Source organism: Drosophila sechellia, chromosome 2L, assembly GCF_004382195.2.
Source record: "Drosophila sechellia strain sech25 chromosome 2L, ASM438219v1, whole genome shotgun sequence".
Classification (NCBI taxonomy): Eukaryota; Metazoa; Arthropoda; class Insecta; order Diptera; family Drosophilidae; genus Drosophila; species Drosophila sechellia.
This window is the reverse complement of record NC_045949.1, coordinates 20,892,960-21,037,138: the sequence shown is the minus strand read 5'-3', so window position 1 is coordinate 21,037,138 and position 144,179 is coordinate 20,892,960. Positions and strand designations below refer to the sequence as shown.

Below are 144,179 nucleotides of genomic sequence, written 5' to 3'. Positions count from 1 at the left end.
TGTAACATTGAGCTATGTCCATGTTGCGAGTAGCCTTCTCCACTGTAACCCTGTGCCTTCCAATACGGCTTACTTTTAGAGACTCGGCCATATTCGGAGTCGGCTTGAGATTTACAAAGAACAGATTTTGACTAGTTTGTGCGATAATGGCTTCTACGCCGTCATTTCCACCAGCCCAGATTTTATTCCAGGCTTCCTTGGGGAGTAGATGTTCAGTACAACGAAGCCTTTGCCTGTGAAGCAGCGCTATGTTTCTTCTCTTGGGACAGTTGAGTGTATGTTCTTCAGCACCAGCCTATATGGTTTTTCCTCACGGAGTTGATGATGCCAAAACTGGCAATTCAGGGCAGTCAAGTTACGAACCACACTTCTGAATGACGTTGCATCTGCTGTGTAGATTCGAGAGATTCCTGATCTGGAAGTACGTATGTCATATTTATCTTCAGAGATTACCTGGTTGAGGGTGCTTTGTAGCTTACTGATACTTTTAACATTAGGAACACATATTGGAGGAGGTTTTGAAGCTGCCGTTTGACGCGGCTGGTGAATATTTGAGTTGTCAACGCTAAATTCAATTGATTCCTCATCAGTTTCCATATCTTCGGTAAGGCTTATTTCTTCAGCTAAAGGTGCGAAACGGTTGTTGCACAGACTAGTTGAGGGCGAAGCTTGCTTTGTTTTCCCATAGACGCACGGGAAATGGTTTCTTTGCTTTTTTTCAATATTGTAGGATTTTTTCCAGAATCGGTAGGGTTCCGCTTCCTGCGTCCAGAAGGGGGGATGGTCTGAAACGACCACCCCAGACGGGGAACATATGGTGAAGTAGTATAACCTGTGGACATAACTGAAGCAGTTCTTGTCGAAGCAGTACTTGTCGGAACAGTACTTGTCGATGCTCCCACAGTGTACGTTGTTATTGTTGAACAAACAAGAGAAGTGGTAACTGTATTAGTTACTGTTGAAGCAGAGCTGGTTTTACCAAGACTTCCTTCTGAAAGGCCAAAAGAATCGTATTGCCTTGAGGCAATCATGGCTCGTATTTCTTATGGGAGCCTTTGGAATAACTTGTCTTTTAAGGTTATTCGTGAGTTTCCACAGCGAGTAGTTAGTCGATGCATCAGGACTTGCATTTTCCAGCATTTGGTCTTGTTTGTTTTTCACCAGAACTTTGTTAAGACGATTTGATAACCTTTTGTAAATGTTGTGGGCGCGTGAGTTAACATACCCCCTCTCTCGGTCTACTCAGTACGGCAACGAGAGACAACAACAACTGAGAGCCGAGCGAAAGTTCAACGAAGATCGCCAATACGAACTCTGACGAAGATATTTGGGAGATACATACATATACATATTTGTAATAAAGAATTCATATCATTCTCATTTCACACCTCAAACTGCTCATTCGTTTTTTTGGAAGCTTTCCTCCCTCGGCCACGGGATTGTAACTGGCGCAGCCGGTCAACGGACAAGGGATTAACAATGCCCACTACGCTTATCGTTCTAATTCTAAAGAGGTGATGAACATGTGACGGTAGTGGTTGTGGGGATTTTATTAGTGAGTGGTGAAATAGAAAGGAATTGGATAAAGCGTATTGAAACATAATAACGTACAAGTGCAAGTAAAACAAAGGAAACAAACGAAATCAAGTTCAAATTGCTTCACAGGCGACCGTATATGTGTACATCAAACGCTGATAAGGCACCGGGATCGCTTGTGCGGGACAATTTACAACAATTATACCAACAAGTTACTGTGTGTGATGACCGTATATGTGTACATCAATCGCTGATAAGGCACCGGGATCATCCATACACCCTAACTCATAAAAATGGTAAATTAATCAACAACAAAAAAAATTAAAAGAGGAAAATTTTTTTTCTGACATGTTAAACTACTGTGTATGGTTACCATTTAAAGTTTGCAGGATGCTGACAGCCACAGTGGTAGCAAGTGCACAGCTCGATGCGTGGCCTAGTACACTCCTTGGCTGGGTGTTCGCCGGCACATTTCACACAAATGTGGGCCTTACGGCCCACATTTGGCTGTGTGGCCAAACTACTGACAACGATGGCACTGGACAATAGCGTTACGCTTGCGGAAAGGCTCAATAAGTACTCTCATACGACATAGTGCATTTAGCGCCAGGATCTCCTTATTGTTTGTCGCAGCAGCAATGTTTAGGATGAACATGTTGACTGGCGACGCTTTTGACCTGGTTCGTTTCGCCTTAGCGGTGTATGTATATCGAGAACCTTGTGCCCGATCTTTTCCAGCTCATCCTTGATTTGGTGATGTAGCGTACTGTGGTGCAGGCCTTTCACGCATACCCTGTAAGGCCTGTCCTCTTTAAGCTGCTAGCAGTGGAACTCATACTCTTCGATCTCGCGCCAGTTCACTATGGTGCGAAATGTATTAGCGTAAGCCGCGTAAAGCCTTAGGACACCGCTCATTGACGCCCTAGCCTCAACCTTTTCTAGGTCCACTATACTTTCGATGCTCTGCATCATCAGGCATACGTCGTCCACTCCCTCCATTACTATAGGAGGTGGTTTGGACTGCGCCTTTTTAACTGAGCTAGTTGTACCAGCGGAGGCTGCATCCCGCTTAGCGGCAGCAATAGCAGCTTGATGACTGGTACTGGGCTGGTCATACAGATCGCCCATTTCATTGCCTACTTGTTTGGCGGCTGTGAGATGCGCAAGTAAACCAAATCGGTTTGAGTTGCCGCCATATCTAGGTTATGTAGACGAAGGGTTTTCCCCTTGTTTGCCGATGCTTGATTTGCATTTTTTCCTTTCAGTCTCCGGAGAAACACGAGACTTTCGCTTTATTTTTTGAAAGCGCTGCGGGGCAGCACATTGGGGGCTCGAGAGAAACGCAGTATCCAATGATTCATCAGCTGCAGCGGTTTCATTCAAAGAGTTCATACTGAAGTGTGCACCAAATCACCAGGGTTCTAGCCAAAACTTGAACCCTGGGATAGAAAAGCTTTAAGCTCGCAAACAGCTGTTTGTGCGTTCGCGTGGCAGCTGGACAGCGGAGCCCCAATTCGAGTAAATTAACTTTGTATTTTTGAATGAAAATGTTTTACTTTCACTATTATTTCACTGTTAGTGACTTGGGGGGTCACTATTTGCGATATGTGCCAGTATTCTGGACTTGTCCATAAGTTTATTACCGCGAAAACTAATTACACGTTATCCACTTTGTCAGGTGCGTGTTGTTAGACACGAACCTTTTCACAGACTCCCCTGTGAAATTGAGAGTTTATTATTTTTCTTTTGTTTTTTTAATTGTTTTTTGTAGTAGTGCGTAACTCTATTTCTATTAGTGATTTTGTAATGGTCATGGTCTGTCTGTTCTACATTTTTGGTTGGTTTAAATGGGTTTTCTAATTTGCCTTTCTGTACTAGACCTTTTCTGTAATTTGTGTCAATATTAAATTCCTGTCTGTCTTCATTTATTTTGTCTATTTTCTTCTCTTTAATTTTTTGAGTGTCTAATATTGGATGCCCAGCGTATAAGAAAATTTGAGCAGGTGTCTGTCCAGTAGTGTCATGTTTAATTTTATGGTTGTATGTGTAGAGGATTGTTTCTATCTTGCTTAATTTTACTTCTTCAACATCAGATGAATTGATTATACGTATTTTTTCATTTATTGTTTTGTGTAATCTTTCGACGACTGCTACCCCGTTTTTTGCTGTCTTGAGCTGTAATTCGACTACTTGTTCTTCAAGCCATCGCTTCAAAGCTAAACTGGAGAAAGCTCCGTCTCTGTCTGTCTGTTTGGGTTCATTCCGTTGCCCACTTCTCGAAGGCTGTCACATATTCCTGTAGGCCCCTGGTTGCATAACTTATGCTTGTACTCCTGACCATTACTGCGGTGTCATCCGCGTAGGTTGCAATAAGAACGTTTTCGTCTTCAACTTATGTACAGCACCAGAAATCCGGCATATCAGAAGTATACAGCGATTAAAGAGTCGGGCCTAAAACACTGCCTTGGGGTACGCCTGCTGAGATTGTACGCGTAGACGATTTGTCGCCATCGACAACCACATTGAACTGTCTTCGATAGAAAGCTTTTGATAAGAAGAAATAGCTGTGGCGTCAAAATGGTCTTAAGCTTACTTAGAAGACCATCATTCCGAACTCTATCAAAGGCTTGTTGTATATCCATGAATACAGCTGTTGTATACATCTTGTCCCCCATTCCCTCCAAAGCAACGTTTGTCACTCGGTGTAGCTGTTCTGGAGTGCCATGACTTTTTCGGAAACCGAACTGCCACTTTGGAATAGCTTGGCTCACGCTTGGAATTTTTAGGATGCGTTCTAGTATTACCCTTTCCAACATTTTCCCTAGGGCGGGTAGAAGACTAATGGGCCTATATGCATCTACTTCAGTGGGTTGCTTTCCAGGCTTCGGAATCATCGTTATGATTGCTGATTTCCATTTGCTTGAAAAGTGTCCCAGTCTTAGAGCGCTATTGATCAATAGGACTAAGAAAAGTACAGCTTTGGTGGGAAGGAGTTTGAGCGTCCTGTTATCTAGGCGGTCCTAACCAGGCGATTTTTTAGGTTTGAACTTTTTGGTCTGCGTTACTACCTCTTCCAAAGTAACAGGGTTTGTGGGAAGGCCCATTTGAAAAGGTTGGTCCAAGAGTGTTTCGGTGTTCTGCTTGAATCTATGTTCAATGGCTTAAATCTATCCTCTAAGCTGCTTGCAAAGATATCGGCCTTCTCCTGACTGGAGCCGCACCAACCACCATCCGTATTTCTTATGGGAGCCTTTGGAATAACTTGTCTTTTAAGGTTATTCGTGAGTTTCCACAGCGAGTAGTTAGTCGATGCATCAGGACTTGCATTTTCCAGCATTTGGTCTTGTTTGTTTTTCACCAGAACTTTGTTAAGACGATTTGATAACCTTTTGTAAATGTTGTGGGCGCGTGCGTTTCCTGTTCTGGAAAATTCTCGTCTAGCTCTTCGTTTGAGATGTATGAGAACTGAAGCGTTTTGTGGAAGTACACTGCGTCTACTCTGGGTAGGAGAATTTCTGCTTCCTGGTGTAGCAAGTGTCGCAGCCACGTGAATTTTTTTAATGAACATTACTATAGCATCTTCGATGTCTTCTGGATAATTTATGTCCATGTTTATGTTAATGCTTCTGTCTAGGACATTCCTAAATGTTTCGACAGAGGAGCCGGGAGCTAGTATGGATTTCTTTCTGGATTTATATTGGGGAGTGTGGCTTAATGTTGCTACTACAGGTAGGTGATCAGAAGATAGATCGTATTTTGATTCACTTGAAAGTTTATTTATTGGAACCCCATTTACGATAAAAAAGTCCAAAGCTGTTGGCGTCAGTCTAGTGTTAGATGAGTAAAAGGAAGGTTCACCAGTAGCTAGAACTTCGCTAGAACTAGTTACGATGGCCTCTTGTAGTAGTTTTCCTCGACTGCATGCCCTTAGGTTGCCCCACTATTGGTGCTTTGCATTGTAATCCCCTCCTGCTATACACTTGGGGCCCAATGTGATCAGTTCCTGATCAAAGTCGTTTTTAGTCCAACGCTTTTTTGGAGGAAGATACAGAGAAGCTATTTTGATAATACCACCACTCGTTGGTACATCGAGACTGGTTACTTGTAAATCAGTGCGCATTGTTGATTGATGGCTTTGATGAAGATTGCAGAACCGTCTTTGGCGGTGTTACTTGGATGATTGCCATAATATTGTTCATAGCCAGGAGTGTATATTTTTATTCCAGGGCGCATAAGAGTTTCAGTAATTAGCATGATGTCTATAGAGTGGGCAATAAGAAAAAGTCGAAGTTATTCATTCTTCTGTACTAATCCTCTTGCGTTCCATAATCCGATTTTTAAGTTTAAGACTATCCTTTTTTTAGAAATCAAAACGTGGACTAGATCACGAAAAGCTTTGTTGAACTCAATCGTTTCCATGACTAATTTAAAAAGTTGATTCAATCTGGCGTTAATGTCCAAGTTTGCCTTCTCGAGAGTGGCAAGGTTCCCGTTAGAGTTGTATTGTGTTCTTAGCAGGAACGCTGTAGTTGTTTTCAGCTTTAGTTCTTTTTATGTAAGCATAGGAGACTTCATTTCTGACAGATGACGACGACACGTATTGTACATGGCGGATTTCATGCAGTTTGCACATACGTATTGATTGTTTAGGTGTGTCTCACATGATTTAGAACAGGTAGGATGCTCACCCGCACAATTCCCGCAAACTGGGCTTAAATGACAGCGATTGCGGGTGTGGCCAAAATTTTGGCAATTGTAACATTGAGCTATGTCCATGTTGCGAGTAGCCTTCTCCACTGTAACCCTGTGCCTTCCAATACGGCTTACTTTTAGAGACTCGGCCATATTCGGAGTCGGCTTGAGATTTACAAAGAACAGATTTTGACTAGTTTGTGCGATAATGGCTTCTACGCCGTCATTTCCACCAGCCCAGATTTTATTCCAGGCTTCCTTGGGGAGTAGATGTTCAGTACAACGAAGCCTTTGCCTGTGAAGCAGCGCTATGTTTCTTCTCTTGGGACAGTTGAGTGTATGTTCTTCAGCACCAGCCTATATGGTTTTTCCTCACGGAGTTGATGATGCCAAAACTGGCAATTCAGGGCAGTCAAGTTACGAACCACACTTCTGAATGACGTTGCATCTGCTGTGTAGATTCGAGAGATTCCTGATCTGGAAGTACGTATGTCATATTTATCTTCAGAGATTACCTGGTTGAGGGTGCTTTGTAGCTTACTGATACTTTTAACATTAGGAACACATATTGGAGGAGGTTTTGAAGCTGCCGTTTGACGCGGCTGGTGAATATTTGAGTTGTCAACGCTAAATTCAATTGATTCCTCATCAGTTTCCATATCTTCGGTAAGGCTTATTTCTTCAGCTAAAGGTGCGAAACGGTTGTTGCACAGACTAGTTGAGGGCGAAGCTTGCTTTGTTTTTCCCATAGACGCACGGGAAATGGTTTCTTTGCTTTTTTTCAATATTGTAGGATCTTTTCCAGAATCGGTAGGGTTCCGCTTCCTGCGTCCAGAAGGGGGGATGGTCTGAAACGACCACCCCAGACGGGGAACATCTGGTGAAGTAGTATAACCTGTGGACATAACTGAAGCAGTTCTTGTCGAAGCAGTACTTGTCGGAACAGTACTTGTCGATGCTCCCACAGTGTACGTTGTTATTGTTGAACAAACAAGAGAAGTGGTATGTAGTATGTGCCTATGCAATATTAAGAACAATTAAATAAAATAGCATATTAACATATGGCAGCACTTTGTTGCTATGTTTATGTTTATGTTATTTTATTTAATTGTTCTTAATATTGCATAGGCACATACTACATACCACTTCTCTTGTTTGTTCAACAATAACAACGTACACTGTGGGAGCATCGACAAACCTGACATAGCTATGGCTTCACGGGCCATATTGGGTTAACAGGGCATAGTAGTATATGCTCCGTTTTACAATATTTCTTACAATTTCTTATATATATTTTATTTAATTGTTCTTAATATTGCATAGGCACATACTACATCTCCCTCCTTTTGAAAAATAACGTAACCTAGTGAAGTTATTTTGATTATTAAATGCAAATTATTTTATTTTTATTTTGTTTGTGTTTTTGTTTGAACAACAATAGTTGATTTTGTAATGCAAAAATAAAAATATACGTAGTGTATGGAAAATTTGTATAAATGATTAAGGAAAATATAAGTTTAAATTCAATCATGAATAAAATTTCTTTAATCTATCTTTATGAACTATTTGTTTTTTGTTTTTATCAGCAAGTAGCGTAATATTGTTATTATCTCCTATGCTTTCTATCTTATAGGGCCCCGTGTATTTAAAGTCTAATTTATGACCTACCTCATTTCTTAGTAAAACTTTATCTCCTACTTCTAACTCTATGTCATTTACTTTTAAGTCATAATTTTCCTTATTTTTTTTTTTGTGTGCTTCAAGTTTTCTTGCTCGAGCATATGCTACCTCTAACCTATATTTACTCTCCTTAGCGTAATCATCTATGTTATATATTGGTTCTATGCTATGTAGTTTATTAAAATGTTTTGGTAAATTACTTGTTCTACCGAAAACTAATTCATATGGACAGTAATTATGTACCATAGATGGGGTCGTGTTGAAGCAGTATACGAAATATTGAAGCCATACGTCCCAATCGGTTTTGTCCGTCGATATGTAGGATCGTATGTACTCGTTTAAAGTTCTATGACTTCTTTCTACTACTCCAACTGTCTGGTGGTGATGAGCTGTTGATGTTATATTTTTTATTTTCAAATATTTACATAGGTCAGTAATTATTGAATTCTTATACTCTGTTCCCATGTCCGTTATGAACGTCTTTATTGGACCGTACTTTAGAATAAAAGATTCAAATATAGCTTTTGCGACTGTTTTTGCGCTTTTATTTGCTATTGGTATAGCAACTAAGTACTTGGTTAAATCACATATGAGAGTGACTGCGTACTCGTTACCATTTTCTGACTTAGGTAGTGGACCAATTGTGTCAACGACAACTATATCGAATGCATGTTCTGGTGTGTCAGTTATAGTCATTGGAGTCTTTGTATGCTTTGTTGTTTTTGCTTTTTGGCATTTTTGACATTTTCTTACGTACTCTTTTATGTATTTACTCATATTTTTCCAATAGTAATGTCTTTTGACCTTGGCCAAGGTTTTTGTAATGCCTGTATGCCCTCCTTGTATTGGATCATCATGTAGTGTAGACAATATAGCTTCTTTTTCTTTTTCATTATTATTTGGGTCACCGGGATAAGTAGCGCTACTTTTAAATTCTTTAATATTTTATTGCCCATATTTTTAAATTCATCTATTGAAACGTGTTCAAAGATTTTCTTCCACGGTGCCATTTTGATTTGGCTGATATCATATATACCGGCTTGCAATTCAAGCCTTTGGAGAAATTGATCTAAATCAAGAATTCCATTAGTATAAAGATCACCAACATCATATCTTGCAATGATTTTCTTTCCATGTTTAAATAAACATACCGTGTCATTCAATCGCAATGTCACTACTTTTCGTACCTCGTCATTTGTTATGACTTCGTATACGTTGGGCTCTGAAGCTATTTCTTTGGTTTGTTCGTGCAAATCCAATTGTTCTTTTCCTGCGCAGGATTTTTGTCTACGTTGAAATCTTGTAGTGACTTTTAATATATTTCCAGTTATTTCTTTTAGCTCTTTGATGGTTATTCTTGATAACGCATCAGCTACATGATTGTCTTTGCCCTTTAGATACTCTACCGTAAAATTATATTCCTCTAATTCAAGCCTTATTCTTGTTAATTTAGAACTGGGGTTCACCATCGAGAATAAATATGTCAATGGTCTATGGTCTGTTTTCACAGTGAAGTGTTTTCCGTAAATGTATGGTCTGAAATGTACTATTGCCCAATGAATTGCTGCTAACTCTTGTTCTGTTGTACTTAAAACTGCGCCACACGCTTGCTTGCTTGCATCTGTTATTATGCAAAATTCTTTGCTGAAGTCTGGGTACTGCAAGAGTGTTGGGTTAATTAGCTGAGATTTTAAATGTATGAATGCTTTTTGACATTCATCTGTCCACTCGAATGGAACATTCTTTTTACATAATCTTGTTATGTGCCGCGAATAGTCGGCGAAATTTTTAATAAAACGTCTGTAGTAATTGCAAAATGCTACAAAACGTCTAGCGCTGTCCGCATCATGTGGAACTGGGTAGTTCTGAATGACATCATATTTTTTGTCATCCGGCAAAATTCCTTTGTCTGTGCATTTATGTCCCAAAAATGTGACTTCATGCATGAAAAATGAACATTTTTCAGGATGTAACTTTAGGTTGTATTCCCTGCATTTACCAAAAACTTCAGTGAGGTTTTTAAGCATATGTTTTTCGGAACAACCTATGACTATTAAGTCATCCATATAAAGGAATGCCTGGGACGGTTCTATTCCGGAGAATGCTATAGTCATCATTCTTTGGAATGAATTAGGCGCTATTTTTAAACCAAATGGCAATCGCGTGAAACGATATGAGCCATTGTTGGTTGAGAAAAATGTTATATCTCTCGAGCCTTCATCTAGTTCGATTTGATGAAAACCTGACATTAATGATGAACACAAGTCCGTTTTAAGTTGAATGCAGCCGTCGGGCTGACTTTATATTTATTTCAATTTATTCTTTTGGTTTTTTTGAGTAGGCAGAAATGGTTCTGCCAGCTCAACGTCTACAGAGTGTCTGATTTTACAGTTTTGAATATATTTGGACTTAGGCTAATCCGCGTAGCTGCGCTGCCGGGTACGCCAGCGGCGGAGCGGAGTTCTTATGTATATCTTATATATCTAGGCTTATCGGGAGAGCGAGCTATGTATGTACGTATGTAATAAGCATTTGGTCGGCGTGTGAATGCTGACCATGCACATATACTTTTTGGCCTTCAAGTGGGCAATGCACTTATACTTTGTGGCCTTCGAGTGGGCGATCATGTTACATCCGCCCTGGGCCTAACTGCGTGCATAAACATAAACATAAACATAGCAACAAAGTGCTGCCATATGTTAATATGCTATTTTATTTAATTGTTCTTAATATTGCATAGGCACATACTACAGGTAACTGTATTAGTTACTGTTGAAGCAGAGCTGGTTTTACCAAGACTTCCTTCTGAAAGGCCAAAAGAATCGTATTGCCTTGAGGCAATCATGGCTCGTATTTCTTATGGGAGCCTTTGGAATAACTTGTCTTTTAAGGTTATTCGTGAGTTTCCACAGCGAGTAGTTAGTCGATGCATCAGGACTTGCATTTTCCAGCATTTGGTCTTGTTTGTTTTTCACCAGAACTTTGTTAAGACGATTTGATAACCTTTTGTAAATGTTGTGGGCGCGTGAGTTAACATACCCCCTCTCTCGGTCTACTCAGTACGGCAACGAGAGACAACAACAACTGAGAGCCGAGCGAAAGTTCAACGAAGATCGCCAATACGAACTCTGACGAAGATATTTGGGAGATACATACATATACATATTTGTAATAAAGAATTCATATCATTCTCATTTCACACCTCAAACTGCTCATTCGTTTTTTTGGAAGCTTTCCTCCCTCGGCCACGGGATTGTAACTGGCGCAGCCGGTCAACGGTCAAGGGATTAACAATGCCCACTACGCTTATCGTTCTAATTCTAAAGAGGTGATGAACATGTGACGGCAGTGGTTGTGGGGATTTTATTAGTGAGTGGTGAAATAGAAAGGAATTGGATAAAGCGTATTGAAACATAATAACGTACAAGTGCAAGTAAAACAAAGGAAACAAACGAAATCAAGTTCAAATTGCTTCACAGGCGACCGTATATGTGTACATCAAACGCTGATAAGGCACCGGGATCGCTTGTGCGGGACAATTTACAACAATTATACCAACAAGTTACTGTGTGTGATGACCGTATATGTGTACATCAATCGCTGATAAGGCACCGGGATCATCCATACACCCTAACTCATAAAAATGGTAAATTAATCAACAACAAAAAAAATTAAAAGAGGAAAATTTTTTTCTGACATGTTAAACTACTGTGTATGGTTACCATTTAAAGTTTGCAGGATGCTGACAGCCACAGTGGTAGCAAGTGCACAGCTCGATGCGTGGCCTAGTACACTCCTTGGCTGGGTGTTCGCCGGCACATTTCACACAAATGTGGGCCTTACGGCAGTATTTGGCTGTGTGGCCAAACTACTGACAACGATGGCACTGGACAATAGCGTTACGCTTGCGGAAAGGCTCAATAAGTACTCTCATACGACATAGTGCATTTAGCGCCAGGATCTCCTTATTGTTTGTCGCAGCAGCAATGTTTAGGATGAACATGTTGACTGGCGACGCTTTTGACCTGGTTCGTTTCGCCTTAGCGGTGTATGTATATCGAGAACCTTGTGCCCGATCTTTTCCAGCTCATCCTTGATTTGGTGATGTAGCGTACTGTGGTGCAGGCCTTTCACGCATACCCTGTAAGGCCTGTCCTCTTTAAGCTGCTAGCAGTGGAACTCATACTCTTCGATCTCGCGCCAGTTCACTACGGTGCGAAATGTATTAGCGTAAGCCGCGTAAAGCCTTAGGACACCGCTCATTGACGCCCTAGCCTCAACCTTTTCTAGGTCCACTATACTTTCGATGCTCTGCATCATCAGGCATACGTCGTCCACTCCCTCCATTACTATAGGAGGTGGTTTGGACTGCGCCTTTTTAACTGAGCTAGTTGTACCAGCGGAGGCTGCATCCCGCTTAGCGGCAGCAATAGCAGCTTGATGACTGGTACTGGGCTGGTCATACAGATCGCCCATTTCATTGCCTACTTGTTTGGCGGCTGTGAGATGCGCAAGTAAACCAAATCGGTTTGAGTTGCCGCCATATCTAGGTTCTGTAGACGAAGGGTGTTCCCCTTGTTTGCCGATGCTTGATTTGGATTTTTTCCTTTCAGTCTCCGGAGAAACACGAGACTTTCGCTTTATTTTTTGAAAGCGCTGCGGGGCAGCACATTGGGGGCTCGAGAGAAACGCAGTATCCAATGATTCATCAGCCGCAGCGGTTTCATTCAAAGAGTTCATACTGAAGTGTGCACCAAATCACCAGGGTTCTAGCCAAAACTTGAACCCTGGGATAGAAAAGCTTTAAGCTCGCAAACAGCTGTTTGTGCGTTCGCGTGGCAGCTGGGCAGCGGAGCCCCAATTCGAGTAAATTAACTTTGTATTTTTGAATGAAAATGTTTTACTTTCACTATTATTTCACTGTTAGTGACTTGGGGGGTCACTATTTGCGATATGTGCCAGTATTCTGGACTTGTCCATAAGTTTATTACCGCGAAAACTAATTACACGTTATCCACTTTGTCAGGTGCGTGTTGTTAGACACGAACCTTTTCACAGACTCCCCTGTGAAATTGAGAGTTTATTATTTTTCTTTTGTTTTTTTAATTGTTTTTTGTAGTAGTGCGTAACTCTATTTCTATTAGTGATTTTGTAATGGTCATGGTCTATCTGTTCTACATTTTTGGTTGGTTTAAATGGGTTTTCTAATTTGCCTTTCTGTACTAGACCTTTTCTGTAATTTGTGTCAATATTAAATTCCTGTCTGTCTTCATTTATTTTGTCTATTTTCTTCTCTTTAATTTTTTGAGTGTCTAATATTGGATGCCCAGCGTATAAGAAAATTTGAGCAGGTGTCTGTCCAGTAGTGTCATGTTTAATTTTATGGTTGTATGTGTAGAGGATTGTTTCTATCTTGCTTAATTTTACTTCTTCAACATCAGATGAATTGATTATACGTATTTTTTCATTTATTGTTTTGTGTAATCTTTCGACGACTGCTACCCCGTTTTTTGCTGTCTTGAGCTGTAATTCGACTACTTGTTCTTCAAGCCATCGCTTCAAAGCTAAACTGGAGAAAGCTCCGTCTCTGTCTGTCTGTTTGGGTTCATTCCGTTGCCCACTTCTCGAAGGCTGTCACATATTCCTGTAGGCCCCTGGTTGCATAACTTATGCTTGTACTCCTGACCATTACTGCGGTGTCATCCGCGTAGGTTGCAATAAGAACGTTTTCGTCTTCAACTTATGTACAGCACCAGAAATCCGGCATATCAGAAGTATACAGCGATTAAAGAGTCGGGCCTAAAACACTGCCTTGGGGTACGCCTGCTGAGATTGTACGCGTAGACGATTTGTCGCCATCGACAACCACATTGAACTGTCTTCGATAGAAAGCTTTTGATAAGAAGAAATAGCTGTGGCGTCAAAATGGTCTTAAGCTTACTTAGAAGACCATCATTCCGAACTCTATCAAAGGCTTGTTGTATATCCATGAATACAGCTGTTGTATACATCTTGTCCCCCATTCCCTCCAAAGCAACGTTTGTCACTCGGTGTAGCTGTTCTGGAGTGCCATGACTTTTTCGGAAACCGAACTGCCACTTTGGAATAGCTTGGCTCACGCTTGGAATTTTTAGGATGCGTTCTAGTATTACCCTTTCCAACATTTTCCCTAGGGCGGGTAGAAGACTAATGGGCCTATATGCATCTACTTCAGTGGGTTGCTTTCCAGGCTTCGGAATCATCGTTATGATTGCTGATTTCCATTTGCTTGAAAAGTGTCCCAGTCTTAGAGCGCTATTGATCAATAGGACTAAGAAAAGTACAGCTTTGGTGGGACCTAACCAGGCGATTTTTTAGGTTTGAACTTTTTGGTCTGCGTTACTACCTCTTCCAAAGTAACAGGGTTTGTGGGAAGGCCCATTTGAAAAGGTTGGTCCAAGAGTGTTTCGGTGTTCTGCTTGAATCTATGTTCAATGGCTTAAATCTATCCTCTAAGCTGCTTGCAAAGATATCGGCCTTCTCCTGACTGGAGCCGCACCAACCACCAGCCGTATTTCTTATGGGAGCCTTTGGAATAACTTGTCTTTTAAGGTTATTCGTGAGTTTCCACAGCGAGTAGTTAGTCGATGCATCAGGACTTGCATTTTCCAGCATTTGGTCTTGTTTGTTTTTCACCAGAACTTTGTTAAGACGATTTGATAACCTTTTGTAAATGTTGTGGGCGCGTGCGTTTCCTGTTCTGGAAAATTCTCGTCTAGCTCTTCGTTTGAGATGTATGAGAACTGAAGCGTTTTGTGGAAGTACACTGCGTCTACTCTGGGTAGGAGAATTTCTGCTTCCTGGTGTAGCAAGTGTCGCAGCCACGTGAATTTTTTTAATGAACATTACTATAGCATCTTCGATGTCTTCTGGATAATTTATGTCCATGTTTATGTTAATGCTTCTGTCTAGGACATTCCTAAATGTTTCGACAGAGGAGCCGGGAGCTAGTATGGATTTCTTTCTGGATTTATATTGGGGAGTGTGGCTTAATGTTGCTACTACAGGTAGGTGATCAGAAGATATATCGTATTTTGATTCACTTGAAAGTTTATTTATTGGAACCCCATTTACGATAAAAAAGTCCAAAGCTGTTGGCGTCAGTCTAGTGTTAGATGAGTAAAAGGAAGGTTCACCAGTAGCTAGAACTTCGCTAGAACTAGTTACGATGGCCTCTTGTAGTAGTTTTCCTCGACTGCATGCCCTTAGGTTGCCCCACTATTGGTGCTTTGCATTGTAATCCCCTCCTGCTATACACTTGGGGCCCAATGTGATCAGTTCCTGATCAAAGTCGTTTTTAGTCCAACGCTTATTTGGAGGAAGATACAGAGAAGCTATTTTGATAATACCACCACTCGTTGTTACATCGAGACTGGTTACTTGTAAATCAGTGCGCATTGTTGATTTATTTTGACTGTGGCTAATATTGGCTTTGATGAAGATTGCAGAACCGTCTTTGGCGGTGTTACTTGGATGATTGCCATAATATTGTTCATAGCCAGGAGTGTATATTTTTATTCCAGGGCGCATAAGAGTTTCAGTAATTAGCATGATTTCTATAGAGTGGGCAATAAGAAAAAGTCGAAGTTATTCATTCTTCTGTACTAATCCTCTTGCGTTCCATAATCCGATTTTTAAGTTTAAGACTATCATTTTTTAGAAATCAAAACGTGGACTAGATCACGAAAAGCTTTGTTGAACTCAATCGTTTCCATGACTAATTTAAAAAGTTGATTCAATCTGGCGTTAATGTCCAAGTTTGCCTTCTCGAGAGTGGCAAGGTTCCCGTTAGAGTTGTATTGTGTTCTTAGCAGGAACGCTGTAGTTGTTTTCAGCTTTAGTTCTTTTTATGTAAGCATAGGAGACTTCATTTCTGACAGATGACGACGACACGTATTGTACATGGCGGATTTCATGCAGTTTGCACATACGTATTGATTGTTTAGGTGTGTCTCACATGATTTAGAACAGGTAGGATGCTCACCCGCACAATTTCCTTGGGGAGTAGATGTTCAGTACAACGAAGCCTTTGCCTGTGAAGCAGCGCTATGTTTCTTCTCTTGGGACAGTTGAGTGTATGTTCTTCAGCACCAGCCTATATGGTTTTTCCTCACGGAGTTGATGATGCCAAAACTGGCAATTCAGGGCAGTAAAGTTACGAACCACACTTCTGAATGACGTTGCATCTGCTGTGTAGATTCGAGAGATTCCTGATCTGGAAGTACGTATGTCATATTTATCTTCAGAGATTACCTGGTTGAGGGTGCTTTGTAGCTTACTGATACTTTTAACATTAGGAACACATATTAGAGGAGGTTTTGAAGCTGCCGTTTGACGCGGCTGGTGAATATTTGAGTTGTCAACGCTAAATTCAATTGATTCCTCATCAGTTTCCATATCTTCGGTAAGGCTTATTTCTTCAGCTAAAGGTGCGAAACGGTTGTTGCACAGACTAGTTGAGGGCGAAGCTTGCTTTGTTTTTCCCATAGACGCACGGGAAATGGTTTCTTTGCTTTTTTTCAATATTGTAGGATCTTTTCCAGAATCGGTAGGGTTCCGCTTCCTGCGTCCAGAAGGGGGGATGGTCTGAAACGACCACCCCAGACGGGGAACATCTGGTGAAGTAGTATAACCTGTGGACATAACTGAAGCAGTTCTTGTCGAAGCAGTACTTGTCGGAACAGTACTTGTCGATGCTCCCACAGTGTACGTTGTTATTGTTGAACAAACAAGAGATGTGGTAACTGTATTAGTTACTGTTGAAGCAGAGCTGGTTTTACCAAGACTTCCTTCTGAAAGGCCAAAAGAATCGTATTGCCTTGAGGCAATCATGGCTCGTATTTCTTATGGGAGCCTTTGGAATAACTTGTCTTTTAAGGTTATTCGTGAGTTTCCACAGCGAGTAGTTAGTCGATGCATCAGGACTTGCATTTTCCAGCATTTGGTCTTGTTTGTTTTTCACCAGAACTTTGTTAAGACGATTTGATAACCTTTTGTAAATGTTGTGGGCGCGTGAGTTAACATACCCCCTCTCTCGGTCTACTCAGTACGGCAACGAGAGACAACAACAACTGAGAGCCGAGCGAAAGTTCAACGAAGATCGCCAATACGAACTCTGACGAAGATATTTGGGAGATACATACATATACATATTTGTAATAAAGAATTCATATCATTCTCATTTCACACCTCAAACTGCTCATTCGTTTTTTTGGAAGCTTTCCTCCCTCGGCCACGGGATTGTAACTGGCGCAGCCGGTCAACGGACAAGGGATTAACAATGCCCACTACGCTTATCGTTCTAATTCTAAAGAGGTGATGAACATGTGACGGCAGTGGTTGTGGGGATTTTATTAGTGAGTGGTGAAATAGAAAGGAATTGGATAAAGCGTATTGAAACATAATAACGTACAAGTGCAAGTAAAACAAAGGAAACAAACGAAATCAAGTTCAAATTGCTTCACAGGCGACCGTATATGTGTATGTCGCATCATTATTAGTCTTATTTTTATTTTCTATGTTCCATCTCTAATAAATAAAATTCGTATCTAGCTGTTCTTGTCTTCGTTTCTTTTTTGATCGCTGTTCGCTGTGTTCCGTTATGCGAGTTTAACGGATTTTGCTCTGTTCTACACAGCCTCGGTTCGACGATGCGTTAGAGTGGGACAAATGCTTGTCCTGTGGTGGGTTCGGACCAGCAAGTATCAAGCGAAATGGAGTGATGTTGAAATGTACACGGGTCACTGATGTTTGAAAACTCTGAGAAAGTGGACGCGTGAATATGTCGCAACCGAGGAAGTGTACGACTCGCAGGCGGAGCGCGGCAACAGAGGACCCCGAAACAGTTCATTTGCCGACATCAGAAGTGGGATCGCCTCAGCCCCAAGCCATCACTGATGATCGCCTGTCCACAATTTTAGAAATGCAGCATCGTAGTCTATTAGAAATTGTAAATGCCGTGAGGGGCTCGCAGACTACACAAGTGGTTGTGCTACCCAAGTTCAACCCTGAGTCCGCCGGTTCAAGTGCAGCCACTTGGTGCTCTACAGTGGACCTTGTTATAGGAGAAAATCCTCTGGATGGCAGTGCTTTGCTCATGGCCTTAACCAAATCATTGGAGGGCAGTGCTTCTAATTGGCTGTCACAAATTTGTTTCGCCGGAATGACTTGGAGCCAATTCCAAGAAATGTTCCTTCAGCAGTATGAAGGCAATGAGACGCCAGCAGCAACAGTCTTTAATGTGTTAAACGGGCGGCCAAACGACGGCGAATGTCTTGCGCTGTATGGTAGCCGATTAATAACAACACTTATGGCAAAATGGAAGTCTATGACCGCAGAAGAAATTGCAGTGTCTGTTGCCCTGGCACATGCTGCAAATATAGATGGTAGGCTGCAACGCACTGTGTTCACAACTACTGTCAAAACACGCAACGAGTTGCAGAACGAGCTAAGAGCGTTTTCGTATGGCAAGAGGAAGGACCATCCCGTTCCAGAAAATTCTACCAGCAAAAGAGCTCGCCTACACCCAAATGTTAAGTGCCACTTTTGTGGAAAAATTGGCCACAAGATAGTTGACTGCCGCTCCATGAAAAACAACTTAAAGAATCAACAAGGATCTAGTTCGAGTATTGGGCGCTTATCTGACTCTAAACCTGGGTCAATTACTTGCTATAGATGTGGAAACCAGGGGCATATAGCGTCAGCTTGCCCTGCAAGACAATCGTTGTCAAACCAAACTAAAGCCGACGAGAAGCGTGTCAACGTGTGTCACGTAGTCGAGCCAATTGGGACATTGATATCATCTGGTGAGTCGTATCCATTTTATTTCGACTCTGGAGCCGAATGCTCACTTGTAAGAGAATCTGTGTCCACCCAACTCTCGGGCACACGTATTAACAACATTGTAGTTTTAAAGGGTATCGGAAATAATACTGTTACCAGTACATTACAAATTTTGTCTAACGTAACAATAAGTGGTTACAGTCTCGAAGTGCTTTTTCACGTAATTCTTAATGATTTCATTAATTATAATATTATAATTGGACGTGAAATTTTAAGTCAGGGATTTAGTGCTACTATAACAATAGATAAAATAGAGTTATGCAAAACAAGGTCTGTGCAAACCCTATCTGCTTTGAGTAGTAGTTTTAGTCTTGAAAATGTTAATACCGAATTGTGTGGCGAGGATAGGAAAATCTTGGTAAATCTTTTGAATGAATTCTGTGACTCATTTATAGACGGTTTTCCCAAAAATCGTGTTACAACTGGCGAATTAGAAGTACGCTTAATTGATCCAATAAAAACTGTACACAGACGACCGTACCGACTTAGTATAGAGGAAAAACAAATTGTCCGAAACAAGATTAATGAGCTGCTGTTAGCTAACATCATCCGTCCTAGCAGCTCACCGTTCGCCAGTCCAGTTTTACTCGTTAAAAAGAAAAATGGTTCTGATCGTCTTTGCGTGGATTACCGCGAACTAAATACAAACACAGTTGCAGAGAAATATCCCTTACCACTAATTAGTGACCAGATATCTAGGTTGCGTGGAGCAAGTTTCTTTAGTTGCTTGGATATGGCCAGCGGGTTTCATCAGATACCTATTCACGCAAATTCAATTGAGCGCACGGCTTTTGTGACACCTGACGGCCAATTCGAATTTCTAACTATGCCCTTCGGGTTAAAGAATGCCCCATCCGTGTTCCAGCGTGCAGTTATGAAAGCTTTGGGTGAGCTTGCTCACTCTTACGTTATCGTTTATATGGACGATATAATGATTATCGCAGAAACAAAAGAAGAAGCTTTTGTAAGGTTAAGGACAGTTTTGAAAATATTATCGCAGGCTGGGTTTTCTTTTAATATCGGAAAATGTTCATTCCTGAAATCTTGCGTTGAATATCTGGGGTTCGTGGTAAAAGAGGGCGAAATTAGACCAAATCCATCTAAGATAAAAGCATTAGTCGCTTTACCGCCTCCGCAGTCTGTTACCCAAGTAAGACAATTTATTGGCCTAGCCTCTTATTTTAGGCAGTTTGTGCCAAAGTTTTCAGAAATCATGAAACCCTTATATAGACTGACCTGCAAAAACAAAATATTTGAATGGAAACTTGAACACGAACAAATTCGTCAAAAAGTCATTAAATTGCTTACAGATGAGCCCGTCCTTGTTATCTTCGATCCTCGGCATCCCATTGAACTGCATACAGATGCCAGTATGGATGGCTACGGAGCAATTCTACTCCACAAAATAGATAATAAACGTCGTGTAGTTGAGTATTACAGCAAACAAACATCCTTGACGGAATCTCGATATCATTCGTACGAGCTTGAAACTTTAGCTGTGTATAACTCCATGAGACACTTTCGTCACTATTTACATGGGCGACGATTTGTTGTTTTTACAGACTGTAATTCCCTAAAAGCTACTCGTAACAAGACTGAACTAACGCCGAGAGTACACCGTTGGTGGGCATATATGCAGTCCTTCGACTTTGACATAGAATATAGACCTGGTGCCAAAATGGCACATGTTGATTTCTTGTCACGCAATCCACTGCCAACTGCTCGGGTTATTACTGGTGAGGAAGAAAAACATGTTCTATTGGCCAAAATAACGGACAACTGGTTACTTGCAGAACAACAAAAGGATTCAGAGATTTCCACGATTGTTGTTAAAATACAGAACAATGAATTGGGTGAGAGCTTGGCAAAAAGTTATGAATTACGCTCGAAAATGCTTTTTCGCAAAATTCAAAGGAACGGTAAAACTCGTTGCCTGCCAGTTGTCCCCAGATCATTCAGATGGTCAGTAGTGAACCATGTCCATGAAGCAGTTGTACATCTTGGGTGGGAAAAGACTTTAGACAAAATGTACGAATTTTACTGGTTTGAGAACATGGCCAAATATGTTCGTAAGTTCGTTGATAATTGCATTACGTGTAAGTTAACTAAGTTAACTAAGTTTCCGTCAGGAAAATTGCCAATCGAACTCCACCCCATACCAAAAGTAGAAATTCCATGGCACACGATCCATATAGATATTACGGGAAAATTAAGCGGCAAGAGGGATCAAAAGGAATATATTATCGTTCTGATTGATGCGTTTACAAAGTTTGTTTGTTTGCACCACACGGTAAACATTAATAGTGAGAGTTGTATAGACGCCTTGAAGGCGTCAATCTCCGTATTCGGTGTACCAACACGAATCATTGCAGATCAGGGTAAATGCTTTACAGGCTCTTGTTTCAGTGAATTCTGTTCCATGCAAAAAATTCAACTACACTTAATTGCAACAGGGGCTAGTCGTGCCAATGGACAGGTAGAACGCGTTATGAGTGTGCTTAAACGCATGCTTACGGCTGTAGAGAGCAGCCATCGTTCTTGGCAAGATGCCTTAGGAGAGATACAACTAGCTATAAATTGTACTACAAATCGCATAACGAAAGCCAGTCCTCTTGAATTACTAATCGGAAAAGAATGTAGACCATTTAATATGTTATCAATATGTGAACAAGTTAATAAAATCGATGTAAATATTATAAGAAATATCGCGAGAGAAAATATTAAGAAGAACGCCTTGTATGAAAAAACTAGATTCGATAAGCACAAAGCCAAATTTGATAACTTTAGTGTTGGCGATTATGTTTTACTTAAGAACGAAGAAAGGCACCAAACAAAATTAGACCAAAAATATAAAGGACCTTTCCTCGTGACAGAGGAACTTGAGGGAGATCGTTATATTTTAAAATCTTTAACTAATAAGCGGACTTATAAGTACCCACATGAAGCTTTGCGCAGTATGCCAACAGAGGAGATCCCCAAAGAGTTAGATCTATGTGACGATCAAGAAAACGTTGAAAGAGACGTTAGAAATCCCTTGGTGTATTCCAATGTGGATGAAAACGTTGAAAGAGACGTTAGAAATCCCTTGGTGGATTCCAATGTGGATGAAAACGTTGAAAGAGACGTTAGAAATCCCTTGGTGGATTCCAATGTGGATGAAAACGTTGAAAGAGACGTTAGAAATCCGTTGGTGGATGCCAATGTGAGCGGAAAAGTTACTGAGTTGTTTGAAGACTCAAGTGAATGAGAGGCATTGATGGATTTCAATGCGAGATTGGGGACACATGCAACGTCGCCAAGTTGCCAGTGCTAGTAGGTACACGTGTTACTGTGTTGACTTATTTGATGTCTGGTGACTGGCGGCGTGGCGGGTTGAATTGTCCTAGTGTGTTGCTAATAATAACAAACGATCTTCTTGGTACTTCTGTCACTCGAGTTGGTCGATAACAAGAAAAATAAAATTAAAAAAAAAAAAAATATATAAAAGAGAACCTATACTAGTACTCTGAATTACGTTTAATGTTATCTTTCTAGATTAAGCTTGTTTAATTTCAAAACTTATATTACACACGAGGACGTGTGCTGGTCAGGAAGGCCGTGTCGCATCATTATTAGTCTTATTTTTATTTTCTATGTTCCATCTCTAATAAATAAAATTCGTATCTAGCTGTTCTTGTCTTCGTTTCTTTTTTGATCGCTGTTCGCTGTGTTCCGTTATGCGAGTTTAACGGATTTTGCTCTGTTCTAGACAGCCTCGGTTCGACGATGCGTTAGAGTGGGACAAATGCTTGTCCTGTGGTGGGTTCGGACCAGCAAGTATCAAGCGAAATGGAGTGATGTTGAAATGTACACGGGTCACTGATGTTTGAAAACTCTGAGAAAGTGGACGCGTGAATATGTCGCAACCGAGGAAGTGTACGACTCGCGGGCGGAGCGCGGCAACAGAGGACCCCGAAACAGTTCATTTGCCGACATGTACATCAAACGCTGATAAGGCACCGGGATCGCTTGTGCGGGACAATTTACAACAATTATACCAACAAGTTACTGTGTGTGATGACCGTATATGTGTACATCAATCGCTGATAAGGCACCGGGATCATCCATACACCCTAACTCATAAAAATGGTAAATTAATCAACAACAAAAAAAATTAAAAGAGGAAAATTTTTTTTCTGACATGTTAAACTACTGTGTATGGTTACCATTTGTGTGTCGGAGAGCGCTTGGTGTGTGCGAGAGTATTGGTTGCTCCAAAGACACTAGAATAACAAGATGCGTAACGGCCATACAAATTTTTGGCACGCGATTTTTTGGCTGTGGCTCTAGACAAAGACACTAGAATAACAAGATGCGTAACGGCCATACATTCGTTTGGCCAAAGACACTAGAATAACAAGATGTGTAACGGCCATACAAATTTTTGGAACGCGATTTTTTGGCCGTGGCTCTAGAGGTGGCTACAGGCTCTCTTGAGTTTTTGTTCGAGAGAGAAAGAGCGGAGAGCGCTACAGCAAACAGCTCTTTTCTACGCATACAGTGATAGCAGACAACTGTATGTGTGTACACGTATGCTCATGCATTGTAAATTTGACAAAATATGCCCTTCACCTTAGAAGTTCTTTGACTTTAAATCTATATTATTTTTTATCAATTGGCACCATGCGAAAAATTCTTGTTTTGCATTGCCTTAACGTTATTATTATTTAAATGAAGCTTAGAAATAGTAATAGACGAATCTATGTACATCACAAAATAAATTTCGAAAATGACTTTATATTAGAATACTTGTCATTAGGGTATTCAGCTTGCGGCGTGAGAAAAATGAATAAGGCAATGATTGTTGAGTGCTTGTGTCCGCACTTCGTGCCTGACGATATGACTTTTGCAACGAACTGTTTTCATAATTTTATTTATTTTATTAATTTTTATTTTCTACTACGTATTATTTTTTTTTATGAAATATTATTATGAAATATTATTATTTTTATTATTTATTAATAAAATTATTATTTTTATTATTTATTAATAAAATTAATTAAATTTATTAATAAAACTTCCAGTATATATTTTGTTGGATATATTGCTAAAGGATCCAGTTGCGATAAATGCAGATCGGTAATTTTAAAAGAAACCGAGCATTTAACAGCTCCATCAGAGCTTTTCATACATGAGAAAAACTTCTCAATAGACTCAGACTTCGGGAAATTAAAGGCACCATCTGATTTATTTTTTAATATTTGCAAAATACACATTAAAGTTTTCGAAAATATTTTTAAAAATAATAAAAAACAAATGTGTATAAAAAAATTTATTGTTGAGCAATGCATTAAGTGCACAAATGAAAGTAGTGCCTTCTCATTATGGTTTTATGAAAATAATGAATGTTATGCACATAGAACAGATTTGTTAAACAAACTTATAAAAGTTTTGCTTTTTAAGCATTGCAAGTGGACTGTGATGATAGCTGATAAACAAAAAAAGCAAGCTAAGCTCAGCATTCTATCTCATAAATAAAAAAATTTATATTTAAATAATTGGCGACTGAAAACTAGACGCAAAATATAAAAAAAAAAAAAGTTAGAAAAATAACTTATTTGGGGAACATGGAAATGTTTTAATGTTATACATTAAAAGATATTATTAATATACCTATTTTTACATATTATTACACATATCATAACCATACCCCAATATATAATTATTCACTATTATTTGCAAACAAAAAATACAGATTTCTTCCCAATACGTGTAAATGCTAGGAAAAAAAGCCAACATTAGTAATACAGTTAGGGGCAGATTAGGCTAAGAAGCGGATCTGGTCTATCTGAGATAAGGGAAGCGACAGGAACTAAAGAGAAAGACCAGTCGGTTCAATCCGAAGACAATAATCCCACCAACGCTATGGATTCCGGTAACGACACAGGGCCAATAAGTCCTATCGTTAATTCATCAACAAACACAAACCTGAACCTACAACAATTACTAATCCTTGTACATCAACTACCAACCTACGAAGGCCCACCTGACAATCTTGATAGATTCATAGACAGAGTAGACTCACTCATCAGTGGACCAAACAACAGGCGGACAGTACTTACTTGGAACTATCCGTGACAAAATTAAAGGCAGGGCAGAGGAAGCACTGAATGTCTGCGATGTACTCCTTACTTGGGATGACATCAAAATAAGCCTCAAGCGACTATACTCTAGCAAGAAAACAGAAGAAATGCTTGTTAGAGAGCTACACAACCTTCCGGACGGACTCAGTATGGGAAAATTGTATTACTCAGCAGCTAAAATAAGAAGCGATTTAATGTCACTCGCTAGAGAAGCCGACCCTAGTGCACACTCTCTCGCGGCCAAACGCGACCAATACGATAGATTCTGCCTAAATACATTCCTAACTGGATTAAAGGACCCACTTAGGTCAGCCATTAGGAATCAAAAGCCAGAGACAATCGAGAAAGCATACGAGTTCGGTCAGATTGAATTAAATTTCCATAGAAGCCTGAACAAACACCAAGATAACCGACGACGCGACAGCCCAATTCACAGGAATCACCCATACGCAAAAGGACAGAGAGACACCAGTACAAGTCGAGCCTAATGATACAATATTTAGAAAAGAAAACCGCAGAAACAAGATAACACCGAAATCTTCATTACACAAAGTAGATAGGGACAAAGGCGTCACTTTCCTAACAACTAAAGGTCAAAAGTTACACAAACAAAAAATTAGAAAAACAGTTAACAAAACAGTGGCAGGAACAGAAGAAAGACAAGCACTATTTAATAAATATATTATTATCAAACTAAGTAACATAAAAACCAACATTAACAAGTAAACTAAACCATTAGCCAGTAAACTAAACATTATCCCTAAACTGTAGAAACAAATAATAATATAAGATAGAAATTAAGTAAACAAAATGTAACTTTAGCATTAGATGTAACGTTTATATACAAAACACTCATGTTTAACATTAAGATACCCATTTCAAAAAAAAAAACTGTTAAATTCAAAATATCGTCGGAGTTCGTGGCATATACCAACAACACGCCGCCTAATCACCTTGCTCCGATCCGGCCATTTACCATTACGGCCTTCTCTTCGGACTGGGGGGGGGAGGAGTTAACATACCCCTCTCTCGGTCTACTCAGTACTGCAACGAGAGACAACACCGACCCAACAACAACTGAGAGCCGAGCGAAAGTTCAACGAAGATCGCCAATACGAACTCTGACGAAGATATTTGGGAGATACATACATATACATATTTGTAATAAAATATTTATATCATTCTCATTTCACACCTCAAACTGCTCAGTCGTTTTTTTGGAAGCTTTCCTCCCTCGGCCACGGGATTGTAACTCGTGCGTCTCCTGTTCTGGAAAATTCTCGTCTAGCTCTTCGTTTGAGATGTATGAGAACTGAAGCGTTTTGTGGAAGTACTCTGCGTCTACTCTGGGTAGGAGAATTTCTGCTTCCTGGTGTAGCAAGTGTCGCAGCCACGTGAATTTTGTTAATGAACATCACTATAGCATCTTCGATGTCTTCTGGATAATTTATGTCCATGTTTATGTTAATGCTTCTGTCTAGGACATTCCTAAATGTTTCGACAGAGAAGCCGGGAGCTAGTATGGATTTCTTTCTGGATTTATATTGGGGAGTGTGGCTTAATGTTGCTACTACAGGTAGGTGATCAGAAGATAGATCGTATTTTGTTTCACTTGAAAGTTTATTTATTGGAACCCCATTTACGATAAAAAAGTACAAAGCTGTTGGCGTCAGTCTAGTGTTAGATGAGTAAAAGGAAGGTTCACCAGTAGCTAGAACTTCGCTAGAACTAGTTACGATGGCCTCTTGTAGTAGTTTTCCTCGACTGCATGCCCTTAGGTTGCCCCACTATTGGTGCTTTGCATTGTAATCCCCTCCTGCTATACACTTGGGGCCCAATGTGATCAGTTCCTGATCAAAGTCGTTTTTAGTCCAACGCTTATTTGGAGGAAGATACAGAGAAGCTATTTTGATAATACCACCACTCGTTGGTACATCGAGACTGGTGACTTGTAAATCAGTGCGCATTGTTGATTTATTTTGACTGTGGCGAATATTGGCTTTGATGAAGATTGCAGAACCGTCTTTGGCGGTGTTACTTGGATGATTGCCATAATATTGTTCATAGCCACGAGTGTATATTTTTATTCCAGGGCGCATAAGAGTTTCAGTAATTAGCATGATGTCTATAGAGTGGGCAATAAGAAAAAGTCGAAGTTATTCATTCTTCTGTACTAATCCTCTTGCGTTCCATAATCCGATTTTTAAGTTTAAGACTATCATTTTTTAGAAATCAAAACGTGGACTAGATCACGAAAAGCTTTGTTGAACTCAATCGTTTCCATGACTAATTTAAAAAGTTGATTCAATCTGGCGTTAATGTCCAAGTTTGCCTTCTCGAGAGTGGCAAGGTTCCCCTTAGAGTTGTATTGTGTTCTTAGCAGGACCGCTGTAGTTGTTTTCAGCTTTAGTTCTTTTTATGTAAGCATAGGAGACTTCATTTCTGACAGATGACGACGACACGTATTGTACATGGCGGATTTCATGCAGTTTGCACATACGTATTGATTGTTTAGGTGTGTCTCACATGATTTAGAACAGGTAGGATGCTCACCCGCACAATTCCCGCAAACTGGGCTTAAATGACAGCGATTGCGGGTGTGGCCAAAATTTTGGCAATTGTAACATTGAGCTATGTCCATGTTGCGAGTAGCCTTCTCCACTGTAACCCTGTGCCTTCCAATACGGCTTACTTTTAGAGACTCGGCCATATTCGGAGTTGGCTTGAGATTTACAAAGAACAGATTTTGACTAGTTTGTGCGATAATGGCTTCTACGCCGTCATTTCCACCAGCCCAGATTTTATTCCAGGCTTCCTTGGGGAGTAGATGTTCAGTACAACGAAGCCTTTGCCTGTGAAGCAGCGCTTTATTTCTTCTCTTGGGACAGTGTATGTGTATGTGTGTATGTTCTTCAGCACCAGCCTATATGGTTTTTCCTCACGGAGTTGATGATGCCAAAACTGGCAATTCAGGGCAGTCAAGTTACGAACCACACTTCTGAATGACGTTGCATCTGCTGTGTAGATTCGAGAGATTCCTGATCTGGAAGTACGTATGTCATATTTATCTTCAGAGATTACCTGGTTGAGGGTGCTTTGTAGCTTACTGATACTTTTAACATTAGGAACACATATTGGAGGAGGTTTTGAAGCTGCCGTTTGACGCGGCTGGTGAATATTTGAGTTGTCAACGCTAAATTCAATTGATTCCTCATCAGTTTCCATATCTTCGGTAAGGCTTATTTCTTCAGCTAAAGGTGCGAAACGGCTGTTGCACAGACTAGTTGAGGGCGAAGCTTGCTTTGTTTTTCCCATAGGATGGTCTGAAACGACCACCCCAGACGGGGAACATCTGGTGAAGTAGTATAACCTGTGGACATAACTGAAGCGGTTCTTGTCGAAGCAGTACTTGTCGGAACAGTACTTGTCGATGCTCCCACAGTGTACGTTGTTATTGTTGAACAAACAAGAGAAGTGGTAACTGTATTTTTTTTTTTTTTGGAGTAACTAATTCTATTTATTAAGATTTCAAAAGGAATCGTTCAGTAATTCCTCTGAACTTAACCTAATGTGTGATAAAGATAAATGAGACCAAGTGGTATCTTAATTATAAAGTACAAAAGAAAATGTAATATGTTATGTTATCCTCCGGGTAAGGAGATCGCTGGGGTGTACCCTCTTCAGTCTTCGGAGAGAGATGGGATCAGCTAGGATAGTTGCTAGTCGGTTCGGGTGGGCCATAAGCCTGTCGGCATAACGGCTGCTGTGGAAATTAATCTGATCCCCAAGAAGGGTAACTTTCAGATCTCTTTCGATGACTATGTTCGTCACGTACCAGGGGAGCCCAGATGCGTGACGTGCAGCTCTTGACTGGACCACACGGAGCCTATTAAGCTGGGATTTGGCGGCAGTTCCCGACACCTGGATGGCATAACTCCACGTTGGAGCGAGAATGGCTTTGATTAAAAGAGCCTTAGAGCTCATTTGAAGTTTGCTGGAGTGGAAGAGCCAGTCGAGCTTTTTTAGCTTCGCCAGTGACTTTGATTTGACCGACGTGATGTGGGCCCCCCATGTCAGTCTCCGATATAGATGAACTCCTAGGTAGCAGTGCGATCTAGCATTGGTGATAGGGCTTCCATTGAAGGTCAGATCTGTGCAGGTTCCGGGTCGCAGGGAAAAAGTTACACAGGCTGACTTTGAGGAGTTAATGGCCACATTCCATTTGGCAGTCCATTTTTCGATTGCGTGCAGCCATTCCTGGACCGCGTTGGAGGCAGTTTGCAGTGAAGGATGAGACGCCAGCATGGCAGTGTCATCGGCGTAAGTGGCCAGGAGCAGCTGAGCCGGGGGGACTTCGGCGTTGTTTGCGGGAGATGGCATGTCAGCAGTGTACAGGGTGTATAGGAAGGGCCCAAGAACACTTCCCTGTGGAACTCCTGCATGAATCTCCTCCAGGCTGGATCGAGCATCACGCACTGCAACGTCGAACGTCCGATTAGAGATGAACGATCTCAGGATGGCATAGTAGGGAGCAGGAAGGAGAGTTTTCATCTTGTATAGAAGGCCCTCATGCCACACCTTGTCAAACGCTTGCTTCACGTCTAGAAAGACGCCGACCGTGTAGAGTTTGTGCTCGAAGCCATGCGTCACCTGGTTTACCAGTCGATGTATTTGTTCAGGGCAGCCGTGGGACTTCCTGAAACCAAATTGGTGTGGAGGTATATGGTTCACTACTTGCGGCAGTTCCATCAGGCGGGCTAAGAGTATTCTCTCAAAAATCTTAGAGAATGTTGATAGCAGGCTGATTGGGCGATATGCATCGATCTGTGTTGGCGGCTTTCCGGCTTTAGGTATCATTATGATACGTGCTCGCTTCCATTGCCTTGGAAAGTGCCCTAGCCTTAGCATGGCATTAAAAATTTTTACTAAGGCTAGGACTCCTTTGCGTGGCAGAGACTTCGCAGCACGGTTGTCGATGCTATCGTAACCAGGGGTTTTCTTGATGTGTAGCGCCTTCAGCTGCATCATGACTTCCTGCGGAGTGGTATGCCTAATGGGGCGAGCCGGTACAGTCGGAGCGTCCAGAAAATTATTGATTTCTACGCGGTTTGAGTCGTCTGTTAGGTTGAAGGGCAAGAAGGTGGAGGTCAGGTGCAAAGCAAATGCCCTCGCTTTTTCATCGTCCGTCTTGAGCCAGAGGCCACTTTGACTTAGGATGGGAGATTGAAACATCGGCTGCCTCTTGATATTTCTTGTGAGCCTCCATAACGAGAAGTTGCTGTTGTTATCTGGGCCAATACCCTCAAGCAGGGTATCCAGATTATCTCGTCGGGTCCTGGCTAGCAAACGATGCAGTCTGTTTGTGGTACTAGAGTATAGCTGCTTGATGTTCGGATCTCCTGTGGCGATATACCGTCTCCTGAGGCTCCTTTTGTGGGAGAGCAGCTCCCTAGCCTCCAAGCTCAAGATGGGAGCCCTCCTTGCGGTCGTGTGACGAGCTTGATGTGGGGGAGGTGTGGCCCTCCGTGCTGCTTCCGCGATTGTAGCTACGAGGTAATCTACATAAGCTTCCAGACTACTGCATGTGTCAATGGGGATGTTGAGATCAACTGTGGCCTCGATGTGCTCCTTGAAGGCCACAGTATTTGCAGTAGGTGACAGCATTTTAGTGACACCTTTGAAAAGCTGAGCGTCTTCATCCAGCACAAACAGCAGGGGGAGATGGTCAGACGACAGTTCTGTCAGGGTTTGCACGTTGATTTCTTGCTGTCTGAATCCTTTGGAGATCCCGAAATCAATTGCACTTGGAGTGACACTTGTTCGAAAGGGATAGCAAGTAGCTTCTCCAGTTGCAACAATGTCAATACCTTTGCCCGCCAGAGCGGAGAGCAGCACCCTGCCTCTAGTGCACATCCTGTAGTTTCCCCACCATCTGTGCTTTGCGTTCCAATCACCTGCCGCTAGGAACTTTGTGCCAAATTGAGAGATGATAAGCTCAACGTCAGCCTCCGTCCACCTGAGGTTAGGAGGGCAGTATACTGAGGCAATGTTAAAAGTACCCCTGCTTGCCGTCAGCTGGATAACTGCTGCCTGGATGTGATTTTCGGACAGGGTGGAGAAGAGTTGATGGGAGATGAGTGATCTAATAAGGATCGCCGCACCTCCGCGACGGCTGTCATCCGGGTGGTTGGCAGTGTGGAGGGTAAAGCCAGGAATTCTAAAAGTGGACCGGGAAACGAAGTGGGTTTCCGACAGCAGGAGGATGTCGATTTCGTGAAGCTCGATGAAGGCGAGGATCTCATTGGTCTTCGAGGAGGCCCCATTGGCATTCCAAGCTGCTATCTTAAGAGGACCCATTTTGAGCAGCAGAAGGGAAGGTGCGATTTTGCATGAGCAGTTGCATTAGTGTTTCAACTAGTGACAACATCCTGTCAAGCCTAGAAAACAGTTGTTCCAGCTTAGACTCAAGGTTGGCGCTTGCAGGGGGGACAGTAACGGCAGGCTTGGCGACTGGCTGACTTCCTCTGACTATACTAGCAAAGGAAGGCTTACCAGACATAAGGACTGGTGGACTGGGTTGGTGTACTCCTCTTGCAGGACCAGAAACAGAGGGTTCATTGACTTTCCGTTGATGTTTGCGGTTAGAAGCCTCTAGCAGGTATTTTTTGCAACCTTTAAAGTTTGCTGCATGGGGGCCGCCACAGTGAAAACAGAATCTGGCCTCGTCCTTGCACTCTGCAGTGGGGTGATTTTCTCCGCATTCTCTGCATATATAGTGCCGAGAACAATATGCCTTGGTATGACCATAGCCTTGGCACCTGTGGCATTGAATCGGTTCCGATTGTTTACGGGGTTTCTCCCAAGTTACCCTGTGCCTACAGACAACCGGTATGCCCTTTACTTGATTGTTGTTCTCAGCTTTTTTGAGGTCAATGAACCTCATATTAAGAGGAAGAGAGGTAGCCTTGTTGCGCGGAGTATAAATCCGTACAACGTTATGTCCTTCGTTCTGGAGGGCTGCGATGATATCCACCGATGGGACTCCGTGGTGAATATTGCGCATGACAATCTTGTAGGGTCGGTCCTCCGGTAGCTGATGGTGATGGAAAAGGGATCCTTTGTCGAGAAAGTGACGGGCCACCAGCCTGTAGCTTTCTGGGGAGTTGCACTGAACAGCGCAATCTCCCGAATTCAGGGCCTTTATTGTATAGGAGTCTCCCACAAGAGCGTCCAGCTCGTCGCGAAATGATGTGAAGTTCACCACATTGGGAAACATCATTCTAGGTACCTTAGAGTGACGGCTTGATTTCGGGGCTGGTACAGTTTGGTGAGCACCTTTCAGCTGTTGTTTTTGTCCTGCTTTCCTTGCGGCACGGTTGAGGGCGGTATTCGAGGAGCATGGCTCGTCGTTGTCACTCGAAGATTCCACGCCCAGGACCATATCTTCCTTGTCGCTAAGGGCTTGGAAGCGATTGGCAGTGATTTTAGCCGGCTTGTCAGACGCCACCTTTTTTACCATTTTAGGGGAGAGGACCGCACCTGCTCTCTTTATATTTCCTCTATTCCTAGATTTAAAGGAGACATCCTGCCAGCCGGAGGCAGATTGTGGCTTCGCAATTGAGCTGACAGATGCACTGTTGTGAGTTGTACTGGCAGTAGTAGAGCATACGTTGCCGCTCAAGGAGGAGGTGAATATGTACGCAGACGAGATAGTCGAGCTGGTGGTGGTCAGTGTGAAGGTCGAGCTGCAGTAGGTATTAGAAATACTGGTAGTAGCGAAGGCTGGATCTTCACTCAGCCAGCTCTTTGTCAATTCCTTCCGAATCTCTTTAGGGCCAGCGCCAGCAATTAGCTTCATCAACTCATAATCGATAGATTTTTGCTGTGGATCGTTATCCATAATCAAAATCTGCCAGCTAAAAGCTTACAGTTCAAGCAGCAGAGTGTCTAAGACACAAGCGACCGCGTGGCCGCTGGGCAGCGGAGCCCCACTTCGTCCAAACAAATTCACGTTGAGTTCCACTACAATATCACAGATAGCGACTTAAGGGTCACTATTAACAATTTGTGCCACTATTTTGGATTTGATTTTAGTTTAAAAATTCACGAACAAAAAACTATAAACTCTGACCTACTGCTTGGCCTGCTAGGGCCCAAATTGGTAACTGTATTAGTTACTGTTGAAGCAGAGCTGGTTTTACCAAGACTTCCTTCTGAAAGGCCAAAAGAATCGTATTGCCTTGAGGCAATCATGGCTCATATCTCTGCTGGAGTATGTCCAGCGATTTTCTTCATCTTCTCGAATCAGTTCAGCTCTTCCGAGAGCGGTGGACTAGAAGGTTTGTTTTTATCCATTTAATAAATAACTAAATTTTCAACTCGGAAAAAATAGAAATCATTTTTTTATCTCACGCCGGCCTGTGCGTTAACAAGTGAGAGACAAGTCACCAGCCTAATGGGCAGGGTCGTTTTCAGTTTCGCTCTGGTGTTTACTGTTTTTAGAAGTCCACAGAGAGATGGGCCCAATGGGCACAAATTGCAAGTTTAACGCACCTTATTCACTTTTGTTTGTTGTTGTCCAAAGTTTAGAATGCGTGCTGTTTTGCACAGCAACGACTGCAGGTTTGCGACTAAAGTTAAAGAGATTTATAATCTTATTTTCGAAATTTTTATTTGATTTTGATTTGTGGGGCATTGAATTTGTAATGTTGAATGAAGAAGAATAATTGATTTTGTTAAAAAATTACATTATAGTAAGAATTATGTAAAGATATTGGTTAAGAAGGCTTGGTACTGTTTTGTGAAATTAACTTGATAAGTTTATACGAGTTGAAATGGAAATATTGAATCTTTTGTTTGTGAAAGGAACATGAATAAGTAATAATAAAATAAAATTACGAGTTGAAATGGAAATATGTAATCTTTTGTTTGTGAAAGGAAAATGAATAAATAATAATAAAATTATAAAAAGACAATTGAATGGAACACGAGGTCGTGTTAGAGTCAGCATGGCCGTGTCGGAGTAGAAGTAGTAGTAGTTGTAGAAGAACGCATTAACTCGAATTATTCCATCATATTATGTTTTGCGTCTTTGCATTGTGGTTGTCCGTCGTTTTTCTGCAAGTACCGTTGGAGCGCGCTCGCCTGTTTAGTTGAACGACGATGCCATTTTGTTGTAGTTAAGTTTAAATTTGGTAACGGTTGGTGGTGTGAGTTAACTGGCCTGCTTATTGACTGCGTTATCTGGGTGCCACGTATGTTGGCCGGATCGTCGAGTTGAAAGCTGTGAGCTAGGCTATCAAGAGATGTACTAGCCGGTTTGAAAAACTGTACGCTAGTAGACAAATGTATTAAAAATCCAGAGCTTTAACGATTTATGTATGAAGATGATAAAATTATGATTGATTGCTTGAAAGTTGTTGGTAATCCGGACCTCATGGCTTGAATGTAATAAGTGAAATGTTTTAAATATTTGTATTGGTTTGCTTTGAAGTCATGAAGAATGAAGAATAACTTAATGAATTAATAACGATGATTGATATTAAGAGATTACTAGCACACGAGGACGTGTGATAGGTCAGGATGGCCGTGTCGCTGATCATTTAAATGTAACGGCATTTCTAGTAATTGCGCGTTTCTGCTTGGCACGCGCCATGCAGGCTCCATTTCTATTCTTTTGATGCGCGGCAGAGAACCGTTATAGTTAATGCCGAACGTAGTGCATTAGTGTTGTGGACTGGAGTGGGTCTCCAAAATGTGTTGGTAATTCGTGAAAAGTTAAGAACTACGCGTAATTCGGAGTTTGTGAAGAGAGATTGAGTCAGTCAGCGATCGATCGTTGAGCAGAACAGACGTGCCTCGCTCACGCGCCAGAAAACGTTATGCAGACAACGAGAATAGTGAAGAGGAAGAAGAGCGTCCTGATGACACTTCGACATATATTTATGAGGAACTGTAACCTATTGAACCTCTTCTCACCTACTTAAGCTGAGTGGCATGGGTTCGATGGCGTTCCTTATTGCTGTTTTATGTTAAAGTTATAACAACTATCACAAAACCTAATCTTTTCCAAAAACACACCAATACCAAAGACACTAGAATAACAAGATGCGTAACGCCATACAAATTTTTGGCACGCGATTTTTTTGCCGTGGCTCTAGAGGTGGCTCCAGGCTCTCTCGAGCTACAGCAAGCAGCTCTTTTCTACGCATACAGTGATAGCAGACAACTGTATGTGTGTACACGTATGCTCATGCATTGTAAATTTGACAAAATATGCCCTTCACCTTAGAAGTTCTTTGACTTTAAATCTATATTATTTTTTATCAATTGGCACCATGCGAAAAATTCTTGTTTTGTATTGCCTTAACGTTATTATTATTCAAATAAAGCTTAGAAATAGAAATAGACGAATCTATGTACATCACAAAATAAATTTCGAAAATGACTTTATATTAGAATACTTGTCATTAGGGTATTCAGCTTGCGACGTGTGAAAAATTATTAAGGCAATGATTGTTGAGTGCTTGTGTCCGCACTTCGTGCCTCCAGATATGACTTTTGCAATAAACAGTTTTCATATTTTTATTTATTTTATTAATTTTTATTACTTAAATTTCTATTATTTCGGAAAACTAAGGGCACCATCTGATCTTTTTATTAATATTTGTAAAATACACATTAAAGTTTTTGAAATATTTTTAAAAATAATAAAAAACAAATGTGTATAAAAAAATTTTTTGTTGAGCATTAGTGCACAAATAAAAGTAGTGTATATATATTACACATAATTAATTATCAACATAAATATAAATATGTAAAAGGTAGCTAATTCGAGCGGCGATCTTAACAAACGAATTTAAAAAAAATTTTAAATTATAATAGTCAGGGCGTGAATTTTTATTTTATTTCATCATATTGCTACGAAATTGTCGAAAACTTCAAATATGTAAATTCGTTTCTTCGATCAGAATTGATTTCGGCCCGAAAATCGTCTTCTAGCATAACACGCACACATATAAATTAAAATTGTTACTCTTTATTTATTTAAAAAAAATAAATTTTATTTTTTATTATTTAACATTTATTTGGTGATAAACTTTTTCACTTATACTATTACGAGACACTTTGTTGGTAGCTTATCTTTAGCTTCGAGCTGTTGACGATCTCGTCCCGATTCAGACTCCGACTCCGACTGACTGATCTTCAAATTCTAAGTTCTAATCCAATCAACCTCGGCCAGAAGCTTTTCTTTCGGAAAATTACCGAACTTTCGATAAAAGCTTTATGCTGGAAATTTTCCACTGCATTGTGAATTGTGATTGATACGTAATAAGTCGGCCGTGGTTTGGTCTCCAAGCGGAAGCTGTGTTTACGTTAAGTTTGGGTTGCTTATGTTAGCGGGTAGCTGAGTGCTGGCAAAGGCAATGACAAAAACAAAGACAAAGGAAATGCCGACGAGATTGAGAATTGAAATTTGTTTATAAACTGTGGAAGGGAGCTATGTTCATGGTGGATAACTCTCCCCCTTCTAAAATGACGCGTCCCGCTTCATTATTAATTTCGTTCAAACGCTCATTTAATTCTGTTAAAAATTCTACATCATTATTTGGTTTTTCTGGTTCTGGCCGTTTTTGTTTGGTTACAAATATATAATATCTGAATTTTATTATTAATATAGTAATGAAATACAAACTGATTAAAATTAATTGTTGGAATATACTATTCAACCTACAAAAATAACGTTAAACAACACTACTTTATATTTGAATGGTATATATGGTATACTTTATGAATGGCCACAGTTTTTATTTGTTTCTCCCTTCTCTTTCTCTTTTGCTGAGAGTGGGTCGTGGTGCTGGTGTTGCAGTTGAAAATAACTTAAAATATAAAACATAAAACTCAAACACAAACTTGACTATTTATTTATTTATTAAGAAAGGAAATATAAATTATAAACTACAACAGGTTATGGGCCCAGTCCATGCCTAATAAACAATTAAATTGTGAATTAAAGATTGTGAAAATAAATTGTGAAATAGCATTTTTTCACATTCTTGTGAAATTAATTCCTTCTCAGAATTTGAGTGAAAAATGGACAAGGCTAAACGTAATATTAAGCCGTTTGATGGCGAGAAGTACGCGATTTGGAAATTTAGAATTAGGGCTCTTTTAGCCGAGCAAGATGTGCTTAAAGTAGTTGATGGTTTAATGCCTAACGAGGTAGATGACTCCTGGAAAAAGGCAGAGCGTTGTGCAAAAAGTACAATAATAGAGTACCTAAGCGACTCGTTTTTAAATTTCGCAACAAGCGACATTACGGCGCGTCAGATTCTTGAGAATTTGGACGCCGTTTATGAACGAAAAAGTTTGGCGTCGCAACTGGCGCTGCGAAAACGCTTGCTTTCTCTGAAGCTATCGAGTGAGATGTCACTATTAAGCCATTTTCATATTTTTGACGAACTTATAAGTGAATTGTTGGCAGCTGGTGCAAAAATAGAAGAGATGGATAAAATTTCTCATCTACTGATCACATTGCCTTCGTGTTACGATGGAATTATTACAGCGATAGAGACATTATCTGAAGAAAATTTGACATTGGCGTTTGTGAAAAATAGATTGCTGGATCAAGAAATTAAAATTAAAAATGACCACAACGATACAAGCAAGAAAGTTATGAACCCCTTCCCCTTAGAGTTGTATTGTGTTCTTAGCAGGACCGCTGTAGTTGTTTTCAGCTTTAGTTCTTTTTATGTAAGCATAGGAGACTTCATTTCTGACAGATGACGACGACACGTATTGTACATGGCGGATTTCATGCAGTTTGCACATACGTATTGATTGTTTAGGTGTGTCTCACATGATATAGAACAGGTAGGATGCTCACCCGCACAATTCCCGCAAACTGGGCTTAAATGACAGCGATTGCGGGTGTGGCCAAAATTTTGGCAATTGTAACATTGAGCTATGTCCATGTTGCGAGTAGCCTTCTCCACTGTAACCCTGTGCCTTCCAATACGGCTTACTTTTAGAGACTCGGCCATATTCGGAGTTGGCTTGAGATTTACAAAGAACAGATTTTGACTAGTTTGTGCGATAATGGCTTCTACGCCGTCATTTCCACCAGCCCAGATTTTATTCCAGGCTTCCTTGGGGAGTAGATGTTCAGTACAACGAAGCCTTTGCCTGTGAAGCAGCGCTTTATTTCTTCTCTTGGGACAGTGTATGTGTATGTGTGTATGTTCTTCAGCACCAGCCTATATGGTTTTTCCTCACGGAGTTGATGATGCCAAAACTGGCAATTCAGGGCAGTCAAGTTACGAACCACACTTCTGAATGACGTTGCATCTGCTGTGTAGATTCGAGAGATTCCTGATCTGGAAGTACGTATGTCATATTTATCTTCAGAGATTACCTGGTTGAGGGTGCTTTGTAGCTTACTGATACTTTTAACATTAGGAACACATATTGGAGGAGGTTTTGAAGCTGCCGTTTGACGCGGCTGGTGAATATTTGAGTTGTCAACGCTAAATTCAATTGATTCCTCATCAGTTTCCATATCTTCGGTAAGGCTTATTTCTTCAGCTAAAGGTGCGAAACGGCTGTTGCACAGACTAGTTGAGGGCGAAGCTTGCTTTGTTTTTCCCATAGGATGGTCTGAAACGACCACCCCAGACGGGGAACATCTGGTGAAGTAGTATAACCTGTGGACATAACTGAAGCGGTTCTTGTCGAAGCAGTACTTGTCGGAACAGTACTTGTCGATGCTCCCACAGTGTACGTTGTTATTGTTGAACAAACAAGAGAAGTGGTAACTGTATTAGTTACTGTTGAAGCAGAGCTGGTTTTACCAAGACTTCCTTCTGAAAGGCCAAAAGAATCGTATTGCCTTGAGGCAATCATGGCTCATATCTCTGCTGGAGTATGTCCAGCGATTTTCTTCATCTTCTCGAATCAGTTCAGCTCTTCCGAGAGCGGTGGACTAGAAGGTTTGTTTTTATCCATTTAATAAATAACTAAATTTTCAACTCGGAAAAAATAGAAATCATTTTTTTATCTCACGCCGGCCTGTGCGTTAACAAGTGAGAGACAAGTCACCAGCCTAATGGGCAGGGTCGTTTTCAGTTTCGCTCTGGTGTTTACTGTTTTTAGAAGTCCACAGAGAGATGGGCCCAATGGGCACAAATTGCAAGTTTAACGCACCTTATTCACTTTTGTTTGTTGTTGTCCAAAGTTTAGAATGCGTGCTGTTTTGCACAGCAACGACTGCAGGTTTGCGACTAAAGTTAAAGAGATTTATAATCTTATTTTCGAAATTTTTATTTGATTTTGATTTGTGGGGCATTGAATTTGTAATGTTGAATGAAGAAGAATAATTGATTTTGTTAAAAAATTACATTATAGTAAGAATTATGTAAAGATATTGGTTAAGAAGGCTTGGTACTGTTTTGTGAAATTAACTTGATAAGTTTATACGAGTTGAAATGGAAATATTGAATCTTTTGTTTGTGAAAGGAACATGAATAAGTAATAATAAAATAAAATTACGAGTTGAAATGGAAATATGTAATCTTTTGTTTGTGAAAGGAAAATGAATAAATAATAATAAAATTATAAAAAGACAATTGAATGGAACACGAGGTCGTGTTAGAGTCAGCATGGCCGTGTCGGAGTAGAAGTAGTAGTAGTTGTAGAAGAACGCATTAACTCGAATTATTCCATCATATTATGTTTTGCGTCTTTGCATTGTGGTTGTCCGTCGTTTTTCTGCAAGTACCGTTGGAGCGCGCTCGCCTGTTTAGTTGAACGACGATGCCATTTTGTTGTAGTTAAGTTTAAATTTGGTAACGGTTGGTGGTGTGAGTTAACTGGCCTGCTTATTGACTGCGTTATCTGGGTGCCACGTATGTTGGCCGGATCGTCGAGTTGAAAGCTGTGAGCTAGGCTATCAAGAGATGTACTAGCCGGTTTGAAAAACTGTACGCTAGTAGACAAATATATTAAAAATCCAGAGCTTTAACGATTTATGTATGAAGATGATAAAATTATGATTGATTGCTTGAAAGTTGTTGGTAATCCGGACCTCATGGCTTGAATGTAATAAGTGAAATGTTTTAAATATTTGTATTGGTTTGCTTTGAAGTCATGAAGAATGAAGAATAACTTAATGAATTAATAACGATGATTGATATTAAGAGATTACTAGCACACGAGGACGTGTGATAGGTCAGGATGGCCGTGTCGCTGATCATTTAAATGTAACGGCATTTCTAGTAATTGCGCGTTTCTGCTTGGCACGCGCCATGCAGGCTCCATTTCTATTCTTTTGATGCGCGGCAGAGAACCGTTATAGTTAATGCCGAACGTAGTGCATTAGTGTTGTGGACTGGAGTGGGTCTCCAAAATGTGTTGGTAATTCGTGAAAAGTTAAGAACTACGCGTAATTCGGAGTTTGTGAAGAGAGATTGAGTCAGTCAGCGATCGATCGTTGAGCAGAACAGACATGCCTCGCTCACGCGCCAGAAAACGTTATGCAGACAACGAGAATAGTGAAGAGGAAGAAGAGCGTCCTGATGACACTTCGACATATATTTATGAGGAACTGTAACCTATTGAACCTCTTCTCACCTACTTAAGCTGAGTGGCATGGGTTCGATGGCGTTCCTTATTGCTGTTTTATGTTAAAGTTATAACAACTATCACAAAACCTAATCTTTTCCAAAAACACACCAATACCAAAGACACTAGAATAACAAGATGCGTAACGCCATACAAATTTTTGGCACGCGATTTTTTTGCCGTGGCTCTAGAGGTGGCTCCAGGCTCTCTCGAGCTACAGCAAGCAGCTCTTTTCTACGCATACAGTGATAGCAGACAACTGTATGTGTGTACACGTATGCTCATGCATTGTAAATTTGACAAAATATGCCCTTCACCTTAGAAGTTCTTTGACTTTAAATCTATATTATTTTTTATCAATTGGCACCATGCGAAAAATTCTTGTTTTGTATTGCCTTAACGTTATTATTATTCAAATAAAGCTTAGAAATAGAAATAGACGAATCTATGTACATCACAAAATAAATTTCGAAAATGACTTTATATTAGAATACTTGTCATTAGGGTATTCAGCTTGCGACGTGTGAAAAATTATTAAGGCAATGATTGTTGAGTGCTTGTGTCCGCACTTCGTGCCTCCAGATATGACTTTTGCAATAAACAGTTTTCATATTTTTATTTATTTTATTAATTTTTATTACTTAAATTTCTATTATTTCGGAAAACTAAGGGCACCATCTGATCTTTTTATTAATATTTGTAAAATACACATTAAAGTTTTTGAAATATTTTTAAAAATAATAAAAAACAAATGTGTATAAAAAAATTTTTTGTTGAGCATTAGTGCACAAATAAAAGTAGTGTATATATATTACACATAATTAATTATCAACATAAATATAAATATGTAAAAGGTAGCTAATTCGAGCGGCGATCTTAACAAACGAATTTAAAAAAAATTTTAAATTATAATAGTCAGGGCGTGAATTTTTATTTTATTTCATCATATTGCTACGAAATTGTCGAAAACTTCAAATATGTAAATTCGTTTCTTCGATCAGAATTGATTTCGGCCCGAAAATCGTCTTCTAGCACAACACGCACACATATAAATTAAAATTGTTACTCTTTATTTATTTAAAAAAAATAAATTTTATTTTTTATTATTTAACATTTATTTGGTGATAAACTTTTTCACTTATACTATTACGAGACACTTTGTTGGTAGCTTATCTTTAGCTTCGAGCTGTTGACGATCTCGTCCCGATTCAGACTCCGACTCCGACTGACTGATCTTCAAATTCTAAGTTCTAATCCAATCAACCTCGGCCAGAAGCTTTTCTTTCGGAAAATTACCGAACTTTCGATAAAAGCTTTATGCTGGAAATTTTCCACTGCATTGTGAAATTCAATTATGCTGATCGATGCAGTTTTTGATTGATACGTAATAAGTCGGCCGTGGTTTGGTCTCCAAGCGGAAGCTGTGTTTACGTTAAGTTTGGGTTGCTTATGTTAGCGGGTAGCTGAGTGCTGGCAAAGGCAATGACAAAAACAAAGACAAAGGAAATGCCGACGAGATTGAGAATTGAAATTTGTTTATAAACTGTGGAAGGGAGCTATGTTCATGGTGGATAACTCTCCCCCTTCTAAAATGACGCGTCCCGCTTCATTATTAATTTCGTTCAAACGCTCATTTAATTCTGTTAAAAATTCTACATCATTATTTGGTTTTTCTGGTTCTGGCCGTTTTTGTTTGGTTACAAATATATAATATCTGAATTTTATTATTAATATAGTAATGAAATACAAACTGATTAAAATTAATTGTTGGAATATACTATTCAACCTACAAAAATAACGTTAAACAACACTACTTTATATTTGAATGGTATATATGGTATACTTTATGAATGGCCACAGTTTTTATTTGTTTCTCCCTTCTCTTTCTCTTTTGCTGAGAGTGGGTCGTGGTGCTGGTGTTGCAGTTGAAAATAACTTAAAATATAAAACATAAAACTCAAACACAAACTTGACTATTTATTTATTTATTAAGAAAGGAAATATAAATTATAAACTACAACAGGTTATGGGCCCAGTCCATGCCTAATAAACAATTAAATTGTGAATTAAAGATTGTGAAAATAAATTGTGAAATAGCATTTTTTCACATTCTTGTGAAATTAATTCCTTCTCAGAATTTGAGTGAAAAATGGACAAGGCTAAACGTAATATTAAGCCGTTTGATGGCGAGAAGTACGCGATTTGGAAATTTAGAATTAGGGCTCTTTTAGCCGAGCAAGATGTGCTTAAAGTAGTTGATGGTTTAATGCCTAACGAGGTAGATGACTCCTGGAAAAAGGCAGAGCGTTGTGCAAAAAGTACAATAATAGAGTACCTAAGCGACTCGTTTTTAAATTTCGCAACAAGCGACATTACGGCGCGTCAGATTCTTGAGAATTTGGACGCCGTTTATGAACGAAAAAGTTTGGCGTCGCAACTGGCGCTGCGAAAACGCTTGCTTTCTCTGAAGCTATCGAGTGAGATGTCACTATTAAGCCATTTTCATATTTTTGACGAACTTATAAGTGAATTGTTGGCAGCTGGTGCAAAAATAGAAGAGATGGATAAAATTTCTCATCTACTGATCACATTGCCTTCGTGTTACGATGGAATTATTACAGCGATAGAGACATTATCTGAAGAAAATTTGACATTGGCGTTTGTGAAAAATAGATTGCTGGATCAAGAAATTAAAATTAAAAATGACCACAACGATACAAGCAAGAAAGTTATGAACGCGATCGTGCACAACAAAAATAACACTTATAAAAATAATTTGTTTAAAAATCGGGTAACTAAACCAAAGAAAATATTCAAGGGAAATTCAAAGTATAAAGTCAAGTGTCACCACTGTGGCAGAGAAGGCCACATTAAAAAAGACTGCTTCCATTATAAAAGAATATTAAATAATAAAAATAAAGAAAATGAAAAACAAGTTCAAACTGCAACATCACACGGCATTGCGTTTATGGTAAAAGAAGTGAATAATACTTCAGTGATGGATAACTGCGGGTTTGTCCTTGATTCTGGTGCTAGTGACCATCTTATAAATGATGAGTCGCTGTATACCGACAGTGTGGAGGTTGTGCCTCCACTTAAGATTGCAGTGGCCAAGCAAGGCGAATTTATTTATGCCACTAAGCGTGGTATTGTCCGACTACGGAATGACCATGAGATTACACTGGAGGATGTACTCTTTTGTAAGGAAGCTGCTGGTAATTTGATGTCCGTAAAGCGTCTCCAAGAGGCAGGAATGTCGATCGAATTTGACAAAAGCGGTGTAACCATTTCGAAAAATGGGTTAATGGTTGTCAAAAATTCAGGTATGTTAAACAATGTACCTGTGATCAATTTTCAAGCATATTCTATAAATGCTAAGCATAAAAATAATTTTCGTTTATGGCATGAGAGGTTTGGCCATATAAGCGATGGCAAATTATTAGAAATAAAACGAAAGAATATGTTTAGTGATCAAAGTCTTCTAAACAACTTAGAGTTATCATGTGAAATTTGTGAACCCTGTTTAAATGGTAAACAGGCAAGACTTCCTTTTAAACAATTGAAAGATAAGACCCATATTAAAAGACCACTTTTTGTAGTACACTCAGATGTCTGTGGGCCTATTACTCCAGTTACTTTAGATGATAAAAATTATTTTGTGATCTTTGTTGATCAGTTTACACATTATTGTGTAACTTATTTAATTAAATATAAATCTGATGTGTTTAGCATGTTTCAAGATTTTGTAGCCAAGAGTGAAGCTCATTTTAATTTAAAGGTTGTGTATTTATACATTGACAATGGTAGAGAATACTTGTCAAATGAGATGAGACAATTTTGTGTTAAGAAAGGAATTTCTTATCACTTAACAGTGCCACATACACCTCAGTTAAATGGTGTTTCTGAGAGAATGATAAGAACCATTACGGAAAAAGCTCGAACCATGGTTAGTGGTGCAAAACTAGATAAAAGCTTTTGGGGCGAAGCAGTATTAACTGCTACTTATTTAATCAACAGAATTCCTAGCAGAGCACTAGTTGATAGTTCAAAGACCCCATATGAGATGTGGCACAATAAGAAGCCATACTTAAAACATTTGAGAGTGTTTGGTGCAACTGTTTATGTTCATATTAAAAACAAACAAGGAAAGTTTGATGATAAATCATTTAAAAGTATTTTTGTGGGCTATGAACCCAATGGTTTTAAGTTGTGGGATGCTGTAAATGAAAAATTTATTGTCGCAAGAGATGTTGTTGTCGATGAAACCAAAAATTTTCCGAATGACAGTAGGAAAATAATACAAACAGAATTCCCGAATGAGAGTAAGGAATGCGACAACATACAATTCCTGAAAGATAGTAAGGAAAGTAATAAATATTTTCTGAATGAGAGTAAGAAAAGAAAGCGAGATGATCACCTGAATGAAAGTAAGGGATCAGGCAACCCGAATGAGAGTAGGGAAAGTGAAACAGCAGAGCACTTAAAAGAAATTGGAATTGATAATCCAACTAAAAATGATGGCATAGAAATTATTAATAGAAGAAGTGAGAGATTAAAGACTAAGCCTCAGATATCCTATAATGAAGAGGATAATAGTCTAAATAAAGTTGTTCTAAATGCTCACACTATATTTAACGATGTCCCAAATTCATTTGATGAAATTCAATATAGGGATGATAAATCTTCTTGGGAAGAAGCCATCAATACAGAGTTAAATGCTCATAAAATTAATAATACTTGGACAATTACAAAAAGGCCTGAAAACAAAAATATTGTAGATAGCAGATGGGTATTTTCTGTTAAATATAATGAACTTGGAAATCCAATTAGATACAAAGCTAGATTGGTTGCACGAGGATTCACTCAAAAATACCAAATAGACTATGAAGAGACATTTGCTCCTGTAGCTAGAATTTCAAGTTTCCGATTTATATTGTCATTAGCAATACAGTATAACTTGAAAGTCCATCAAATGGATGTAAAAACAGCTTTCTTAAATGGCACGTTAAAAGAGGAAATTTATATGAGACTTCCTCAAGGTATATCGTGTAATAGTGACAATGTGTGTAAATTGAATAAGGCAATTTACGGACTCAAGCAAGCGGCTAGATGCTGGTTTGAAGTATTTGAGCAAGCATTGAAAGAGTGTGAGTTTGTAAACTCTTCAGTTGATCGCTGTATATATATTTTAGACAAAGGTAACATCAATGAAAACATATATGTATTATTATATGTAGATGATGTGGTTATAGCTACAGGAGATATGACAAGAATGAATAACTTCAAAAGGTATTTAATGGAAAAGTTTAGGATGACTGACCTAAATGAAATAAAACATTTTATTGGAATTAGGCTAGAAATGCATGAAGATAAAATCTATTTAAGCCAATCTGCATATGTTAAAAATATTTTAAGTAAATTTAACATGGAAAATTGTAATGCAGTTAGTACTCCTTTACCTAGTAAAATAAATTATGAATTACTTAATTCAGATGAAGACTGCAATACCCCATGCCGTAACCTCATAGGATGTTTAATGTACATAATGCTTTGTACACGCCCAGATTTAACTACTGCAGTAAATATCTTGAGCAGATATAGTAGCAAAAATAACTTCGAGTTATGGCAGAACTTAAAAAGAGTTCTTAGATATTTGAAGGGCACTATCGATATGAAATTGATTTTTAAAAAGAACTTGGCATTTGAAAATAAAATTATTGGTTATGTGGATTCTGATTGGGGTGGTAGTGAAATTGATAGAAAAAGTACAACAGGGTATTTATTCAAAATGTTTGATTTTAATCTCATTTGTTGGAATACAAAGAGACAGAACTCAGTAGCAGCCTCATCAACTGAAGCTGAGTATATGGCCCTATTTGAAGCCGTGAGAGAAGCTCTATGGCTTAAATTTTTATTAACCAGTATTAACATTAAACTAGAAAACCCCATTAAAATTTACGAAGACAATCAAGGCTGTATTAGCATAGCAAACAACCCCTCATGTCATAAACGAGCTAAACATATTGATATTAAATATCATTTTGCCAGAGAGCAAGTTCAGAATAATGTGATTTGTCTTGAGTATATTCCTACAGAGAATCAACTGGCTGACATATTTACAAAACCGTTGCCTGCTGCGAGATTTGTGGAGTTACGAGACAAATTGGGTTTGCTGCAAGACGACCAATCGAATGCTGAATGAAATTTTTATATATATTTTTCAAATTTAAATTCCTGTAAACATATTTTGTTACAATGATCTGATCGGGTTTTTCTGGGTTTTCCCCGTAACCTCGCAGCAAATGCTGGATCAGTTAACACTTCCCAGAATGCACACCACCCACATTTGATAGTTACTAATGAATATTATTGTTATGTTTTTAATTATAGACGTTATTTTTGAGGGGGCGTGTTGGAATATACTATTCAACCTACAAAAATAACGTTAAACAACACTACTTTATATTTGAATGGTATATATGGTATACTTTATGAATGGCCACACTTTTTATTTGTTTCTCCCTTCTCTTTCTCTTTTGCTGAGAGTGGGTCGTGGTGCTGGTGTTGCAGTTGAAAATAACTTAAAATATAAAACATAAAACTCAAACACAAACTTGACTATTTATTTATTTATTAAGAAAGGAAATATAAATTATAAACTACAACATTAATAATATAAATGAAATTGAAATTTTCCAATTGTAAATTTCAATAAATGGGTTTAAAATATTAATGTTGTCATGAGAAAGTTCTGAATTGTTGGATTTTATATATTCTGATATTTCTAAGTTTTTAAAGTGGTTGATAGTTATGTACTGAGGTATTTTGTTTTCTGAATTGGTGTATGAAATATTATTTATTGTAGTTGTGCTGTTAAATGTTATTAAATATGACCCGTTTAAATGAGAATCATTCACAATATTATTTCCATTTATTAGAATGGCACCTTCTTGAATGATATCTGTTGAAATTACGTTATAATTTAAATAAGCTTTATATGTTTTGATCTGGCAACGCTCAATTATAGCTTAAGAAGTCATTGTGAAATTCCTATTACTCAGTTTCAATTAAACCGTCAACTACACCACTACGTTCTTGTGTTTATTTGCTCGGTCGGTCTAGAAGCACATAACGGTTGTCCTGATCGTACGGTAAACAACTAACAGTTGGTTATGGGCCTTTAGCAAGCTAAGTTTTCGGTTTGAATAATTCAAAGTAAATTAAATGGACTAACACGCGTCCGGTTGAAACTCGAAATAAATAAAAACTAATTTACGGAATTCGACAAAATGAGTGTGTCAATTCAAATAGAAAAATTAGGCGACGACAATTACGACGTATGGAGCATTTTAATGCGTAGTGTGCTTATAACAGCAGATCTATGGAAAGTCGTTTGTGGCCAATATGTAAAGCCAGAAGATGGCTCTGAAGATTCCGAAAGATGGAATATGCTCGATCAAAAGGCCCTGGCAAGTTTGTTTTTAAATTTAAAAGCAACGCAGTTAATGCATATAAAGGCATGCACAACAGCAGCAGACGCATGGAAAAAATTGTGTGATGTACATTTGCCAGGTGGCCCGATCAGAAAAGTGCAGTTATATCAAAAACTATCAAGGCTGAGAATGCTTGAAGGGGATAACGTTGTTCAATATGTCAATAAATTTGCTGAAACAGTCAACAAATTAGCTGAGATGGACATAACAATTAATGATGAATTAAAAAGCATCATGTTGTTATCCAGTTTACCAAATTCGTGGGAAAATTTCGTTGTAGCGATCGAAACACGCGACACGCTGCCGACGTTCGAAACGGTAAAAGTGAAGCTTCTGGAAGAAGGAGCGCGCAAGCAAGAGAGGGACGATCGCGAAAGTTCTGTCCAAGCCGTGTATGTACATACAAAATTACATGGAACTGCAAAGCAAAAACAACGCGAAGAAAATAACCTTGAAAAACATAGTTTCAAGGGAAAATGCTACATTTGCGAGAAATTCGGTCACCGAGCACGAGAATGCCCGAACAAAGAGAGGCATAAAAAACTAGGGGAAAGCAAGGAGAAATCAAACTGCTTGATGCATATTAGTGCTACCACTCAAAGGAAAAACATATGGTGTGTTGATAGTGGTGCCACGTCGCATATGTGTTGTGACAAGGGATTGTTTACATCTTTCGTTAATAAGGAAACATCGATTATGCTAGCAGCTGATAAATTCGTGAAATCGAGCGGCATCGGGACTGTTATGTTTAAATCACAAAATGTAAACATTGTATTACGAGATGTAATTTACGTACCATCATTGCATATGAATTTTTTATCAGTGAGCAAGTCCGCGGAGTACGAAAACATAACTACTTTTGATAAAAAGGCGGCGGTGATAAAAAACAAACAAGGTGAAGTGATGATGAGAGCAATGCAAGAAGACAATTTGTATTTATTTACAAGTAGCTCTAAAAACGGTGCGGTTCATTTGTTGAATGATTCTTCTCGCATGGCAACATGGCACAATCGTTTTGGTCATTTAAATTTTCAATGTTTAAAAGAAATCAAGGAAAAAGAGCTAGTAATTGGCATGGACGTTAAAAATATGTCGGTGAATATTAATTGCGACACATGCAATATGGCAAAAATACACGTATTGCCATTCCCACAGAATAGCGAGAGAGCTACGCAAAGTATACTGGAACTAGTTCACAGTGACGTGTGCGGGCCAGTGAATGTTAGTTCTTTAGGCGGCAACAAGTATTTCGTCACGTTCATAGACGACTATTCAAGGAAAATATTTATATATTTTATGCATGCGAAGAACGAAGTGTTTGATAAATTCAAATTGTTCAAATCATATGTCGAGTGCCAAACGGGCAAGAAAATAAAAGCTTTGCGAAGTGACAACGGGACAGAATATGTAAACCGGCAGTTTACAGAGTATTTGAACACCTGCGGCATAAAAAGGCAATTAACGGTTCCGTATACACCACAACAAAACGGCGTCGCGGAACGCGCTAATCGAACGATCGTCGAGATGGCCAAAAGTATGCTGATTCATGCGAAATTAGAGGAGTTTTTGTGGGCCGAGGCCGTGTCCACAGCTTCATATTTGCGTAACAGGTGTCCTTCCAAAGCACTCATGGGCGCTACACCCTTCGAAATATGGCAAAATAGGAAGCCATCCGTTAAACATTTGCGAGTTTTCGGATCTCGCGCGTTTGCACTGGATAAGACAAGAAAAAGCAAGTTCCAGGCAAAAGGAAAAGAGTATATATTTGTAGGATACTCTTCAACAGCTAAAGCTTACCGTTTATACGATCGGGAAAAACGTATCATTGTTGCACGTCGTGATGTCAAATTTGTAGAGGGTGAGTTTGATAAAACTGAATCTAAAAAATGCCCTATTTCGGAACAAAATAATGACTTCGCTACAAACATCATTCACCTTGAGTCAATCATCCAAGTACCAGAGCAGCAGCGGCCGGCTATGCCCATGGTGGTCGAGCAGAGCAGTAATCCTTACGACAGCTATGACTCCGGTGAAGAGGAGGACGAGTTTGTAAGCGCAAGCGATGAAAAGCAAATTCTCACTGATAAGGAGAACGTACCAGACGTACAAGAGCAAGAAAGCAACGCACCTAGACGTGGACCCGGCAGACCAAAAATTATTCGCAGTGGTAAGTCCGGTAGACCCAGAAAACAATACAACAGCCTCAATTACATTGAAAACATTGAGACGCCACAGTGCGTTGGAGACGCTTTACGGGGCGAGCATGCCCAAGACTGGAAGACGTCAATGCAGAAAGAATATGATGCTCTCATTTCAAATAACACATGGACATTGTGTGATTTACCTCCAGGACAGAAGGCCATAGGATCCAAGTGGGTCTTTCGCGTCAAAAAGGATAAAGAGGGAAATATACAAAAGTTTAAATCAAGACTTGTTGCTCAAGGTTGTGGGCAAAAGATGGGCGTCAACTATTCGGAAACGTTTTCTCCAGTAATCCGCTACGAAACCATCAGAATGCTATTCGCTATAGCAGCAGAAAAACAGCTATGCATGCACCAGGTTGACATATCAAACGCATATTTAAACGGCAGACTTCAAGAAGAAGTGTATATGAGGCAACCACAAAACTTCATTGATGAGAAGCATCCAAACAAAGTATTAAAGCTTCAAAAGGCGATCTACGGACTTAAACAGTCTGGGCGTGTCTGGAATGACACATTGGACGAAGTTTTAAAGAGCATTGGTTTCAAGCGCAGCAAAAATGAGGCGTGCCTGTACGCAAAGCAGCAGCAGCAATAACACAGCTACATTGCAGTATATGTCGACGATCTAATCATCATCAGCTACGACGAGAACGAAATCACCGCGATTAAGAGGAAGATCGCAAATAAATTCGACATACATGATGGCGGCCAACTAAATTATTTCCTTGGCATGGAAATCCAACGAGAAAGTACAAGAGGGTCGATTTCGCTATGCCAGAAGCAGTTCATCATAAACCTATTGGATGAATATGGCATGCAAAATTGTCGTCCCGCAGCTACGCCGCTAGACCCTGGTTATAAAATGGGTTGTAGAAATGAGAATTGTGTCAAGGTAAATATAACACAATTTCAATCATTAATCGGTTCCCTTATGTATTTAGCAGTCTTGAGCCGACCAGACATTTTGCATACAGTGAGCAAACTGTCGCAAAGAAATACTGATCCACACAGTGAAGACGAGACTGCAGCGAAACATGTTTTGAGATACCTTTCAGCCACGGTTGATCTCAAAATCACATACAGCAAGTCCGGCGAACAGGTAAAGGGCTTCGCCGACGCAGACTGGGCAAACGACCTGTCAGATCGAAAATCATACAGTGGGTATGCATTCTTCCTTGGAGGCAGTGCGTTTTCATGGACTTCAGCTAAGCAGAGCGTTGTCGCCATGAGCAGCACAGAAGCAGAGTACTTTGCTTTATCCACGGCTGCAAAAGAAGCGGTGTATCTTCGCCGTTTGCTTTTAGAGATTGGATGGTCATTAGATGGACCAATAACCATATGTGGCGACAACATAAGTTCTCATCATATTGCGAAGAATCCAGTACACCATAAACGCACTAAGCACATAGATATTAAGTATCATTTTGTTCGTGAAAAAGTAGAATGTAATGAAATAATTCTTGAATATGTACCCACTGATAAAAATGTTGCAGATGTACTAACGAAAGGCTTGTGTAAGCAAAAGCAACAGATTTTTGCTAAGTTGCTTGGATTAAATTAATTTTCGTTTTACATCACATATATATAGCTTAAGAGGAAGTGTTGAAATTACGTTATAATTTAAATAAGCTTTATATGTTTTGATCTGGCAACGCTCAATTATAGCTTAAGAAGTCATTGTGAAATTCCTATTACTCAGTTTCAATTAAACCGTCAACTACACCACTACGTTCTTGTGTTTATTTGCTCGGTCGGTCTAGAAGCACATAACGGTTGTCCTGATCGTACGGTAAACAACTAACAATATCTATATTCTTATTTTTTCTAGAATTTTAGTGCAAATTGATTTTTCTCCATTTAGTAAGCGTGTAAAACAAGTCTTATCTTTACTTATAATACAATAGTTGTTAAAAAGTTCGTTCTTAAAATTAGATATTTCATAAAAGGTATTTTCGCATAATGTCTTCATTATTTAAAATTTTTGTGTTGAATAAATCAATTTTGGCCAGTGTGTTAGTATCAATAATGTTTTGTAAATCAAATGCTAATAAACGTAAACGATGTTTTCTTAATGGCAATTCTTGATCAATAAAAATGTTTTTAAAATGATCGGAAAGTGATTTTATCTCTTTGAACAATTTGGAATTAATAATAAATTGTTGGTTATTGTTTTCAATTAAATCATTTATTTTATTCTGTATTTTAATGAAATCATCGTGATCCGGAGTTCCAGCTAACCATTTCCAAACAGTGCTTAACTCATTTATTCCCCTTTTTGATCTAGTTGGTATCAGTTGTGACAAAATTAATTCTATTATCTGCATTTCGTAAGTAATTTTCCATTGTGTCCGTATATTTTTATCTTTTCTTACATATCCTGATTCTAGATTGATTATTTCTTTATAAAAAATTAAGTTAGTTACGTGGAATAAGTCAGCATATGATTCATAGGTAAGGACATCCTTTTTGTCCTGGAACAGGAAGAATTCGTGATTGGAGTAATCAATTATTTCTGAAGTGGTTATCATTACGAATGTTATTAGAAGTAATAAAAAATGCATTTTCTGTAATTTAATAAAAAAAATATGGTATTTGTTAAAACTTAATGTTGTCTTTGTGAATAGTCCTGTTTATATTATTGATTATAACTTTGTTAGGTAAGTTTTCCTTAACAACCTGTTTTTTTGTATCTAGTTTTTAGCTTATTTCTTTCTCCGTGTTTCTTCTCATAAACAACTTGACCTACATGATATTCTTTTTCTTTACGACCTTCATTGTGTGTTACTAACATTTTTTCTTGTGTGTTCTTTAGAATTCTTGAAATATTTTCGTGATCAACTTGATTATATAGAATATCAAAAGGTTTTTGGTTTGTTGTGGAATGAATGCTTTGATTGAATTCTTTTGCGGCTCTAATAATTATTTCAGAATAGTCAGTGAGATTAAATTCTTCTTTTATACAACGAGCTAATTCTGTTAATGTTGAATGTGCCCTTTCTACTTGTCCGTTCGAGGTACTGTGTCTGGGGTCGGCGAAATGTAGAGTTAAACCACATCTTTGTGCAAAAGATTTAAATTGAGCAGAGGTGAAGCTCGGTTCATTATCAGTCATAATTACTTTGGCGTGGGGAAAATGTTGGAGTAATTCCATTACTTTATTCTCGATGTTTAGTTTATTTTGAATTTCTTTTACAATCAGGAATTTTGAATATGCGTCAATACAGGTTAAGAAAATAAGACTTTGCGCGTAATAAATGTCGATGTGTAAATTCTCTCCTTCTTTAGTTGGAATAGGAGCTTCCCCAATAGGGATTTTAATAGGATGCCTGTTGTATTTATTTTCGTTGCAAATTGTACAATTTTTTATATATTCCTTTAATTTGATATATAAATTTGGCCAATAAAATAATCTATTGATTTGTTTATAATTTTCGTCTAGTCCTCTGTGAGCACGACTATGTGTTTCTTCTATTGTGATAGCCTTATCTTCATTATTTTCCACGTCTTGTAGAAATATTTTAGTATAAAGAAATTTGTTGGTAAAGTTATTTTTTAATGGTAATTGAATATGATAAAGATCTTCTAAAGTGCAATGAATTCCTACCGTTATGTTTGGTTTTAGATACTCCCTTAATATTTCTATTAAGTTTTCTGGCGTATCATATTCAATTATATGTCTTGTCTTATCAAAAACATTCAATGACTCATGTATTGTATACCTCCCTTTTGTTAATAACAGTTGTTGTTGAAACTGATTTAACGGTTTTCGGATTTCTTGTATTACATTTTCAAAACTACTTTCGGCAGAATGCTGTGTATTTTGATCTGAGTTTGATTGTTCTAAGTCGCTGTTAGTAATATTATTTATTTTTATTCGAGATAATGCGTCGGCTACGACATTAGTTGTTCCGGGTTTATATATTATTTTCGGGGTGAAACTTTCTATAAAGGACTACCATGTTTTCATTTCTACGTTCGGGTTTTTATCTGAGATTGAGAAAGATAAAGATTGATGGTCTGTTTGTATTTCTATTCCAATTACACCATATAAGTAATTCCTGAGATTTTTAAGAGCCCAGACTATTGCCAACAATTCTGTTGGGTCATGCAGCCGCCAAAACTGTGCAGTAGACTAATCTCATACTTGTTAATATTTAAGCCAAATTAGTCAGTGGTAGCAGTTGCGATGCCCATAGTGCAAACCGCTGCTCTCGCACGCATTTATCTGTACGGCTCTCAACCCTTGTTTGTTGTTGTTAGCTACCTACGTTAAGCTTGGGCGCTGCATTTCGGCTGCCTGCCCGCCAATTGCCATTTCGTCGTGTTTCGGAAAAGACTTAGCTTAGGCCTTAGCTGCCTTAAACAACTCGCAAAATAAAAACTGTCGTCATAAAAACAAACTTTCTTCGGTTTTTTATTATTCGCAACAGCTATTGAAAAAGCTCAATAGCTAAACATTTGGTGACCCCGACGTGATCGTGTTAATTTGCATGCATTAATTAATGCACTTATCCCGTTTATAAATAAATATAAATACATTAAATCGCAATCGGTTGGACAAGTGAGTGGAGATTTCGGTGATAGTGGCTGTGTTTAAGCGAGCTAGCATTGCATATATACATACATTATTACATATATCGTTGCGTGCAAGTTATCCAACCCATGAACATAGCTCCCTTCCACAGTTTATAAACAAATTTCAATTCTCAAATCTCGTCGGCATTTCCTTTGTCTTTGTTTTTGTCATTGCCCTTGCCAGCACTCAGCTACCCGCTAACATAAGCAACCCAAACTTAACGTAAACACAGCTTCCGCTTGGAGACCAAATCACGGCCGACTTATTGCGTATCAATCAAAAACTGCATCGATCAGCATAATTGAATTTCACAATGCAGTGGAAAATTTCCAGCATAAAGCTTTTATCGAAAGTTCGGTAATTTTCCGAAAGAAAAGCTTCTGGCCGAGGTTGATTGGATCAGGACTTAGAATTTGAAGATCAGTCTGAAAGAGTCGGGAGTCTGAATCGGGACGAGATCGTCAACAGCTCGAAGCTAAGTATAAGCTACCAATAAAGTGTCTCGTAATAGTATAAGTGAAAAAGTTTATCACCAAATAAATGTTAAATAATAAAAAATAAAATTTATTTTTTTAAATAAATAAAGAGTAACAATTTTAATTGGCGCCCAACGTGGGGCGGCGTATTCAAAAGTTCTAAATAAATATTAACGATAATAAGTTAAACATAAAACGGAACTCGCGGCGCCAACAATCCATATTTTTAGTGGAAAAATTAAAACATCCACAACAATACAACGACACCTAACTAATGTGAAAGTGATCGTGAAAAAACTTAATTGGAAATCAATAAATGCAATAATCCAATTAAGAATTTAACATTAAAAGGTGGACTGAATACTTAATACAAATTACAAGATCATAATAATAATAAACATAACATAAACATAACATAATAATAAAAATTCAGAACTCAACACGAACCCAAAGAAATTCAAACAAATTTAAAAAAAAGGCTATATAAAAAATTGAAGGAAGACCCCAATAAATTATAATCAAGACAACCCAATCGAAGGAAGACTCCAACAAAAAATTATTAAGACCAACCAATTGAAGGAAGACCCCTACCCTCCACCAACTACGCTGAAGGAAGAACTCCCACGGAAAGTATCGTGAGCAGATAGAAACAACACTAAGTCTTTAAATAAAATTCAAAAAAATTAAGATTAAGATACAGAGGATACTACATTAAAATTAAATATTACAGTATCAATTTAATTGAAACAATCTGGAAGATTTGATAAATAGTTTTGATAATTTAAATTTAACAATGGCAACCGGAGGTTCAGTATCAACTCTTTCTGCGGGCGGGATATCCAGCGCCAGCAATCTGACAATGGAATTAATAAACAGATTAATAAATGTACAGTTGAGTGAAGTAACCAGAAAACTTGAAGGGTTAGAAGAGCAGTTAACCGCTAACAAAAATGAGGTAGAAGACTATAAGATCCAAACAATTGACCGAACCATAAAATGCGAAACTACATTAGAGGTAATTAAATCCTTACCAAAGTTCACAGGTGAAATAACCCAATATGTAGGCTGGAGAGAAGCGGCGGAAACCGCAATGAGTCTATATAAAATTGAAAGTGAACAATATTTTATCGCTTTAACAATTTTACGTAATAAAATCATGGGAGCAGCACACGGTGCTCTAACCAACCATGGTACCGTTTTAAACTTTCAAGCAATTCTTTCTAGATTGGATTTTATCTATAACGATAAAAGACCAATCCATATACTCGAATCAGAATTAAGCATCTTAAGACAGGGACGCATGACCATTACCGAATTCTACAACGAAGTAAACAAGAAAATGACGTTACTTATAAATAAAACTATAATGACTTATGGAAAGGACAGCCTTATAACCAAGGAAACAAATAAAACAATTAGGAGCAACGCTCTAAGAATTTTTATTTCTGGATTAAACGGTTCAATCTCAGAAACACTCTTCTCTCTTAACCCACCAGACTTGCCAAATGCTTTGGCAAAGTGTCAGGAATTAGAGTCTAACAACTTTAGAGCTCAATTTGCAAATAGGTATAATGGATTTAGGAGTGAAAACAAAAATCAAGGAAACAACCTTAGATTTGCTTCTAGACAGATTAATAATACACCAAATAGAGTAAATAATAATTGGCCGCAAAACGGGAACTTCGGAGCGAATAACAATTGGAATTTTAATAATAATTCCAAAGTTCAACCACCACCAGAACCTATGGAAGTAGACGGCTCCATAAGAGTTCAAAATCGTCCGTATAAAAATTATAATCATCCTAGGAATAATAACAACCAGTGGAATGATAATAAAAACCGACACAATTTTAATAATAATTTCCAAAGCAATAATTATAATCAATACCCAGCTCAAAAACACAACACAAGCGCAGGTCATGTAAATCAGTCCGAAACACACCCCCCGATAAAACGGGAATCAACTGGAACAGTCAACCAGCCAGCTCAAAAAACAATGAGAATAAATAATATCAACGAGAGCCATTTTTTAGATCAGCACCTTACAGAGGAATGCCCCATATAACAAGGGTAGACAGAAAAACTAAAAGACAATTCAAAATATTAATAGACACAGGAGCCACCGCGTGCTATATAAAAAAGGGTATTTATGAGAATAAAAGGGAATTATCAATACACAAAAGAGTATCTACAGTTCATGGATATTCAATCATAAAATATTATCATTTGATAAATATATTTGGGGAACAACATTTATTCTATGAAATTGAGGGTTTAGAATCTGATCTATTAATTGGATTCAATTTGTTAAGAAAGATTGGAGCTAAACTAGATATCGAGAAAGGAATCATGGAGTATAAGGGAAATAAAGAGAAACTCCAATATTTTGACGAGGATAAAAAAGATTTGTGTTTAATTGAGGAAAAAAATATTCTTCCATTAAAAGAATATATAATTAATAAATATTTAGATGAGCAAAAGATTTATAAAACCGAAACGGTAAATGCTGAAGGCAGTTTATATAGCTTGGGATCAATGAATCCTGAGCACGCCAGCGTAGATTTATCCGCTAATAAACAATATATCAGTTTGGGATTTGAAAATCCTGAGCACGCCAGCGTAGATTTATCCGCTAATAAACAATATATCAGTTTGGGATTGAAAAATCCTGAACAAGCCGACGATGTTAATTCCGTCAGTCTTAAATCAAATAGCTTGGAATCCACAAATACCGAGCACGCAGTCGTTGAGTTTTCCGACAAAGAAAAAATTCATAACCTAAATATAATTTCAAATCAAATAAAAGAATTTGAAAATAAAGTTATGAATAAAATTGAAAAGGAGCATTCTAAAATAAATACGCAAATTCCTTTTCGTACCGATATTCGAGGAGAAATAAATACAGTCAATGACAGAGCAATATATAGCAAACAATATCCTTATGCCATGTCGGTCTCAGATTTCGTTAATAATGAAATCGATAGAATGCTAAAAGAACAAATTATAAGACCAAGTAGGAGCCCCTACAATTCACCAGTCTTAGTAGTGCCCAAAAAAGGTCAAAACGAAGATGGATCTCCAAAACATCGATTAGTTATTGACTATAAAAAATTAAATGAAAGTACAATACCTGACAGATACCCGATGCAAGATCCGTCTGTAATATTATCTAACTTAGGGAAGTCAAAATATTTCTCAACAATTGATCTGGAATCAGGATTCCACCAAATTTTAATGAAAAATTCAGATATTGAAAAAACAGCTTTCTCTATAAATAACGGAAAATTTGAGTTCTTACGTATGCCATTTGGGTTAACAAACGCCCCTAGAATATTTCAAAGAGCAATGGATGACATATTGAGAGAACAAGTCGGAAAAACTTGTCATGTTTATATGGATGATATAATAATCTTTTCTAATACAATTGAACAACATTACACAGATTTAATTCAAATAATAAATATTTTACAACAAGCAAATATGAAAATTTCTCTAGAAAAATCTAAATTCTTTATATTAGAAACAGCATTTCTAGGTTATATAGTATCTCACAATGTAATTAAAACAGATCCTGAGAAAATCTCCACAACTATGAAGTATCCGATTCCACAAAACATTAGAGAACTTCGAAGTTTTCTAGGCCTCACCGGCTATTACCGTAAATTTGTCCGAAATTATGCAAAAATTGCCAAACCTTTAACCAAATACCTAGGAGGAGATAATGGAAAAATTTCTAGGAGAATGTCAACAAAAATTTCAATACAGTTAGACGACCCAGCTGTTAAAGCTTTTAAAGAACTTAAAGATAATTTAATAGCACAAGTGGAATTAGTTCAACCAGATTATAACAAAAAATTCACTTTAACGACAGACGCATCAGATGTAGCTATCGGAGCAGTTTTATCACAGGATAATAAACCAATTACTTTCATATCCAAAACTTTAAATAAAACCGAACAACTTTATGCCACAAATAAAAAAGAATTGTTGGCAATAGTTTGGGCTCTTAAAAATCTCAGGAATTACTTATATGGTGTAATTGGTATAGAAATACAAACAGACCATCAATCTTTATCTTTCACAATCTCAGATAAAAACCCGAACGTAGAAATGAAAACATGGTAGTCCTTTATAGAAAGTTTCACCCCGAAAATAATATATAAACCCGGAACAACTAATGTCGTAGCCGACGCATTATCTCGAATAAAAATAAATAATATTACTAACAGCGACTTAGAACAATCAAACTCAGATCAAAATACACAGCATTCTGCCGAAAGTAGTTTTGAAAATGTAATACAAGAGACCCGAAAACCGTTAAATCAGTTTCAACAACAACTGTTATTAACAAAGGGGAGGTATACAATACATGAGTCATTGAATGTTTTTGATAAGACAAGACTATAATTGAATATGATACGCCAGAAAACTTAATAGAAATATTAAGGGAATATCTAAAACCAAACATAACGGTAGGAATTCATTGCACTTTAGAAGATCTTTATCATATCCAATTACCATTAAAAAATAACTTTACCAATAAATTTCTTTATACTAAAATATTTCTACAAGACGTGGAAAATAATGAAGATAAGGCTATCATAATAGAAGAAACACATAGTCGTGCTCACAGAGGACTAGACGAAAATTATAAACAAATCAATAGATTATTTTATTGGCCAAATTTATATATCAAATTAAAGGACTATATAAAAAATTGTACAATTTGCAACGAAAATAAATACAACCGGCATCCTATTAAAATCCCTATTGGGGAAGCTCCTATTCCAACTAAAGAAGGAGAGAATTTACACATCGACATTTATTACGCGCAGTCTTATTTTCTTAACCTGTATTGACGCATATTCAAAATTCCTGGTTGTAAAAGAAATTCAAAATAAACTAAACATCGAGAATAAAGTAATGGAATTACTCCAACAGTTTCCCCACGCCAAAGTAATTATGACTGATAATGAACCGAGCTTCACCTCTGCTCAATTTAAATCTTTTGCACAAAGATGTGGTTTAACTCTACATTTCGCCGACCCCAGACACAGTACCTCGAACGGACAAGTAGAAAGGGCACATTCAACATTAACAGAATTAGCTCGTTGTATAAAAGAAGAATTTAATCTCACTGACTATTCTGAAATAATTATTAGAGCCGCAAAAGAATTCAATCAAAGCATTCATTCCACAACAAACCAAAAACCTTTTGATATTCTATATAATCAAGTTGATCACGAAAAAACTTCAAGAATTCTAAAGAACACACAAGAAAAAATGTTAGTAACACACAATGAAGGTCGTAAAGAAAAAGAATATCACGTAGGTCAAGTTGTTTATGAGAAGAAACACGGAGAAAGAAATAAGCTAAAAACTAGATACAAAAAACAGGTTGTTAAGGAAAACTTACCTAACAAAGTTATAATCAATAACAGAAACAGGACTATTCACAAAGACAACATTAAGTTTTAACAAATACCATATTTTTTTATTAAATTACAGAAAATGCATTTCGTATTACTTTTAATAACATTCGCAATGATAACCACTTCAGAAATAATTGATTACTCCAATCACGAATTCTTCCTGTTCAAGGACAAAAAGGATGTCCTTACCTATGAATCATATGCTGACTTATTCCACGTAACTAACTTAAGTTTTTATAAAGAAATAATCAATCTAGAATCAGGATATGTAAGAAAAGATAAAAATATACGGACACAATGGGAAATAACTTACGAAATACAGATAATAGAATTAATTTTGTCACAACTGATACCAACTAGAACAAAAAGGGGAATAAATGAGTTAAGCACTGTTTGGAAATGGTTAGCTGGAACTCCGGATCACGATGATTTCATTAAAATACAGAATAAAATAAATCATTTAATTGAAAACAATAACCAACAATTTATTATTAATTCCAAATTGTTTAAAGAGATAAAATCATTTTCCGATCATTTTAAAAACATTTTTATCGATCAAGAATTGCCATTAAGAAAACATCGTTTACGTTTATTAACATTTGACTTACAAAACATTATTGATTCTATCACACTGGCCAAAATTGATTTATTCAACACAAAAATTTTAAATAATGAAGACATTAAAGAAATATTAGATCACGAACAAAAGCCTGTACTTATTGCAGACCTAATGGACATCGCCATATTCAAAATTGTATTGCATAAAGAACTCTTAGTAATTTATATAAAATACCCCGTTATAACAAACAGATGCGAAATTTACTATGCCAGATCCATTTCACATAATGATGGAAAATTACTTATAAGTAATCAGGTCGCAAAATGCGAAAATACCTTTTATGAAATATCTAATTTTAAGAACGAACTTTTCAACAACTATTGTATTATAAGTAAAGATAAGACTTGTTTTACCCGCTTACTAAATGGAGAAAAATCAATTTGCACAAAAATTCTAGAAAAAAATAAGAATATAGATATCATTCAAGAAGGTGCCATTCTAATAAATGGAAATAATATTGTGAATGATTCTCATTTAAACGGGTCATATTTAATAACATTTAACAGCACAACTACAATAAATAATATTTCATACACCAATTCAGAAAACAAAATACTTGAGTACATAACTACCAACCACTTTAAAAACTTAGAAATATCAGAATATATAAAATCCAACAATTCAGAACTTTCTCTTGACAACATTAATATTTTAAACCCATTTATTGAAATTTACAATTGGAAAATTTCAATTTCATTTATATTATTAATTTTAATCATTTTGTATTTCATTACTATATTAATAATAAAATTCAGATATTATATATTTGTAACCAAACAAAAACGGCCAAAACCATAAAAACCAAATAACGATGTAGAATTTTTAACAGAATTAAATGAGCGTTTGAACGAAATTAATAATGAAGCGGGACGCGTCATTTTAGAAGGGGGAGAGTTATCCAACCCATGAACATAGCTCCCTTCCACAGTTTATAAACAAATTTAAATTCTCAAATCTCGTCGGCATTTCCTTTGTCTTTGTTTTTGTCATTGCCCTTGCCAGCACTCAGCTACCCGCTAACATAAGCAACCCAAACTTAACGTAAACACAGCTTCCGCTTGGAGACCAAATCACGGCCGACTTATTGCGTATCAATCAAAAACTGCATCGATCAGCATAATTGAATTTCACAATGCAGTGGAAAATTTCCAGCATAAAGCTTTTATCGAAAGTTCGGTAATTTTCCGAAAGAAAAGCTTCTGGCCGAGGTTGATTGGATCAGGACTTAGAATTTGAAGATCAGTCTAAAAGAGTCGGGAGTCTGAATCGGGACGAGATCGTCAACAGCTCGAAGCTAAATATAAGCTACCAATAAAGTGTCTCGTAATAGTATAAGTGAAAAAGTTTATCACCAAATAAATGTTAAATAATAAAAAATAAAATTTATTTTTTTAAATAAATAAAGAGTAACAATTTTAATTTGCATTGACCCCGCTTGCATTTTCGGAATCTATTTTGTGCTCATCTTCCCGCTGAACCGAATCAAAGGCGATTTGTTGCTATGCCCGCTGAAGGTGAAAAAAACAGGGTGACCTTTTTAAAGCGCAAAGCCAATGCGCTTTTCAGCAGGTTGCAGAGGCTACAAACGTCGCTGTCTAATGAGGCGCTAAGCGGATACGACGAACCCACTCTTACGGTGAGGCTGGAGCAGATTGATGAGCTGCAAAGTGCCTTCAATGTTCTGCATACAGAACTGGAGGAATTGGACTTCGACGAAATTGGCAGTGAAATGAGCGAGTCTTTCGATGAATTCATCGTTGAATTCAAGGCTAGTGTGCGCGCGGAAATAGCCAAACGCAATGTGCATTTCGCGCCGCACTCAACGCTTTCGGAAGGTGTTGTGCCCCACCAGTGTAGTGGTCCTCAAACGCAGCCGCGGCCGAGGCCGATGCCGTTGCCGCCTGTGCAGCTGCCAACGTTTGGCGGAGGCTACGCAAACTGGGCGGATTTTTACTCCGTGTTCACGAGCATAATCGACAGCCATCCGGACCTCTCCAACATTGAGAAATTTCAACATCTGCGGTCATGTTTGAGGGATTCAGCGCTGGAAACTATTCGATCATTGGAGATTTCAAACAGCAATTACGAAGCGGCTTTAGAGTTGCTTCAAAAAAGGTTTGATAATCGGCGTCTCGTTTTTCTGGCGCACATCACCAAGATTCTGGGTTTAAGGGTAGTACGGAATGGTTCAGTGGCATCGCTTCGGGAATTGTCGGACAAATTTAACGCTCACATTCGTGCGTTGAAGGGTTTGGGCACCACTGAGCAAATCGCTGGCTGCATCATAGTGCAAGTGCTGCTGCAAAAGCTGGATACGGCGAGCCAAGCTAAGTGGGAGGAGCGCCTGGAGGATCCGGTCTTTGCCAACCTTATTCCGTCGTGGGAATCGATGGCTGCATTCCTGGAGCAGCGATGTAGGACTTTGGAGGCCGTGGATTGCGCCATGTCAACCTATGCGCCAGGCGTTCAGGTGGGCAGAGATCGTTCGACACTAGTTGCTACCTCCCAAATTTCTCTTGGTTGCATGCTTTGCCATAGTGCAGAGCATGCCATATATTATTGCCCGCAATTTAGAGACTTAGCGCCAGTAGATCGGCTGCGCGAGGCAAAGAGACTAGCACTTTGCCTAAATTGCCTAAAGACAGGTCATCAGCTACGGCGATGCAGCTCGACCCGCTGCCGCACCTGTGGAATCAGGCATCATACGCTGCTCCATCTAGATGATCCGCCTTCCTCGCAGCTACATGTTCCGGTGTCTTCAAGCTCCCACACTGAGCCTTCTGCCCCGCTTTCGACTTCTTCTGTTCTAATTGCCCAGGATCTCGGTAGTGACCCTGTGCTACTAGCCACTGCAACCGTTCTAGTGCAGAATCGGTCGGGACTGTTTGGGATTCTCGGTAGGAATTTCGATTCGGTCTGTCACTTCGGATTTCTCAACGAGCATAATAGCAGTTATCGCTCCCAATATCACGGATCGCCAGCCAAGGATTAATGTGGACATTGGGGACTGGAAGATTCCAGAAAACCTGCAGCTCGCCGACCCGGAATTTCATAAAGCTCAGCGTGTTGACCTGTTAATAGGAGCTAGCCTGTTTTATGAGCTGCTGTGCGTAGGTCAGATAAAGTTGTTGCCAGGACTGCCCCTGCTTCAAAAAACTCGTCTGGGCTGGGTCGTGTCTGGAGGCTGCGCGCGCCCTTGCGGTAGCGCCTTAATAGCTTCACGCGTTCCTTCTTCAGCCAGCAAGGGAAACAGCATTGATGTTGATCTTGATTCACTTCTGCAGCGCTCCAAGTTGCGCACCCCAAAGCCTGGCGTAGCCGTGGGCAACGTCGTTCTTGTTAAGGACGAGAATCTACCCCCAATGAGATGGATGGCCTTTGGCGAGAGTCATGCAGTTGATTCCTGGCAGAGACGGCGTCGCTCGAGTTGCAGAATTGAGGACCGCGTCTGGAGTAATAAGGCGGGCAGTGAACAAGCTGTGTCTGCTTCCCCTTGAGGACTCTGTTGGAAGCCAAGCTTCCAACGGGGGGAGGATGTTGGGTCATGCAGCCGCCAAAACTGTGCAGTAGACTAATCTCATACTTGTTAATATTTAAGCCAAATTAGTCAGTGGTAGCCGTTGCGATGCCCATAGTGCAAACCGCTGCTCTCGCACGCATTTATCTGTACGGCGCTCATCCCTTGTTTGTTGTTGTTAGCTACCTACGTTAAGCTTGGGCGCTGCATTTCGGCTGTCTGCCCGCCAATTGCCATTTCGTCGTGTTTCGGAAAAGACTTAGCTTAGGCCTTAGCTGCCTTAAACAATTCGCAAAATAAAAACTGTCGTCATAAAAACAAACTTTCTTCGGTTTTTTATTATTCGCAACAGCTATTGAAAAAGCTCAATAGCTAAACAAATTCATTTTTATTTGTGGCATAAAGTTGTTCGGTTTTATTTAAAGTTTTGGATATGAAAGTAATTGGTTTATTATCCTGTGATAAAACTGCTCCGATAGCTACATCTGATGCGTCTGTCGTTAAAGTGAATTTTTTGTTATAATCTGGTTGAACTAATTCCACTTGTGCTATTAAATTATCTTTAAGTTCTTTAAAAGCTTTAACAGCTGGGTCGTCTAACTGTATTGAAATTTTTGTTGACATTCTCCTAGAAATTTTTCCATTATCTCCTCCTAGGTATTTGGTTAAAGGTTTGGCAATTTTTGCATAATTTCGGACAAATTTACGGTAATAGCCGGTGAGGCCTAGAAAACTTCGAAGTTCTCTAATGTTTTGTGGAATCGGATACTTCATAGTTGTGGAGATTTTCTCAGGATCTGTTTTAATTACATTGTGAGATACTATATAACCTAGAAATGCTGTTTCTAATATAAAGAATTTAGATTTTTCTAGAGAAATTTTCATATTTGCTTGTTGTAAAATATTTATTATTTGAATTAAATCTGTGTAATGTTGTTCAATTGTATTAGAAAAGATTATTATATCATCCATATAAACATGACAAGTTTTTCCGACTTGTTCTCTCAATATGTCATCCATTGCTCTTTGAAATATTCTAGGGGCGTTTGTTAACCCAAATGGCATACGTAAGAATTCAAATTTTCCGTTATTTCTAGAGAAAGCTGTTTTTTCAATATTTGAATTTTTCATTAAAATTTGGTGGAATCCTGATTCCAGATCAATGGTTGAGAAATATTTTGACTTCCCTAAGTTGGATAATATTACAGACGGATCTTGCATCGGATATCTGTCAGGTATTGTGCTTTCATTTAATTTTTTATAGTCAATAACTAATCGATGTTTTGGAGATCCATCTTCGTTTTGACCTTTTTTGGGCACTACTAAGACTGGTGAATTGTAGGGGCTCCTACTTGGTCTTATAATTTGTTCTTTTAGCATTCTATCGATTTCATTATTAACGAAATCTGAGACCGACATGGCATAAGGATATTGTTTGCTATAAATTGTTCTGTCATTGACTGTATTTATTTCTCCTCGAATATCGGTACGAAAGGGAATTTGCGTATTTATTTTAGAATGCTCCTTTTCAATTTTATTCATAACTTTATTTTCAAATTCTTTTATTTGATTTGAAATTATGTTTAGGTTATGAATTTTTTCTTTGTCGGAAAACTCAACGACTGCGTGCTCGGTATTTGTGGATTCCAAGCTATTTGATTTAAGACTGACGGAATTAACATCGTCGGCTTGTTCAGGATTTTTTAATCCCAAACTGATATATTGTTTATTAGCGGATAAATATAAGCTGGCGTGCTAAGGATTTTCAAATCCCAAACTGATATATTGTTTATTAGCGGATAAATCTACGCTGGCGTGCTCAGGATTTTCAAATCCCAAACTGATATATTGTTTATTAGCGGATAAATCTACGCTGGCGTGCTCAGGATTCATTGATCCCAAGCTATATAAACTGCCTTCAGCAATTACCGTTTCGGTTTTATATATCTTTTGCTCATCTAAATATTTTTTAATTATATATTCTTTTAATGGAAGAATATTTTTTTCCTCAATTAAACACAAATCGTTTTTATCCTCGTCAAAATATTGGAGTTTCTCTTTATTTGCCTTATACTCCATGATTCCTTTCTCGATATCTAATTTAGCTCCAATCTTTCTTAACAAATTGAATCCAATTAATAGATCAGATTCTAAACCCTCAATTTCATAGAATAAATGTTGTTCCCCAAATATATTTATCAAATGATAATATTTTATGATTGAATATCCATGAACTGTAGATACTCTTTTGTGTATTGATAATTCCCTTTTATCCTCATAAATACCCTTTTTTATATAGCACGCGGTGGCTCCTGTGTCTATTAATATTTTGAATTGTCTTTTAGTTTTTCTGTCTACCCTTTTTATATGGGGCATTCCTCTGAAAGGTGCTGATCTAAAAAATGATTCTCGTTGATATTATTTACCCTCATTGTTTTTTGAGCTGGCTGGTTGACTGTTCCAGTTGATTCCCGTTTTATCGGGGGGTGTGTTTCGGACTGATTTACATGACCTGCGCTTGTGTTGTGTTTTTGAGCTGGGTATTGATTATAATTATTGCTTTGGAAATTATTATTAAAATTGTGTCGGTTTTTATTATAATTCCACTGGTTGTTATTATTCCTAGGATGATTATAATTTATATACGGACGATTTTGAACTCTTATGGAGCCGTCTACTTCCATAGGTTCTGGTGGTGGTTGAACTTTGGAATTATTATTAAAATTCCAATTGTTATTCGCTCCGAAGTTCCCGTTTTGCGGCCAATTATTATTTACTCTATTTGGTGTATTATTAATCTGTCTAGAAGCAAATCTAAGGTTGTTTCCTTGATTTTTGTTTTCACTCCTAAATCCATTATACCTATTTGCAAATTGAGCTCTAAAGTTGTTAGACTCTAATTCCTGACACTTTGCCAAAGCATTTGGCAAGTCTGGTGGGTTAAGAGAGAAGAGTGTTTCTGAGATTGAACCGTTTAATCCAGAAATAAAAATTCTTAGAGCGTTGCTCCTAATTGTTTTATTTGTTTCCTTGGTTATAAGGCTGTCCTTTCCATAAGTCATTATAGTTTTATTTATAAGTAACGTCATTTTCTTATTTACTTCGTTGTAGAATTCGGTAATGGTCATGCGTCCCTGTCTTAAGATGCTTAATTCTGATTCGAGTATATGGATTGGTCTTTTATCGTTATAGATAAAATCCAATCTAGAAAGAATTGCTTGAAAGTTTAAAACGGTACCATGGTTGGTTAGAGCATCGTTTGCTGCTCCCATGATTTTATTACGTAAAATTGTTAAAGCGATAAAATATTGTTCACTTTCAATTTTATATAGACTCATTGCGGTTTCCGCCGCTTCTCTCCAGCCTACATATTGGGTTATTTCACCTGTGAACTTTGGTAAGGATTTAATTACCTCTAATGTAGTTTCGCATTTTATGGTTCGGTCAATTGTTTGGATCTTAGTCTTCTACCTCATTTTTGTTAGCGGTTAACTGCTCTTCTAACCCTTCAAGTTTTCTGGTTACTTCACTCAACTGTACATTTATTAATCTGTTTATTAATTGCATTGTCAGATTGCTGGCGCTGGATATCCCGCCCGCAGAAAGAGTTGAAACTGAACCTCCGGTTGCCATTGTTAAATTTAAATTATCAAAACTATTTATCAAATCTTCCAGATTGTTTTAAATTAAATTGATACTGTAATATTTAATTTTAATGTAGTATTCTCTGTATCTTAATCTTAATTTTTTTGAATTTTATTTAAAGACTTAGTGTTGTTTCTATCTGCTCACGATACTTTCCGTGGGAGTTCTTCCTTCAGCGTAGTTGGTGGAGGGTAGGGTTCTTCCTTCAATTGGTTGGTCTTAATAATTCTTAGTTGGGGTCTTCCTTCGATTGGGTTGTCTTGATTATAATTTATTGGGGTCTTCCTTCAATTTTTTATATAGCCTTTTTTTTAAATTTGTTTGAATTTCTTTGGGTTCGTAGTTGAGTTCTGAATTTTTATTATTATGTATGTTTATGTTATGTTTATTATTATTATGTTCTCGTAATTTGTATTAAGTATTCAGTCCACCTTTTTATGTTAAATTCTTAATTGGATTATTGCATTTATTGATTTCCAATTAAGTTTTTTTCACGATCACTTTCACATTAGTTAGGTGTCGTTGTATTGTTGTGGATGTTTTAATTTTTCAACTAAAAATATGGATTGTTGGCGCCGCGAGTTCCGTTTTATGTTTAACTTATTATCGTTAATATTTATTTAGAACTTTTAAATACGCCGCCCCACATTGGGCGCCAATTAAAATTGTTACTCTTTATTTATTTAAAAAGTATAAATTTTATTTTTTATTATTTAACATTTATTTGGTGATAAACTTTTTCACTTATACTATTACGAGACACTTTGTTGGTAGCTTATCTTTAGCTTCGAGCTGTTGACGATCTCGTCCCGATTCAGACTCCGACTCCGACTGACTGATCTTAAAATTCTAAGTCCTAATCCAATCAACCTCGGCCAGAAGCTTTTCTTTCGGAAAATTACCGAACTTTCGATAAAAGCTTTATGCTGGAAATTTTCCACTGCATTGTGAAATTCAATTATGCTGATCGATGCAGTTTTTGATTGATACGCAATAAGTCGGCCGTGGTTTGGTCTCCAAGCGGAAGCTGTGTTTACGTTAAGTTTGGGTTGCTTATGTTAGCGGGTAGCTGAGTGCTGGCAAAGGCAATGACAAAAACAAAGACAAAGGAAATGCCGACGAGATTGAGAATTGAAATTTGTTTATAAACTGTGGAAGGGAGCTATGTTCATGGGGTGGATAACTAATACGCGTTCTCGTATCTTGTTTTTACTCACACAAGCAAGCAAATTCTATTTTTAGATTTCTTACGCTCTCAGCGTCAGCGAGTGGAACGAGAGCAAATTTGGCCTTCACCAAAAAAGTGGCTGCATAGTGCCAATCGAATGTATGGCCGTTACGCATCTTGTTATTCTAGTGTCTTTGCTTTCGTTAAGCATAAACAAAACTAAAATGAAAAAAACACCAACAATAGACCGAACAATCACGCTTAGCCTAGAACTTAATCTACCCTACAAACCAATAAAACTCCATAAATACAGGCCATCATGGACCCTCCCCAATCTAATAGACACATCACTCAGAATCCACAAGAAAGAACAAACATCTTCAACGGAGATCTTCAACGGAGACGGAGACAGACGTCTTGAAATACGGCTTACTGCCTCCATCCACCTCCGTCCTCACCTCCGAAACAATCGCCATCCTAGAAGCAATAGAACTTACTAAAAACCGAAGAGGCAAATTTATTATCTGTTCCGACTCCCTATCAGCAATAGATTCAATTCAAAACACAAATAATAACATTTATATTTACCCAAGCAGAATACGATCGCTAATAACGCAACACGCACCTAAAATTAAAATAATGTGGATTCCTGGCCATTCAGGAATAAAAGGAAATGAACTAGCCGATAAAGCTGCAAAATCAGCAAGCAACATGCCACTTATCCTCACCCCAAACATAAATACCACAGATATAAAAAAACAGCTTAAAGCCGACCTTGCGACAAAAAAGAAAGAAAACCTAAAAAACTGCAGTCCATGGTACCAATCTATTAATACGAACACCTCACAGACATGCGATTACCTCAAACAATCTCACCCAAATAAAAATAATACGACTTCGACTAGGACACACAAACATAACCCACCAACACTACCTAAATCCCAATTCAATACCCACTTGTCCGTTTTGCCAAGGTGATATTTCAATAACCCACATATTAAACTCATGCCCATCCCTCCTACAAGCCAAACAAGATATGTTTAACAACACCAACCCTCTAGACCTTCTTAGCAAACCCAATCCAGATAACATACAAAAACTCATACTTTTCCTCAAAATAAACCCAATTATACCACAAAATCTAAAAACAAAACAGGCAATTGTACATAACAAGCCAGCAATTAGTTAGCAAATTAGATATTAACTAAATTAAGATATAATAACATTGTAAATAAATATAGCTGTAAGCCCCGTAGCTAATGCTATACTATCTAAGTTAGTATATTTTTAGCTAAATGAAGCTATAAGAAAAAACTTTCTCTCTTTGTTTTTGTTTTTTTTTGGAATTGCTTAATTCCATATCAACATATTATTTTTATTGAATTAAGTAAAATGTGTCAAACAATTTATTCTTTGTAACGTGTACATTGACTTCGTTTTTAATGGGATTTTTTCAAGAAATGTGTAGCACATTGTATTACCTTTTATTAGTTGTTTTTATTTACTTCTTGATGTAAGTTTAATTTAATATTTTAGCTTTTTTTTATTATTTTCTATAATAATTATTTTTAAATAATACAAAAAGCTGTGTCGTTCGTCGTTTTGTTTCCCATTTAATAATTTTCTCTTTTTAATGAAGATGTCGTAAGAGCAGTTTGGGATTTATTTTTGAAATTCCTACACCTGACTAGAAAATCAAATTCGTATTATTGATTTATGTTACTTTAGGTCTAATAACTTTTAAAGAAAACATAAACAAGTTATTTCTACGAATGATAAATTGTAGTTTTTGAATTTATACTGTTCGTGTACTGCGGTCTGCGCTTTTGGTTGAAAAGGTTTTAGTGGTAAACCAAGAATTATAAATGAATGCATACTTACATTTTTTAATTTTTTGCATATAACATATATATATTTGCATACATTTTGTAAATGTTATTCTTTCTTAGAGCTATATAGTTTAATATAAATACACTTTTTTTCTATTTCATTTAATTTTGGTAATGCCACTAGTTGTTTCATACTTTTTCGTTAATTTATACCAATTATTATAAAACGAAAATTTGATCAATTATCGTTGATTCATACACACGCTCCAGTGTGTTTGACTTCTCTGTGGGAGACCTTAGAAAACTTTTTGGTAGCGAAATCTGAACATTGGGCATATTTATAAATATGTGACTTTTTTAAATTTCTAAAACAATCATTGAAAAACTTTTGTCGCCGGCTTACTTACAAAAGTTCAATTTTTTATGGTTTTTTCTACGTTTTTATTAATGCATTAAAAATGGCAGTTTATTTATATACTTGTTAAATATAATTTTATTAAATAAAGTTTAGTCTTTAAAGTAATATTTTATTCGAAAACGAATCATAGCGAGTTATTGGCAGCCGCTGGCAGACCATTCCAATCAGCAACTGATGAACATAATTTTTTTAATTTATAAGCAGCTGGGAAAAATATTTAATTGTTAGTTTGTTTTTATGTGTTTATATGTTTAGAATATATTTATTAATAAAAATAATGAATTCTGATGTTACCCGAGATAATCTATTAAGATTCAACGACGCTTTACCAGGAAAATTGTAAATTAAAAAAATATTCAAGTTTAAATTTGTGTGTAAAAGAAATAAATGAATAAGCAAGCACAATTTAAAGGTATTTTTGCCCGCGGTTACCTGAAGGATAAATATATTTCAAATGATCTCCCAACCATAACTTTTGGTTAAAAATTAAAAGTTTTGGTAATTTCGTTTTACTACTTAACTTAATACTTTTATTTAATAATTTGTTAAGCTTAGTCTTAGGAAAACATGCACTACAAAGATTTTAGAAAACCATTTCCGTATTACATTTTCGAACCATTTTACATGGTATTTTAAAGATTATATTTTAATAACGTACACTGGTTAAACTTAATAAATTTGATGAAGTCAAATGCGACTTCAAAAAATAATGAAGTCCACATACCAAATTTGCAATAGAAATGGACATGGCATCAATTTTTCAATTTCGATTTCTTTTAATTAAGTGAAATATTTTCTCTTGAGATATTTCTGTTTAAGTTCTTTTTGTGAAATTACGCTTATTATATAGACTATCATTTATATGGCTCAATACCTTATACGAATCAAAGAAATTTATCTTGTTAAGTGGATGGAAAAGAGGAGACTCAAATTTCTCTTATTATTTTCACAATCTGGTCAACGGGTTGCCTGTGAGTAAATAACAAAATTTAATATAATATACATATTGTATATTGCAGTTATACAGTGAGAAACTTAACTATGCGAACGGGTGAACTAAGAAATTCTTAACTTCCCTGGATTTCGCTGTAAAACATACATATGATGGAAACGGGTAAATTGGGTAAAGCAACTTGAATTTATTTCTGTAGTGTAGTATACATTATATATTTAAATTTTATATGTTCATTATTATTGCAACCCGTAATATTTTTACATTTTACTCAGTTATCTCTGCAGTTTATTCTGTGTTCTTCGGTTTTATTAATTTAATTTATGTATTTTAATGCGATTCATCCATCGGTGATCTCAAGAATAAATAAAGAGGCTTCAGTAGATATATGCCTTGATTTGCTTTCAGTTTTCCTTTATTTAATAATTCATAAAGATTTTTTCGATTTAGTTTTCTAATTCCAGTTGTGGTTTAATTCTTTTCAAGAAACTACAATTTATGTTCTCGTTGCATTGTGAACGCAGTATTAACACAAAAAAGTATTAGGCATTATGTAATTATAATTTTTCGAAGTTAACATTATATTGAATAAACCAAATGATATTTAAAAAACCTTTACATTATATTTTGCGATGATGGGATAAGGTACTGAACTTTGGTAATTGTTTAAGTACAATATAGGTTAGAATTTTAGTACTCTTGTTTGTAGTACTTGTTGTTTCTTTGCTTCTGCCTATTTGCTGTGAAAAAGAAGCTATGATTAAAAATTAAGGTTTTTGTGTGAATATGCGTGAGGCGGTGTTTATCTAGCGTTGGGTAGGGTTCTATATTCTAAGCATTTTGTTTTGCTTTATTGGGCAAGGTTTATTTTCTCTTAAAGGTTTTCATTGGTTTTTGTAGCTTTTTTTTTATTAGTTTTCTCTTTGGTTGCTGCTGTATTTCGCACGTTAATTTTTTTGTTTTGTTTTTTTTTTTTTGCAATAACCTGTCGTTTCTGCGCTACTACATTTTTCTTGTATCTATTCTGTGTGGGTTTTGTTGCCAGTTTTTTCTAGATTCCATTCATTTATTTTATTTTATTTTCTCATATATTTTTCGATGACCACTTTATAATACGGCCGGTCTCTTCTCACCAATGACATCTTCGTAACGACTCTCTTAATCAACCATCAACTCGAAGTGAACGGATCCTCTTCTGTCTGAACGGTCGTGATTAATGTTGCGGGCCCAAGCTTTACATTCAATATTGATCAAAACGCCGGCTAAAATAAAGAGTTACCATAGTAAGGGTTTACCACATTGCAAATGTATGGTTAAAAATATCACTTAAATATTATAAGTAACAACAAAGTTTGCTATAGTCTTTCCCAATGAACCCATAGAAATAAAACATGTTAATAATACAATTTAAAAGTGCAATCATTTTTTAAAAATAATTATAGACGACTTCCTAAACTGTGAGACTTCCGTTACTCAGCCAGTTGTGATAAATTGCAACATAAGCTTAAACAAATTTTCCATTTTCCATATCTATAGAAATGGGTATCAAAAGTGTGGGCGTGACTTTTTGTGTCGGTAACTATAGTAGTAAATATAGAATGTTATATTTACTGTGTTCTCTTCGTTTGTACGGACAGTTAAGTAAACGGACATGACAAGATTGACAAGAGTAGTTATTCTAATAAATATGATTTGCAAAGTTCTAGTACTATATTAACACGGTTATGAAATGGTTCTAAAACTGTTGATGGTACGGCTGATCACGGCTGAATAACTTGGTCAATGGCAGCTAAAAATATGTAAGCCCAAAAATGAAAATTACGCGATAAAAACTCCATCTGACTATAGAATACAGTTTGTTAATTAATTAAATAATTTATTTCCTACCTTTTTATACAAACATTATACATTTGTATTTGTAAAAAACTTCTACCAATAAAAACAACATTGCATCGTTTTTCTAGAATAATTATTAATTACCCATGTAATACATATACAATTTTTACTTACTTTCAACGGTAAATTGAACAGCAACAATGGGCGGTATATATCCCTGAATGTTTTTAAACGGAAAATAGTAACGAGGAAACCCCATGCGGGGATAGTAGTCACGTGCTTTTATGTTCTCGACATCAGCGGGATTTTCTCCCTCGCACGAGACCCAAACTACATTTGTCTGGAAGAAGTATATAAAAAACCATTTTTTATTTAAATTCAATTATTGTTAAAATATTGTTTCTAAGCTTACTTCATTGGGCCTAAGACTTTGCTTTTCCTTGATGTGCTGTTTTAGTTCCTCTGGCATATGATCTGGCAAGGTCTTAGAATCGTTGTAAATTTCTGGTATCCAATTGTAAATCTAGAAATCGAATGTAACTTTTATGTTCAGGAAATGATTTGATTTTGCCTAATAGATGAAGTCTTTTACCTTATTCAACTTAAGGAAAATACATGGCCGGGCAACGTGGTAGCCAAAGTTGTTGTCAGCTGTACATGGCGAGAAGCTGGAGAAGTCAATGCCGCAGACTTTGTCGTCTTGTGGTGGATGTTCAAAGCTACAGTTCACTTGATTCTGCTTCTCAAGATCTTGGTACGCTGCGAACAGAGTTTAAGAAGGGTAAAGCCTTAAGATCGTATTACTTTATATTGTTTTGTCCACAGGTTAATATTTTTTATTAACTTTACATAAGTAAACATTATTTATTTACTTTACGCCTTTTGTTTATTCACTAATAAGCTTTGCAAGACTATAAAATAGCGATAAAGATTTCTTTTTGCTATTTGTTCGAGCTGTGTATAACTTACTGTGATCTTATTATTGTCGGTTATCACAGATAAAAATGACAAAAAAAAATATATCATTAAAATTAATATGCAATATGAGAAGCCCACGCCTGAGAAAGCATGCCATAATTTTATAATATACGAAGTGTATGTCAATTATAATTAATTTATATGACAAGGAAATGATTGATTCATTTCTGACCCTGAAGACAATTCGTTCAAAAATATTTAGTACAAAGGTCCTATACGAGATTGAGCAATGTTGAGAATATAAAAACATATACAATTTGTAGCCATAACAGAATAATTTTCCCAAAAAATATTATTTTATATGTAAGAATTAATCGTATTTGCGAATGTTATTCGAATCACCTTTAAATATTATGTTTTTAGCTTTGTAGCTTTAGCTTTTGAGACAATGGAAGTGACAAAAATATTTATTTGATGGTGCTTTTTATTATTTTTAATAGTTCTAAAAATGTCTTGGCTTATTTAAGACACTGTTTTAGTTTTAAAGTACTCGAATCGCACCCCAATTTACAAAATGTCGTACAACTGCCCAGATTTGTCGTTTGTCGTTTGACTTTAAAGTACCTGAACAGCTATTCTCAGTTTTGCTGCTGTTTAGTTTTCTTAATGTCAACTTCCATCTACCTGTTCTGTTACATACTATTTAAGTAATCTAGTATACCATGTAACTTCACGAATACTAGGTATAAATCCTAGTGTGTGTATCTGTCCTTTATTAAATTTATATTCCGGAGGTTCTCATGGGATCTATTTATATATATTCTATAGTCGACCGCTTTAGTTTAAATTAAAAAATGAATTGTATATTGTTCAAAAACTAGTGTTTATCAAACGACTAAAAACAACGAAGGTACATTTTTTGCCACTTTTATATTTTGAATTTGTTTTGTGGTATTTAGTAATACCTGATATAAGCAAGACTTTTGGGGAAGTTTCACGCAGATAGGTTTAAAATTGACTAAACTGGACGGAACGAAAAGACGGACGTGGCGGTGCACTATAGGGAAGTTGATCCGTTGTTTTGGCATAAATGTGTTTTTAAAAATCTTGCAAACTTTAAAAATTAGTTTCTTAACTAATTAAGAATTGACCAAAGGTTTATGTTATGTACCGCAAATGTAGGTTACCAGTCCAATGTTAAATATTAACAGCTTTAAAGTCAGTTGTTGCAAACATAAAGCACGTTCCGTTTTTTAGTGCTTACGAAAATAGTTATCTTTTCAACCACAAGGCCCTTAAAATTCAGGTGTGTACAATGTGTTTTTACTAATAAGTTGCTTAACTTGTGCGTTTAAACTTAACAATTTGTTTATTTAGCAACTTTCAAAACAAAATTTCAACCTTAAAGTTTCAAAAAATTGTTGAAATTTGTTAAGTAAGTGTGTTAGTCCAACCTGAAGAGTGATGAATTCCCTATTTAGAACATATGGGGTAATAATATGGAAATTCAAATATTTGTGGAAATATCGACGACAGCATTTTTATACAAGTTACTCGTAGAGTAACAGGGTATACTAGATTCGATGAAAAATATGTAACAGGTAGCAGAAAGCGTTTCTGACCATACGAAGTATATATATTCTTGATCAGGATCAATAGACGAGTCGATCTGTCCATGTCCGTCTGTCCGTATGAACGCGAGATTCCAGGAACTATAAAAGCTATAAGGTTTAGATTCAGCATACAAATTTTAGAAACATAGCAGCGCAAGTTTGTTCACCCAAACAGCCAAAACTGCCACGCCCACATTTTTGAAAAAATATTGGATATATTTTCATAATTTTATTAGTCTTGTAAATTTCTATCGATTTGCCAAAAACATTTTGCCACGCCCACTCTAACGCCCTAAAGCCGCCAAGCAGGTCACGCCCACACTTTTGAACAATTTTTAAATTTGTTCTCATTGAGAAAAATTATGAAATTTCGGCACAGAAAGCAAGCAAACGACTTCTTAAGACTCCAGAAACGTAACCCTGGATTATTGTTTCAAGCGTTGAGTATGGCTCGCACGTAAGAATGAGCTCAACGATCTGGTTGCAGAAGCTGAAGCGAAGATTATTAGGAAGTGTATAATCAAACCCGTATAACATAAAGAGGCTCTGGCCTTAATTTTGGATCAAGGACCTACAAAGTACCAGTTCTGTGCGATTCATGAGGACGCAAAGAACAGAAAGGCTGCAATTTATCCCAACTATAAGGCAGTGGCCGAAAAAAAAATGTTGCCGTAGCGATAGTAAGCCTACAATATCTCATAAATCATACAGTAGCACGAATAGCAAGAGGAGGCAATGGCAATGAAAAATCAGCAATCAAACTTTTTCAAAAATTTAATATAATGCATAGCAATCCTCAATAATAATAAAACCCTTTACGTTATGTTTAATTTGTACTTGACTGTTATTGACGGAAAAGTGCTTAACGCCCTTACAAATACGAACTCATTCCAGGCTTGCGCCATTTGCAATGCGACTCCGAAAGATTTTTTGCGCCACAAAAATTTTAAGAACCTTAAGTTAGTACCGATTGTGGACAATCTAATACATGGTGTAGGTCGACTACATTTCTGGTCCCGTCGACAAAAGCATGGGCTCATAAAGGAAAAAGAACATTCAGCAATTACCACCATTCACCTTGCCAAAATAATTCTAAATGTATGTATAAGACTAAGAAATAATAAAAAAAAATGTAAAATTCCCCATAGTGCGGTGGCTTCTGCTCAGAAAATTACATAGTGTATATAGTTAAGTAGAATGTAATTGTCTGATTTATTGTCTGATAGGGTATTATAAGTGAAAGATGTTGCCGATCATACGTATAGATAGATCGACAGACAGACGGTGTTCCTTACCAAGAATACACATATATATTTAATTTATCCGAAAACGGATAGAAGCACAAAAAAAGTTGTAGAAAAACAATTAGGAACGCAACTTATTAAAGACCAAACGCCAATATAAAGTAAATTGATATAACTTTTCCATTATAAGTATGTTTGAGACTGCTGTATTCATTGTACTACTTACATTTCAGAAAACGTGAAGTCTCGTCCACCCAGTACTTATAGTTATCCTTCTTTGATGACTCGTACCAAACTAATGTGCTCTCAACATTCGCTTCCGGTGGCATTGGTCGAAAGCCTAGACCTGATGTAAACGAAACAAATTTTAGCTTTGGAGTTAAAATAAAATGGAGATAAAAATTAATTATTATAACTATTTTCTCTTTAAAGCACGATACTTGTATATTCATTTTTGAAACAGTCATCTTTCTGGTTACGTTCGTAGTTGTCTTTGTTAGAGTTCCGGCCAAAGAGACTTGTGTTTCATTCCCGAAAATACGCATAAATAATCAGTAAATTTGCTTTTGCTATTTAAATAAAAAGGATGTGGTCGACATCCTGAAATTTCAAAGCATATAAACTGCGCTTAGTTTTTCTTTTCATAATGTTAATGAAATGTAAAGTAATGAATTTTATTGATTCATCTGATTTCTTACTCTTTGACTCAGAACTTTGGTGTACTGTCTGATAAGAAATATTCTTTTATATAGACAATTATAATATATATTTCTGTCTGGAGTATTGTTCCAATGTGCGGAACACTTAGTACAGAGAACATTACAATGAAAAAGAATCTAGAATCCAGAACTCTTCTTCTAAATAACATGTAAAAATTGAGTAAGTATTAAATTTGTGTGTTCAATTTACGTAATTTTTTCTTAACTGTATTCCCAAACACAGTCTAATATTTTTAATAAGATTGTGGACATTTAAAGGTAGTATGATATTTCGTTACTTACCTGGGTTAGACCCTATCAAGCCATTGTCAAGCATCCATTTTGGCTTTTCATTGTCCAATGTTTGATAAAATACAGTGAAAATTGCAGCAAAAAAACCAGTTAACGCCGCATAAAATATTATGTAAAATAGAAGAATTTTCGCTGGAAAAATGTGAAACACGAAAAGAGTCAACGGTTATTAATTACTCATAGGTATAATTCTTAGCTTCATTAATAACAAGAGAGTTCGCTATAGCAGAGTTTCACGACTATCAGATACCCGTTAAATAGTCAGTGAACATTAGAGAGGGCGAACGAGATACCAACAAGTGAGACCAATTTTCTATCAATGAAAATGGAAAGGAAATATGCATGTAAGAATCTGCTTATAAATAAAATATTGCCAGTATTAGAAAATCCTAAATAAAATGATTAAAGGTGTGTAACACACAGTGGTGGTCCCTAGTATGTAATTATCAACATTTAGCAGGCTTATTCCAGGAATTCCCATGGTTTCAATGTTATTTCCTTTATGTTTTCTAATATAAATATGTTAATGATTTGCCTAGTAAAGTTCATTTAGACGCTGATGAAGTCCAAATATATGTTACGATCCCAGTAGGCGAAATAAAAAGGAGGTATTTATAATCTTGATTATTATCCCCGACAATCAGATACCCGTTACTCAGCTAGTGTGAAATAGGGTTGCTGAATCACGATATAAATATATCATAAACATATCATATATCAACTCGGCTATTGATCAGGATCAAGAGTATATATTCTTTATATAGTCGGAAACGCTTCCTTCTGCCTGTTCATTCCTTTTAACGAATCCTGGGTATTAATTTACGAGTATCGGTTATAAAAAATGTACAAGACTACTAAAATACAAGAGAGAATGCAATCCAGCGTTCCAATCGAGCTTCCAATATCTATCGATATCCCAGAAAAATTATGAAATTTTGCGCTGGCACTTCCACTAGCTGAGTAACGGGTATTTGATAGTCGGGGGACTCGACTCTTTCGGACTGGAAATTCATGCAAATCTTTTATGATTCGCAAGCTAATTGCGGTGTCACTGGTGTAAAGGTTATAGTTTTTAGTTGAATTATTAAGTTTTCGTTAAAAATCGCATCGTTTTATTTAGCATGTTGTTAGCTAACTTTCGAGTATCACTGTAAATTGAAACGATATTCATTTAATTGCTTTACTTGTAGCCCGGTTTGCTGCGCCGCAAGTTGATTTCAATAATTGAGTCCCTGATGAATCTATTTTTTAAATTGCCTTTATGATAATTGTGGCAATTGATAAATGGACCGAGATTTAGATACCTTGTTAAAAAATTTGTTTTCATTTAAAAATGTATACGTACTTCGTTTGACTGCAAAATTTAAATTATTTAATCTTAAATTATTTAATGAGTTAATATCATAATATATATACGTACATATGTACGTATATCTTAATATAAATGAATACAACCGTAATAAATAAAACAATTAGCCATGCCCACAATCTAACTTACCCTTGTAAGAATTAGGACAACACAGCCATTGTTTGCATTACAAATAGAGAATAGGGGTTTACCTTAAATTTAACTGTAGTGACATACTCCCGTTTGCCAGTAAGCAGGTTACCCCCAGTCGCAACGCATTCAGACGTTTCTTACATGTCCTATTATAAAGCTAGTACAGTTATAGAAATTGATTCAATGGGTCTAGAATTTGTTTTATTAGCTACTTCAATTTCCGAAACTCAATAGCTTGAACCATTTGATTAATAATTGATTTTTGCTAGTAATATAATTTGGTAAAATATCTGTATTTATATGCCCGATACCCATACATCTATGCTAAATCGATAAAAAGTAGAAAAACAATATACATCCTACAAAATATACACATTCTCAATCCGAGTGTACGGTGACATAGACCACAAATCGATTTTATTGATAAATTGTTTTAATAGTTTTTAATATATGTATGTATAATATTAATTTAAATGTACGCGATTTAATAATATACCTACCCCAACTGGATCCGGTGCGTCCAAGGCATTGGCTAGTTTCACTGTTCCATAGGAATTTTTTGAAACCCTCCCATTTGCCCATTTTCACAGGTGGTGCATAGTATTCACCAATTTTTTTATCTGCCATTGTAATTTTTTTGGTGTGTTGATGGGCGTATTGTCTTTCAAACGATTTCCTTTTAAACTATTGGTTTAGTGTTCTACCTTGCGTCTGAAGGTTTACTTTTAAGTTTATAGCGCTTATTGAATATATATATATTTTAATATAATTTATTTAATTATTTTAAGTTTATTTTTGTTTTAAGTTGTTATTTTAAGTTTCCTTTATCAACTGTTCTTGTGCAGATTTTTTCTATATACTTTTAAACGTCTGTAACAATAATTTTGTGGGGATTTGCATTTAATGTGAATCGTTACTGAAAAATATTATTTAAATAAAAAAATTTATAATATTTAGATTGTTAATGGCGCTATGATTATTAACGACGCGATTTTGGAACAAGGATACCTGATATAAATGTATTTCCTATATTCTGTGTTTTAGAGAGAACTTTCTGTATATCGAATACTTTGTGGTACTTTGTAAATTTTTAGAAAATTATTTGTTGAAAGAATAAAGGCCAACTAGCATTAAATAAATTTAAGTTACCTGTGCTGATTTTAACCACACTATCTGACAACTGTTATGTAATCTTAAGTGTGGAAAAAAGCATTGGGAAGTCAATCTAAGCATCCATAAGCATGCGCAGAGAATTTAAGGGAGCCGAAAAGCACTAAAGAGAACGCAACTGGAATCTAAGCTCGCAAATTTATGTGTTCCCTGTTTGAGTAGAGGCTGTGGAAGAAATCCATTCCACGACAGCTGGGCGCCAGCTTAATAGCATATTCGGTGCGTTTTGCTATGGCCGGGTGTGTGTTTCCATTAGCATTGGCCCCTGCGCAAATCCGATCCAGAAACCGCAGCTAATTCGCTTCCTGTTCAAGTAACGCCCGGAGGCAGCAACACCGTTTTAGCAAACAGCAGCGGACAATGGGATGTGGCTGGGACAGCTGGTGGAACGCGACAGGCATAATCATCTTAATTATGTTGAAATGTCGCCCTGCTTCTGCTCTCTCTTTTTATCATTGGAAGTCCCGACACTCAAGCTCGCATGGCTTGACTTACTCTTTTTCTGCAGGCAGTGACGCCGCTGCCGTTGCTGCCTTTCTGTGGTGCTTATTGCGCAACGCGCCCCACTGGACTCGGCCCTGCGTTAGCCAGCTTTTGCTCCTATTTCTGATTCTACAATTTGGCTGCTATTGGCTTTGAATGAAAAAGGGCAAAGCGCAGAAATGTAGGCAACATCAGCTTCCTTCCTCCGAATCACAAAGGGTGTGTTGGAAATACACACATCTATTTCGTTCGGCACTCGGATCTCCATTCCAAATAAAAAAAATCAATAGAAACTCCATTCTGTTTAAGAAATACTTCCCTAATTAAATGTCAATCGGCATAAGCTATACCACATTCAATCGCTCTATTACACATTCTATTCATTTCCACTGCAAATGCTTATGAAATATAAGTTTCCTTATACTTCACACTAGCACACGCACACTTCCTACTTCATGTTACTTATTTGTATTCTCTTTTGTCGGTACAGCCAGATAAGGAAAAATCGAATTTCAGTATGTATATAACTTTTACAAGGATATTTTAGCTGATATATGTCCTCATTGCCGACGTCGACGTAATCAGTGAAAATTTGGTTTCGCAACAACGAGGTATATATTAATTTAAAGCAATATTTTAATTCTTAATTCGTTTCGGATTTGATGCTTAGTTTACTTTAAACACTGCCGAACACATCGATGATTGAATTTGTTAATTGTTTGTTTGTGGTCTTTTATGTAACCAGCACTTTGTAGGAATATGTAAGACTTATGTTTAAATGACACACATACAGAATGAAAGTTTTTTCGTCTTCAAACGCTTCCCCTCTACTAGTACATAGTAGCTCCAGATATAACTGTTTATATGTATGTGAAATAGATATATCTATGTAAATATTTATGCCGTTAATCCGCCAGCGAGTGCGAGTAGCAACCGTCCACAGTTAAAACGCCAATGATAGTGCCATCGTCGCCGCAGCTTGCACCAGGCCTATCGCCAATGGTTCGGCTCGCACTCGTATTCGACTCCGGGCAGCTTCGTCGTTCTAAGGGGGTTTGTGGCGCCAGCTGCGTGTGGGGGCGGGGAGCCTAAGCTCTCCTCGCGCACATAGCTTTCCGCTCAGCTGAGGGCTATGCGACTTGCCGCTGGAACAGATACATATGTATCTTTGTTTGCGACCTCTATATGTCAGCCGACCAGCTTCGAGTTAGTCCCATAGCTGCAAAACCTTGCCTACGTAAAGGCTATAAATCTGCTTAATCCACATCTGAATTAATATGTAATGCGTTGCTAAAGACAGAAAATGGCTGCATTAGCAACTTTGTCGCTAATGTTCTGGGTACGTTCACCTCTAAGGGACATACATAAGCCGCTAAGAGAGAAAGGTGTCGGTTCTGAAGTCGGTGGCCAATTCCAGGCGAATGTCTGATGTTACAAGGCAACACAAATAAACATATATATATCCTTTAGTTTTTCGCAGATTGCGTACTTTCTTTTCATTGAATATCGAAGGTCCAATGTAGTCACAGCCTGAGTGTGGAAAGGGAAAAGATGCAAATTGAAAATTGCATCTCACTCGTAGGGGGCCATCCTGGCATTCAAGCAAATAGAGTTCTTGTCACCCAGAGCTCCTCCGAAGTGGCTTATTTTCCAGTAAAAGATTGCGAGCAGTCTGCCTGCATCTCATTAAAAGTCGACAACTTTCTCTTTGCCCACTTTCATAATCCATTGAATAAAGCGTAAGAATTAAATCACAATGCGAACCAGAACGCTAGTGTTTCAATCGGTTAATCTGAGTTGTCTGAATTGTTGAGGCTGTCTGCACTTCGTTGCCATGGCTTTCCGAAAGGGATAAACAGATGATTTTGCAAGTCAACCTCATAATTGTTTTGGATTTGGTCCCATTCACCACATTCTAGCAATTCTACAGCCAGAACGCTTCGCGTGGCTTAAAACGCATGGTTATCCTTGATATTTACATGATGCCATGTATTTGTGGTATTTATGATGGTCTGTTTGCTACAAATGTTAATACCCGTTACTCGTAGAGTTAAAGGGTATAAAAGATTCGTTGAAAAGTATGTATGAAGCGTTTCCGATTATATAAAGTATATATGGTACATTCTTGATCAGGATTAATAGGCGAATCGATCAGGCCCTTTCCGTCTGTCTGTCCGTCCGTATGAACGTCGAGATCTTAGAAACTATAAAAGCTAGAAGTTTGAGAATAAGCATGCTGCCACGCCCACCCTTTACTCAGCTAGTGTGAAGGCTGCCGCGACATTTCATAATTTTTCTGGGGTATCAATAGGTATTGGGGAATTAAATGAGGAAAAATTTAAGAATTGTTCAAAAGTGTGGGCGTGACCGGCTAGGCGGCTTTAGGACGTTAGAGTGGGCGTGGCAGAAATATGAAAACATTTTTTAAAAGTGTGGGCGTGGCCGTTTTGGGCGGTTTTGGCAAATCGATAGAAATATTGTTGATCCCAATATGTGAAGGTCTTAACACTGCGTACGGAAAAATCGTAATGTTATCGTTAATCTGCATAAATACGTTGAAAATTGTGGCAGATAATATTAGGACGCACATAACAGGTGAACTTTTATAAGAACACATTGTTATCTTTAAATATAAACAGTAAAACCCAGTAAAAAATTTATATTTTTGTTTTAATCATTTGAAAAATAATGTTGATGACGATAAGTGCTCCAACGATGATTTTTTGAATAAAATTATTATCTTTTAATAGGCAATATTTAAATTTGTCGTTGTATAAATAAAAGACAAATACTTTAAATATAGATCACCACTAATCGTAAAATGGTTTTCTAATTGTCATTTTAATACAAAATATAAACATATTCTTGCTTAGGATCACTAGTAGATCCACGGATAGATCAAGAATATACCTGTAAGGGTCGGAAACGTTTCTTTCTACCAGTTACATTCTTCTTTACGAAAGGCATACCATACTACTCTACGAGTAGCGGGTATAATTAAATAGTTACATCGCCGCACTGTAACTCTAAAGGCAGAACTAAGTTTATTCGGTCAGGAAGATCTCAGAGGCGTACGCCGTAGTCGAAGGCGACAAGCTTTTAATTCCAGCGAGGAATTTCAAAGCACTTCGAATCCGGGGTGGTCTTGCGCAGTAAACGAAAGAGAACGGATTGAAGAAGAAGCTCTCGATTTTTTCGGTAATATGCGAGGTATTGATTTTTCTGTTTTCTGCTTGACATGGAGAAAACTTAAAGTTCGTTTGAAATCTATGTCTGGTATTTTTAAATTTTATGCAATTAACTTAACCCACCATCTTAATAAGGGTTAAACCAAAGACACTACAATAACAAGATGCGTAACGGCCATACATTAGTTTTGCACTATGTCTGCATTTTTTTGGTGACGCCCAAAATTGACCCGTTACTCAGCTAGTCCAAGTGGGACCGAGAATAACAGGAATATCGGCAGAAATTGGCGAAAAAATTGATTTTAATGTTCTAAGGTGAGGGCGGTAAAGGATTGGCTGTTTTTATGGGTCAGAGTGGAACAATATGATATGATTTCGGCATATCGACAGAAATTGGCAAAACAACTGATTTACCCCAAAACAAGAGAGAATGCTATTTTCGAGTTACCCGACTATCAGATACCCGTTTCTCAGCTGGTGTGAATGCGAACGCGAAATTTCATAATTTTTCTGGGATATCGATAGATATAGGAAACTCGACTATAGCGTTCTCTCTTGTATTTTAGTAGTCTTATAAATTTCTATCGATATTTACATTTTTTATACCCGGTACTCGTAAAGTAATACCCTAGATTCGATGAAAAGCATGAACAGGCAGAAGGAAGCGTTTCCGACTATACAATGTAATACATATATTCTTGATCCTGATCAATAGCCGAGTCGATCTGGACATGTCCGACTGTCCCGTCTGTCCGCCCCCTGGTGGGAGTATCGTGGTGGCTGTGGTTGGTACCCATATCGCGGGTAGAGCCTTCGTGTTCGACGTTTGAGTTACGGTGCTGGTTGCGCAAAACTCGGGTGCTGTGACCCAGAGATCAGTAGAGATTTTAGGTAGATCTCGCTCCTCAGCAAGGGGGAGTACTTGCCTGGCAAACAAGTACTCGAATTGCTACCGGGGTGGTCGCTATAGCTTCCAGTCCGGGACGCTTGTCTGGCGTATCCAGACTCATGCACCATGTTGATACATGCACCACTTGTGGGTGTTCAGGGTGTCGTGGTTGTAATCCCTTCAATGTGGAACACGCCACGTAAAACAAGTTCGGAGAGGTCCGAAAAGTCATTGTCATTGTCCCGTCTGTCCGTATGAACGTGGAGATCTCAGGAACCATAAAAGCTAGAAGATAAAATTTAGCATACAGATTCTACAGACAAAGACGCAGCGCAAATTTGTTGGCCCATGTTGTCACTCCCACAATCCGCCCAAAACTGTCACGCCCGCACTTTTGATAAATGTTATTTCTTCACATTTTTATTAGTCTTGTAAAATAATTTCCACGCCCACTTTAACCCCCTAACACCGCCCACATTTTTTAACCCTTTCTCTATATTTTTTCATGATTTTATTAGTCTTGTAAATTTTTATGGATTTGCCTAAAAACATTTTGCCATGCCCATTCTAGCATCCTAAGGCCGCCGAAACTGATAAAATTTTTTATCTCATTAAGCATAAAAAAAAAACGCTATAGTCAAATGCTGCTACTATAACATACGCGATACTGAGCTAATGGAAGTACCATTAAATAGTAAATCCAAAGTGTCTTTGGTAAATCATAATTTGACTGTAAACTACAATCATTGAAATACATTTTTAAAAAGAAGACGCCACCCATATCTCCACTTTAAAAATTAAGATGTTGAAGAAAAATGAACCAACTGCCTAACGCTCAAATACGTTTAGGATTCATTTGTATAAGTACTCCGCTAAAGTGATATTGATAGAACAAGGTTCGAACACACCGGTCTTTTGATGGTTCCTCTGTGTGTTACTCTGTATGTAGTTCAGAGGGGAAATGGATAAAGGTAATTTAAAAAGCTATTCACGGTTAACGGTATGGATTTCCTGTATTGAGTTCCGGAGGTGTTTCCAATCGAAAATGCACAACTTTACCGAATCTTCACAATGACAACTATTTCGTACATACCCCTTAAAAAATACATTAAATTAAACTAAATTTGTATTAAAATCTGTTAAATGAATTAAAAAAAATGAATTAACAAGTTCCTCGAATATCAGATACCCGTTACTCAGCTTAAGCATTCAACATTCTTGTTGAAAATTAACAAAATTAAATTAAAAATTAAATTTCCAAAGTGTAGACGTTGCGATTATTGGAGGTTTTTAGAAGAAATTTGTTATAACTGTAGGCGTACCAGAACTTTTTTTGGTAAACCGATAGAAATTTAAAAGACAAATACAAGAATGAAATAAGATGGAATAATAATAATTTTTAATATTTTTTTTATTTTAAAATATCGTTAGATATCGGGGAAAGTAATGAGAAGAAATGGACAATTTGTGGGCATGGCAAAAGGTTTTTTTCCAAATCTATAGGAATTTACAAAACTAACAAGAGAGAATGCTATAGTCGACTATCAGATACACCTTAATTAGCTAGTGGGAATGAACGCGAAATTTCACAATTTTCTTGGGATATCGATAGATATTGGGGAATAAATGAAAAAATTAAACAAATTAAAAATGGTTCCAAAGTGTGGGCGTGACCGGTTCGGCGGCTTAAGGCGTTAAAATGGACGTGACAAAAAGTTTTTTGTCAAATCGATAGAGGTGATGATGAATGATGAAAAAATATCAAACAATGTGGGCATAGTTTTTTGTCAAATTGATAAAAAAAAATTCAAGGCTAATAAAAATGTAAAAAAAATGTACAAACATTTTTTTTAAATGTGGGCGTGGCAGTTTTGAGCGGTTTTAGGCCGTTAGACTTAGCGTGGGAATTTTTTTTTTTGCAAATCGAAAAAATATCAAAAAATGTTTTAGAAGTATAGGCGTGGGAGCTATGGGCGATTGTGGACTATATAGTTTTCTTGTAAAATCTATAAAAATGAACAAGGCTAATATAAAAAAATATCAAAACAAATTTCAAAAGTGTGAGCATGGCAGTTCTGGGCTTTCCTGAGATCTCGACGTTCATACGGACAGACATGTAGACGGACAGGCTCAGATCGACTCGGCTATTGATCCTGATCAAGAATACATATACTTTATATTGTCGAGAACGCTTCCTTTCTAATTTTTATCGAATTTAGAATAACATTTTATTTTAAGAGTAACGGATTTAAAACACAAAACATATTCGTGGGCGTGGCAGGGTTGGGCGGTTTATGGCGGTTTGTCAACGTGACCAAACCTTTTTTGGCATATTTTATAAGATAAACCTTTCCCATTTCTAAAGATTTCCTGCAAGAATTTGTAATTTGCTTCTCACTATCTAAGTTTGTAACTTTCCCGCTAAACTAGCTTTATTTAAAAAACCGTCGATCAAGTTTTAGAATTTTTTCAGCTGTTTAAAAACATATGTTGTTCCAGGTGGTGAAACAAAGATTTAATACAGTACGACAAACTTAAAACGATTTCATTTTGAAAAGGTCGGTCTTTTAACGGTGATCCACTCATTTTGGACTTACAATAGCAGTTGGAGCTTCAACCATTACACTCATAGTGCTCCCGTGACTGCCGCCTTCTAATATTCAACTGTGACACACTTGGTCTTAAGGTACTCGTTGAGCGCCTCCTGCCCCAAGTCCTTGCCATAACCGCTCTGCTTAAAGCCACCAAATGGAGCTGCCACATCAGTCTTATTGTATAAATTGACGAACACAGTGCCGGCCTCAATGCGATCAGCAAAGTTAAGCGCTTTGCCAATATCCTTTGTGAAAACGCCACTGGCCAAGCCATACTCCGTGCGATTAGCCCGCTGCATCAAGGAATCTACATCGCTGCCGTTGAACTTGGATATTATCATAATCGGTCCAAAGGACTCCTCTTGGGCAATGAACATATCGTCCGTAACGTTCGTGAACACTGTGGGAGTAAAGAAATATCCCTTAAGGTGTGGGACTCGACATCCCCCGTACACCAGCTTCGCGCCCTCGTCTACCCCACGTCTACAAAACTCCAGAAGTTTGTCAAAGTGCGCCTTGTGGTTCTGAGGCCCGTGGGCCGTCGAGCGGTCAAGCGGGTCCCCGATGGTCATGGTGCGCAGATCCTTAAGAACGCGTCGGATAAATTCATCGTGTATCCGATCCTCCACGAAAAGCCGTCCCGCGGCGATGCAGTTTTCTCCTTTATTAAAAAATACCGAGGACATGCCCTAAATGAAAAAGAGGAAGTTACTGTTACTGTTACGTATGCATTGTATTGTTAGACTGTTTGGTACATCAATTTGTACTGGTAAGCAAAGTAAGATACTGTTAACCCATTTATAAATAAGGGAATGCCCCGTATACGGACGGAAACGTCTGTTTTCAATGAAAATATTATACCTATTTAACTAACTCGTAACAGGTATAAGTATTTAACTTAAAAAATAACATTTTTGATTTTAATTTGTTGTTTTTAACAGTACTTTCATTAATAAAGATGCAGAAACAAAAGATAAATTTTATAGAATTATCTTTATGATATCGTACTAATACATTATATATTTTTAGGCAACGGAATTGACCGCATCAACAACATTGTTCCCAATCTTATTTAAATCTAAAGCATAAATGCAAAGATTATTTATATATCTTCCACCTTTGGTATTTTTGTTTTATCACTACAACATATTCTCACTTACGTGTCTGACGGCTTTGTCCATATCACAATCTGCAAAGATAATAAGCGGGCTCTTACCGCCCAGCTCCAGGGAGCACTTTTTAAGGTTGGAGTCTGCGCATGACTTCATAATGTGCTTGCCAATGGGTGTGGACCCGGTAAACCCCAGTTTGCGGACCAGCTCATGATCTGCAACTGCCTGGCCCGCATCTGAACCTTTTCCAGGCAGGACATTGATCACGCCGGGGGGGAATCCGGCTCGGACAGTTAGCTCTGCAAACTTTAGAGCGGTCAGGGGGCAGGTCTGAGCAGGCTTAATGAGACAGGTATTCCCGGCGGCAATGCAGGCGGCCATTTTCCATGAAAGCATCATCAGAGGGTAGTTCCAAGGCGTTATTAAACCGCACACACCAATTGGCTCCTTACGGGTGAAGGTCAGTACGTTGTTGGGTCTCGCAGGGTTAACAGGGATTGTGTTGCCCTGGATCTTGTCGCACCATCCGGCAAAGTAGCGCCACGCTTCGATGGACATTCCAACGTGGGTTTTAAGGGCTAGAGTGTAAACCGCTCCCGAATCAACTGACTCAATTGTGGCCAGCTCCTCCTTATTGCGTTCCATCAGATCAGCCAAATTGAGCATCAACTGGCCTCGTTGTCTGGGTGTTATCTGCCTCCAAGATCCATAAAAGGCAGAATGGGCTGCTTGCACTGCCTTGTCCACGTCGGTGGCCGAGGCGCATGCCACTCTACAAAGCACTTCCTCATTAGTGGGGTTAACAATTTCCAAAGTGCGTTGAGAATCGGCGTCAACAAACTCTCCGTTTATAAAAAGTTGTGTGGGCACTCGAATCTCTCTTTTGTTGGCTTTCAGCGTGAATGCCTGAAAGTTGAGCTGCTGGTCATCGGAATAGGCACTTCCCTGTCGAAGGAACCTAACCAGCAGGCTAAAAAATTCCTCAAACACAGGCGCCATGAAAACTTGCTCGTTCTGCAGCGGCACGTCAAAGGTTTCTTTAACTTCCTCGACTAAGCGTACCACGTCCATTGAACCAGCTCCGGATGCAAAGAAATCAGTCGATGAGTCGACATCTTCCTTAAGTATTGCCTTCCAAATTCCGGCCACCAACGATCGCTTCACCAATTCGTCCTCGCTGAAGTCAGTAATAGACTGGTCCTCAGCTTGCTTAAACCACTCGCTGGCATTTATTACCTTTGTGCCACGCTTAATGCGGCGAATGTTGACAAAGGCACCGTCGGTTCCCTCTATAAGAAGACCACCGCTGTGTATCCAGGCGGTCTTTGTTAGGCCCCTTAGACGTAGAAATTTTCCTTTTGACACGGGGCCAGCAGAGTACAAATGAGCACCAAATAGTCGAATTTGCTCCTCTGTGCCATTCTCATGTAGAACCGTTGCTATGGCTCCAGGAACTGAGTCCAGACCACGAACAAAGTTCCAAATTTTTTCTGCTGTAGCCTGAAGATTGATAACCTGATTTTCTGTTTTAAACATAGCCGGGTCGTAGGTTGCCCCCACTTCCGTCTGGATTATCTTGGGTGCCACACCACTAGCGACCATGTCCACGGCGACACCCATCGCCTTTACACCTTCGGGGTACAAAAAGCGCTTGTATATAGTGTCCAGCGTGTCCGTGGGTTCCAGGTTTGTTTGTCGGGTTAGCAGCAGGGGTCCTGTGTCAAGACCGTCATCTGCCCAAAAGATGCTGAAGCCGGCCACCTCGTCCCCTTCGATCAGTGTCCACGATATAGCACTAGCTCCGCGGTGACGTGGGAGAATAGACGGGTGGTAACAAATGCTGCCCAATAGCGCCCCGTCAATCACCTCCATGGGAATGAATTGAGAACAGAAGGGCAACACATTCAGGGTAGCCCCCACGGACTTGTATTGTTCCAAGACCTCAGGTAGTGCCACGCCCTTGCGACGCCAGCATGCGAACTTGAAAACAGGTATATTGTGGATGATAGCAGTAGTGGCCAAAATGTCCTCTCGACTGCCTCTATCTGGAATAGTGAAGACTCCTACAATTTGGATATTTGGGCGATCCAACAGAAGCTCCAGAACATCAGCAGCAAAATTGCTCTGTCCTATAATTGCGATTCTCATTTTTAGCTGAAAAGCGCATTGAAATAAAAAGAAACAAATAATATGAAAGGGATTTTTAATTTGTTTGGATTGGCTACATAAAATGTTAGTTTCCCCTTAATATTAAAGTTAATAAAACAGTTAAAGATTATTAATTTGTTTTTCTTTTATCTCATTAAAACAATGTGTTTAATAATCATTTTCCACAGTTATGTGCATACTCATTCTCGTTGATTAATAGGGTACAATGGATTGATTCATTATAAAGTATGCAATAGGTAGAAATATGCTATTACGAAGAAAAAAATAAATTTTTTTTTGATTATTTTATGAACTATTGATTATTTATGAATATTTCGATAAACTTTAAGAAACGCACTCTCGTTATTGAGACAACAATAAAGAAGGGAAAGTAATGAAAAGGGCAAATCCTAATCCCGCGAATACCGATGATTCCAACTGATTTAGCATTCGATTGGACAATTGAGCTTTTGAGCAATTGAGCTTTGCGATATCGGATTGTTTACAGTAATAATAAATCTATAATTTCTTTTATGTTGGGGATGTCTCGTTTTTTTTCCATTTATGCCAAATGGCCAAAATATTTTTCGGTAGATGACGCGTCTTTAGCCAAGTCAAGTTCACACAGTGTCCGTCTGTATGGACGCTGATCTCCGAAACTATATATCAGCGGACGGCAGTCCAAGAAGGAAGAAATGCACCTAAAAATTTGCGATGCGGCTACTACACGTATACACTGCGCATCATCAGGTTAGGGGCGCTAAACCAAAAACCCTTGATGTGAGATATTTACAAAACTGTTTATGCGAGAGCTTAATTCTATAAATGAAATGTGTATATGGGATGCAGTTTGTTGTTTATAGATTTTTATTTAAATAAAAAACATCCATAAATGGGTAAATCAAAATTTAGTCATCAGGACGGCGCCCCTTCGAAAATTTAAGTTTTTTCGATTCATTTCGAAAAATATTTAAAGAGGAATATTTTTAAAGGAAATTAATAATGAGTTGATCCTCCTTTGTTTTCAAGGACTTCACACATTTGTTGGTGAAGTGAATCATATATTTTTTTTAGGTAATCCAACGTAATCGTAGACCAAGCGAGTTTTATTTCGGTGATCAATTCCTCTTTAGTGGCATATTGTTAACCACCCTCATATTCCTTCCTAGGTATATCCAAAACCATATATTATATTAAGTTCTGGGGAGTATGGTGATCATTCCAGAACATTTACACGAAGTGTTTTTTTTTTCAGTTTTGAATGTTTAGCTTTCTAAATCAACGATTTTATCGGGTTTTCACCACTTTTTTCACGAATTTTGGCGGAGGAAGGGTATTCGACGTATGGACTTTCGATCTGCCGCGTTAAAGACAAGGTTATTGCCACCTTTATAGTTTTTTCCATAAGTTTCCTTGTTTTTAATAAAATTTATTATAGTTTTGCGATGTCTGCCGGGTTTTTCTGTAATTTCATGAAGAGAAGGATATGATTTTGGATTTCTGCGAGGATAACAGCGTTCCTCTTCTAATTTTTTTTTGTTAGGTTAAAGTTAACTTTTTAATTTAACAGGGGGCGCGAATGTAATCTAATGATTCAAAATAATATATAATAAACGCCGAAGGTAAAACAAGGCAGATCTAAAAAGATAAAGTTTCTTCTCAGAACCTCTTTTTTATCCTCAAAGAAAGAGGGATTATCAGTGAACAAAAAACAATAACATTGATAGATTTTCGTTTAATGTAAAATTACAGAACGTTTCCGACCATACATATAAGGTAGATATATTCTTGATCAGGATCAATAGTCGAGTCGATCCTGTAAGGTTAGGCTGTGAGATTAATTATTGTAAGGACACAGACGTGTGCATGTAGGCACGCCCACAAACCGAGCAAAGCTGTCACGTCCACACTTTTGAAAAACGTTTTCATATTTTTTCATATTCTTACAAGTCTTGTAAATTCTAATGATTTGCGCCCACAAACCGTCCAAATTTTCCACGCCAAATAGTCGCCACATAACAAATTCCGACAAAATCATTTTCAGTGATTTTCATACAACAACAAGAGAGAATTCTATAGTCGAGTTCCCCGAGACTAATTGTACTGTAGGTAATAACGCGATGCCTCTACATATATGTACATAGCAAATATGTATCAAATTTCGTGGTCCGAAAGTTTATTCTTAAAGCGACTTATTTAAATCAGATGCATACTAACAGCCATTACTGGTGACTACTTTTCAGCACTTTAAGGAAAACAATATTAATCAGGTAGCTTTTAATATAGTACTCTACACTCCGATTTCACTTTGGTATTTTCTCAGAGCCCGCAAACTATAAACTGACTTCGTATTTACAATTCGGGCCGTATTTATACCTTGACAGCACTTGAGCACTTCATTATCGTTATCAACTATTAAAAAAAAAAAAATAAACTAGAACGGAAGCTTGATTCGACAAGCCGAAGCCGTTATACTCTTGCAATAACAACGGACGGGCAGCTATATCGACTCAGCTGTTTATTCAAATCAAGAATATATACTCTCTACAAGGGTATAGAAATATGTATGCAGCCTATTGACTCTGTTGTCAGCTATCTTTAGCTCACAATTAAATTATAGAAACGATTTATTATCAGCGGAAACGTAGAAAATCCGAAGCAATAACTTCGGAAAGCGAATATGATGAGCGTACTAATTTTTATACCTGTTGCTCGATGAGCATGGTGTATAGTGGATTCGTTAAAAAGTATGTAACAAGTACAAGGGACCGTTTTAACTCATCCGTAAAACATTTCCGTTTTTGCGTCCAAATAAACGTTAAAACCTCTAGAACAAAAAAAAGTTAAACGTAGAGGTTAATCAAAGAAATTCTGGTGAATCCTACCGTAAACCGTACAAAATCTCCAACAACGCTAAAGTCTCCCTGGTGCCCACATGCTTAAAGTTTTCGTAGGTGATTACACGTTACTCGTAGAGTAAAAGGGTATACTAGATTCTTTGAAAAGTATGTAACAGGCAGAATGAAGTGTTTCCGACTATATATATATTCTTGATCAGGATCAATAGCCGAATCGATCTAGCCATGTCCGTCTGTCCGTATGAACGTCGAGATCTCAGTATCTATATCAGTAAAAGCTAGAAGGTTGAGATTCAGCATACAGATTCTAGAGACAAGGACGCAGCACAAGTTTGTTGACACATGTTGCCACGCCCACAAACCGCCCAAAACTGCCACGCCCACACTTTTGAAAAATGTGTTGATATTTTTTCACATTTGTATTAGTCTTGTAAATTTTTATTGATTTGCAAAAGAAAAAAATTTTGCCACGCCCAATCTCACGCCCTAAAACCGCCCACAACTGCAACGCCCACATTTTGAAAAACTTTTAAAAATTTTCTTAGTCTTGTAAATTTATATAAATTTCCCGAAAAACGTTTTGCCACGCCCATTCTACCGCCCTAAGTCCGCCCGAAACTTCAAAGACCACTTATTTGTAAAATTAATTGATCTTTTTTCGTAATATTATTAGTCGCTTAAATTTCTATCGATTTGCCAAAAAACCTTTTTGCCGCGCCCACTCTAAAGCCCTAAAGCCGACATACCGGTCACGTCCACACTTTTGAACAATTTTAAGATTTTTTCTCATTTTATTCCCGTTTATTATGATAAAATTTCGACTATAGCATTCTCTGTTGTTTTTTGTTTGGGGTCATCAATATTTATATAATAAAACGTTTTTTGAAAACTGGACGATAATAGTTAATAGTTTGTTACAAGTTTTTTGGAAAGATCCATCGCATCAATGCATGCTTACCTTACATAGGTCTATAACGTTCCTTCGCACTTCTATTAGCTCCGTAATGGGTATCTGACAGCGCGGCCCTCGGAGCGCTTACTCCCGTTTACGACCAGAAGGCTGGACAATATTTTTTATTGGAATTAATATTGTTCAAGTCTACAACAAAATTATATAAATTCCATTAAAAATTCAACACATTTATTAAATGACTATTTCTCCTGAAAGTATTGTTTGCATTGGCATATATACATGTGTATATGTGGAATATTTCCTTAAGTAGCGGTAATTCAAAAAGGTGGATTTCTAGTTGGTTAGCAATAACGGAACAATATTGACTGAGAAGTCAAGTTATCCGATCAATTAGCTAAATAGTAGCTCATAACGCTAGGTGGTAGAAGTTATTCAGGAAATATCATTTAGTTAGATTCAGTATATTTTCAACCGTACGGCATGCTCTATTCCTTTCATCCGTACCTCAAATACTTTGCCCTTCTGGGGCTTGTGCCTTGGTCAGAGAGTTGTGCCCATTCTAAGCTCGTACAGAAAGTGTACTCAGCGTTCCTAATAATTTTAAATGCAGTTGATTTTGGGATTTCCATTTATTTTCCTCAGAATGCGGAACTATTTCTCTCTCTTATGGTCAACGTGATTGTTTTCGTAGATAAGATTGTGTGTGTTACTGTAATTATACTGCAGGTGATGGTTCACTATGATGACTACTTTAGGTTCTGCAGGGAGATAAACTACTTGGGACTTCGATTGCAGTGCGAACTTAAGATACATGTAGGGCGGTTAAATTGGCAGTCGTATGCTAAAATTCTAGTACTCGGTATTGGATTATTGGTGACGGTGTTGCCCTCCATCTATGTTGCTCTAAGCGGTAGCCTTCTCTACTTTTGGTCCTCCCTCCTGTCAATCCTTATTATAAGGATGCAATTCGTATTGGTTCTTTTGTACGTAGAATTGCTGGGTCACCACGTCTGTTGGGCACAAGACTTCAAAAAGTACTAGAGTGTCATACTATCGGCGCCAACTGCACTTTTGACGGCAATGCCAATCGGCTTTGTTCCCTGGAGTTTCTGTTAGCACTTAAGCAGAGCCATATGGAACTGCATCATCTGTTCACCCACTTCAACGATCTTTTTGTCTGGTCCATACTTGGTAACTACGTGGTTCTGTTTTCAGATAGTACCGTCAATATTTACTGGACCCAGCAGGTTCTGGCTGAGGTTTATGAATACAAATACCTTTATGCAACATTTTCCGTTTTTGTACCGTCATTCTTCAACATCTTAGTGTTTTGCCGTTGTGGAGAGTTTTGCCAACGACAGGTTATAAAAAAAACAAGGAAGGAAGCTAGCTTCGGCAAGCCGAAGCTTATGTACCCTTGCAAAAATTTAATTTATGATCAAAAACAAAATCAAATATTCCCATGTTCGCTTTATGATATTGTCGTCCAATTTTGATCAAATTCGAATCAAAAATATATTTTGTCTAAAAACTATCAAAACCATGAAATAGGATTTTATTTTCCATTAATTAGCTGAACTATTTTCAACTCTTCCTGTAGGTATATGCTATTTTCGTTGCTGAGATGTTTATCAAATTTATATATTGTCGAATAATTTATAGAATTATAATTTTTTTTCTAATATTTTCTAAAAGGAAAATCCGCCTATATAACTTCCATATGATATAATGGTGCACTCTGTCTAGTTCGGACTTATACTTAGTACCTGCAATTATACTGATAGAAACGAACGAATATGCAGGCGGACGTGGCTATACAAACATAATGCTAATCAAGAATATACTCCATACGGTCAAAAATGTCTCTTGCACAGCGTTGAAGTATTCTGACTGAAATCAATGTACAATATGCAAGGGTATAAAACTAAAACTTCCATTCACTTACACAAATGCATATTGTAAATTGCGTAATCATAAAAATGTGATGTTAAAACAGCTGCCTTCAATTTTGAAATAAAGTTATTTCCACCCCATTCAGAGTGTATTGATTGGAAGTTATTTAAGGAACTTGTCCTGCAATCACTCGCTCGGAAGAGAAACTTCTTATAAAGATCTGCTGACGGAGTGTATCTTGCAAGTGGAACAAAATGTATTGGCTATCAATGCTGAGGGCTTTATGAGCACTGATAATTCGCTTCTAATGTCGGTTTGTATGATTTCGTTTCCAGACTACGTGCTATTTAAATATATATTTACATTTTCAGATTTTGGTTACCTATTTAATCGTGCTTATGCAATTCAGTTCAGTGTAGGAATTGCCTAACGCTTTTCTCTTATGTAAACAAGACTACGAGAATGTATGAAACAACATATAACACTGCATAAAATTATCACACGGCTTTTTATTCCAAAACGGGATTTAGTTCCTCGGCGCAATATATATTTTATTGTTGATCTAGTATAATCGCCGACAAAGTGCAGGGGGTCCAAAAAAGAATCCTGATAAGAAAAATTTCAAAACTTAATGAACTGAATAAGTTTTGATCCTGAAATTTTGGAGCTGATCAATAAGAATATTATTTTTCGCTTGGTAATACTGATAATCGCAGAACACTGTTATCAACGACAGCCAAGTGATAACCCAAACGATTGACCTGCGATAGAAACCAGCAAGCAGTCAACAAAGCGAACCGGTTTCTTTAAAACACAATTAAACTGCGATCCGGTTTCAAGTAGTTCATTGCATGCCAGTTTCGTTGGACACGGGGATAGGAGTTATAGCCGAAGTCCATCTAATCTTTTTATAAGTGCTTTCAACTTTTTAAGATTACTGCTACTTTAGCGGTACGAGCTGGATTTTAAATTTAAGTTTCTATGCGTTATCATAGTGGGGCAATTAAAATACATTTTATTTGCGCTTTTGAATATTCGTCCATTTACTTATTATAAATAAAAAACAATTGGAAAATGATTACATTTTAACAAATTAATAGGGATCGACTTTTACTTAAAAGATACCTGAGCATTGACACGGAGCTCTTCGACCACAACGTCTCCTTCTTCGCTCAGAATCTGAAGATTGCACTGAATTTGTTCCGTTTTTACACCGTCAGAATTAATTTGGATTAATGCTGGGTCGTCAAAGTATTTAATCCCAATGAGATCAGTTGTCGAAGTATTAAAAGAAGAGCAATCTGTGATTATATTTCCAATTTCATTTGGCAAAGTTTCTGAAGTTTTTTTTTGGGATGCGCTCATAACACTACTTAATCCCATATTATGTGTTGGTGTTTCTTTAATTTTTTCAAATCCTTTGAGGCTTGCAAATTGATCGCTGTCATCATGCTTAGATGGACATGAGTTTCCATCGCAAATGTGTGTACTGTTATATTCTTCCAAAACTACTATTTTTTTACATTTTTTTAATTTTGTTTCCTCAACTGTGATATCTGTAAGAATATCAGCATCTTGACAATCTTCACATTCATTGCATTCCCCGAACGGTTCCTCATTTAGATTCGCAATCGTCTCCGGATCAAGAAATTCGTGTAGTCGTTTCGCTATTTTTGCCCACTTGGCCTTAGCGCCTTCAGATAGCTCCGAAGTAAAGGTTTTAGTAGGCAGTATATTATTTGATAAAAATGGATGATTGTTTGTTGAAATATGCATTATATTTGGATTATAGCGGCAGAGATTACGCCGAGTAGCTTCTTCAAGTTCATGGACCATTTTTGAGTCCGCTTCAAATTCTTCAGAGTAGAACGATTTGAGAACTGCGTCGGAAAGATTAGGTGGCTCTACAATAACTACTTCTTCGCCAGATTCGTAGTCAGTTGAAACATCGGATTGTATATCGTCGTCTATACTTTTGTTTGAAGTTTTAATAGAGGTCTTGACACTTGGATCGCTATTTTTTTTAATTATATCTGAGCTCTCTTCGTTGTTTGTGTTCTTGTTATTAATAAATTTGTTGTTTCTAGTAGGTTCATTTTCTGAATGTGCAAGGACAGAATTTGTAATTTTAATATTTTGCTCGAAAAGCTTAGACCCACCTATGGATAGCTTAATGGGACCTAACTCACTAGAGGTTTCGTGCGATACTAGCTGAAGCTGATGCTCGCGATCCTCGTACTCTTTCATGCGAAGAACCATTTTTTTAAGAAGGTCATTCTCCTTTTCTTCTTTTGAATTTTGTGACTTTGGCTTGCCTACATGCAAGGCAACCCTGGAACACATAGTCTGCAACATCTCGGCTTCCTCACTATTCAGCTGGGTGTTCAATGATCCGGATTTCATGTAAGCTTGAAGTTCATTATAACTTCGCATGCAATTGATGGCCGGTTCTGAGTCTTCGGAAGCGTTAACTTTCTGAAGATCCAGTTTCTGAAAAAATTCCGCGTCTAGGTTGCCGAAGGTTGTCATAGCTTCCAACGAATAAAATTCGTCTTCCGCTTGGTCATTTTTTGTACCTTCTATAATATCGCCCTGCTTTTGCTTCAACAAATTACTCATTACATGATCTTTCGAGTCCTGTGTTTTGGTACCAAGTCTTTGAACCGAATTGCCAGTTGTGTCGTCGTCTTCGGACTCTGTGTCACTTATTAGGGCGGGTGGTGGTGGCAGTTCTTCCAGATCCCCGGAATCTTTCTTGACAATCATCAACCGATTTTCGACCAATTCCAAGGAATCCTCATATTTATCTCTTTGATTGAAACAACGCGTAGCAGATGCTGCCACGCGCCGTGTGCGCTTCTCAAATTCTTTGGCTACCTGGGAGTTTAAGTTTTCTGCCGTATCCGCGTATAGCTCCGCAAGATTTTTAGACTTTAGCAACTCTTGAGCGGCACGGATTTTCTCCACACCGGATGTGGGGTTACGGCCCAGCATCAAGGGCAGCTTTGGATCTACCATTGAAGAGACAAAGTCAGAAAATGTGTCCAAACATTCTCGAAGGCTTTTTCCTCGCGCCGGATCCTCTAGTGCAGGGGGGACCAACTTTTCCAATTTCGGTTCAAATGAGTAACTGAACTCCTCGTCAGATTCGATAGGACCGAATTCGAAACTTTTGGGTTTCTCATGACACAGTAACTCGTTAAACGTAAGCTGAACTATAATATCGTCTAGCAAGGATGTACAAATACTAACAGCGTCACTCTCATTACTAAAAGTGTTTTCTTCATACTTCACCTTCGTGCTTATATCATAAACGTTGTTGCTCTCTTTTTCAAGGTCATGCAACAGCTTACCTAAAGTTTCCTCTTCCTCGGCCATTTTTTGATCCATACGAACGCAAATTTCATTCGCCTTCTCGAAACATGTATTATTTGTTATAGATTTCTTGAAGATGTCTTCTTGAGCATGAGTTTCTTTGTTTTCGGGTAGAGTCAATTGAATCAAGCACTCTTCTTGATGCCAAATGGAACAAAGTGCATCACACCCAGTACCAAAGATGCGCTTCGGTATATTTTCTGTTGCATCATCCAATATTTTGGCAAATAATTGGTCTTGCTTGTCAGATTCGTTTGAGAAAGCAAACTTTATGTCACTTAGTGATTCCTCTTGTGCTTTGGTTTCTTCTGTTAGCATAATTTTCATACGCCGGTCTTTGAATTGCTGCTTGAGAAGTGGAGAGTGTGGGTCCTGCTGTTCTATCAGATCCTCTTCATCTGTTTCACTGTCTGTACGAGCAGTCTCACCTATTGAAATCCCGATCAAATTTTTAGTGGACTGCCTAAGTTCTGCCAGATCCTCTTCCATTTGGCGACCTATTTCCTCTAAGTCATGAGCGCACTTTTCATTTTCAATGATACTGTCTTTTTCAAACAGTGTTTTGTCCTTGCTTTTGGGTAAAAGGTTGAACTTGATATCTTCTTCATAAAAGCTAGGAATTTTTTTTTCCTCGGAAAAAAAATTGTCATGCACATGGTGTGGATATGTGGTCTCATTTAGATTTAAATCGAGTGTTTCGTTGAGCTTATCATCGTTATCAGCTGTAAAAATTTCGTAGATTTCGTTTAAAAGCTTGCTTTCACTTTCTTTGATGTATAGTTCTTCCTCAAATTCCTTACATTGACCATCATTTCTTAGGACAGTACAAGTTTTATCAAAACCTTGTTTCAGCTTTGAACTGAAGTCTAATTTAGAGTTCATATCTTCGTTTGATTTAATTATATTCTGGCATGAAACCATGTCTTCCACATTTTTTATTTCTGCGTCTTCGTCAAAAGCGTTTTCCTTTACAACTGGTCCTATGGAAGTACAATACATCGCACTTTTATCATTATCATCGCTTGGTTCGTTTATAAGCTTTATTTTCGGATCGGTTTTCTCTTCTATAATAATCTGCGATACCTTGCCAAATACGTTAATATCGTTATTGACACTCTTTACGTTGCTCACTTTAGTTTCACAAAGGACTGCTGGACGCCCCTCGAGTGTTCTACGATTACTCAATTTCTCTGCTGTAAGATCGTCCTGAGAGCTGGTGCCATCATTGTCTTCCAGAGAACTAGATGAGCTGGTACCGTGCTGTGAGATAGGCTGTTCACCCGACACCTCCTCCCATAAATCCTCGACACAACCGTTCTCAAGCTCAACTTTCTTACGGGCAGTTTCGGCACATGTATCGTCTTCTGAATCGCTAGACCTTAGCAAAGGAACATGCTGATCAGGTGGACGGTGACTATTGCGCATACGTATGGTACCTTTGTAAAATGACGGGTTAGATGACAGTTTTCACATTCATAATATTCTACTTACAGTTAATGCTTTCGCGTGTTTTCCTGCGCTCAGCTCGGTTCCAACGATTATTTTCCTTGCGCTCTCCTTCATAGCCATCACGCTTCCTACGTAAGCAATTCAGCATTGTTATATATATTTGCAATGCTTTTTACTGTATTCGTTGTAGGTAACAGGCAGAAGGAAGCGTTTGCGACCGTGTAAAGTTTTCTTAATCAGTATAAATGTCTCGAAAAGCGCATGTTGCGCCCACTCTAACGCCCTAAAACCGCCCAAAACTGCCACACCCACATTATTGAACATTTTTTTTTTATATTTTTCATAATTTTATTAGTCTTGTAAATTTCTATCGATTTGCCAAACAACTTTTTGCCACGACCACTCTGACTCCCTAAAACCACCCAAAACTACCACGCCCACATTTTTGAAAAATGTTTTGATCTATCTGTATACCAAAAACACTTCGGCAACGCCCCTCCTTACACCTACCTATTTGGAACAGTAAGTTACAGAAAGTGTAACAAACAAGAAATGGTTAAGTTTTATTATTTACAACTCTCTTTAAAAATTTGTCGATTAAATATCAGATAACAGTTACTTAGCTAAAAGAAGTGCAAGGGATATGGAAAAGATGTAGTTTACAAGAATTCATCCGAGCGCAACATATCATCGGTTTCATTTAATGATTCAATAGTTTTCCCGTTTTCTACGCAATCAAATGGGCATGGCAACGTTATAAAATTAGAATTAAAAAAGTGCAAAAAGTGCTAAAACTAACTTGACTTGTATATTTTTAGGTTTACTTAAAAACAAATAATACAAAAAAATACCAATAATTAAATTAAATTTTTACACGCCCCTCTTACACCAAGAAACTACTCCCGCACGTGTTGCTAATTTCTATTAGTACACCAAAAACTTTTTGCGCCACCGTAACGCACACAAGCACCACAAAACTGTCACGCCCACGCTTTTGCTTATTTGATTTTGTTTCACTTATCTATCAATTATCTATAGTTCATGAGAATTCGAAAACTCTTACTTCTACTTTTTGTTGTGCAAAGAGCCGACACTAAAATGAGCTTACCAAGCCTCAGCACATGCTCGATCGCGAGGAAACACAGGACGACTATCCAAATAAGTAAGTTCCTTCTGTTTGGGTTCCGGAGTTATAATATTATGATCATGGAACAAAAAAGATACTTACACAGGCTAGTATCAATGTCTTCCGATACTGGGGGAGTCGGGAAACAACCGGGTTTCCTTGCAGAACCAAGACCTTCAGATTTAGCATCTGCTCAAATATTTTTACAATCAAAATATCGTCTATTCTGTTGTTTGATAAATCTAGCACCGATAGTGTTTTACATTGAATCAAGTCTAAAAGGCTCTCACTGTCCTTAAGATAGTTTGATGCAATGGTAAGAGTATTTAAAACTGGCAAGACATTGGTCCCAATGTTTTGTATCTTCCGAATATGATTAGAACTCAAATTTAAAGTATCTAGCTCACGACATGGGTCTAAATTTTCAATTTTCGTTATAAGGTTGTTTTGGAGAAAGAGACACTTCAGTTTGCTTAGTTTCTCTAAGCCCTGAATTTCGGAAATGGCATTGCATTCTAACCACAAACACTTAAGCTCTGTATACTCTTCCAAGCTTTCTATGCACTGAAAACCTGAAATAAATGTTTTTTTTATTCTTTTCTTTGTAAGAAAGATCTGACCACTTACCCTGATAGTGCAAATATAGTACATCATTTAATCGTGGTGTCTGATACAGCTTGTCTTTCTTGCATAGTTCTTTTAGGCCCTTGGGTGTCATGCGATTAAGACCAGTTATTTCTTTACGATTGGCATTAGACATTTTGTTTTTTCTTTAAACGCGTTCTCAAGTATAATATTTAAAATATATTATTTCTTATTTGAGTAAAATACTGATGTATGAACAGGTCCAGAATAGCACACTTATTGTTTTTGTCTTTATTGAACAAACACACTGTTTATAAGCACAGATTATAGATTATTGTAACCAGTGGTAACGAACACATACAGTTGCGGTAACAATAATAGCACCATAAGCACATTTCGTGTTTGTCCCAGGGTTTCTGTATTTTCTGAAATTTGTTCATCATTTTTTTCACTAAACTTAAACACTACAATGATTTTCAATCGAAATAAAAAAATTGGTAACAGATCTAATGGATATTTTAAAAATAATTGGTAAAACAAAAAAAAACTTCAAATTTATGTATGTATGCACGTGCATAAACCCGGACCCATTTGGTCTAGTTCCCAAGAAGCGAAAGCTTCCTAGAGGAGTAGGAGCTTAGGGCTCACAAGCGACAAACCTAAAACCGAAATTTTAATTCAAAATATATTGATATTTTTCGTGCCTCAAGGCATTTTTTTAGCCTTAAGGAAGTTTCGTTTATGGTAATTCACTTAATTGCGGAAAGTACTGCAATTGGGTTTAAAGCAGCATAGAATAGGAAGTGCTCCAAAATCAAGCATCAAAGATGCTGCAATTTCGCCAAAATTTGGCGCACATCAAAAGAAAGAAGTCGAATAAGGAAAAACAAATAATGATCGCTTAGCGCAAGAAAGAATAGGGAATTGAGAGAAAGATAGACCAAAGTCTTGGAATTCGCAAGCTCTCCAATTCTTGGTGAAAAGTGAGAAATAAACGAAAAAGCGGACAAAAAAAAATTTCGCGGATTAGTTAACCCACCAAAATTTGGCGTACATCGAAAGAGAAAAGGCGAATAAGGAAAAACAAATAGCACCCGAAAAGCGGAAGAAAGAAAAGGGAATCGAGATAAAATTTTAAAAAAGGAAAAGTATGATCCACACCGGGAAAAAAAGTTTACCGCCAAGCGGCTCATTAGCTAAAAATGCGAAGTCTCCAACCGTCGACATCGACGTCTTCCATGGCTACCAGGAACAAAGGGGCTGAAGTCAAAGGTAAAAATCCAGTGAACCAAAAGGTCATAAACAAAGATAATAAAGAATAATTATAATATACATTCATTATTATTATATAATCATTATCATTATATTCAATATACCAACCCATATAGCGAATGAAGATCTTCAAAAGCAAATAGAATCTGAATCTCCAATAGCATCAGTTAAAAAGATATTGAAAAAAGATAAAAACAATAACATGAAACTAGCACTAACAGGCAGGGTTAAATTCATTTTCTATAGGCAGGAACTACCCAAGGAAATCAAATTTCTATATTTAAAGGTGGCGGTTCAACCGTTCGTACACTTCTTGCAGTGCTTTCACTGCTTCTGTTTGGGTCATACCGCCAACCACTGAAAGGGCAAGAAAGAGTGCTTCAAGCGCGGAGTAGATCTTAGCAAAGAGGTGGTATGCAACAGCACAGAGTGCGCAAACTGCAAGGGTGAACATGTGGCCGCTAATCACTTTTGCCCGGCCAAGAAAAAAGCATATACCAATCAAAAAGCAAAAACTTTGGAAAATTCAGGAGGTCCGCGCAAGGTTCCCTTTTTTGTTTCAAAGAGAAGCCCCGGCTTTTCAAGACCAACATTCATACCCCTCGCCATCCTGGCATTGTCAGCAAACTAATAACACTCTTAATAACTCAATCGAATCGGCCAAGAGTATTCACAGCCTTAACTTTTACGCCAAAGTAGCAAAAGAACCAAATACACAAAGAAATCATACTCAGAATCACTTCAACGTAGCCTATGAAAAAAATAACAGAATTTATAACGGAAAGAAATAACAACACAGGAAATTTTTTAGAGTTATTAAGGGATATAATCAATAATACCAACGCCGACCTGGACGCTCAGCAAATTTCTAACGCCATTAACATATTTAATCAACCAAGCCAAACAAAATTTTGCAAGGAAACATTCAATGTTTGAATAAACTAAACAATAAACAGCTCTTAAACCTGAACCTAGTGAATAACAATATTGACATAGCCATCCTATCTGAAATCTGGGTCAAAGGCAACACAGACTGCAGCTTTACAGATTAAAATTTTTTTGGAAAACCAAGAGTGGATGGCTACGGTGGCGTTGGCTTATATATCAAAAACAGCATCCATTTTGAATCCTGTTGATAGTCTGTCTGTTGATAGGATAGAAAACATAGGAATCCAAACTCGGAACCCTAAGAATAATTGCAATATATTTAGCCTATATATTCCACCAACCACTACAATAGAACACTTCAAGCATGGTCTCAGAGACCTTATTAATTATGCGGCTAACTTACCCAGCCCTAGCATAATTGGAGGGGACTTCAATTCAAAATCAATATCATCATTATATATCTTAATATAACCTTTACCTTAACCTTAACCTTTTCTCTCAGTCCAGACCAACATTCGGTTCTAGATCAGACTTTCTGAAACAGAATCAACCTAACAGCAATCACTTCCCGATTGAAGTTACAATTAATAAGATAAATACTAATGTCACAATACAAAACACTCCACAATAGAGTGACATCTGCCTTCGAAAGTGTACATTTTTCAAGCTTAGACATCATTTAACAATCTTTGGACTACATAACCAGGGCAGACAAAATTAAAATCACAGAACCAAACAAATAAGAACCAAAAAAAAATTGTGGTGTTTAGAAGCAGAAAATTTACTCCGACTTCGAAACGCAGCGAGGCAGAAATTTTATTGTACCAAAGGTATGAAGATGCCCGAAAGTCATTAGCAGCTGAAAAGACTTCAAAATTTCATAAGAAACAAAAAAAGATCAAAAAGCCCATCCATCTGGAATAGCATCACAAATTTTAAAAAATACGAACAGATTAAACGAATTAAACACATGGGCTCCAAAATAAGATGAACAATTCCTGGAAATGTTGAAAAACAACCTATCCACGAAAGCTATATCTCCCGACCCAATCAGGGACCCAACTGTATCGTTACTACATACGCAAAACCCATTTATATAGCATATATGTATAACATGTTATAATATAATATTTATAATAATATAATAATTTTATTAATATAATATAATAATAATATAATATAAAATTTATAATAATATTATATAATAATATAAATTTATATTTCTAACCTATATAGCAACCAGAAAGCCTCAGCAAAAAGCATCCACAATATGTTGTATCGAATGATACAAACAGTTTCCTCGACAAATCTATTAATCTGCTTAATACAATATGGTTATCAGGTCAAATCCCAGAAACTTAGGGAGAGATCAAAGTATTCCCGATACAAAAAAAAAAAACACAGACCCCTCAGTGGTTTCAAACTTCAGACCTATGTGTCTCATATGCGTTCTGTTTAAGATAACAGAAGGGCTAATATAAATTGGATTGGACCACAACAGTTCATGTAATCTTCTACTACCAGATAGATGCTACTCTTCCAGGAAATTAAGATATGCCACTCTCTGCATTAATGAGTTAATAAATAAAGTCCATTCACTTAAAATGAAAGGATTTCATGTACTTGCATCGTGCCTCGATCTTCAAAAGGATTTCGACTGCGTAGACGTAGAAATTCTTGAGTCTAAGTTACAACAGCTCCAATTTAACCGTCACCATATATATTGGTTAACAAACTTTCTCCGAAAATAAGTTTTATTAAGGGAAACTGCAAACTACAACTAAACAGAGGAGTATCATAAGGTATATACAGCAGAATTACACAACCGATTATAACTGCGAACAGTTTCTATATGCAGAAACATTGCCTTAGCGTTATTATTATTTAAATATAGCTTGATTGTGATTGTGTCCTCACTTCGTGCCTCAATAACTTTAGCAATAAACAGTTTTAGTATTTTTATTTATTTTATAAATCTTATTACTTAATAGACTCGGACTTCGGGAAACTTGTAACATTAAAAAGAAAATAGTGAACAATCCCCTCTTGACACACATTGATATCCATCACATACCTAGTCACTCCGATAAATGATCTCGTGGACATGACCATGGAATGGAATTTTCACCTTAGTAAGTTAGAGAGCATTAAAAATGCCACTGCTGAAATACACAGAATTATTTAAAAGGACTCGGAGAAGGAATACGCAGAATTTGCTGCAAACAAACAGCGGTGCTACTGCACATTTTTCCCAGACAAATTGAAACCCCCCTTCCCTTAAAAATCACAATTGTAAACTTAAAACTACATTAACAGACTTCTCAGCGACAGTTATACTTTGAATAAAATGCACGTTACAATAACATAAGTGAACAATGTAACGTTTTTGATATCGTATCCCACATCTAATTCAGCTGTTCCAAGTACAAGTACTGACAGACAAAACTTTCCAGCCCTGGAAAAATACGAAGACATCTACCAAAGACACTAGAATAACAAGATGCGTAAAGACCATACATTGGTTTTGCACTATGCAGTTAATTTTTTGGTGACGCCCAAAATTGTCCTCTGTTATTCTAGTGTCTTTTCATCTACGATCTCTCTAAAAACGAAAACATAAACGCTTACCAAAGCATCATAGATTTTATACACCAAATTAAAATAAGCCTATAAATTTTTGCGACCTTAAATAATTCGCAATTTCCACGTACACGAGGGTGGCCAATTAATTCCACGACATTTACGGATGTCGCAGTAACCTAAATCACAAAAAAAAGAAACCTTACCTATAAAATAATTAGATTACTATTATTAGCTAGTAAAAGTGCGAATGAGTAATTTTAACATTTAAAATACCTATGGAAATCGGTACAAAAATTATAAAATTGAAAAATATATTTAAAACAAGAGAGAATGCTGTAATGGAGTTCTATATACCCGTTACTCAGCTAATGGAAATGCCAAATAGGGAACAAAATGAGAAAAAAGATAAAATATGTTTATAAGTGTGGGCATGATAGTTTTGGGCGGTTTGTGGGCGTTATAATGGGCGTGGTTTTTGGAAAATCGATAAAAATTTACAAAACTAATCAAAATATGAAAAAAAAATTGTGGACATGTGTAGGCATGGCAGTTTTGGGCGGTTTGTGAGCGTGGCAACATGGGTCTTCAAGCTTGCTCTGCTTCTATGTCTCATGAATTTGTGTGCTTAATCTCAGCCATCTAGCTTTTATAGTTCCTGAGATCTCGACGTTCATACGGACGGACAGACGGACAGGGCCAGATCAAAGACACTAGAATATTCTAGTGTCTTTGGACAGATCGACTCGGCTATTGATCCTGATCAAGAATATACAGCTGTGTTCAAAAAAATAGCAGTGCTTGGGACCTGCGAGTTTAAGTTAAAAAATTCCTATAATTTACAATTTTAATGGCAAAATTTTATTTATAATATCGTTAAGTATTTAATTTCAAACAATTTAGCAAATGTTTCACTTTTATTTCTTTAATAGTTTCGAAAATATAGATTAAAACAACATAATAGGCAGAAATTCTGGTGTTCACTAAAATAGCAGTGCTATGAAAAAATAGTAAAAAAAAATCAAATTGACTTAGAACGAACTAAGTTTTTCTTTTTAATGTGTTAATAAGGGCCTAATACTTGGTTGGATAGCCTTTGTTAGCCAGCACAGCCTTACACCCACGCGACATGGAGTCCACCAGGTCCTGGCAACGTTTGGGGGGTATTTTTGACTATGCATCCTGCACAACTTGCCAAATCTGAGCCTTAGACGTCGGGGATTTCTTCGACACATATTGTTTAATGTCCCCCCACAGGTTTTTAATCGGGTTTAAATCGGAAGATGATGCTGGCCACGGCATTACATCTATTCTATTTTGGGTGAACCTATTCTTAGCCGATTTGCTTCTGCGTTTCTTATCATTATCCTGTTGTAATGTCTATTTTAAGGGCATATTATATTCAGAATATGACAGTAAGACATCACTAAGAATATTTGCATAGGCGTTTTGGTCTCTAATACCATAAATCATATGGTATGGACTCATACCATTGTAAAAAAAACAAGCCCATACCAGGATTTTAGGTCCACCATGATTGAAAGTCATCAGTGGGTGTTTTGGGTGGTACTCCGAGTTTGGAGGTCATCAGATATACTGCAGTGAACCAGTTCCACCAAATAGCACTATTTTTGACCCATCAATCCAAAGGATATTACGCCATTTGGAGACTGGCCAGATTAGGTAGGCTTAACCTTGCCTTAATATGCCTAGGGCTAAGTAGGGGATCCTTTCATGGACTCCTCGCTCTTAAATTTTGATTCAGCAGTCATCCCTGAATAGTAACGTCGCTTATTCCCAAGTTCAGCTCAGACTTTATGGTCCCAAAGAATGCAAAAGGATAGACTTTGCTGTAGGGAACTATGCGACAATCGTCTATACCTGTGGTTTTACGTATGGTACCACGGTTTTCGGGCTTCCATTCATATTTAATGGCATTGGATACCATTTTGGCAGAACATTCAAGGGATTTTTGAATGTCCTTATATGTTTTTCCTTCCTTTCTAAGCTTAAAAATTAGCATTCTTTTCTCCTGGGAGCAGTGGTGTCCTCTACCCACTAAAATAAAATTTTTTTAGTTTTTTTTTAAATTATTGCCCTTTAAAATATACGAATTAACTTAACCAAACTCACTTTTTAGAAAATATTTATCATTTCGAGACTTTACGATGGACAAAACAAGAGACTGCTATTATTATGAACAGCCTAAAAGTGGTGAATTTGCTCAAGAATGTAAATAAAAAAAGGATAACATGAAAAACTGACGGGATTTTCTTTTTTCCTATATCTATACATTCCATTTTACAAAAATAAGTGGAATAAAAAGTGGATTCCAAAAAGGGACATGGAGAAATTCATTTATGTTTCTTAGTTTCCATCGCACTGCTATTTTTTTGAACACAGCTGTATATATTTTTGAGGTCGGAAACAATTCCTTTAATTTGTTACAAACTTTTCAACGTCTCTAATAGTATTCCAAACACCATCCCACCTCGTAATGCGGTTACATATTTATGACAAATTTTCTTATTTAAATTGAAATTATATTTTTATTAAAGTGACAAGGTTTTTTTTTTTTGAATGCCAGTTTTAAAATAATAAAAAACATATTAAAAAATTACCATCATAATATTCGGATGTAGACTTGTAGAGAATTATGTACTATTTTGTATAACACAAATGTAAATAGTTGTATAGTGGTTGTTTTATTGTAAAGCCTCAAAGTTAATCTTCATATAAGTCGATATCAAAATTGTAAATTCGATATATTTAGGCATATTTTTTTAGATTTTTTTTTTTTTTCGTTAGTCTTTATTTGACTGTATTGTGATAAAATGTTTTTTGTTGAAAAAATTGCTACTTATCTGAAGAAAATGCAATACATGAAAAACATATATTTAAAGAATGTATTTTATTAGTTACATACATATCTATATGTTCACAGAATATCTATTTTTCATCATGATACACAGTTCTCCGACTTTTAGCAGTTTGCCCACAATCGTTCAATCATTTCATTCCTCACTTTAATAATTCGGCAGTACTGGCAGTATCTAGATTGTCCCCATGTCGTAAAAATCTGTGACAAAAATTAATTGAAATGCAGTTGACATTCTTTTGGGGATGTTCTCACACCAAATTCCATAACCGAGCTTAAAAATAACAAAATTTTCGAAAAAAGACCACAAAATACAAATATTTTTACAGATCATTAGTTTTCTTCCATAATGTTTTGGTTCCGTCCGTCAAATTTAATTTTCTGTATCCTCAAGTCTCATTTATGACTATATTTCGAGTAACGCTAAATTTCAGTTTCGAGTTCTAAAGAAAACTTAAAGGACAAACGTAAAAAGGGAAGTTTGTATTTTTTCTTTTTACTGTGGAGAGATGCACATCGTCACTCTACATACATTCAAACATTCTTTATGTGAATGAAGGTACTACATAGATAAACGCTACGAGGTCTCTTTATTATAATATGAAATATTAAAGTACGTGAGTGATTTCTAATATGGAAATCGAATCAAAGTGACAGCCTTAGTAAAGCGGACTTAAATTCGTATGCTGTGCAAACATTTATAAATTATTAATTCATAAGTACAGTTTCTTGATTAAACCGAAGTGGTTTCTATTTAACCATCAGAGGATTCTGAGGTATTTAGATTACAAAGAAAAAAACTGTAATAGGATCGGTTTCGACCATATTTTTTGAAGAACTAATTTGAAGAATTAATATAAAACGCCTAGTTATAAATAAGATAATCAGGGTTCAATGGGCAAGTAAAACCGAATATTTTGTGATATACTTTTTGTAATAGTTCTTGTGAAGCATGATATGACAAAAACTTTTGTTTCCTTTTAAAATCCTCCTTCCTCACTTCGCATTCTAAACATGATCGTAGCTCCTGCGAAACGAACGATAGAGGCAGCAAGCGAACAGTATAGTGAGCATCTATTGAAACATTTTTTGTTAATATAATTAAGTACATATTAGTTTATCTTCGCACCTGTATACCCGCCACTCCCAAAACAACGGAGGCCAAAATTAAAGTCTTCGAATCCAAAATCTCTAAGAGATTCTGCAAGCAGCCATGCTGAGTTGCGTGAACATTTGTACATTCCTTGGCCTCGCTTAAATTAATAAGAGAACAGCAGGCTGCAGGTAGGGTACTATTACGAAAAATGGTTTCCCAGTCGTTGGGCCCATTGATGCCGCAACAATCTAGTTCGGTTTGCAGCAAAGTCCAAGCATCGCGATAGTCGACCCGTTCCTTGTAGTGCTGCATGGTCGAGTTAAACTGACACTCCATAATCTGATGAAGACCGGTATGCTTCACATAGCCAGCAAGGCCCAGTCCGATCTCAAACAAAAATATCACGACCGCAAGGAGGGCAAAGCTGAATATCATACAGCTGCTTTCTTTTAAGGCTCCACAACATCCCAAGAAGCATATGACTGCTACAGCGGCACCGACAATAATTAGTATGATAGGAGCGGTCCAGACGTGATCGCTAACGAAGCTCGAATAATGTGAATAGTTTAGTTGGACCATGCCTCCCACCAGAAAAATAAGAAGCCCAGTGAGCTTTGTTAGATAAGTGACATATAATGTTAGATAAGACACATATATTGTATATTACAATATTTATAAATGTTAAAATATTTAAATTAAATAATTTTTTAAATGAGAAAAAAACATTATAATATTAAATAAAAATATCGTAAAAGTATTCTGTCCAAAATTCAATTTTTTTATTCGAAATCTTTTTTAAGAGGGCCTCTTAATAAAAAGAATAATTGACAATTCACAGTCCCGCATTAATTGTTTTATATTTTCAGACATGTATACAGGACAAGGAATAAGTAATTTGATCTAAATTAAAGCTTTGAAACAAATTTCAATCTTCACTCTACAAGAGATATAAAATAAGATAATTACACAGGGGTCAACGTGTCCAATTTAATATTTTAAAACATAAATTAGAGCCCCACTTAAGCTAAAATTGCAATCAACTATATTAAATAGTTGAAAGTGATGCTGACTTACCGCAAAAAGAAGATTGCAAAAGAATGTCAAGTATTTTACACATGTTAAGCCGCCGGATGCCATTATACTTCAATGAGTAAAAGTATTGCTTCGTTACTCGCTAGCTGCTTTATTTGGACTGTGGGCAAAAAGGGGTTTGGCAAAATTTTAAATAGATTGGCAGGAAAACGGCGACAATAAACTAATCACAACAACTAATCAATAAAATGTTTGGCCCCACACACTTCTGGTTCCAAATTACGAGTAATTCAAAACTCTAACCAATGCTCTGACTATGCCAACCACGAAATCATAAGCACCGCAGACCGCCGGTTCTGACATACATAGACTGCCCGTCTAGGTGGCAATTGTGTTGTGTGTCCTAGTTTCAAACGTAATAGTATTTTGTATTTAATAAATAGAGTAACAACATATCAAACTATAATATATATATGCGTACAAATCGATATATTGGTAGTATGAAAATAAAAATCTATTAATAGTTATAATCATTTTCCATTAAAAAACAAATATTTCTTATATAATTTCTTATCTCATATAAGCTTAAAAAAAGAACGCTATAGTCAAATGCTGCTACTATAAGATACGCGATACTGAGCTAATAGAAGTACCACAGGAAAAGGGAGGTTTAAATACTAAATCATAAATTGACTGTAAACTACAATCTTTGGAAATACATTTTTAAAAAGAAGACGCCCCTCATATCTAAACTTTAAAAATTAAGATGTTGAAGAAAAATGAACCAACTGCCTAACGCTTTTTAAGCTCAAATACGTTTAGGATTCATTTGTATAAGTACTCCGCTAAAGTGATATTGATAGAATAAGGTTCGAACACACCGGTCTTTTGATTGTTGTCTGTTATTCTGTATATACTTCAGAGGGGAAATGGATAAAGGTAATTTAAAAAGATATTTACGGTTAACGATATGTATTTCCTGTATTGAGTTCCGGAGGTGTTTCAATCGAAAATGCACAATTTTACCGAATCTTCACAATGACAACTATTTCGTACATTTCCCTTACAAAATAAATTAAATTAAACAAACTTTGTATTAAAAACTGTTAAATGAATTGAACAAGATCCTTGAATATCAGATACCCGTTACTCAAAAAAAATAACAAAATTAAAATTAAAATATCCGAAGTGTGGACGTTGCGATTATTGGTGGTTTTTAGAAGAACCACCATATAACTGTGGGCGTACCAGAACTTTTTTTGGTAAATCGATAGAAATTTAAAAGACTAATACAAGAATGAAATAAGAGGGAATAATAATAATTTTTAATTTTTTTTTTAATTTAAAATATCGATAGACATCGGGGAAAATAATAAGAAGAAATAAGGGATTTGTGGGCGTGGAAACAATTTTACCAAATCGATAAAAATTTAAAAGACTAATAAAAATATAAAAAATGATCAAAATATTTTTCAAAAGTGTGGTCGTGACAGGATTGGGCGGTTTGTTGGCGTTAGAGTGGGCATGGCAATACGTTTTTTATCAAATCGATAGGAATTTACAAAACTAACAAGAGAGAATGCTGTAGTCGTGTTCCCAGACTATCAGATAGCTAGTGGTAATGAATTTCATCATTCTTTTGGGATATCGATAGCTACTGGGAAATAAAATGAAAACAATTTAAAAATTGTTTCAAAGTGTAAAAAGGGACCGGTTTGGCTGTTAGAGTGGGCGTGTCAAAAAAAATCGATAGAAATTTACAGGACTAATAAAATTATAAAAAAATATACAATAATTTTTTTTTAATGTGTGCGTGGCAGTTTAGGGCGGCTTTATTGCGTTCGAGTGGGCGTGGCAAAAAGTTTTTTGGAAAATCCATAGAAATTTACAGACCAATAAAACAAAAACTAAAAAAAAAAAAAAATTCACAAATGTGGGACTGGCAGTTTTGGGCGGTTTTAGGGCGTTAGAGTGGACGAGCCAAATTTTTTTGGTGCAAATCCATAGAAATTTACAAGAAAAAATATCAAAACATTTTTCAAAAGTGTGGTTGTGGCAGTTTTATGCGGTTTGTGGGCGTTAGAGTGGTGGTGGCAACATGGGTCAAGCTTGCGCTGCATCTATGTCTCTAGAATCTGTATGCTGAACTTAACATTCTAGCTTTTATAATTCCTGAGATCTCGACGTTCATACGGACAGACGTTCAAGGAGAGGTCGACTCGGCTATTCATCCTGATCAAGAATATATACATATATATACTTTATATGGTCGGAAACGACTCCTTCTGCCTGTTACATACTTCTAACGAACGGGTATAAAAATAGGAAAATATGTTTTGATAATTTTCTAAAGAGTGGGCGTATCGGTTTTGGGTGGTTTGCAATAAACATGCACTGCGTTTATATCTCCAGAATCTTTATGCTTAATCTCAATATTGTAGGTTTTATGGACAACGACAAACTAGGAAGGACAGGAATGCATATGTATGTACATATGTTGCTGTAATAGTTTTGAAGTTTGAATGAGTTTAAACTCTGCAATTAAATAGGTCGGTTTTCAAATTTCTAGTGCCACCCCACCACCGGCAAATAGGCCAGACATCGGAATTCCAAGCAATGGGAAAGGAATAGAAAACAAAATCAATAGCTTAGAAATTGTGTCAGCTGCATAAAAAGTGGCTACACCTGTCACACTGATGCCAATGTACGGTAAAATATACACATCAGCCATATATTTCTTATTAATGCGTAATAAAGCTTAATTCGAAACCAGTTTGGATATGCGTATGTGTTAAGTGTTAATACATACATAAATACTTTATAAGGTGGAAAAAGGGTTCTTCTACCTGTAGTGAGTGAATTTTTACTCTACGATTTCCTATCATTTCTAATACTTTGGATTGCAGAAGCAAGCTTTGATTGGTAGTGTTCCCATTCCTGAGTTTATAGTTATAGACCGCTGCGACAAACGATCAGCGAAGATTAATTGTGATGAGAGCAGTTTAATGGTCCTGTCTGACTTATTTATATTAAACCGTTTTTGGTTTAAGCAAAATATGAGTTTAGTTCTCGAAAAAAACATTGCCTTTAGTTCACACTGCTACCTTGAATTTAAGCAATTAGTTTGGTTAAACCTAACAATTTGTCTCTAACAAACTTAGCTATTTATTTGAGAAGACAAACAAATCCTTTGCACAATCTGTCTCCTTGAAAGTGTCCTTGTGTCCTTGCGCTAGTGCGATTAGGACACTGTGCGTAACTAGGGGATCCTGCTCTCTCCAATTGTCATATACAGCTGTGTTCATAAAAATAGCAGTGCGAGGGAAACTAATAAATACGAAGGTATATTTCCATGTCCTATTTCGAAATCGACTTTTTATTACACTTATTTTCGTAAAATGGAATGTGTAGATAGGGAAAAAAAAGAAAACTCCGATAGTTTTTATGTTATCCTTTTTTTATTTGCAATCTTGAGCAAAATCACAACCTTTAGGCTGTTCATAAGAATAGCCATTGTCTGGTTTTTACCAATGTAAAGTCCCGAAATTATCAATATTTTCTAAGAAGTGAGTTTGGTTAAGTTAATTCGTATATTTAAAAGGTCAATAAATAAAAAAAGAAAAAATTATATTTTAGTGGGTAGAGAACACCACTGCTCCCAGGAGAAAAGAATGTCAATTCTTAAGCTAACAAAGGATGGAAAATCAAGTAAGGACATTCAAAAAACCCTTGAATGTTCTGCCAAAATGGTATCCAATGCCATTAAATATGAATGGAAGCCCGAAAACCGTGGTACCATACGTAAAACCACAGATATAGAGCATCGACGTATAGTTCCTTACAGCAACGTCTATCCTTTTGCATCCTTTAGGGACATATAGTCTGAGCTGAACTTGGGAATCAGCGACGTTACAATTCGGAGACGACTACTGAATCAAAATTTCAGTGCGAATAGTCCACGATAGGGTCCCCTACTTAGACCTATGCATATTATGCAAGGTTAAGCTTCCCTAAAACCTACTTAAACTGGTCAGTCTCCAAATGGCTTTATATCCTTTGGACTGATGGGTCAAAAATAGTTCTATTTGGTAGTATTTTGTATTTAATAAATAGAGTAACAACATATCAAACTATAATATATATATGCGTACAAATCGATATATTGGTAGTATGAAAATAAAAATCTATTAATAGTTATAATCATTTTTCATTAAAAAACAAATATTTCTTATATAATTTCTTATCTCATATAAGCTTAAAAAAAGAACGCTATAGTCAAATGCTGCTACTATAAGATACGCGATACTGAGCTAATAGAAGTACCACAGGAAAAGGGAGGTTTAAATACTAAATCATAAATTGACTGTAAACTACAATCTTTGGAAATACATTTTTAAAAAGAAGACGCCCCTCATATCTAAACTTTAAAAATTAAGATGTTGAAGAAAAATGAACCAACTGCCTAACGCTTTTTAAGCTCAAATACGTTTAGGATTCATTTGTATAAGTACTCCGCTAAAGTGATATTGATAGAATAAGGTTCGAACACACCGGTCTTTTGATTGTTGTCTGTTATTCTGTATATACTTCAGAGGGGAAATGGATAAAGGTAATTTAAAAAGATATTTACGGTTAACGATATGTATTTCCTGTATTGAGTTCCGGAGGTGTTTCAATCGAAAATGCACAATTTTACCGAATCTTCACAATGACAACTATTTCGTACATTTCCCTTACAAAATAAATTAAATTAAACAAACTTTGTATTAAAAACTGTTAAATGAATTGAACAAGATCCTTGAATATCAGATACCCGTTACTCAAAAAAAATAACAAAATTAAAATTAAAATATCCGAAGTGTGGACGTTGCGATTATTGGTGGTTTTTAGAAGAACCACCATATAACTGTGGGCGTACCAGAACTTTTTTTGGTAAATCGATAGAAATTTAAAAGACTAATACAAGAATGAAATAAGAGGGAATAATAATAATTTTTAATTTTTTTTTTAATTTAAAATATCGATAGACATCGGGGAAAATAATAAGAAGAAATAAGGGATTTGTGGGCGTGGAAACAATTTTACCAAATCGATAAAAATTTAAAAGACTAATAAAAATATAAAAAATGATCAAAATATTTTTCAAAAGTGTGGTCGTGACCGGATTGGGCGGTTTGTTGGCGTTAGAGTGGGCATGGCAATACGTTTTTTATCAAATCGATAGGAATTTACAAAACTAACAAGAGAGAATGCTGTAGTCGTGTTCCCAGACTATCAGATAGCTAGTGGTAATGAATTTCATCATTCTTTTGGGATATCGATAGCTACTGGGAAATAAAATGAAAACAATTTAAAAATTGTTTCAAAGTGTAAAAAGGGACCGGTTTGGCTGTTAGAGTGGGCGTGTCAAAAAAAATCGATAGAAATTTACAGGACTAATAAAATTATAAAAAAATATACAATAATTTTTTTTTAATGTGTGCGTGGCAGTTTAGGGCGGCTTTATTGCGTTCGAGTGGGCGTGGCAAAAAGTTTTTTGGAAAATCCATAGAAATTTACAGACCAATAAAACAAAAACTAAAAAAAAAAAAAAATTCACAAATGTGGGACTGGCAGTTTTGGGCGGTTTTAGGGCGTTAGAGTGGACGAGCCAAATTTTTTTGGTGCAAATCCATAGAAATTTACAAGAAAAAATATCAAAACATTTTTCAAAAGTGTGGTTGTGGCAGTTTTATGCGGTTTGTGGGCGTTAGAGTGGTGGTGGCAACATGGGTCAAGCTTGCGCTGCATCTATGTCTCTAGAATCTGTATGCTGAACTTAACATTCTAGCTTTTATAATTCCTGAGATCTCGACGTTCATACGGACAGACGTTCAAGGAGAGGTCGACTCGGCTATTCATCCTGATCAAGAATATATACATATATATACTTTATATGGTCGGAAACGACTCCTTCTGCCTGTTACATACTTCTAACGAACGGGTATAAAAATAGGAAAATATGTTTTGATAATTTTCTAAAGAGTGGGCGTATCGGTTTTGGGTGGTTTGCAATAAACATGCACTGCGTTTATATCTCCAGAATCTTTATGCTTAATCTCAATATTGTAGGTTTTATGGACAACGACAAACTAGGAAGGACAGGAATGCATATGTATGTACATATGTTGCTGTAATAGTTTTGAAGTTTGAATGAGTTTAAACTCTGCAATTAAATAGGTCGGTTTTCAAATTTCTAGTGCCACCCCACCACCGGCAAATAGGCCAGACATCGGAATTCCAAGCAATGGGAAAGGAATAGAAGACAAAATCAATAGCTTAGAAATTGTGTCAGCTGCATAAAAAGTGGCTACACCTGTCACACTGATGCCAATGTACGGTAAAATATACACATCAGCCATATATTTCTTATTAATGCGTAATAAAGCTTAATTCGAAACCAGTTTGGATATGCGTATGTGTTAAGTGTTAATACATACATAAATACTTTATAAGGTGGAAAAAGGGTTCTTCTACCTGTAGTGAGTGAATTTTTACTCTACGATTTCCTATCATTTCTAATACTTTGGATTGCAGAAGCAAGCTTTGATTGGTAGTGTTCCCATTCCTGAGTTTATAGTTATAGACCGCTGCGACAAACGATCAGCGAAGATTAATTGTGATGAGAGCAGTTTAATGGTCCTGTCTGACTTATTTATATTAAACCGTTTTTGGTTTAAGCAAAATATGAGTTTAGTTCTCGAAAAAAACATTGCCTTTAGTTCACACTGCTACCTTGAATTTAAGCAATTAGTTTGGTTAAACCTAACAATTTGTCTCTAACAAACTTAGCTATTTATTTGAGAAGACAAACAAATCCTTTGCACAATCTGTCTCCTTGAAAGTGTCCTTGTGTCCTTGCGCTAGTGCGATTAGGACACTGTGCGTAACTAGGGGCTCCTGCTCTCTCCAATTGTCATATACAGCTGTGTTCATAAAAATAGCAGTGCGAGGGAAACTAATAAATACGAAGGTATATTTCCATGTCCTATTTCGAAATCGACTTTTTATTACACTTATTTTCGTAAAATGGAATGTGTAGATAGGGAAAAAAAAGAAAACTCCGATAGTTTTTATGTTATCCTTTTTTTATTTGCATTCTTGAGCAAAATCACAACCTTTAGGCTGTTCATAAGAATAGCCATTGTCTGGTTTTGACCAATGTAAAGTCCCGAAATTATCAATATTTTCTAAGAAGTGAGTTTGGTTAAGTTAATTCGTATATTTAAAAGGTCAATAAATAAAAAAAGAAAAAATTATATTTTAGTGGGTAGAGAACACCACTGCTCCCAGGAGAAAAGAATGTCAATTCTTAAGCTAACAAAGGATGGAAAATCAAGTAAGGACATTCAAAAAACCCTTGAATGTTCTGCCAAAATGGTATCCAATGCCATTAAATATGAATGGAAGCCCGAAAACCGTGGTACCATACGTAAAACCACAGATATAGAGCATCGACGTATAGTTCCTTACAGCAACGTCTATCCTTTTGCATCCTTTAGGGACATATAGTCTGAGCTGAACTTGGGAATCAGCGACGTTACAATTCGGAGACGACTACTGAATCAAAATTTCAGTGCGAATAGTCCACGATAGGGTCCCCTACTTAGACCTATGCATATTATGCAAGGTTAAGCTTCCCTAAAACCTACTTAAACTGGTCAGTCTCCAAATGGCTTTATATCCTTTGGACTGATGGGTCAAAAATAGTTCTATTTGGTGGAACTGGTTCACTACAGTATATCTGACGACCTCCAAACACGGAGCACCACCCAAAACACCCACTGAAGACTTTCAATCATGGTGGACCTAAAATCATGGTATGGGCTTGTTTTTTTTACAATGTTATGAGTCCATACCATATGATGTATGGTATTATAGACCAAAACGCATATGAAAATATACTTAGTGATGTCTTATTGTCATATTCTGAATATAATATGCCCTTAAAATGGACATTCCAACAGGATAATGATCCGAAACACACAAGCAATTCGGATAAGAATGGGTTCACCCAAAATCGAATTGATGTAATGCCTTGGCCAGCACCACCTTCCAATTTAAACACGATTGAAAACGTGTGGGGGGACATTAAACAAAATGTGTCGACGCCTAAGGCTCAGATTTGGCAAGTTTTGCAGGATGCATGGTCAAAAATACCCCCCAAACGTTGCCAGGACCTGGTGGACTCCATGCCGCGTGGGTATAAGGCTGTACTGGCTAACAAATGCTATCCCACCAAGTATTAGGCCCTAATTAACACATAAAAGATGAAAATGAAAGATGAAAAACTTATAAGAAAGTTCGTTCTTAGTAAAATTTAATTTTGTTACTATTTTTTTATAGCACTGCTATTTCAGAGAACACCAGAATTTCTGCCTATTATGTTGTTTTAATCTATATTTTCGAAACTATTGTGAAACATTTGTTAAGTAGTTTAAAAATAAATACCTAACGATATTATAGAAAAAATTTGAAATTGGAAATTGCCTATATACAGAGGTGGTCAAAAGTTTTTACACAACGAGCTTTTTTTCAATTAGTTGACAATTGAAAAAGAACCCGTTGTGTAAATACTTTTTACCACCTCTGTATATAGGCAATTTCCACACTTTGGGAGCTTTTGACTGAGCGTTTGCGCCTCTCCAATTAGGCGCATCCCAGCACCCGGAACACCATCCACTACGACTTGGAGCAACTAGCGAGGGATGTATCACACCGGACCGCAGACCCTGCTTGCCGCAAGCACACAAACTAGTCAACAGAATCACTCTCCACACTCTAGATCTCAGATAGCACAGGGAGAAGTGCATATTGGTCGGCCGCATCCCTCTCTCGAATCACTTTTCCACTCACCCACCTACACACATACACACAATTACTCCTGCAGGGCAATGGTAGTACCAATTTGTATGGCGCAAGGGACCGCATCATCTATTGCAGCTGGTTAGTTTCACCCAAATATTAATACCTTTTAAATGTAGGACCAGGACCCAACGGTTTCGTTGATTAACTCGCACCCGCTCTCTAATCACGGAACAACAACACTTGATGGATGTTTTCAAGTGGGACTTAAGTAGAGCTGCGATGCGATAGTTCCAAGGGAGGTATCGATAGTGCAGAGTCATCGATACCTCACGCCAATCATCGATTGCTGACTGACTCCACTACTTCCTATATTTTCCAGGTGCTGGAAACATTATTTCAAGAAACCTAAATTTGGTTAATTTCTGCAGTTGATTGGCTTGGATTCGTTGTTCACATTTTATTGCCGTGTTGATGCTTAAACCGCTTTTTCGCTTTTCAGCATTAAATCTTGTATAAGTGAATCCAACGCTATTTTAATGTTGATCTTTTCATGATTGATAAATATTCTTGTATCGCTGCTTCAACTGTCCCTACTTACAAATTACCCATATATTGAGAAGTGGACAATACATGAAACCTTAAAGGTGAAAATGATTTACTGTATACCAAAGCAGCAAAAATAAGACAATTACCTTCAGTATATTCAAGAAATGTGCCTAAAGAAACGTGTAATAACGTACAATTGCGGGTGATTTTGAGTTGCCACACCAACATTTACATAGTTTGGGAGCTGCCATCCTGCCGTATACAGAAGTCGGGAGTTGCCATATTTTTACCAAAGTGTACTGGATTCGAATCGTTACGAACATTTACATGATATACCTCCCTCCCAATAGGTAACGGTATTTTCACATCAGTCATATTCTACGTTATAGTAAAATTCTATGAATGATTTCACAATATACCAAGCTCATTGCGCACCATCGTCTTGCCAGCGCAGTGGTCGAACTATGTTAATAATGTGACAGACACGTACAATAATCAAAATAAATTCATAATGTGACATATATAAGTTAGAACGTTCTCAAGAACTCAAAAACGCTTTAAAAAATTTTCACCGTGTCACAGCACTCCGTTCTGCTTTTGATTTAACTTTTTAACACACCTTTTCGGCAAAAATAGAGTGGAATCGGTTTTGTTTATTAACTTTTACATTTTATAAGTATCAGAAAATGTGGTTGTACTCGCAACTCATCTGGGGGAAATGCAAATTGTAAAAAAACTTAAAAATTTTTCAAAATAGTTGGCGTGGCCGTTTGTCCGCGTATTGCGTTTAAGTGGGCGTGGCAATCTTTCTTTCTTTGGCAATCGATAGAAATTTGAGCGAGAAATTTGATTTGGACTAAAAAAATTATGAAAAAAGATCAATAATTGTTTAAAAATGTGGGCGTGGCAGTTTTGGGCGGTTTAAGGGCGTTGAACTGGGCGTGGCAAAATTTTTTTTGCAAATAAATAGACACTTACAAGACTGATCAAAATGTGAAAGAACATCAAAATATACTTCAAAGGTGTGGGCGTGGCAGTTCTTGTGGGTGTTAGAGGCGGCGTGGCAAAGTTTTTTTTTGAAAAACCGAAAAAAATTTACAAGACATCTATGTCTCTAGAATCGGCATGCTTAATCTTAACCTTCTAGCTTTTATAGTTCCTGAGATCCATGAGACGGACATGGCTAGATCAACTCGGCTATAGATCTTGATCAAGAATATATATATACTTTATATAGTCGAAAGCGCTTACATTTGCTTGTAACATACTTTTCAACCAATACAGTATACCCTTTTACACTACAAGTGCGTTACTCGTATTTAACCCGTTTTACAATAAATGTGAAACATTTGTTGAATTATTTGAAATTTAATACCTAAGAAATTTTGGCCATTAAAACAGTATATCATAAAATTTTTATTTGTATTTACATATATATATATAAATACAATCTGCTGTAGGTCCAAACGAAAGGTATCGCAATCACTAAAGCGGTTGTATTACCAGAATTTTGAATTTAATGCTTCGGGATGAAAAGTAGTGAACATGTAAAAGGATATATACATATTTAAACAAGAGAAAATGCTCTAGTTGATAATCCCGATTATCATATACTCTTTACACAGCTAGTGGAAATGCGATCGCGAAATTTCATAATTTTTCTGGAAAATCGATAGATTTAGGTGATTAAAATTAGAAAAAATTTAAAAATTGTTGAAAAGTGTGGGCGCGGCAGTTATGGGGTTTTGTAGGTGAAAGAAGGGGCATGGCCACAGTGTTTTGTTTACCGATAAAAATTGGCAAGATAAATAATAAAACGGAAAATAATTTTAAACATATTTCAAAGTACATATTTAAACAAGAGAAAATGCTCTAGTTGATAATCCCGATTATCATATACTCTTTACACAGCTAGTGGAAATGCGATCGCGAAATTTCATAATTTTTCTGGAAAATCGATAGATTTAGGTGATTAAAATTAGAAAAAATTTAAAAATTGTTGAAAAGTGTGGGCGCGGCAGTTATGGGGTTTTGTAGGTGAAAGAAGGGGCATGGCCACAGTGTTTTGTTTACCGATAAAAATTGGCAAGATAAATAATAAAACGGAAAATAATTTTAAACATATTTCAAAGTGGGGGCGTGGAAGTTTTGGGCGGTTTTACGGCGTTGAAGTTTTTTGGTAAATATAAATATGGAGAAATATCACAACACTTTGCAAAAGTGTTGGCGTTGGATATTATTCTTTACTTTATTAAATAATCTTTGTTTTGAACGTGCGAATGTATACATATTAACAGCTACAGATTATATGTAATTATTAATTTATCGTTTCTTATTTCCATATTTATATACTTTTCATCACTTGTACTAAGCAAATGCTCTTCTAAATAGGCTTCTCCTTATTTAATTTACAACACTTGGAAAATGTTTCTAATTTTTTGAAGTGATATTTGATCCTTTGGGGTATTTCTATATAACATTAAATATAGTATGTGAGTCTCTTTCTGTTCATTTACATTGCACACCTAGGGAGCTACACATCTATATTGCAATTTTTATTTACGAATATATTTCGGTTTACTTTGCGTATATTTAGCACAATCGTAACAGAATTTGATTTTAATTTGCTCCAATCTGTACGATTATAAAATCACTATGCCTAAGAATATTGCTATATAGACCCCGCTCAGAAATAATTTCGATATCTTCACTTAATTGCAGATTTTCAGCGATTTCTTCTAGGCTTTTCACTTAAGCATAAGCATATACGTAAGTATGTATATATGATACATAAATGTATTTATATGAGAAATTCACCAAAAATAAACATGTTTTTCGAAAAGTATATGTACTTCGCACTTAAAAAAGATAAGATGAAAACTAAATTACAACAGTCTTGGTAAACTAAATAAAACATAAAATAACTGTAAGCTCTACTGTCTTAACTATCTACCAGTAACATTTAACCACTTTATACACAGGTACATCGATCGGAAATTGAATACAATATAAAAAATAATAATTGTAGAAAGGATACCAGAGGAAGTGAAAAGTTTTATTAGAAATTACACTTTTTTCCGAAATGTTGAGTTTAAACAAACTGACTGACTGGGCTTGATTGACTCGGCTTGATCTTGATCTTTTTTTAAATAATTATCTATACCCTTTAGTCCGACTTGAAACATTTACATTCTCCTCACGGAAGAACGGGTATCAGGTATAGAAACTCAGTTCAGAATCTTGCACTGCTTCCAACAAATCGATGTTTTGGAGTTTGTGGGAGAGCTTAACTTCCTGCGACCTACCCAAAATACGAAATCCTGACTAATCAAACATAATAAACAAGCTTATCTCGACACCGAAGAGGAGAGACTTCCCCCAACTACTATTTTTTACTTAATTATTACTATGGCCCCAGCCACCCTCACTCACTCACCCTTACAAGCCTCCTCTCGTCGTATCACCACCCACTGAGCACCGTTATTTTATTACTGTTTACCGTCCGAGCGTTACTATTGGCGTCCCTTTCCCGTGTACGGTGTCCTAAGTCTGTCGACCCATAACGGAAATGTGCCAATTTTAGTTTCGGTACGTTAATTGTTTTCCTGTCCGCCCACACACCCCTCTTACCACGTTTTCTACTCTTACATCCAATGGAAGGTTTCAAGTGCATTAAAAAGATCATGGGTGGTAAATTAACCTATTGAGGCGTCACTTTGTAGACCGTCGTTCCTCAGACGGCAGGACCGCTAGTTAACGGTAATTGATTCCATGTTTTTCATCCTATTACAAACAATTATATTTATGCACACTATATATGTAAGTTCCTATGATATACATAGATACCGATTGTCAAATCGGTTTAAAATTAGAGTTGTAAATTAAAAAAGACTAACAAAAGAACTAAGGAGATAAAGTGGTCTTAGCTTTAGTATTTTGCATGATTGCATGAATTGAGATATACATACATACAAAGATACATTGGCATATAGGCGCATAGCTAATTATCTAAGATCGATCAGGATAGAAGCTTATACATACATATACATATACACAACTTTAACCATAACTTTAAGTACAATCAAGTGTTAGCCTTCTTCGTGGTAACTTATTAACAGTTTTAGGTCTTATCTAAAGTATACATATTTCTTGATATTTAACAGATATATTTTAAGTAACCGTTATTTTTATTTTAATTATCAAAAAACATATACTAAGCTCATCAAAATATATGTAATCCATATGGTTAATGTATCTGTTTATGTTTTAAAGCAAATTATTTATCTTGCTAATACAAATTTAAATAATTATACCAATATGTTACTAATATTTCATAGCATGTAATGAACAACAAAAGGACCCACGTGTGCAATCTAAGGCAGTCCTGCTTGGTAAAGCAGTCGACTTCCTACATCAGTCAATTAAAAAACTGCGTTACTGCTTGCAAATGTCCTTTGCAACAATAAAAGCGCTCGGAAATTCAAAACAAATCATTTTGAAAAGTAAAGCTTATTCTTTATTTCTGTCATGTTTTGTCTTTTTACCGAAACGAGAGTCATGTCTTCCTATATTAGCCCAGTAAATCTATATAAATATGGATTTTATAGGATCGAACATGCTCTTTTACAACTTTACAATCATTTGACTAAAATTATAAAACTCTCTAAAGATGTATAGAATTAAATGTGTGCCTGAAGAAATGAAGTATCAGATCGAAAATTAAAATTTCTTATTGTAAATTAAATATTTGCTGGTTAGGTTTATTGCAAAAATGTTCCATAAATGACACAATTGTATGAAAGCATAATAACTCACAAGGTTTCGAACACTCAAGCCGGTGAATCCACCGCGCTGGGGTTCATAAATATCGTTTTTGAGCGCTATAAATGTGTGCAACCACTTTTCAATCCCGTTTCTTACGATCCCGGAACCACCGCGTTATGGATGGCTTACAGAAACTCTCGGAAGGGCTCGTCGAAATTATCATTGATATCAGCAAAGCTCGTGGCATTGTTGACCACTCCGACACCAACCCCGATTCCAACTCCCAGGCCCACCGATGTAGTGCCATTTAGTATAAGCCTAGGCTGCTGCGATTGAATGCTCATGCTGGTCCCCAGATGGCCATGGCCATGAATCGCTTGCTGATGGTGCGGAAGATGGCTGGCTTGCTGCTGCTGCTGCTGCTGCTCCATCGGTGTCTGCAAGTGTATGGCTTGTGATTGGATGCTCTGCATCGCGGGGCTGGCGGTCACTGTGGTAGCGTTCAGCAGGCTGCCGTCGGTAGCTGCCAAGAGGGCGCAGTCAAAGGGTCCTCCGCTGGCCAGGGTATCCTCAAAGCATAGCGTCGCTGCATTGGAATTTAAAGCAATACCACTCGCTACTGGTCCCCCACTTTCGGAGGTAAGATTTGAGAGCAGCACCCCACCAACGGCCCCCGAGTTCAGCTCCAAGGCCGCCGCCTCCTCATTGCGCTTGGAGAGTATTATGTGCGTCAGATTTATGATATAGTTTTTGGCCAGTGTGAGTGTTTCAATCTTGGACAGCCGTCGCTCCATCTCCACGTGCGGTATGACCTCTCGAAGCGATTGAAACGCATCGTTTAGGCTGTGCATCCGCATTCGCTCGCGTTCATTTGACTCCAGACGACGCATATTCCGCTCCTTAGCGTTCAGGGCGCCTTTCCGCCGCCTACTGGCGTTTGCATTGGAAGAGTTGGAGCTGGTACTGTTCGCTGCAATGGTAGATGGACAGGCTCCTGAGCTAGCATGGTGTACCCGTCCGCGGCCTGATGGCCCATCACCGCCCAGAGAGCAGCCGGACGGATGTCCAGTGTTGGTGGTGCTGCCACCCCCGTTGCTGCTGCCGCCTCCGCCGCTCGTGTCATCGCTTTGCGAACTGGAGTCTGTCATCTCCAGGTCATAAGTATTATTGCTTAGCTGGAAGCAGCAAAAATGGAAGACATTATAATAGGTCCATTCGCTTGGCCTTTTTACGATCTACCTGTGAAGTTCGTCTGGTGGCACGACGGACGGGTCGAGAACTTCCCTCCGCCGATTCTGAAGACAGTCCATTGTGTCCGTCTGTGTTGTAATTGTTGTTATTGTGATGCAATTGATGTTGTAATTGCATAAAATCATGGCTGCCCATTAGTTCCGTTAGCTGTGTGGCATCCATGATTGTTGAAGCCTTCTGTTGGCGGAACAAAAATCGTCGACTGTAAAAATCAAAACACATTACAAATAGTTTATTATATAATACAGAACTCCAAGAAGAGTATCTTACTATGGCGCAAGCTAACAGTTAAAACGTGATATCTGCACAAATAAACATGTAAAACCTACAAATCCTGCGTGGTATTTGCTTTAAGTCGAAAAATCAGCCAGAGTAAAGAAATGTCTTTACTAAATTTAGATTTTTCTTCGTTTTATTGTTCGTCTTGACTGTTTCTGTCGGTATACCAAAAACACTTTGACCACGCCCCTTGACAGTTTTGAACAATTGTTAAATTTTTTCTGGTATATTCCCCAATATCTATATAGAAATTTCGCGGTCACATTTCCACTAGCTGAGTAGCAGGTATCTGATAGTCGGGGAACTCCGACCTCTCTATTGCTATTTTTTTAAATTCTTCATTGCACTCCGAATTGATCAGACGCAGAAAATAATCATTCTGAAAGTGGGAAAGAAAAAAAATTTTGATATTTTATGAATACTGGTATTAAACTTATACAAACTCACAATTGTTGAATACGCTGTGCTTTTGCTTCATCAATACGCCAATTTTCGATAAAGAAAAAATGGCCAAAATCATTTTCTTTGATTATTGTTGACTAGTTTTTATCTATGCGCACCTTTGATATTAACATTTGCCATTGGACGTTTCTATTTGCTACAATAAAAAAGTTCGTATACAGCTGTCTCATAATATAATATTTCAAACGTATTATTATACCCATTACTCGTAGAGTAAAAGAGTTTAATAGATTCGTTGAAAAGTATGTAACAGGCATAAGGAAGCGTTTCCGACTATATATGTATATATATTCTTGATCAGGATCAATAGCCTAGTCGATCTGGCCTTGTCCGTCCGTCTGTCTGTCTGTCCGAACGTCTCGATCTTAGGAACTATAAAAGCTAAAATATTGAAATTAGGCATGTAGCTTCCAGAGACATAGACGCTGCGCAGGTTTGTTGACCCATGTTGCAAACGCCCAAAAACCGCCGAAAACTGCAACAGCCACACTTTTGCAAAATGTTTTGGTATTCCTTCGTCTTATTGTTTGTCTTGCTAATTTCTATCGGTATACCATACCGACTTAGCACTCTCTCTGGCTTTTGTTAGAATCTATTGCATTTATAACATAAACGCTATATAACATAATCATAAACATATTCTCTCTTGTTTTTACATATTATTACTGACTTACAAAAGATTTACAAAGATCTGTGATGCTTGCACCCGACAGATGAAAAAGTATGTAAATTAAGTTTTTGTGTTAGAGATGGATATTGAATATATGTACATGGAATATATCGCAGTCCAGATTCGATATACAACGCACGTCCGAAGATCTGGCTAACCAGTGTTCAGGTAAATGATCTGTGTCATCTTTAAGCCATTCCATTTTATTGTAAATGATACGCAGTTGTTTGCCCCTAGGTCGAGCCAGCTCCTTAAACAGTTCAGATTCAAACTGTGTGTTTTATACTTATGTTAGGTGGTTCGAAACGTAGAACCCATTCTGACCAACAGGTGGCACAGGAATAGCCTTTGCCCACCTAAAACGAAGTTAGTTGATACGTCACAAATATTGCTAGACGATGGTGATTGCACTACATTATCAGAGGCTACATTATCATACCTTTGACATGTATGGTATCGGTCGTACCCCGCGAAATGTAGCCAGGAGATGAAGAAACTTGCCTTGGTGACGCTTTTTCAAATCTTTACCTAAAAGCAAACACGTTATGTGTTTACTATAATATTTTCCCATCTACTCAGTGATTTAAATATTTTATAGTTTCATAAATAGAGAGCGATTTGTTCATGCAGTAGTTTTCTCAGTGTCAAATACTTTTTTTTAGCGAAAAAAAGGCATCAAATGCACCAAATAAGTTCTAATATGAAAGCCTTTCTAACATTCTTAAGCAGTTCTGACAGTAATGATTAAAAATGTGCAGAGCAGGCCGGCACCTAGATAATAGTTAATGATGACGTGTATGATTTTTAGTGTTTCTGTGATGTTTAATTTCGCGTGCACTAGAACTACAGACAATGCTATAGTGGAGTTCCCCGACTATCAGGTACCAATATATCAGAAAAAAAAATAGACTGTTTGTGGGCGTAGAGTGGGCATGGCAAAAATATTTGCTTATTAAATTTACAAGTCCAGCAAAAATATGAAAAAAGATAAAAACATTTTTCAAAAGCACTGGCGTGACAGGTTTGCTCGGTTTGTAGATGTTAGAGTGGGTGTGGCAAGATGGGTCAACAAACTTGAGCTGCGTCTATGTCTCTACAATCTGAATATTTAGTCTCAACCGATCAGCTTTTAAGCTCAAGGAAGCTGGGGTCGGAAAAATCGAATTTATTAAATTTGAAATCTGGAATTGTTTTCCCACCAATTATTTTTTTGCCCACATCCAGTTTTTTAGATATAAATTTTTAAAAAGTTCAAAAATCAAAAAGTTGACGATTTTCAAATTTTTTTATTCGCAATAACATCGTTTAGAATTTTGAAAAAATGTTCAAGTAAATCTCGGTCTACTCAGAGAATAATGCGTTTGACCATCTCTTACAACTAAATATTACCAATATAATTGTTTGCACAACCATTATTATTAGTTTTTATCGTGTGCACACCCTTAAAAAAACCTATACAACGTTTTTTTTTGTTTGCGCACATTTAAAAATAACCAATTGCCCTAGTCCGCCTCTTAAAAATATGTTTTTTCAATAAATAGATGGACAGAACCAGATCGACTCTGCTATTGATCCCGATCAAGAATATAAATACTTTATATGGTCGGAAAAGTTTCCGCCTACCTATTATATACTTTTCAACGAATCTAGTTCATATACCATTTTACTCTACGAGTAACGGGTATAAAAATGTACCTATCATTTACCTATACCTGCAATTAGGTTGATGAAAAGTCCATAGATGCAAAAAAAAACTCCAATACGGTTCGAGATGACCTTTGTGTTCCTTGGACGTGTTTGCCATTATAAGGATGCCAACAATATATCATAATTTAAATCGATGAAGAATAGCATTCATCGTACCAAATGAAAGAGCTCTATAAGACCAAATGCTGTTTAAACTGCGGTTTTAGTAACTGATAATATTCTTTCACCAGATCGATTGTGCTCTAAAAAATCGCGGTCGGATATGCAGCGGTCTCCACTGACCACGAAACACGCTTTGAACAAGAATTCGACTTTTTTCGTTTAAAACATCACCATATAGATATCGCGAGCCATCATAATTCGGGCCTTCTTTTGGTTTCATTTAGTGCACTGTTGTACATCGTCGATTGCTTGTATTTTGTAATGGTACAGTGGTGTTCTCAAACTCTTGTAATAGGCTATGGATTCTGTATAAGAAGTGCCATAGAGCCTGAGTCGACGAGGACTTTGGAGTTTGGTGAGATCTTCGCAGGCGTGGCCTTTGCCTTAATCGTCCAGCGAAGAAGGCAACAGCAGGCGTGCGATTTTCGTTTCCAAAATGGTGACTAATAGCAAATTTCTTCTTTCTGATCTCCAGATTACTGAAAGTCGGATAAGTCGCTCTCGAATATTAGGGTACTGGAAAAAGAGAGATCCCAAGTTGCGAGGTTCGCCGGATATCAATTGCTGTCGTGTTGTCAGATTCACTTTAATGTGTGTGAGTATATGAATTTGTGAAAGACTTTCATTTACCAATAGTAATGATTATTTAAAAAAGTTTTGGCTCGCGAACTGATAAACCCCTATAGTGCACTATAACTACACGGTTCATGTTACTTACTATATATCCCCGTACTCTCTAGACAACAAATCATGCTTGAGTAAGAGTGGGCGTGGCCAGAATGTTTTTCGCATTACGATTAAAAAGATGTTGAATGTTTTTATCGCATCTATTTTAATTATAGCGAAATGCAAAAAAATGAAACCTATCCCAAAACGAATTAAAAATTATGCCGCTTCGTTTTCATGAAATAAAAGTTTACCCGTTTAATGTTTTCTTTAATTTGGGAATACATCAACTTCTTGCTAAACTCTTCTGTACGTAAACAATATACCCTTTTTGCCAAGAGTTGAGGAGTATAAAAAACATTTACCGATGAAACGCTTTTGCCGCGTTGTCGTTGTTATGGTTATGCCCTTTGGCTTACCAGCATTTGACCCGGAACCTGCATCAGCGTTTAAAGCGTGAGACAGACCAAGGAATACGCGGGACGACAAATGTACATTGACTTTGTTGTAATAGAAACCGTGCACTTTTGCAGTGCATTTATTCCGTCGTCGGTGTTGAATGAAACAAAAGTGTCGCTATTATTTAACGACAACAGCTCCTTGGACTTCAGACTCTTTGGGATCTCTTAAGAAATGGCAAGGCTTAACATAGCGGCGGTCTATGCAAAGTACAGGTTTATAAATTCCATTTAACAGTTTCTTTCATTTTTATTTAAGTCATTGTATTATAATCGCATATTTTTTGTTAAGATTTACAGAGTTTTGTCTTAGAAGGACACAAAGGGGCTCCAAGATTTCCCCGTATGCCTTAATAATTAAATTAATATAAAAAAAAAAAAGTTTGGTCTGTAAAAATGTATTTATAATTCAATTGGGTTTTAAAGGCAGAAAATAAGTTTACCATTTCGGTTAGCAAACAGTAGATGAATAGCCTTAAACCAACGCATAATCACAAAAAATTCTTGGACTTCTTTATTTAGAAAACTTCCGCACAACCTTTAAATTTGTTTGTCATATCATGGGAATGGCTAAACGTTACCTCGATCAAGGCAATACGATAGAAATGTCTACTTTTTCTTTGGAGACAACTGAAAATTTCACTTTCATTGTTGTCGCAAGAAAGGGGTTTGAGGATCTTAGCGATGCAACCTGCACCTGGTCTTGTGTAATATTTATTACGCTTTCTATTAAATAAAGCATACTTTTGTGAGCAATTGTTTTCCTTTTCTGTGCGGTCCACCCGCTAAGTTACAACAACGTATACTGCAGTTGACAAGTGTATGGGGAATTTTGTAAATGAAGTAAACTTATGCCATGCCCGAATGGCTACCGATTGCTGAAAATAAATAAAGTCAGTTTTCTATGCTTTCTATTATTTTTTTAGTGGTTTGCTTGTGTCAGCTTTCCCTAATTAGTTGGCTATTTACGGAGACTCATAGCTGCAAATTTATATTTTGTAATTGTTTTTACTCAACCTAACAAGGCATTTCGGCCAGCTTAATTGTATTGACAACTTACATGTATTTGGACGTAACTAATCCACGATGTTTTTAAATATATAAAAGCACTTTTTAACAACTCTCACAATTCATGATGCATTTCATTTTTGCTAACTATTTATATAGATGCTTGGCTATCCTTTTTGATTTCCCATTCTAAGCAATAGTATTTATTTAAAACTTCCGCACAATTCAAATCAAGTTTCTCGGGAGCGCACAACGATTACCGGAAACGCGGAAGCGCTGGTGATGACGGCCACTTGTGGAATGGCTGAAAGAACGAAGCGGTGCCATCGGCCGACCCGAGTCCAGACAAAAGACGAATCACAAGCCTGGCCGATGGGAGTCGAGTCGAGCAACAAGTCCACCCAGCAGAGGGGGCTGGAGCTTCCGCCCGCACGAGAGCCTGAGTCGAAACAGACTGGCGAATGGAGAGCAACTGAAAATACTCAAAAACGGAGTGGATCTCTGAGTCAGAGTGTTTTTTTCGTATTTTCCAAAGGATTGAGGTGCCACATCTGAATTTAGAGGATTATGTTCTGTGGGTCCTTTAATTAATGTCTGCATATTGATAATGCAGTCCTTACCCACGATAACTCCTTAATATAAATACTAAGTAACTGTTTGAATATATTTTTTGTATATGAAAATGTTTACGAATGTAACTAATGTGAGTTACCTTTTAGTGCCTGCACTATTTATAAAGTTTTTATAGCCAAAGAAATTGTTTGTTTTCGACCCCAATATTATAATTTTGTGCATTCTGACCGAAACTCGTATTTAAGAATTATTAAATATTTGGCAAACAAAAACTCCGTTAGCAGGGCAAGACTTTCCATTACATTATATCAATAAGTACTAGCTTTCATGAAAAACGAACGTAAAAACGTAAAACGAATATACCCTTCCCGGCACGTTATCCCAGGCTAGTCCACACATATACAGATGCAGTTCAAATGCCACCACACATATTTGCCCAACGGGGTGGCTTGTGCCTCGGAGTTCCTAGACATGGACACCACGTGCTCTGGCTCAACTCCAGAGGGGGGTATTGAGCCATAGGGCGGGGGCACCCACAAGGAACTATGGGAAATTTTACCACTATTTCTGAACAAAATTAATAACTCCAGAACGGAGAGAGATATTAAGATAATTTTGCATTGGGTTACACTAGCCCATGTCTCTTATGATACCAAAAATTGTGAGCGGGGCAACGCCCCTTATATATTTTTTATAAAATTTTTCGAAGTGTGGTCGTGACCGGTTCGGCGGGTTTAGGGCGTTATAGTGGGCGTGGCAAAATGAGTCAACAAACTTGCGCTGCGTCTATGTCTCTAGAATTTTTATGCTCAACCTTCTAGCTTTTATAGTTCCTGAGATCTCCACGTTCATACGGACAGACAAACATGGCTAGATTGACTAGGTTATTGATCCTGATCAAGAATATATATACTTTATAAAGTCGGAAACGCTTCCTTCTGCCTGTTACATACTTTTCAACGAACCTAGTACACCCTTTTACTCTACGAGTAAAAGGTATAATTATCTCTTATCTGATTATTACTCTGAACTTGGAAAAGTGTGCTTAAGTCATAATAATCTAAAGCAATTATCTAAACAAGAATAATAAGCTACAACATGAGGTACATTTCATTGATTTTTAAGTTCAGTCATCAAACAAATGCTTTTGTGAGGCAACTTATATTTTACTCAGTTTTGGGTACAACACGAGTTTTTTTTATTTTGACAGTCACATGCACTTTATAAAAGTCACACTGTTTTAATCAGCTGCTTTATTAATAGATTTGGCCAGAAAAAGTGGATAAATTTCCCATAGTGCAAGGGTCTACGTAAGGGGCGGATGACTAGCCTGATTAGTACATGTGACGCATTTTGCTTGCGACGGCCTGCATTCGACTGCGGCTGACTTTCCACTTGGCTGTCGCCAGCTCCTTTGTTACCAACTCCGATTGACTGAGTGAGTTGTATACTGTTATTATTATTATCGTCTGTTTGTCCACGCTCTTGTTGCTGTTGGTTATCACAGTGCTTATGCCCTTATCGGGAGGGCTCTATCTCATGATAAACTATTGTTGGCAGATAATGAAATGTTGCTAGGAAAGCTATTTTGCTTATTCGAATGTTGCGAGCCTCCCTCCAACGATATGTGCGTATGCGGTTTTTTATATGACTAATATTTCTTTTGTTTGATTTGGATCAAAGGGATTTTTATAATTGCTGCAATATTGCATGGAGAAAACTTTCATGTAAAAATGTTTCATGTAAACTTTCATGAACAAAAATGATGTTAGTCCCTGACATGAGGGCACTGCTGCAATTGCAACAGGTTATTCCAAGTCCAAATTGGTATTGGCCCTTTATTAAATAAATAATTGTTAAGGTGGATGTATGATGAATGCGTTTAAAAATATGTTGCATGTAGAAGGAGCTTTACCCCGACCCTGGAAATGACATATAAAATACGCAGTCTAGAGCTCAGTTTCCTTCGACATGATTGGAGAGACCTTTCTGAGTTGTGGGAACATTATAACTGATGCTTTTGGATTTAATACTTGCTTTAAAACTGAATTATGCATAATGCATTATTGCAATATTTCTTTAATATTAGTCAACCAAGGGAAAAGTTTATTTACTGAAAAAAAGTCCTTCTTCCCTTTTTATTTGCTTTTTTCACTAATTCCTCTTCAGCCAAGTGTTTCCAAATACAAATTGACAGTTCATATTTTTAAACTGGCAACTCAGTTGCAAGGGATGGGAACAAGAAATAGAGGTAGTACAAGCCGCATGTTGTCGACATTATGTAAATCACCCGTCGGCAGCGTAAGCAGTTGCGCGCCCCACCTCTTTCAGCCAAAGCATGGAAACAATGAACAGAAAGAAAAACAGGAGACATAGCTGGAAAATAAGGGAAAAATTGTTTAGCCAAAAGCTTTTTACAGTTCCGGATAGGATAGGAACGTTTCGATTATTTCAGACTAGTGAGTCTTTGCGTTAGCGGTGCTCATCAACAGTTGGTTGGTCCTCTGATCTGGTCTGTCGTTTTCTTTGACTTATTAAAACGAGCATTGCACTCGACGTTTCGTCGTACACAAAGGTCAATAAATGAGTGCCCATTTGCACCAATAGCAATATTGTATAAACATTGCATTTAATAAGGTTTTTAGAATTTGGTGCAATACTTGACGAGTAGAATGCATAAAAAATATTAAAATACCATTAGAAAATAATTGGTAATTGAACTAGAGAGAACAGTTTTTGATATCCACTTAGCGATAGGATAATAGATCTGGCTTTTTAATTATGGTTTTTAGACGTACTTACACAGGTAGAGCGTTAATATAATAATATATTAATAATATATATTATAATATATATATATGTATAAATATAATATATACATAATTTATAATATATTAATATAAGCATCCGTTGTAAAACCTTTTTAAATATATAGAGATGTTTATCCTAACAATAGAAATTGGTCTCATCAAAGGAACTCTCATACACACAGCGTTCCCTCCCTCCGCCTACTATTAATCCATAAATCCTGACAACAGCAACCTGCAGTCCTCGGGCGAGCATTCAATGCCTTTAATTAAATCAAACGGGAAGTTCACACAACTCAACTGACATTTTAAGAACCGTTTTCGACTTTAACACGTTTAAATCACAAATTTGATCATAGCAAGGCATTCCCGTCACAGCCACGAACCATCATGATGGTCCTAAGCCGGGCAGAAAAATCGCACCCGCGGTTATTTAAAAATTCTGAAGACAAGAGAAAATATTATAAGGCAATAATAAATAAAAAGGGAGCATGGCTGCGAACGAGGGAAAAAAGTTAAGTAGGCGTACCTCAGTCTCACCATCGCATACCCCCTGGGCCCAAAACATCCCACGCGACTTGTCAAATGTCAATAGCAAAAAGTCTTCGTCCTCCTCTTAGTCGACATCTACTCAACATTCTCGTCCTCTTTCGCTGCCGATCACCACAAGAAGCCTCGTTGACAGGCCCCAACAATTTCTCCCCCTTGCCAATTGGGCTGGGGAAGGGGGTTGGTCAGCCTGTTGGCGTATTTACATTTATTAGATCCGAGATAGCTGTAAATTGTATGTATATTACTTACAATTCACCTATAATATTTACTTTCCTTATTACTTAATATTAGTATTAGTTTCAACTTGGTCTCTGCTAAAGGAAGTTACCATTTTGAAAATTTCCTCAATGGTTTTTAAAATGTTTTAAGGACACACACACATTTACATATAACCTGTAGACATATGTGTATATATTTAGTACCACTATAGTCGATATCTTTCTCTATGCCCATAGTAATTTGCACACCTAAGTACAGATGAGTACAGCTCCTACCGAAAAAAATGTGCATAAATATAGTGAAATCGAACGAAAGAACAGCTTTTTGCGGTTTGAGTGGGCGTGACCAAAATTTTTTCGCCACTTCAGAAATGATACTAATTCCGCAACTCATTAAGAAATAAGGAGGAGGGACGTCAATGCAAGTGACATGGTGGGATTCCATATGATTCATTAAACTGTCTTGCCAATCCTACAATCCCGTAATGCGCCATTAATAACAATTATCAGTATAGCCACTTTCCTATGTGCAAATCACTAAGCATCAAAAGCAGATTTTAGACGTTATTGCACGAGGTCATATCCATTCTCCTCCGAACTTTTTACCCCACTTGCCATTCCATCTAGAACATTCCAATTAATAGCGCTTCATTGAACTTTGTCCTGTAATATAAATGCTAATTTTTCATAGAAACCTTTCAGTAATTTTGTGTCGATTTTCAAGCCATACCTGCAGTGAGTTTATAATATTTTTTTTTGTTAGAAAAGTTTGTAATTTTTTAATCACTAATCAGGCAGAAGTTCAACTTTGATTACATTAACATTGTAAAACAGCACCGGGCTTGGTGTTCAGCCTGTTCTTCCTCATCATAACACGAACGCATCGCCGTGACGTATGCATACTATTTGCTTTTTCCATGTTCATGTTTTAAAGACCCGCCTCCAACTTTTTAATGACACCAATTAGCCACTCTTGAGCTACTGAAGCGAGCCGCGACGCGAAGACTGGGTTAGTAAATATGGCGATGAAGAGGTAAGGCGGTACTAAAAGCTGCCTTTCATATAGTTGCATATCGCTCTGGCTCGTTAAATCAAAATGCGTGCTATAAATTCTCCCGTTTCCGGTGGCCACTGTGTAAATAATAATTATTTATACTTACTTTGTTTTCTCGTTTCAAGTGGGTGCTGATATTTATCAACGCTGAAGTGGTTATATAAATATGAGTTCCTGAAATTCGTTCCTTTAATTTTAAGTCTTGTCTTTTTTGAAAGCATTCTCAGTTGTAAATGGAGCTTTTCATGCTCATACAAACAAATCCTCTTTAATGGATTCCGACCGAGTGATATTTAACGTTGTTTTCACCCTAAGTCAGGTCTTCTATCAATAAAAGCAATGGCTGCGTCGATCCAAGATAACTTCATAACTCATCAAGTAAGGATGAGAGGCATATTAGTCAACTCGGCTGTCAACGCCGCCATACAATTTATTGAATTAGTTTCATTTTATTTATCAATTGTAACAAAAATTGTAACAATTAAGAATAAATTTGAAGATATTATTGATCTTTAGATATTTATTTCAAAACATATCACCTGGTGTACATCAATGCACAACTTTTTCTATAATGTGTTATTTAGGATCTGCCTTATATCGCGCTTATATCGCAATGTCTGCGAATTAGCAGCACGGTTTTTTTTTGGCCTAATGAAGATTTCGATATGTTTATGAATTTGGCATCTTAATTCCAAATAGGATTTATATTATACAAGAGAGAACGCTAAAATTATTGCTCCCGAAATCAAAGCGTTCACAGGGGCGGACAAACAGACATGGCCAGATCGACTCCGCTATTCATCCTGACCAAGAATATATGTATATACTTAATATGGTCGGAAACGCTACCTGTTCAACGAATCCTGGGCTCTCTTTTACTTACGAATACCGTGTATTTTCTTTCTTCAATGCAGTAATAGTAACATAACAGCGCAATTAACAGATAAATGATAAAACCAAACCTCACACTAAGCATGTGAGGACTTACCGAATACCGTGTATAAAACTATTAACACGCTAACATAGCTGTGGTTAGATTTGATATAATATATGTAGAATTCCATAGGTGTGTAGTGCCTTAAAATAATATCGATTCTCGCAAGAAAATCGTCATATGAGCTATCATCTGATATTTTAAAGAACGAGATAGATGATGCCCTTAATGACAGTTTTTTCATTCCTAAGGTTGCGGGTTGTGCAGGTATGTAAGCCTGAGCCAATGTTAATGTCTTATAATCATTTATCATCACAAGTATATAAATATGACGTACAGATTCCTAAGTAAAGTGCTCGAGAATTCTTCTTTTTTTTTTATTATATTTTACCCTTTACTCGTAGAGTAAAAGAGTATACTAGATTCGTTGAAAAGTATGTAACAGGCAATAGAAAACGTTTCCGACCCACAACCCGCTCCAGCCTGCACGCCCGTGCTTTTGAAAATGCTTTGATATTTTCTCATATTTTTGCTGGTTTTGTAAATTTCTATCGATTTGATAAAAAAAAACTTTTTGACACGCCCACTCTAACGCCTAAAACAGCCTAAACCTGCCAAAAACTGCCCAAAACAACCATGCCCACATTTATGAAATTTTTTTGATATGTTTTCATATTTTTGTTACTCTTGTAAGTTTCCATCGATTTACCACGCCCGCACTTTTGAACCACTTTTAAATTTTTCTCTATTTAATCACCAATATCTATCGATATCCCAGAAAAATTATGAAATTTCGCTTTCGCATTTCCACTAGCTGCGTATCTTAATTTCGGGGAACTCGACTATAGCATTCTCTCTCGTTTTTTATGAAATTACTATATACGACTGTATATAGAAAAGCTTTCCGAAGAGATACATGCATCCTATGGATAAAGGCAACAGCAAGTGGTTATTTTTGTGCACGGTGTCAACACATGCACACTCCATTGGCAGTTAAAGAGTCTCCATTGCGATCAAGCCTTCACACTCTATCAGTGCGTCTAGGCCATGTGAACACTTCATAATCGAAAGGGCCACGAAATATTTTGATTTCACACATTACGTGTCGTTAGCCTGGGCGTAGTTACCGCTCAGCCACTTGGTATGGCGCGGTGAGAGCGAAAGGGAGATTCAGTCTCCTTGGGCGTCTGCTTGGCGCCGCTTTGACCAGGCCGCAAATGAGCGAACCTTTGGCCCTCACGACGCCGGCTCCCGACATCACCATCCCTTAATCACTCACACCACGTTAAAATACAGTGGTTGGGGGAGAACAATCTATTTACATTTACACCAAATGTTCAAATTTATTTATCGGTGGGGCTGCGGGAATCCAGGAAGGAATAAGTTGTGGCGGGGGCGTAGGGGAATGGAAAAGCAGTGTAGAAGCAAACGTCGAGCGACGTCACGCAAAAGTTGTTTGCGTTGGCGAATAGAGCGCATAAGTAGGCAACGTTATCTGTTCATTGCGGTGACTGTGTGTGCGGTGAAGTGGGTCGGTGGGTGGAATGTTTACACACAGCCATGGCCATGGGAGTATGCATGGTTGTGAGTATGTGAGGCATGCTGATGAGTTCTGTATGTGTTTTTTCTTGAACAAACTTTAATTGTTTTTGATTTTCCTAAGGATTCAAGTGCCGCGAGTTTTATTACTTGTTTGTTTACTCAACTGAAGGATGATGCATAGAGGTGCGGGGACAGTTTGCCTTTTAGAAGCCTTTTCAAACGCCCAGTTGGAAAAAAAATGAGAAAGTGGAAAGGGGCATAACAGAAATGGTTCTTTCTTGGCTAATTAGATGAGCGTTTGTTGTGATTCGCCTGAAAAAGAGGGGAATTTGAAGTGCTATCCCAAACTCATTCAGTTGCCTGAAAAGATGCTTTTTGACTATAAGCGTTCCACCGGGAACAATAAAGTTACACCAAATGGATGCATGATAGTTAGACAATGTTATGCAAACCCCCTTTTATTAAGTAAACATTGACAACAAAATCAGAACCCTATCCAAAATGTTGTATCTAAATACCACAGAAAGTCCGGCAAAACAAATTTTTTCAGGCTTACTGGTGATATGTAGATATGCAAGTTTGAAAGGTAATACACAAATGCCCAGAGGGTAAGTACATACTCTTATAATGCGTTATAATGCAGAATGAGAAAACTTTACTTGGTGCATTTATTTAGTACAATCATGTTTCGTCACGTTGGACTCGTGACTAGTTTTTAAACTCGTTAAATTTTGTTTCCGTTTAAAAGATATAATTCTTACAGATATTAATGCTGGGATAAATTTATACGGATTTAAAGCCAAAACACAATTTGTTTGCTGTTACTCTTCTTACAAAACACTAATGCTTTAGGAGTTTTTGACCTTCTATGCAAGTAATTTAAGAACAAAATTGATATGAAAAATGAACATTCGCTATAAATATTTTGAGTGTAAACCTTTCCTTTCCAACTTTTTCCACATGAAACTGAGCATCGGCCATTGCTAAAATGTCACGTACTCTGCGGCACAGGTAGCTCCGTGTAAATGTCAAAGATATGCTGAGGGACTCGAAATACCGCTAATTGTTGCACATGCGACGTACTTCATGGCACTTCACTAACCCCTTCATACCCCACCCCACAAATTCAAACTGTATGCATTAGCTTAAAGGCCCGCCACAATGCAGGTT

The 144,179-nt window shown here is 37.2% G+C and overlaps 5 protein-coding genes across 10 annotated transcripts; 1 reads left to right on the top strand and 4 right to left on the bottom strand.

Moving 5' to 3' along the window:
• Positions 1-71,258: 71,258 nt before the first annotated feature.
• Positions 71,259-83,590, bottom strand: LOC6618277 (sodium/potassium-transporting ATPase subunit beta-2). 4 transcript variants are annotated; one of them, XM_032718419.1, is made up of 9 exons: positions 83,425-83,590; positions 81,481-81,896; positions 79,471-79,611; positions 78,696-78,815; positions 75,664-75,669; positions 75,287-75,453; positions 75,107-75,217; positions 74,869-75,034; positions 71,259-74,120 (listed from the first exon to the last, which is right to left on the bottom strand). In XM_032718419.1, exons 2-9 carry the CDS (start codon positions 81,605-81,607, stop codon positions 74,017-74,019), a joined length of 942 nt encoding a protein of 313 aa, XP_032574310.1. In that variant the 5' UTR covers positions 81,608-81,896; positions 83,425-83,590; the 3' UTR covers positions 71,259-74,016. The 4 variants fall into 4 exon arrangements, with proteins under 4 accessions (XP_032574310.1, XP_032574320.1, XP_032574315.1 ...); XM_032718429.1 differs by having other exon boundaries at positions 81,481-81,850; XM_032718424.1 differs by lacking the exon at positions 83,425-83,590 and adding an exon at positions 83,309-83,388.
• A 5,571-nt stretch (positions 83,591-89,161) lies between these two features.
• On the bottom strand, positions 89,162-123,639 carry LOC6618276 (cytosolic 10-formyltetrahydrofolate dehydrogenase). Of its 3 annotated transcripts, none has more exons than XM_032713915.1 (4): positions 123,520-123,628; positions 114,552-114,669; positions 90,465-92,570; positions 89,162-89,993 (listed from the first exon to the last, which is right to left on the bottom strand). In XM_032713915.1, the coding sequence occupies exons 2-4, from the start codon at positions 114,612-114,614 to the stop codon at positions 89,364-89,366; spliced, it is 2,799 nt and encodes a 932-aa protein (XP_032569806.1). In that variant the 5' UTR covers positions 114,615-114,669; positions 123,520-123,628; the 3' UTR covers positions 89,162-89,363. The 3 variants fall into 3 exon arrangements, with proteins under 3 accessions (XP_032569806.1, XP_002042549.1, XP_002042546.1); XM_002042510.2 differs by lacking the exons at positions 89,162-89,993; positions 90,465-92,570 and adding exons at positions 112,387-113,455; positions 113,511-114,089 and having other exon boundaries at positions 123,520-123,639; XM_002042513.2 differs by lacking the exons at positions 114,552-114,669; positions 123,520-123,628 and adding an exon at positions 94,782-94,911.
• On the bottom strand, positions 92,603-106,121 carry LOC6618274 (dynein assembly factor 1, axonemal homolog). The gene is made up of 7 exons (XM_032713914.1): positions 104,806-106,121; positions 104,281-104,750; positions 104,161-104,225; positions 103,095-103,180; positions 98,281-103,039; positions 96,381-96,521; positions 92,603-94,026 (listed from the first exon to the last, which is right to left on the bottom strand). Exons 1-5 carry the CDS (start codon positions 104,936-104,938, stop codon positions 99,339-99,341), a joined length of 4,455 nt encoding a protein of 1,484 aa, XP_032569805.1. The 5' UTR covers positions 104,939-106,121; the 3' UTR covers positions 92,603-94,026; positions 96,381-96,521; positions 98,281-99,338.
• Positions 96,788-98,725, top strand: LOC6618275 (putative gustatory receptor 39b). The gene is given in 4 exon segments (XM_002042512.2): positions 96,788-97,341; positions 97,344-97,696; positions 98,374-98,541; positions 98,600-98,725. Coding segments are annotated over 4 exon segments (1,095 nt in total). The 5' UTR covers positions 96,788-96,815; the 3' UTR covers positions 98,648-98,725.
• A 4,494-nt stretch (positions 123,640-128,133) lies between the features above and the next one.
• On the bottom strand, positions 128,134-130,190 carry LOC6618272 (protein dimmed). Its single transcript, XM_032727663.1, has 2 exons — positions 129,906-130,190; positions 128,134-129,841 (listed from the first exon to the last, which is right to left on the bottom strand). Exons 1-2 carry the CDS (start codon positions 130,137-130,139, stop codon positions 128,852-128,854), a joined length of 1,224 nt encoding a protein of 407 aa, XP_032583554.1. The 5' UTR covers positions 130,140-130,190; the 3' UTR covers positions 128,134-128,851.
• Between the last annotated feature and the right edge of the window lie 13,989 nt (positions 130,191-144,179).

What these genes read in the sequence shown, in the direction of transcription:
- LOC6618274 (XM_032713914.1), bottom strand. Translation starts at nt 104,938, where the DNA reads ATGTCTAATGCCAATCGTAAAGAAATAACTGGTCTTAATCGCATGACA. An exon ending in AGACATTGATACTAGCCTGT is followed by an intron (nt 104,226 to 104,280) that starts GTAAGTATCTTT and finishes GAACCCAAACAG; the next exon opens with AAGGAACTTACTTATTTGGA. An exon ending in CGAGCATGTGCTGAGGCTTG is followed by an intron (nt 103,181 to 104,160) that starts GTAAGCTCATTT and finishes TTGCTTACGTAG; the next exon opens with GAAGCGTGATGGCTATGAAG.
- LOC6618272 (XM_032727663.1), bottom strand. Translation starts at nt 130,139, where the DNA reads ATGTGTTTTGATTTTTACAGTCGACGATTTTTGTTCCGCCAACAGAAG. An exon ending in CCACCAGACGAACTTCACAG is followed by an intron (nt 129,842 to 129,905) that starts GTAGATCGTAAA and finishes TGCTGCTTCCAG; the next exon opens with CTAAGCAATAATACTTATGA.
- LOC6618276 (XM_032713915.1), bottom strand. Translation starts at nt 114,614, where the DNA reads ATGGCATCCGGCGGCTTAACATGTGTAAAATACTTGACATTCTTTTGC. An exon ending in TTTGCAATCTTCTTTTTGCG is followed by an intron (nt 92,571 to 114,551) that starts GTAAGTCAGCAT and finishes TGCGCTTTTCAG; the next exon opens with CTAAAAATGAGAATCGCAAT. An exon ending in TGGACAAAGCCGTCAGACAC is followed by an intron (nt 89,994 to 90,464) that starts GTAAGTGAGAAT and finishes TTTTTCATTTAG; the next exon opens with GGCATGTCCTCGGTATTTTT.
- LOC6618277 (XM_032718419.1), bottom strand. Translation starts at nt 81,607, where the DNA reads ATGGCAGATAAAAAAATTGGTGAATACTATGCACCACCTGTGAAAATG. An exon ending in CTTGATAGGGTCTAACCCAG is followed by an intron (nt 78,816 to 79,470) that starts GTAAGTAACGAA and finishes CGTTTACATCAG; the next exon opens with GTCTAGGCTTTCGACCAATG. An exon ending in TGTTCAATTTACCGTTGAAA is followed by an intron (nt 74,121 to 74,868) that starts GTAAGTAAAAAT and finishes TCTTTATTTTAG; the next exon opens with CCGGCGTTTTGATCAATATT.